Source organism: Musca autumnalis, unplaced genomic scaffold (assembly GCF_047663935.1).
Source record: "Musca autumnalis isolate F117 unplaced genomic scaffold, ASM4766393v1 scaffold_3, whole genome shotgun sequence".
In the NCBI taxonomy this organism is placed as follows: domain Eukaryota; kingdom Metazoa; phylum Arthropoda; class Insecta; order Diptera; family Muscidae; genus Musca; species Musca autumnalis.
The window spans coordinates 845434-989612 of record NW_027411866.1 but is presented as its reverse complement, the minus strand read 5'-3'; the positions used below and the strand labels follow the sequence as shown (position 1 = coordinate 989612).

The 144179-nt window shown below is 34.9% G+C and overlaps 4 protein-coding genes and 4 long non-coding RNA genes across 16 annotated transcripts; 4 read left to right on the top strand and 4 right to left on the bottom strand.

The window, feature by feature from the left end:
• Positions 1-30471: 30471 nt before the first annotated feature.
• Positions 30472-59864, bottom strand: LOC141397649 (uncharacterized). Of its 8 annotated transcripts, none has more exons than XM_073974214.1 (12): positions 59725-59864; positions 56960-57198; positions 55233-56836; positions 53639-54821; positions 53388-53558; positions 52297-52416; positions 52020-52148; positions 46905-46960; positions 33106-33418; positions 31071-32955; positions 30828-30999; positions 30472-30705 (listed from the first exon to the last, which is right to left on the bottom strand). In XM_073974214.1, the coding sequence occupies exons 3-12, from the start codon at positions 56355-56357 to the stop codon at positions 30640-30642; spliced, it is 5220 nt and encodes a 1739-aa protein (XP_073830315.1). In that variant the 5' UTR covers positions 56358-56836; positions 56960-57198; positions 59725-59864; the 3' UTR covers positions 30472-30639. The 8 variants fall into 8 exon arrangements, with proteins under 8 accessions (XP_073830315.1, XP_073830318.1, XP_073830317.1 ...); XM_073974217.1 differs by having other exon boundaries at positions 53400-53558; XM_073974216.1 differs by having other exon boundaries at positions 55245-56836.
• Positions 59865-60232: 368 nt separating this feature from the next.
• LOC141397653 (28 kDa heat- and acid-stable phosphoprotein) lies at positions 60233-75570 on the top strand. The gene is made up of 3 exons (XM_073974225.1): positions 60233-60548; positions 74571-74683; positions 74753-75570. The coding sequence occupies exon 3, from the start codon at positions 74872-74874 to the stop codon at positions 75400-75402; it is 531 nt and encodes a 176-aa protein (XP_073830326.1). The 5' UTR covers positions 60233-60548; positions 74571-74683; positions 74753-74871; the 3' UTR covers positions 75403-75570.
• Positions 75571-75648: 78 nt separating this feature from the next.
• Positions 75649-76624, bottom strand: LOC141397652 (ribosomal RNA small subunit methyltransferase NEP1). The gene is made up of 2 exons (XM_073974224.1): positions 76368-76624; positions 75649-76309 (listed from the first exon to the last, which is right to left on the bottom strand). Exons 1-2 carry the CDS (start codon positions 76533-76535, stop codon positions 75722-75724), a joined length of 756 nt encoding a protein of 251 aa, XP_073830325.1. The 5' UTR covers positions 76536-76624; the 3' UTR covers positions 75649-75721.
• Positions 76625-86718: 10094 nt separating this feature from the next.
• Positions 86719-89176, top strand: LOC141397364 (uncharacterized). The gene is made up of 2 exons (XR_012411382.1): positions 86719-86919; positions 86999-89176. It is a non-coding gene; the product is annotated as an uncharacterized lncRNA (long non-coding RNA).
• Positions 89177-96385: 7209 nt separating this feature from the next.
• Positions 96386-98699, top strand: LOC141397365 (uncharacterized). Its single transcript, XR_012411383.1, has 2 exons — positions 96386-96569; positions 96649-98699. It is a non-coding gene; the product is annotated as an uncharacterized lncRNA (long non-coding RNA).
• Positions 98700-108103: 9404 nt separating this feature from the next.
• On the top strand, positions 108104-132997 carry LOC141397650 (acid phosphatase type 7-like). Of its 2 annotated transcripts, XM_073974223.1 has the most exons (5): positions 108104-108414; positions 131540-131703; positions 131762-132105; positions 132174-132732; positions 132789-132997. In XM_073974223.1, exons 1-5 carry the CDS (start codon positions 108282-108284, stop codon positions 132918-132920), a joined length of 1332 nt encoding a protein of 443 aa, XP_073830324.1. In that variant the 5' UTR covers positions 108104-108281; the 3' UTR covers positions 132921-132997. The 2 variants fall into 2 exon arrangements, with proteins under 2 accessions (XP_073830324.1, XP_073830323.1); XM_073974222.1 differs by lacking the exons at positions 131540-131703; positions 131762-132105; positions 132174-132732; positions 132789-132997 and adding exons at positions 123953-124466; positions 124533-125094; positions 125156-125391.
• LOC141397654 (uncharacterized) lies at positions 112045-117631 on the bottom strand. Its single transcript, XR_012411467.1, has 3 exons — positions 117107-117631; positions 116809-117043; positions 112045-116733 (listed from the first exon to the last, which is right to left on the bottom strand). It is a non-coding gene; the product is annotated as an uncharacterized lncRNA (long non-coding RNA).
• On the bottom strand, positions 125532-131511 carry LOC141397655 (uncharacterized). Its single transcript, XR_012411468.1, has 3 exons — positions 129491-131511; positions 126502-128193; positions 125532-126449 (listed from the first exon to the last, which is right to left on the bottom strand). It is a non-coding gene; the product is annotated as an uncharacterized lncRNA (long non-coding RNA).
• Positions 132998-144179: the final 11182 nt, after the last annotated feature.

Sequence of the window (144179 nt, the reverse complement as noted above, 5' to 3'; positions counted from 1 at the left end):
CGATTTTGAAAAAATTTTGCCGATTTTGGCACCCGAAAAGTGCCGATTTTCGACCAAACTTATCTGGCATCCCTGCTGTCTGGTAATTTTCGTAAACAGAAAAATTGGACATTTTTGAACAAATGAAAACAAATCTATTTCAAATAACAAAAAAGACAGCAGGGGCTCAATTCTGTTTCTATGAAAATGTGAAATGAAAACTTTTATAAAGGAAAAAACTGTCAAATGAAAAAATTATAAAGGAAATATTTTTCATTTCAAATTTTCATAAAATAAGAGTCCAGCCCCAGGACTGGGATGCAACTAAACAAAAACAAAATATGTGAACGGAAAACAAAAAGAAATCGACGATTTTCATTCATAATTTTACAACTGGTTTTGCAGTTGTCTCGACGCCTACGTCACACTGGCAAGTTTTGAGTTTTTGACAATCAATACATGTATTCAACTGTCCTGTCATGTGTAAACGCAGGGTAAGGCATGGTAGAACAATATAAGGTAAGAGCAATACCCAGTTGACTGAACTGTAGTGCGATTCTCTAACACATTTTTTGAGTTACCGACAAAAATCGGTAAAATTAAAACGCAAAATTATTAATTAAAAGTTCAAATAAAAGTTGACAACACTCTTGCTATCGGTAGAACTTTGCGACTACTTTTTATTCATCGCTAACTTACCGAAAAACATCGGTAATTACCGAAATTGTAAGCATTTTAATTTTACCGACAATTGTCGGTAACTCAAAAAACGAGTTAGAGAATCGCACTACTGAGCTGTAATGTTAGTGTCAAATTCCATACGACATTTTATATTTTTATTTCTATTTTCGGTGTATAATAGGGATATACATACATATATTTGTTGAGGAAAAATATATCATTCAGAAAAAAACTATTTCCCGTAAAGACTTCTTCATATCAATGATATGTAACCTCTTCCAAGTCCGAACAACGTGTCGCACACTATAACACCTCTTATAGAAGCGGTACAAAATTTTTTAATCACAGCGATCATGAATACTCACGTATGGAGCTTCTCACGAGTGAGTTGCAGCTCACTTCTCACTTGTCGACCTATCACAAATGACTAGGGAGGGGCGAAAAAAGTGAAGAAGGGTTCACAAGTCGGAAAATTGAAAATAGCGCCGCATTTTGTGAACCCTTGAAAATATATTTTGTGTTGCCATACCGTTATTTTATTTACAAATAATTTTGGAATAATTAAATTAATAATATTTTTATAAAACACTACTTTATTTTAAATTATATTAATATTTCTAAAACGAAAAATAGTTGTTTTCAACAACCCACAGTAAAAAAATTGGTAATTGATAAAAAATTAAAAAATGTTTATATTTTTGGCAACATCTGTAACAGCTGTTTTTGTTTTAACAGATATGTGAAAATTGTTTATTTACAATCGAAGAATTTCTGCAATTTACAAAAAAAAAAAGTGAACAAATACCGTTTAAACGTCACTAAATGGCAAAAAGAAATGAAAATGTTTAATATTACATTTTGGATGATGGGCAAAACGACAAACGCCGAGGAATACAAAGAAACCCAAGCAAAATTTTGGAAGTTGTTCCATGCGATGCCAATATTTCACTGGATCTTCAAACGAAGTTGTGAAAGATCCCATTTGAAGGAATTTCAAGAATTGTAAATAAATATTATACGTGAAACATCCGATATTTTCTCCAATTTCATGAATTTTAAATTTCAATTATTCTTATTGAAATTTAAAATCCATGATTGATGATCCATGATGATCATGATTGTGAACCGCTTCCCTGAAAAAAGTTGGCCAACTTCAATTCCGCCTCCAAATTACTCAATTGAGGTCTTCCTTGCATCACTGATACGCGGATAAACATGTATAGTTGCCAAAAGAATTTCTAATTGTTTTTTATTTGTTGCTTTCAAAGTAAAACTTAAATAAATACAATTGATTACACTGCTCAACAAAATTGAAAAGGTTGAATGTTTCAACCGAAGTTGTTGTTGTTTCTTAATGAAATTGGCGAGCTATTTTCAAATCTGGTCACGGTTTTTCTCCATCAGCTCTTGTTCTTGAGATATAGCTCAAAATCGGTTTTTACGAGTTTTACCCAGAATTTCGTTATTTTGGGATACAAACAAATATTTTTTTGCGTGTTTTTCGACACTGATATATTAAGATGATGTTATACGCTCGATACAAAACGTTTTTTGAAATAATAATGGAGAATATATATCAAAAAATATAGAAAACATACGATGAATCTTGTAAAAATTGCATATTTTGAGTACTTTAAGCTGTAATTAGTTTTATAAATTCCAATAATTTATAAAAATTTCCTTATTTTGTTTACATGTACCGGTGACAGTAACGTTACAAACAAAAACAAATTCCTTTGTGGTTGTTGTTGAGTTGTATTTGTTGTAGTATTTACTTTACCTTCTTTGTTCTACCATGATACTAAGGCTAATTCGCTCTATATTCGTTGTTCGAACCTAAATTACGATATAAAGTGTGTTCGTTTACTCAAAATTTTTACAAATTGTTAATAGAAGTTGTTCGTTTACTCTACAGTACAATGCAAAAGACCTTAGTCGTTTACAAGAAGTTACTGGACAAATTTGTATAAATTATTGAGTAAACGAACACACCTATAATTACTTTATATCCCACACAAAATGTTGAGAACGAACAACGAACGATATTTGTAAATTGTTCAAATTAAATTATGCCATGTTCATACCGAACGTTGTTCGCTCTCTATTCGTCGTTCAACCCCGAACGACAAATTAATTACTTAATTCCTCCAGTATACATACACCAGTATACATTCAAATCATAGCAAATTTTGTCTTCTCTTTCATTGCAGTTGCATTTCTTGTCCATCGTTTCAAATTCGCGTACAAATTTAGAAACAAAAATCAAATGCCTGCCAGAAAGTCTGTATACCAAAAAGTTATTTTGGCAGGCCTCTCTTTCTCGTTAATTTTGAAAGTAGAAAAATAAAAAAATGTTCTGAAAACACCGAAATTGTGAAAAAAATAGAAAACATGGTTGAAAATAATATTATTTAATATTAAGTAGATATCTGAAAGAAGGGCAAATATTTTTCCAGTTCATATCAATTAATTTTACTCGTCTTTTAACTGAAACTTTCTTTGAAATCTGTAAATAAAAAATATGAAAATATGAATCATGTTGCTATGAATTGTGTACCATGTCGTATGAACGGATTAATTCGTGTACGTAATTATGAGACCGAGGGTGACGTAGGGGATGGAAGATACCAAGGAACGGTCCTGACCGGTTTTAACATGGCAAAGCCCAGGATTTATCTTGGTCCCTCTTTCATCCCAAGTGGACACTGACCTCCCCGTGGTGTCACCTGGGGAACTGCCTTTAACACCCGTTAAAGGTAGTGAGCTAACATGTGCCGCGCGTTCACCCATAAGAACGTTAAAAACTTGGGTTTGGGCGTCGGGTTAGTAACCCTCCCCTAGAAAAAACAGCCTACTATGAAAAAACGAAAGAAAAGAAAAACAAACCCCTCTAAAGTTGACGAACCCCGCAAACGTTTTAAGGACCATGATCTGCGAATCTGCACCTGGAATGTTCGCACTCTTTATAGAGAAGGTGCAGTCTTCGCATTGGCAGACGTACTTGAAAAGTACAAGACCGATATTACTGCCATACAGGAAATACGATGGATTGGGAAAGGCGTCACAACAACACCTAAAGGTGACGCACTGTATTATAGCTGCCATGACGTAAAGCATGAGTTTGGTTGTGGATTCGTAGTTAGTCGGAGACTAAAACATCTTGTATCCAGCTTCACTCCAGTGAATGAAAGACTTGCTGCAATTCGAATAAAAGCTAAATTCTTCAACATCAGCTTTATTTGCGCTCATGCTCCCACTGAAGAAAAGGACGAACAGACCAAAGATATATTTTACGAGTGCTTAGAAGAAACATATGACCGTTGCCCTGCCCATGACATTAAAATCATTCTAGGCGATTTTAATGCCAAAATTGGAAAGGAGAATATCTTTGGCCCAACAGTCGGGAAATTCAGTCTCCACAGTGAAACATCTGACAATGGTATGAGACTGATAGACTTTGCAGCTGCAAAAAACATGGTAGTTAGCAGTACCAGATTTAATCATCTCGATATTCATAAGGGCACCTGGCTGTCTCCAGATCAGAAAACAAGAAACCAAATTGATCATGTTGTGATAGATGGAAGACATTCATCGAGCGTGTTGGATGTACGATCGTTCCGAGGCGCAAACATTGATTCGGACCACTACCTTGTTGCAGCAAAGGTACGCACCCGCTTAAACGTAGCAAACAAGGTACGAGCAGACACAACACGAAAGTTAGACATCGGTAAGCTGCAATCACAACAGATAGCCACAGCATATTCCACTCAACTAGCCCAATTGCTTAATCAAAGCCCTCCTCATCCCGATAACATATCAGCGCAATGGCAAAGCATTGCCCACTCCATGCAAACAGCCGCAAAATCCATACTTGGATACCAGAGACCTCCACCAAGGAATCCATGGTATGATGAGGAGTGTCGTGCTGCCACCGAAGAGAAAAATGCGGCATATAAGGCTACTTTACAATCCGTAGCAACGCGTAGCGCACGAGAGAGATACAGGGAGAAAAGGAGAGAGGAGAAACGTCTTTTCCGCAGGAAAAAGAGAGAGATGGAAAAGCGGGAGTGTGAAAAAATCGAGATGTACAGGAGCCAGAATGAAGTCCGAAAATTCTACCAAAGAGTCAAGCATCAAACTGATGGCTTTGGTACAGGCACATCCTCCTGTAGAGACCAGCAAGGTAATTTGGTAACTGATACAGATAGTGTACTCAGGATATGGAAAGAACATTTTTCAAATCTGTTGGTATCCAATAGCAGCGAAGAAGACGAAGATACCACAGTCCCAATCCCAGAAGATGGTATTGAAAGTATACTGCCAAGCCAAGATGAGGTAAAGACAGCAATAAATCGGCTGAAGAATAATAAGGCAGCAGGGGCCGATGGCTTACCAGCCGAGCTGTTCAAAACCGGAGGCGACACGCTGATAAGGTGTATTCATCAGCTAGTTAGCACCATCTGGCAGGAAGAACGAGTACCCGACGATTGGAACCTGAGTATCCTGTGCCCCGTCCACAAGAAGGGAGATAAGACTGTATGCTCTAACTATAGGGGCATAAGTCTACTCCCTATTGCCTACAAGATCGTGTCAGGGATATTGTGCGAACGACTAAAGCCAATGGTCAACGAGATTATTGGACCATACCAATGCGGCTTTAGACCTGGCAAGTCCACCATTGACCAGATATTTACCCTGCGGCAAATCCTGGAGAAGACCCAAGAGATGCAGATCGACACCTACCACCTTTTTGTCGATTATAAAGCAGCCTTCGACAGTCCGCTGCGCTCAAAGGTATTCCAAGCCATGTCTGAATTTGGTATTCCCGCAAAGCTCATCCGGCTTTGTAAAATGACTTTAACTGACACGAGGTCCTCAGTTAAAATAGGAAAGAACCTCTCCGAAGAGTTTGGTACCAAAAGAGGTTTCAGACAAGGAGACAGCCTTTCGTGTGACCTCTTCAACATCCTGCTAGAAAAGGTTATACGAGAAGCAAACGTCAAAAGAAGTGGCACAATCTACACCAATAGTCACATGTTACTTGCTTATGCTGATGATATAGACATCATGGGTCGATCAGTAAAAGAAGTAACTGATACCTTTATAAAGGTCGAAGGAGAATCTGCTAAAGTGGGTCTGGCGGTAAACGGTGAGAAGACCAAGTTGATGGTGTCGACGCGCAATGCGTCCATTGAGCTCGGACCGACTGTGGAAGTTGGTTCCTATAATATTGAGGTAGTAAAAAACTTCGTCTACCTCGGCACCTCCGTCAACACAACAAACGACATCAGTTGTGAAATAAAAAGAAGAATTGTATTGGCCAACAGATGCTACTTTGGATTAAGTAAGCAGTTTAAAAACAAAGCCACATCTCGTCAAACAAAAATAACGCTCTACAAAACACTGATACTACCCGTGCTGATGTATGGCTCCGAAGCCTGGGTACTTGCGCAAGCAGACATGGCAGTGCTTGGTGTGTTTGAGAGAAAAATTCTTCGAAAGATCTACGGACCAATCTGCGTTGACGGTGAATATCGACGTCGCATGAACCACGAGCTGTATCTGCTATACAACGACATCAATATTGTTAAACGTATCGAGATGCAGCGATTGCGTTGGCTAGGCCATATCATAAGAATGAGCGATGATGAACCCGCTAAAAAGGCGTATGAATACATGCCACATGGCGGTGCACGCAGAATTGGCAGGCCAAGGAATAGATGGCGCAAACAAGTGGATATTGAGATGAAAAGGCGCGGTATTCCAGAGAGCAAAGCAACAAATAGAGAGGAATGGAGATCTCTTCTTAGTTCGGCCTATAGAACAAATGTTCTGTAATGGGCCAGCTAAGTAAGTAAGTAAGTAATTATGAGACCGAACAACGTGATTCAAATGCTGGTATGAACATGGCATTACTCTCCGAACGACGATAAAATATGTCCCATCTCTAACAAATGAGAGAATTTATCGAAATAAATTAAGTATGACAGGAAAAAAAAATACAAAATTTAAAAAATTATTAAAATGAAAAGTAGACGGTTTGACGACTAATATACACTCAAATCATAGCAAATTTTGTCTTCTTTGTGAGAAAAAAATAGAAAACATGAATTAAAATAATATAATTTAATATTAAATAGATATCTGAAAGAAGGACAAATAATGTTTCAGTTCATATCAATTAATTTTACTCGTCTTTTGGTTGAAACTTTCTTCAAAATCAGTAAATAAAAAGTATGAAAATATGAATCAGGTAGCTATCAAGGCGAATTTAACAAGGTGATCCAAAAGGCGAATTGAGGCGAATTCAGACCGTAGTCTTTATTTGCTGTCAAAATTTTTTGCGCGAAATATGCACAAAAGGTAAAAGAAAATGGTAAAATATTCTTCGCGAAGTTTAAATAAAGATATTGTACACAGATATTCTTTATGGAAGCGAAATATTTGTTATTTATTTTTAATTAAATTTTTGTTTTGACAGCAAATGAAGACATCAGTTGGTATTATTATATCACCTTCTTTCTTGCACCATGGCAGCTATGAATTGTGTACCATGTCGTATTAACGGGTTAATTCGTGTACATAAGCTTTGTTCCTTTACTTTTTTAATGGTAAGAGTGGTAAAAGAGAAAAGTGTCAAAATTGCTCTCTCATGAACATTTTTACCAGAAAAGTAAAGGAACGGAAAAATTGTATATCTGGCAGCAATGTCAAAAAGAAACATAAAAAAATCAATTTTCGTCTTTTATTTCACAGTTTTTAATTTAGTTTTGTCAGCGTTCGACTTTTTCTTCTTCATTGTGAAATAATCGTCAAACAAAAGTCGAAAAATCAGTTCTGCCATTTTTTACCTGCAGAAAATTAGCTGGTAGCCTGTGTTAGAAGAGAAAGCCATTTTCGCTCTCTCTCTCCCCTCTCACTCTCTTAAAAATTGCTTCCAGTTTTGCCACTTTTCGGGGTTAAGGAACGCTTTGCAGGTTAAAAATGGTAACAAATGGTAAAAATGGTTATCTCAGGTAAGTAAAGGAACACAGCTATAATTATGAGAGCGAACAACGTGATTCAAATGCTGGTATGAACATAGCATTACATTGTTGTGATTTTCTTCTTTCATAGCAACAATAGGTCTGTACGATAACCCAAAAGTTTTTACAAATTTGCACAAACTTTTACAAAATACTGTTCGGTAACAAACTTGTTCAGTAAAAGAGAATTGAGAAGACTCGCAAGTAGTTGCAAGAACTTGCAAAAACTTTTTACTTGCAAAGGCATAATGTGTTTTGACAGTAAAAAATAGTCAGCTGGGCTTACATAAGCTGCTCTGCCTGATTGCCTTGCTTTTCTGCTTCATTTTTGACATAATAAAAATAAAAGAATAAAGAAGGCCGAGGAAATTTCGAACTGGGTTGCCCTTTTCTTTTCTATTCTTTTATCAGAAGCAAGGTATGCAGGCAAGGAGGCTTATGTACGCAGGCCTTAACAGTCCGATCTTATATATTTACATAGATGTTAAATACAAAATTAACAGTAAAATTCAAAAAAAATGTTGGAGAACATTTTTGGAGAATTTGGGGACAACAGGCTAAAAAATGCTAACAACTCTGCCTAGGACATAATGGGTAAAAGTGATCTGTCATCTCTTTGGGTAAATGAATTTTATATGAGCGTGACCCCCAAAAGAAGCTATTCATTTTCGGATTCGAAGCTTGCCATTTTAACCAACCATTTGTCTGGTATTTTCACCAATCATTTGACACAGATTAAAACAGTGATAGTGATTTCAAGCATTCGATAACATCAGATCAATTACAAAGCTAACATATGGAGATTTCTGAGTGATGGTTTACGTGGTGGCTATAACCTTCAAGGCCAGAACAGAATCAATCGTCGCTTGCTTCCCAAATGTCAAATTATAAAGGAATGCCAGAGCCTCCTAAAGGAGAACGCAGGCGGATTTGCAAAGAGGATCTGGCATTCCTTTATAATTTGACATTTGGGGAAATAACCGACGATTGATTCTGTTCTGGCGTTCATATCTTCAATATACCGCTTTAAAACCACACCACTCGTGTAATGATTGCTATACCGTTATACGATTAGCTTTTAATATTTGACATGTTCCAGTATTGTCCCACCTGATCAAAATTTCCCATTCCCACGATTTCCATATTCTCAACGACGCACGGTGGTCGAAAGCACTGATCTAGCGGCGCGAAATTAATAACTTGCAAACGAATAGAGATACGTCACTGAAATTTTGCATAAACTCAGTTTGTACCTGTGGGTAATAATGGGCCAAATATGAACAATATCGGCTAATGTTTTGGTATAGCCCCCATATAACGGTACCTTCCGATTTTTGGTATTTTGAGGATTTAAGCCACAATTTCGTAGCAAATTAGCTGTAATTTGGTACTTAGGGTTCCTAGTAGTCACAAAATATTTCCACCAAAAATTATGGACATAGGTGCACGTTTTGATATAGCCACCATGTAAGCGTACCTCCCAATTTAAAGTATTTTGAATACCATGACCACATTTTTAAACCAACTTGGCTGTAATTTTGCATTCCGTGTTCTCACAGCGTATAAAATCTTCTTACAAAACATTTTCAATACGGATTTATGTTTCGATGTAGCCCCTTTTATGGTACCCCCGATTCGTTGAATTTTTACTTGTTATCCCATATTTAATAACATATTTAGCTATAATATGGTATTATAGTGCCTCCGGGGGTAGAACTCCTCCTTGCAAACGTTTCTCAAGATAGGTCCATATTTTGATTTAGCTCCCATACAAATGCACAGCTAAATTTGTATGAATTTCATGCAAAATCCCTTATTTTAAAAGTGCAGTCATCAAAAGATTTGCAAATATTTGCAGCCCGAATGTGGTTATTCAGTATCCAGAGAGTCCAATTTCATTCCCCAAAAAATAATCGGACCTAAGTTCGGCTAAGTTTACAAGATGCACTCTATGGAACAAGCGCGTACAACCCATAAAAACACTAAAAAATTGAATTTTTTGAAAATTTATTGCTATATAACTAAGTACCTTCAGACCCCAAACTAATTTTTATAATTTAGATCTCACCCTCTGCTATTATTTAAAAATATATCTTGTCCATTTTCACTACGAATTTATTTAACATTTAAACAAATATGAAGTTAATTTTTTTGCAACAATTTTCTAAAATCTAATGCAACAAAAACTCTTGTATTTGATAGTGAATAACTGAGTGAATATTTACAACAACAAAAATTAAAAAACCAAATCTTTGTCTGCAAAGTGTCTGTAATCGATACAATGGATAATATTTCGCAATTTTATAGTTCGATTTTTTGACTTTTGCGCCGCTAGATCATTGGTTTCGACCAGTGTGCGACGTGGGAGCAGCAAAACATGGGAGAAAAAATTTCGAAATTAGTTAAACCAAATTATTATAGCATACTTTTGGGGGCTGTAATTTTGTTTTTCAATACAAAATGCATATTTGCATTGAATTCACGGTTTTTGAATTAACCAAGCTAACGCACAACTCCCCTAATTCAACAACCGTGCATTCATTTATGGATTTTTAAGTGAATATAGTCAAACGTGCATTTTTTTAATTGTTAGGCAAATATACGGTGTTATGTTTGGTTTACATTCGGCGTCTTTTCGTGATTTCGAAGGCGTTTCGTGATTTCGCGCGGAATCAAGCAAAAATTATCATGATTTCGCATACAAAAATGAAATCATCTCATTTCGTGATTTCAGCGAAATCAACATCGAAATCGCAGTACACATAATATACAACCCTGTGATTGCCTGAAAAAGTACCAAAAGTTGCAACACTTTTCACGTATCACAATAAACAAGGTAGATGGTCAATTGATGCAACAAAAAATTTTAGTATCAAAATTTGTAAACAATGTGAAAAAAAATATTAAATTACTTTGTCACAATGCTATTTTTCAGTGTGTTATTGTAAATTTTTTAATGGTAATGTTAGAAAAAAGAGCGAATTGTCAAAAATTGATTCCCCATACAAATTTCTTAAAAAATAATGGAACGAAAAAATTACGGAAATTGCAAACACTGCAGCAAATCAACGTATCAGCTATCGTATTTAGATGATAATGAACATGTTGCTATTTTCTACTATGCCAAAATTGTACGGCAAAAAACAGGAGAATAGGGTGTTATTCGGCGCTGTTTTTGTTTAAAGAGAAGTGCAAGTCTTGCTAAACTTCGGAGTACGGGAACGCATTTTTAGCACTAAACGGGAAAAGTGCTGCAAGTTCTGAACAGAACTTTTATCTATCAAAATTTATTATTGTGATGTCTCAACGATAAAATCATTTTTTATTTTTTCATTTGTTATTACTATACACAATTATTACGATATATAGATAATTTTACGATAATTTTCGAAATAAAGTTGTAAAGTTCTATATTGTCGTATATTTTTGATGACTAATTCAATTTACACAGGGTTTCGGAGTCGGAGTTGGAGTCGGAGTCTGGAGTCGGAGTCTAGTAAATTTTGCTGGAGTCGGAGTCGGAGCCGGAGTCGTAAAAAAAAGCTCGACTCCGACTCCGGGCAACAATCTGTTCTACATTTATCAACATTTGTCAAATCAATTTAAATTATTTAAATGATCATAATTATAAAAAAAAAAACTCTTAATCTCTATTTTGACTACAAAATGCATATCGGAAACATTTTTGGGTGAATTGATTTGCATGTTCCAAATATACTTAGGGAAGATCTTTAAGAAGACCCAGCAAAATGTTCGATGCCAAAGATGACATTCAATCATGGGTGCAAGTGATCTAGCATGTCATCTTTTTAGCATCTTCATCGATGAATTTTATATGAGCGTGGACCCCAAAAGATGACGTTCTTTTCTGGATCCTAAGCATGTCATTTTAACCAATGCGTTGACATGTCATTTCCACCAATGCTTTGGCATGTCATTTCCACCAATGATTTGACATGTCATTTTCACCAATGCTTTGACACGTCATTTTCACCCATGCTTTGACATGTCATTTTAACCAATGCTTTGGCATGTCATTTTCACCAACCCCTTGGCATGAAATTTTCATGTCTTGTTTGGAAAATAGAAATGTTGTATTGAAATATGGCTTTCATGAAAAACAAAACTCTTTATTAATTCAAACGAATTCATGAAATAGCTACAATTAATTTATCAGTTTAGTTTTTCAAAAGTTTACATCCAAAATTGCAATGTAATCACCACCGCTGCAACGCAAAAGATTACTTCCTCCGTTCTCCGCAACTGATATTCTTTCATCTTACAAAAGGTTTTTTCAATTATCTTCCCATCACCAGTTCAGATTTCGACATGGACTCCAAATGCACTCCTTTAAGTATTTTTATTTCGTAAATTACTTTTATTTTATTATTTTGTTATTTTATAACAACATTTTGGTAATTTATACTCTTTTGTTTAGTGACGGAAATATGTAGGGATCTACAACCCGGCTTGCTTTAGGGATCTCTAAGAACAAAATGTAACGAACGGGGAGGAGAGACTTTTTATGGAAAATACCATTTATGCTTAATTAATTTATTTTTAATTGTTTATTTCCAAAAGTAGTTTCTTCTTTATTTTCAGATTCTTGTTCCTTTTCGTTTCGAACTTTTTTTTCAAATTCCAAGAAGCGAGATTTGATTGATTTCATTCTATGTCAGATTTAGAACAGACAAGGGAACTTTTAAAATAGCAATGTGTGCAGTCCGATTCTATTTTTAGCTCGATGGTTGGGACTTCATATAATACCAATTGTTTAGAAGTTTTAGTTGTTTGATATGCAGGAAATGTAAGACAACATCACGACGACAGTTCTAACAACTTTGGTCTGTTCCAGAAACTACAAGAATCTACTTATTTTTACTACGATAACAATTTTTCCTTTATGTTATCGGAAAAAATAGTAAAAATTAGTAGATTTTTGCAGTACTGGAACATACCAAAATGAAAATAAACAGGTGTGTAAATAAAAACACAAACATCATCTCTATTGGATCGATGGAATGGGTACAAATGCTGATGAAAAGATCGGATCTTTCACGACTTCCTTTGCAGTGCACGATGGGGCCAATAGCAGGTTTTCGAGGCAAAAAGTCAATTTTTGAAGTGAACAATTTAAAAAAAATAATAACGGATTTCGATTGCCAACACTCTAATCACAAAAAATAAAAAAATAAATCAATCTGGTAACATCACATGGCGACATACTGATCTGGCAATGGTGACATATTTTCTTATGCATCATTTTCCGACATTCATTATAAATAAGTAGTGAAAGCATTTTAGGCGCCAAAAAGAACATTTCAACATTTTTATATTTTTTAAAACATTAAAAGCTCTTCAATGGGTATGTAAAATAAGATAGTGTTAACAAATAATAAAAATGTTATGTGTGGTAAATGTATTTTTGAGTTAAGATGTTATGTCTTTTTTGGAGTATTTTGCTTTGTTATCCATGTGTTCTCTGGAGTATAACTTTTGAGATCTAGGTAGATCTAGGATATTATATATATGTGGTGAAAGGTATTAATGTGTACTATGATTTTGTGAAAAAATTAGCTGCGCCTATCTGCGCCTTTTCATAAAAATCTGATTTCAAATGTCGTAATACTTAAAAATATGGACATTTTTATGTTTTGGTTGGCGAATAATCGGAAACCCATTAATGTTACCAATTGGATTTCGGAACAATTTAATAGACGTATATAATAATAATAATATATAATTTCAAAGATATCGCAAACTTTGGCTTTTGTGGTGGAATCTTAGCCGATTTTTACTAAATTTGGAACCTTTTTTTATTAACTTATAACAAACCACAGACAAAACCATGAAATTTGAACATATGTATATAGGGGAGCTATTTCTATATCTGAACCGATTTCAATATAACTTGACAAACTTATTTGTAGTCCGAATTCCGTAACATTTTCCAAATTTTATTGTAATTTGATGGAATTTGCATGCTTGGTCAATCATTTTCCTGAAATCGGGCGAACATATTTATGGGAGCTATATCCAATTCTGAACCGATTTCAATATGATTTGCCAAAAAATGTTTCTAGACCAAAATCCGTCACACATTTCAAATTTCATCAAGATTGGACATACATAGCGGGATTGGTGCACCAAATACCTAAAATCGGGCGAAAATATATATGGGAGCAATATCAAAATCTGAACCGATTTCAAAACTTGGCAAACTTATTTGTAGTCCTAATTCCGTGGTATTTTCCAAATCGCATAAAAATTGGGCAGAATTTGGGTGTTTGGTCCATCAATTGCTTGAAATCGGGCGAACATATATACGGCAGCTATATGTATATATGAACCGATATGAACCAAATTTGGCATATTAGTTTCTAAGCCCATTATAAACATCTGTACAAAATTTGGAAGGTCTAGCTTGCCCCAGTGATTTGTTGCCTCGAAAACCTGTCATTGGCCCCATCGTGCAGTGGTTCAAATCCTAATGAAAAGATCAGATCTTTCACGACTTCCTTTGAACCAATGCAAAAGATGACATGAAATCACGTCATCGCAAAGAACCCCTTCCGTCAAATTTTGCTGGGGATTTACAGGTCATTTTATAGAAGACTTACTGGTCTTCTCTTGTTGTTTTTTATTAGAAGGCATTTATGTATGCTGTGAAAGAACCTGTTGGACTTCTATGAAAGACCTTGTAGTACTTTAAGGGAAATCATACTTTAAGGGAAATCATACTTTAAGGGAAATCATACATCTTGCTGAATTTGTATGAGAAAAGTTAGAATCTTCTCAAAGACGATGTTCCTGCTATTTTTTAAACGTCATATTCGGTCTTTTGAAGAACCATGCGTCTTTTATAAAGAAGTCTGCTTTTTTATAATAGAATAGTGTGTGGTTATCTATAAGTAAACCTACTTAACCATTTCTCTCTCTATTTAAGGGGATATTCCTTTCGATTACACTGTGCAACAAAATGGAGCTCAAAGTCTGGGGGGTGGAAAATTCCTATTGGAGATGAAAGCCCTTGGTGAGTATATACAGAACCCCGAAGGACAGATTCGCCGTGAGTCGAACTTTCGCGATATGGCGTGATGAATATTTTGCTGGAGACCCTAAAAGCCATCTGGAATCAGCGTTATATCTTTGTTCGCTGTTGTTCAAGCTTATATTTAAGATGACATGTCTTCAGTCAAATCAAATGAGGATTTTTTCGTAGAACATTTCGATCTTCTAACTCGCTTCCTTCAATGTCCTTTTCGTCCTATATTTCAAGAACCGCAATAAAAGTGGCACAAGATGACATTTTTCAGCTTCGGAATATTCTACAAAAATGTCGCTCGGAAGATTTTAGGTACGGTTCCCAAAGACATAAAATCGATAAAATCATGTTTAAGCGGTCGTTTTTCACTTTTACCCGAATCTTGCTCAGACAGCCCTATATCTATTTATTTCAATACATTATTGTTAACCTATTGATGATCTAGAATTCTCGGAGTCATCAAAACAGTTGTATCTTGTTTTGCTAAGCACGTTAATTTCATTATTTTTTGGAATAAATATCCGGATATCCGAATTATGGAACCGGTTATTCTGATATTAAAACCGAATTTTTATCCGGTTTTTATGAACCGAATAACCGTATATGTATATCATTAGAAAGCTATTAAAATTGTCCAATAGATATGAGTAATATGCATTAGACGTTTTAAGCGGTTATGGTGCTGGAACAAAAAAACCGTATTTTTGAACCGTTTCTTAACGTTTGTGAGGATACATTTCTGTGCGTGAAAAAAATTATGATCATGACCTGGGGGGTGGAAAATTCTTTTTGGAGGTGAAAGCCCTTGGTGTGGACATACAGAACCCTGAAGGGCAGATCCGCCGTGAGTCGAACCTTTGTGTTATGGCGGGTTGAATTCTGGGATGGTGACCCATTATTGCAAGCGTAAAAAGTTACGTAACTGAATTTCAAGTGGGTTTAGGGTGCTACTGGGACAGTATGTGCTAAGTCAAATCGTTTTAAGACGATTTCTGTAGAACATTTACTGTCTTACTCTTATCCTGCTCTTTTTGTTGAAGAAGGTATGAAAATATACTTTAAAGAAAAGGAAAGATACAATTTCAGGGTTAAAATATTAAAACAAAAAAATCCTCAGCCGATTTAGCACATACTGTCCCAGTAGCACCCTAAACCCACTTGAAATTCAGTTACGTAACTTTTTACGCTTGCAATAATGGGTCACCATCCCAGAATTCAACCCGCCATAACACAAAGGTTCGACTCACGGCGGATCTGCCCTTCAGGGTTCTGTATGTCCACACCAAGGGCTTTCACCTCCAAAAAGAATTTTCCACCCCCCAGGTCATGATCATAATTTTTTTCACGCACAGAAATGTATCCTCACAAACGTTAAGAAACGGTTCAAAAATACGGTTTTTTTGTTCCAGCACCATAACCGCTTAAAACGTCTAATGCATATTAGTCATATCTGTTGGACAATTTTAATAGCTTTCTAATGATATACATATACGGTTATTCGGTTCATAAAAACCGGATAAAAATTCGGTTTTAATATCAGAATAACCGGTTCCATAATTCGGATATCCGGATATTTATTCCAAAAAATAATGAAATTAACGTGCTTAGCAAAACAAGATACAACTGTTTTGATGACTCCGAGAATTCTAGATCATCAATAGGTTAACAATAATGTATTGAAATAAATAGATATAGGGCTGTCTGAGCAAGATTCGGGTAAAAGTGAAAAACGACCGCTTAAACATGATTTTATCGATTTTATGTCTTTGGGAACCGTACCTAAAATCTTCCGAGCGACATTTTTGTAGAATATTCCGAAGCTGAAAAATGTCATCTTGTGCCACTTTTATTGCGGTTCTTGAAATAAAGGACGAAAAGGACATTGAAGGAAGCGAGTTAGAAGGTCGAAATTTTCTACGAAAAAAATCCTCATTTGATTTGACTGAAGACATGTCATCTTAAATATAAGCTTAAACAACAGCGAACAAAGATATAACGCTGATTCCAGATGGCTTTTAGGGTCTCCAGCCAAATATTCATCACGCCATATCGCGAAAGTTCGACTCACGGCGAATCTGTCCTTCGGGGTTCTGTATATACTCACCAAGGGCTTTCATCTCCAGTAGGATTTTTCCACCCCCCAAAATTTCGGTTCACAGTGTTATTTATATATATCAAGCTTTTTGTAGAAAATTAACTTTTGTTGAAACTGAGGTATGGGGTATTGTAACTCGCGATCAGTTTTACTATACCATAACTGTTGACCGCATTTCGGTAAAATAAACTGTTTTAGCCCGATTCACCGAGGGGTTTCTTAAAATAATAATTTGAGCGGAAGCTGTGGTCGTACTAATGTAAAAAAATCGGAAAAAATCGTTGAATTAAACGAGTTTTATTATGTTATTTTCAAATTCGTGGTTTTACAACACAATGTAGAGCTTAATGCTCAAAGGAGAAGTTAAAGAGTACACTTCAGAGTTGCAGTTTCTAATGTATGATTTTTTAATATATCCACTGTATCTACCTCAAACGGATGCTGGCATTTTGAAACCTGAAAAATGGGGTTTTTTGAATTTTTGCTCTAATAGGGACGCGCAGCTGGATTTCCCTAAAAGCTTATTATTTGATTGTAGTACTCGCGATTTCGCATTTTTTAATGTATAACATGAGGGTGTAGCCCTCACAGGATCACAGTAATCTGCGCCCAAACACGAAATTTTTGTGCGTAAATTTTTCACAAAAACCTATTTTTTTGGTTTTAAATTTACAAACGTCATTCGATTTCCGTGGAAACCCGCGTAAATTTAGTTTTTTTACGTTCTGAATCTAACAAGCCACGACGCGTAAAAATCTACCCACTAGATCGGCGGATATGATACCCCTCAAATTTCGAAAATTTGCAAAAAATTATTTTGAAAATATCGCATATTAAAACGCGTTTTGGATGTGTCAGTTCTACTTAAATAAATAGATCGATACGCGTGTTTAAACTGTGCGAAAACAGATATTTAAAAACTCTCGTAAATCCCGAGATATAATAGATTTTTTCTCAAAATTTAGTGCGATGCTACATCCACGGTTCTTGATGGATCGCATTGAAACGGCATAGAATGATGTATTTTTTAATGGTGATTATTGAAATCGGATGCGCATAAAATGTAAATGAGCTTCGCGGAAATGATGACCATTTTACAGTATTTTGCACCCTAATATGCAGCAGATGCTACATCGTGGCCGCCAAATAGAATTTGACAAACTGTACATCAAATAAGAGGGATTGATTCGCTGTGTTGGAAAATCGGATGCGCATCATGTCATTTTCATAATTACGCGGTTTATATGCGTCTCAAATGTTATAATATTCAATATAACATTATTTTAACGTTATGCCACCATTGGAATTCCTTGTGATTTGATATAAGGTTCTAATAATATTATCCAATAGGAAAACTATAAGCGAACAATTTGTTACAACGAAATATCATCATTATTGCGTGACATTTTGACGAAAATGCCGAAGAACTCAAACATTTTTTCTCCAACTTTTCCTAGAAAACCATAAAAAAATAAAATTAGAATAATATGATTTTAATTTTTTCGTAATATTTTCTTTGTATTTTTGCAAATAACTTGAATACTAAAGCTCCAACCTTCACAACTGAGGTTTCATTTTACTCCTCAAAATGTCTGGATGCTGTTATAATTTTTTTTATATATTTTTCGTAAGTATGAGTGCTATTATTTCAAAAATATGTTTGTAAATACGTGAAATTATTTAACAAATTTGATTTTTCGCGAATCCATTGAGACTTTGCGATTATTTTTTGCATCATTGCAAAGGTTACGAATTCAGTTAACGATAATATGATATAACAGCTAACTATATTAAGCCGCGATTTTTTTAGAATTTTTTCTAATTATCATAATTAAAACGGTCATATCTTTTGCGCGCAACGATCAAAGTTAGTAACGAAAACAGATTTGGAGTGCAGATTTTTTTCTTAATCTGTGTACCAAAAATCATTGATGTAGTATCAAAAATTTTTTTGGATTTTTTTGAAATGGAAAAGACAATTTTAGACATTTTTCCTGATATATATTTTCGATTAAGTCATGCATCTGGGAAAAATTTGTCAATATATTTATGCTGAATAATGAAAAATATTTAACAAATTGACGTTAAATTATGAGCATGGTGGATATGTAAATTTCTAGAACTATTTAATCATTTCCGATTGTCAGTTCGGCTTAGCCGTGCTAAACGTTGGTTTTACTGGTATTCTTTTTGAGGTGGTAGACAAAAGACACTTTTCACCATAAGATACCCAGCAAAATTTGACGGAAGGGGTTCTTTGCGATGACGTGATTTCATGTCATCTTTTGCATTGGTTCAAAGGAAGTCGTGAAAGATCCGATCTTTTCATTAGGATTTGAACCAATGCAAAGGAAGTCGTGAAAGATCCGATCTTTTCATCAGCATTTGTACCCATTCCATCGATCCAATAGAGATGATGTTTGTGTTTTTATTTACACACCTGTTTATTTTCATTTTGGTATGTTCCAGTACTGCAAAAATCTACTAATTTTTACTATTTTTTTCCGATAACATAAACGAAAAATTGTAATCGTAGTAAAAATAAGTAGATTCTTGCAGTTTCTGGAACAGACCAAAGTTGTTAGAACTGTCGTCGTGATGTTGTCTTACATTTCCTGCATATCAAACAACTAAAACTTCTAAACAATTGGTATTATATGAAGTCCCAACCATCGAGCTAAAAATAGAATCGTACTGCACACATTGCTATTTTAAAAGTTCCCTTGTCTGTTCTAAATCTGACATAGAATGAAATCAATCAAATCTCGCTTCTTGGAATTTGAAAAGAAAGTCCGAAACGAAAAGGAACAAGAATCTGAAAATAAAGAAGAAACTACTTTTGGAAAGAAACAATTAAAAATAAATTAATTAAGCATAAATGGTATTTTCCATAAAAAGTCTCTCCTCCCCGTTCGTTACATTTTGTTCTTAGAGATCCCTAAAGCAAGCCGGGTTGTAGATCCCTACATATTTCCGTCACTAAACAAAAGAGTATAAATTACCAAAATGTTGTTATAAAATAACAAAATTATAAAATAAAAGTAATTTACGAAATAAAAATACTTAAAGGAGTGCATTTGGAGTCCATGTTGAAATCTGAACTGGTGATGGGAAGATAATTGAAAAAACCTTTTGTAAGATGAAAGAATATCAGTTGCGGAGAACGGAGGAAGTAATCTTTTGCGTTGCAGCGGTGGTGATTACATTGCAATTTTGGATGTAAACTTTTGAAAAACTAAACTGATAAATTAATTGTAGCTATTTCATGAATTCGTTTGAATTAATAAAGAGTTTTGTTTTTCATGAAAACCATATTTCAATACAGCATTTCCATTTTCCAAACAAGACATGAAAATTTCATGCCAAGGGGTTGGTGAAAATGACATGCCAAAGCATTGGTTAAAATGGCATGTCAAAGCATGGGTGAAAATGACGTGTCAAAGCATTGGTGAAAATGACATGTCAAATCATTGGTGGAAATGACATGCCAAAGCATTGGTGGAAATGACATGTCAACGCATTGGTTAAAATGACATGCTTAGGATCCAGAAAAGAACGTCATCTTTTAGGGTCCACGCTCATATAAAATTCATCGATGAAGATGCTAAAAAGATGACATGCTAGATCACTTGCACCCATGATTGAATGTCATCTTTGGCATCGAACATTTTGCTGGGATACTAACTTGTCATTCCGTTTGAAACACATCGAAATATTCGTCGGGAACTTTATAAAGTATAAAGATGTAAATTGCCGGTATAGGTTTACAATTTAGTATAACGGCACGGCCCGATTTTATGTATTTCGAAGGGTTTATTTTGTCACATTACGTGGTGCAATACGTAAAAAATAACTACCCAGCAAAATGTTCGATGCCAAAGATGACATTCAATCATGGGTGCAAGTGATCTAGCATGTCATCTTTTTAGCATCTTCATCGATGAATTTTATATGAGCGTGGACCCCAAAAGATGACGTTCTTTTCTGGATCCTAAGCATGTCATTTTAACCAACCCCTTGGCATGAAATTTTCATATTGTTTGGAAAATGGAAATGCTGTATTGAAATATGGTTTTCATGAAAAACAGAACTCTTTATTAATTCAAACGAATTCATGAAATAACTACAATAATTTTATCAGTTTAGTTTTGTAAAAGTTTACATCCAAAATTGCAATGTAATCACCACCGCTGCAACGCAAAAGATTACTTCCTCCGTTCTCCGCAACTGATATTCTTTCATCTTACAAAAGGTTTTTTCAATTATCTTCCCATCACCAGTTCAGATTTCGACATGGACTCCAAATGCAGTCCTTTAAGTATTTTTATTTCGTAAATTACTTTTATTTTATAATTTTGTTATTTTATAACAACATTTTGGTAATTTATACTCTTTTGTTTAGTGACGGAAATATGTAGGGATCTACAACCCGGCTTGCTTTAGGGATCTCTAAGAACAAAATGTAACGAACGGGGAGGAGAGACTTTTTATGGAAAATACCATTTATGCTTAATTAATTTATTTTTAATTGTTTCTTTCCAAAAGTAGTTTCTTCTTTATTTTCAGATTCTTGTTCCTTTTCGTTTCGGACTTTTTTTTCAAATTCCAAGAAGCGAGATTTGATTGATTTCATTCTATGTCAGATTTAGAACAGACAAGGGAACTTTTAAAATAGCAATGTGTGCAGTCCGATTCTATTTTTAGCTCGATGGTTGGGACTTCATATAATACCAATTGTTTAGAAGTTTTAGTTGTTTGATATGCAGGAAATGTAAGAAAACATCACGACGACAGTTCTAACAACTTTGGTCTGTTCCAGAAACTGCAAGAATCTACTTATTTTTACAACGTAACAATTTTTCCTTTATGTTATCGGAAAAAATAGTAAAAATTAGTAGATTTTTGCAGTACTGGAACATACCAAAATGAAATTAAACAGGTGTGTAAATAAAAACACAAACATCATCTCTATTGGATCGATGGAATGGGTACAAATGCTGATGAAAAGATCGGATCTTTCACGACTTCCTTTGCATTGGTTCAAATCCTAATGAAAAGATCGGATCTTCCACGACTTCCTTTGAACCAATGCAAAAGATGACATGAAATCACGTCATCGCAAAGAACCCCTTCCGTCAAATTTTGCTGGGTATGGATGGACAAGAATCTGAGATATTGTCCTTGAAGATGTAGAGTTATGTAGGCAAAGGCCTACAAGTGTAAATCAAAATTCTTAACGGTTTGAAGAAAATTATCCCTTTTGATCAAGTAACCTTAACCACGAACTTGTATGTTAAGGGGCAATACGCTATTTTGGTCTTCTATCACGTTGCGGTGTTACAATATCGTTAATTTTCCATAATTCCAAAAATTACAAGTAGTGTTACCGGTCAGTAATTATGGTAATTTGGTATTTCGAGTCTCATTGGGTACATAAATCAAATTCGGAAAATTGTAAATATACTCGTATGTCGGTGTTTAGGTGGAGAAACCTTGTGACGATACCGACCGATTGCAGTTGCTTTGAAGGGTTTTGCTACATGTTCTGAAGTGTGAAGTATGCTGAAGTGCTTGTTACTTTGTATTCCGTATTGTCAACGAGAAAAAACGAACAATATAGGTCTATGTTTTGGTATCCTCCCAATGTAATGTATCTTGAAAGTTCAAACTTAGATGACTGTAATTTAAGTTGTGTCGGAGTCTGACCAAAAATGGCTCGACTCCGAAGCCCTGAATTTACAACAACTTGTTTTGAAAATTCATGTTCGATCAGCTGCGCATATGCATCTACCTCGATCATTGTGATATGTTTGAAATCAACAAAAAAATAAATGTAAACACCGGGATGTATTTCAGGATTTCGTGAAATCCAGTGGATTTTAGAGCGCAAGTGTAAACTTGGCATTAGTGACAATTATACGGTTTTGAACTTTTTTATAAACTGAATATTCCAAAATTTAATAAATAGATCTCAAATCTGTTCTATTCAGTGCCGCATAATAAATATATGAAGTGTAGAATATATCACATTATGTATAGAGTAATTTCGATGCCAATTAAAATTAAATGTCAAATCTTTTCATTTATTTCCTGTAAATTTTTCTGAACTATTTTGGAAAGACCCTAGTATTCAAATGTTGCCATTGACATTTAGGGATTTAGGGGTCGATTATGGATAGCAACTCAACTGTAGTTGCGTTGCCAGAAGAGAAAATCATACAATTAAAATAGGTGAAACGACAGAAATTTTTGTCAAATTCATTCAATACCAGTGTTTTGAACCTTTGGCTATTAATTTAATTGCAAAAAATTATGAATTCCAATGCGGAAATGGAAATTTCTCTTATTAAATTTGTGGTCGGCAACGCAACTGGAGTTGGGTTGCTATCCATAATCGACCCCTTAGTTCCCATAAAACCATATTGTTATTCAGCCCTATTCTGAACGCATGGGAGTTGGGAATTTTTTCCCATTCCCACATTTTCGTATTCTGAACAAAATTTTGTGGGAGTTTTTTTTTCCCATTTCCCATCTCCCCTCATTCTGAATGAAGTTCGAATTGGGAATTTGTTCCCATGGGAAAAAAGTATACATTCTCAATCTTGAATTGTGGGAGAATTTTGTGCCTTTTTGTGGGAAAAATCTCCCCAGCAAACAGTGTGGGAGTTTGAAAAAAAAATTCAAGAAATTTCATATTTTTATGAAATTTCATATTTTAAGACATCTACACGACAAAATTATTGCAAATATTTATAATCGCCAAGTGTTTGCTTAATAAAAGCATACAAAATGTACTGTAAAATATGTCATTAGTAGACTTCGGATTTTGCATATTCTTATATGATACAAAAACCTGCAAGAATCTAACATGTTTTACACCGATAAAAAATTTTCCTTTATGTTATCGAACAAAACAAAAAAAGTAGTAAAAATTAGTAGATTTTTGCAGTTCTGGAACAGACCATATGTATTGAAATACGAGAAAAAGAGTCATGGTTGATTCTATTAACGCAGAACAACAAGTAAAAACAATTCAATTTCAAAAGAATTTTTGGCAAGAATTATTAAAATATATTGGAAAATAACCATAATATATACAATCTTTACAACTTTTATTCATTTTCGTAATATAACCTTCGGGTTTTTTAAATCAGACGACCAACGTTCTGTTGAAAACGTGTTAGTCTCCTCAACGACACGACAAAGATCACAGGCGTACATACATATATGCCAAATTATTGCAATGCTATTCCATTTTCCGAAATGCCTTTTCTTGAATAGGATCGTTATTTTTGAACGTAGAAGCTTGAAATTTTGCAAGGGCATGTGTTTTAGTTTTAGATTCAATCACAAACGTATTTTATTATTATTTTTTTTTTTTTTGAGATACGTCTTCGGATTTTTATGGTGACGATATGTAATAACAAGCAAAAATATGTAATAATCGAGAAAAATATCCGAACTTATCTTTTTGAATTTTTTTAAAAATATGCAAAATACGAGTTCTAGCGATCATTAGGAATAAGTAAAACTAGCGATATACTCGTTAAACCCCTAACTAAAATTACTCGGTATCAACATACAATTTTTAAATTCGTTACAAACTTAAAAAGTTCCTATTACTTTTTACATAAAAATTATGTTTGCCTACTAATTAAAAAATGCTTACACCAATTCGCACAATCTGAAGAAAATGTGCTTATTAGAACAACATCACACATCGTTGACTCCATTCACTTAAAAAATCCATAAATCAATGCACGGTTGTTGAATTAAGTAAGTTGTGCTTTTGCTAATCTAATTCAAAAACCGCGAATTCAATGCAAATAGGCATTTTGTATTACAAAACAAAATTACAGCCCCCTAAAAGTATGCTATCATAATTTGGTGTAACTAATTTCGAATTTCGAAAATTCAATTCCCATGATTTGATGTTCCCACGTCGTTGAGAATATGGAAAACGTGGGAATGGGAAATTTCGCTCCCATGGGAAACAGTTCCCATGGGAATGTTCAGAATAGGGCTGATAGAAAATGCATACTTTTCTCCCATGGGAACAAATTCCCAATTCGAACTTCATTCACAATGAGGGGAGCTGGGAAATGGGGAAAAAACTCCCACAAAATTTTATTCAGAATACGAAAATGTGGGAATGGGAAAAAATTTCAACTCCCACGCGTTCAGAATAGGGCTTTGTTGTTGAGTTTGTTTTAATATGCAAAATACGATAGCGACCATAAGGAATAAGTAAAACTAACGATATATTTGTTAAACCCCTAACTCAAATTATTCCGAATGGATATCACCATACAATTTTTAAATTCGTTACAAACTTAAAAAGTTCCTATTATTTTATACACAAAAATATGTTTGCCTATTAAAAAAAATCTTACACCAGGTGCTCAATTCTGTTTGTATGAAAATGTGAAATGAAAACTTTTATAAAGGAGAAAACTGTCAAATGAAAAAAATTATAAAGGAAATATTTTTCATTTCAAATTTGCATAGAACAAGAATCCAGCCCCAGTTCGCACATTTTGAAGAAAATTTACTTATTATTACAACACCACACAACGTTTGACTCCATTTACTTACAAAATCCATAAATTAATGCCCGGTTGTTGAATTAGGAGAGTTGTGCGTTGACTAACCTAATTCAAAAACCGTGAATTCAGTGCAAATATGCATTTTGTATTATAAAACAAAATTACAGCCCCCAAAAGTATGCTATAGGGGTCGATTATGGATAGCAACCCAACTCCAGTTGCGTTGCCGACAGCAAATTTAATAATAGAAATTTCCATTTCCGCATTAAAATTTCATACTTTTTACAATTATGGGTCGATTCCGTATTGCGACGTCAGTCATGTCGATAACAGGTTATCGGTGATGTAGCGGAGCGTTTTTTGTTTTGATTTGAATGAATCAGAAAAAAATATCAGCAAGTACAATGTCAATGTAGCGGAGCGTTTTTTGTTTTGATTCGAATGAATCAGAAAAAAATATCAGCAAGTACAATGTCAATTTCTACTTCATTTTGAGGTTTTTCATTTTCTACCTCATCAGGTTGTCCAATTTCACTTTTATTATCATCCCATGTCTCTTGAATTTCGTAGATCGCACCTACAGGATTTGAAACTATATTAATTTGCAGTAAGTCTGCTACCGCTTGCTCCTTCGATGACAAAGATATTTCTTGTTATGGTCCACCTCCTGTAGCTGTAATATTCTTCTATTTTGAGACATTTTTTCTTTAGTTTGGATTTAAAATGAGTCCATACTCTGTGGCATTCATCTGGTGTACGCACACAACTATTTAATCGCTCCGCGACACGACTCGAGTCGCAATACGGAATCGACCCATTAAATTAATAGCTCAGAGTTCAAAACACAGATATTGAATGAATTTGACTAAAATTTGTGTCTTTCACTTATTTTAATTGTATGATTTTCTGTTCTGGCAACGCAACTTACAGTTGAGTTGCTATCCATAATAACCATAATAATTTGTTTAACTAATTTCGAAATATATTCTCCCATTTCTTGCTTTTCCAACGTCGTTGAGAATCTGGAAAGCGTGGGAATGGGAAATTTTGCTCCCATGGGAATGTTCAGAATAGGGCTGATCGTTGACCGGTATCGAACAAAGAAAACCTATGTGTTCTTCAGTGAATATTATGAAGGTAGATGTAAAAAATGTGTTTATTTGAAATCAAAAACTATGGGGTCGATTATCGATAGCAATTATCGTTGAGTGGCGTTGGCAGTTGCCAAAATTATTTTATGTATGGAAACTTCCAACTGAAGTTGCGAATCTCACTTGACGAAGCGGATATTTTTCAGAAACCACCTATTTTCAGTTGCAGTGAGCATTTTCGAAGAAACAAGAAGTAAAATAGAAAGGAAAATAAACATTTTCTTAACAATTGTTGATTCTGTGCATCACTCATTAATTTTGTGTATCAAAAAAAAAAAAAAAAAATATAGTGAAAATAACGACATAACAATAGTTTGAAATATTTATTGATAAATTGAGTGCAAATCCAACCGGCACATGTGTCTTCAAAGCAAGCTTTATACGGCTATGTGGTGGTATTTTTGATATTTGCAATAAAGTTAGAACCCTAATTTAGATAAGTTCGTAGATATCGATAATCTTCCATACGCATTTCTAATCGACACGAATTGATGGGGGTTTTCATGAATGAAATTTCTCCGTGAGTTTCGTCTTTCCGCCGTTGCAACTTAAGGGAGAAAGTGAAAAAATTCACGGGGAATTGCCGTTCATGATAACCACCACGAGACACGTTCATTTAGATATTAGGTGTGTTCGTTTACTCAATAATTTGTACAAATTTGTACAAGTCCAGTAACTTCTTGTAAACGGCCAAAGTCTTTTGCATTGTACTGGGGAGTAAACGAACAACATCCAGTAACAATTTGTACGAATTTTGAGTAAACGAACACACATATTCATGTCATATATCATATGGCGAATCTTTCACATTTATTTCAATATTTCGTAATTAACTTCGTTGGGATCGCATTTTTGACTTCAAAAAATAAGTCAAACCTTCCTATATCGAATCGTTTTATAAAGCATAACAAACATAATTTGAAGGAAGTGGTTGCATGAGATGCTAAATATGTATAAAGCTATATAAACTTTGCTATTTTTAATCGGTCTGATGTTTCGTGGACTTGAAATCTGTGTCAAGGGATTGGTGACAATACCCTGACTAATGGTTAAGGAACATTTAATGCTCAGTTTAGTTTTCGAAACATTTTTACCTTCGCTTTTGCTTCAAAACAAAAAACAAATTCGAAAAACACACACTAGTTTGATAGTGGCCATTAAATGGGAGCCGACTACACCAGGGAATTTCGTTTTTGAATAAAAATTATTTCTATTTTGTCTTTTTTCCTCCTCCGTCGCCTTCAAACGTTCCACAACTTTGGCACAATTTGTCCTCTATCACGTGGACAACTCCCTTTTTGAGGACCACTTTATAGTTATGTTATGGAAGCTAATACGAACGGCTTTTTCCAGTATAATACTGTGAATATTTGGGACCCACAAAACTACAAACAAATTAACAAATGAAGAATGTGAGGCCGTCGACTTGGACGACCAAGGAATATAAGAACATTTATGCTACATAAAGGATTATACATTTGAGTAAAAGTGACCTGCGGGGTAATATTCTTCTCATATCTGACGACATCCTACTTTCCAGCGTGCATTTTTGGAGTTTGTTTCGGGATTTAGTTTTCGTTATTGGTGTTAGCTTTTATTTTTATTTTATATTTATTATAGTTTATTTTATAATTAAAAAACATTAATTTTTTATGCTACAATGATTTATGTTTTCGCACAACATTTTGAAAAATGTTGCAAGATTTTATTTCTGATAATAAAAAAAATCGAATTTAAAAACAATAATCTAACAGAAAAAAAAAGTTCCAAATAAATGTCTATGGCATCCCACCATACCATTGCTATCGACCATATTGTTTTCAAATTTTTCTCAATAGTTTTGCGGATATTTTGTTCGAGAACGACAGACGAGAATGAATTGAAAACGATTCATTCGTCGCTCAGTTTGTGGCAGAGAATATCGTTAATAATATTATTTGCGAATGAATTGACGATAGTTTTTACGACAGTGGCGAAAAACATTTTTGGTGGAGTTGCATGATGTTTCTGTTATGTACCTTCTTCGTTTTAATTTCCTTGTTATGTTTGCGATTCGCTGTGTAAGGCTGACATCCGTAACGTCAGATTCTTTGTAGTTCGTCGTCAAAATGTTTCAGTTGATGCATTGTTCCTCGAAAATGCAACTAAATACATGTTTGCTTTTTACCTGCGTTAAAAATACGCAATTTGACGATACGGAAGTCAGCCTAATAACTGTTGATAAACATTGTTGCCTTGTATTTTGTAAGATAGAAATATGTAGTATTTATCCACATTTATTGTTTATACATATTCTACCACAGTTTATACAGTTGGACACTAAGCCAAACTGATTGTTATGTTTGTTGTCAAAAACATTATTGTGATTTAAAATACAAAGAAACTCAAATCACAATAATATAAAATCTATTATGTTTTTTGTCAAAAGTTATTAACAGAACTCTGAATGGCGGACCTTCTATAAGCCTTGATATTATACGTAGCATTTATATCGAAATTATTTGAAAAATGCAAATGGAAATTTTATACAAACTGCATAAAATTATTTTTGAAAACAAAAAATTTTCCAAAGTAAAAAATGTTTATCGAAAAAATTTTTCTTATGAAGAAAAAACATTTGCCAAATGGTCGAAAGTGATACCGTTTTTGAACTTTTGGCGAACAAAAGAAAAACATTTTCCAAACCTTCGACAGTGATAGTCGTTTTCGAAACTTGTGCCGAACATTCGAAAAATATCAGCAACTGGTGTGATGGGATTGCCTATGAATTATTTGTGTGTGTGTATTTTTGTTTTATTTTTATGTCACTACATATGTATATATATGGATTATCCATGCATTTATGATTGATACTTAACTAGACATCGGATTTTTGCATATTTTTGAAATTTCACCCTATTTTAACTATACTACTATATAGAATTATACCGTTTTAATAATATAAATTGGATGTCATATTGAAAATAATCAATAATATGTACAAAGCTCCATCTTCTATTGTTTAAGAAACGAATTATTTGCATTATGATTTTCAAAAATATGCAAAAATCCGATGTCTATACATAACTATTTGAATCATCATATATGCATTTGTTTGCTGGGATGCATTATTTCCATTATAATATAAATAATAAATCCAAAATAATATAAATAATAATTACAAATTTATTTTGTTGGTATTGTTGTTATTATTACATACTTTTTTCTTTATTACTAAAATGTGTTTTTCCTTTTTTAAATTTATTATTATTATTATTACATGAAGTAGTTTACTACTAACTACCACTAGAGTACATAAGTTTTATAGTTATTTGTAATTGTTTATTTATGATAATTTAAATTACATCTACATTTTGTTTTTGTGTTTAGGCTTAGAAAAGAGAATAATAATAATAAGATGTGTGTGTATATGTAGTATGTATATATAATATAATAAAGGAAATCATGCCATTTAAATGTTACCTTTGATTCAAACATTGTTCATCATCTAATATTTTCGTAGAATATATAATTAAATAACGATTTAAAAAATAAAAATATATAGTTTAATGTATAAAATTAGAAATTGCTCCATGTGACTGCTTCTTATATCTTCACCATTCTCCTTCACTCTTCCAAATTGTTTCTAATAGCATAAGAAGATTTACTTTAACTTTTGCTGTTTTTTTTAATTTGTATTGTGGGGTGGTTTTCGTTGACCTCATCCAATGCGTCTCCTCTGTCTATCATTTTGTTTAATATATATATTTTTTTAACTAAGTTTAATAGTGATTGTATTACTGCAGCTGGTTTCAGCGCACACCTTAATATTATAACTGTTGTTTGTTTTAGTTTTCCTTTTAATTTATTCGTGTTATCTTGGATTGGGTTTGTTCTTTTCTTTTTCTTAACTGTTCTACATTTATAAACATAATATGCATTTCAAGTAGAAGTTTGTTGTAATTAAAAGTTTTATTTTCTTTTTTGTGATATAGGGTTTCTGTTTCTGGTTTCTTTCTGTATGTATCTATGTATATATGTACGTATGTATATAAATTAATTAGAAAATCCAATATTTATTATGACAACAAAGAGAAAGATTCAACAGTATCCGATATGGAAGTTATTTAGCCATATATTAAAGCGATTCTTCGAATGCTGCCATTAGATCACTTTGCATATTCATGTCAATTTGACCAGCTCTCTGAAAGATAAAATGCATAAAAAGTTAATGACGCTGGGAACAGATGTGACAAAGACACAATTTCTATCATTTAATTTATTTTTTGACACAATTTGCCATAGAATACTCTTGTGGTAACTTACCGCTTCTCGTCTTCTTCTTTCTTGTTCCATGCGTCTTAGTTCTGCGCGTTTAGCTGCAGCCCTATCTTGTGGCGATTGCTGGGCTGCGCCCGCAGGTGAACCACAGCCCTGTGGGGAAGCCTTCATATCATCAACTACCCGTGATAATGGCTGAATATCGTGCACGCTTTTCCTGCAATAGTAAAAACAAACTCATTTATATGAAGGTCAAATCCGATGAGTGGAAAGCTTGTATGAACTTACCTTCCGCTTTCCATTGATTCGATTATAGATGCAGCTAAATGCGCAGTGGCTACACTGCCGCCATGTGCGTGAGGTGGTTGTACACCACTTGAAACATTCACTGATTGGTGATGGGGACCAGTGAGGCTGTTTGGACCTGTGCTACCGTTACCGTTGCCGCTGTTGCTGGAATTGGAACTTCCTCCTACCATATGCAGTGGAGGTTTTGAATGCTGCTTCCGCTGTTGTTCCTTTTCAGCGGCTTCTTTTTGTCGCTTCTGTTCCTTTTCCTTTTCGGCGGCCTCCAGCTGTTTTTGACGGTCGGCCTTTTCTTTGGCTTTATTGCGGAATTGCTGGAATGAGTCCATGGCTGGTTTGGTTTTGTTCGACGTGGGTGTGTTTTGGGGCGATCCTGCGAGTATTGACCATGAACTGGGATTCTTCACATTGGGGGCGAAAATTGCTTGATTGCCAACTGCACCTGCAGCTGTTGTTGATGGTATTTTTAAATCGGATGGCGACTGTAAAGGTGGTGCTACTACTGTGCCACCCATCGTCTGCTGAGGTGCATGCTGGCCTTTCTTCTCCGGGGGGCTGGGCATCATTGATTCGATGGGTTTAGGAGTTATGAGCAGTTTATTTGATGGATGCTGCTGTGACTGATCCCCATTGCTATTGCTGGAACTAGAATCCTTCTTCCCACTCATTCCCGGTACCGTTGTCCCGACAGTTGAACCACCAAGAGACAAGTTGCTAGGCATTCCAGCTGCTCCGCCACTCATCATCATGGCCAGCAAATGATTATCATTCCGACCAGGCAGCTGGTCAAATATCGAGCTCGCTCCCGCACCCCCTCCATGTGTTAGTCCCAAACTTAATCCAAGACTATCGAGAGCATTTGAAGTCGCCACATCACTCATATTGTAACCGTTGTTATGTGCGTGTTGGTGCTGAACGGCTTGTTGGAATTGTTGTTGCATCATGGAATTTAGACCCTCCATTAGACCGAATTGCATCAATGGGAAGTGGTTGCCATTCATACCGGGAACATTTTCAGCCGCAGCACCCTTCGACAACAGTTCGTTCATAAATTCAACGTGGTGCTGATTACTCCCCCCTCCATGTGCTTGGCCCGGTTGGGGTTGCGTTTGTCCACCCCCAAAGACCTGCTGTTGTTGCTGTACAGATGATTGCTGTTGCATTAAATGAGCCGCATTAATACCAGCTGCAGCAGCCATTAGGAAATTATCAGCAGCACTTTTACTGGTGGGCGGTGGTGCCAACAGTGAAGGTTGCTCCAACGAAGCAAGCGACTGTTCGACAGGATCATCGAACTGAGGAATTTGTTTAAGCCCTGCACCCAAGGAGGCTGCAGAAGAAACCTGCGACGCAGCAGTGGTGCCCCCTACACTTACTGGTGTATCGGTCACGTCTGTAGGCAATTTGTGTAGATTGCTGGCAATGCGAATACCGCCACCTCCCCCTGCACTGCTGCTTGTATTAGTAACAGTGCTGGTGCCAGCGGCAGCACTCGACACGCTAGACGAGGCACCATCACCACCACTGAATGCAGTAGTTAGGGCTGTTGCCGTTGCCGTGTTTGCACCAACAGCTGAATTTGGCGGCATTGTCAAGTCACTTGGTCCATTTGTGCTGCCACCGTTAGCCCCACCGACACCACCACCTCCACTTCCAACCTCAGAACTTACACTACTAAAAAGACCTAATGCAGATGATGTTCCTGTTGTTGGAACGGCGGATGGAGTTGCTGCTGAAGTTGGTGTGACTGAAGGTGTTGTTTTGATAGCATTTATATTGTTGTTATTCAAAGCTGCTGCCGCAGACAAGGAGTTGTTGTTTGACGTTACTGTGGAAATTCCCAATGATGTTGGTGTTGTTACACCCACTGTGCAACAAATGTGACATATAAACACAAACAGAATTCACAATTTCAAGGGGGATTGGGGAAAGGCAAATGTGATGTAAAAAAAAGGAACAATAACATCAACATAATATTAGTAAATGCACATCATTTAATACAACTACGAGGACTTACCCATTCCAGGAACTTGATGTTGGGATCCGGTAACTGGAATATTTGTTGAGGGTAATGAAGATCCACTATTGTTATGCACTCCCGGTCCTCCCACCGGTGTGGTAGGAACAGTTGCTTGGCTATTTGGACCTGGCAACGTGGCTTGTGTAGTGCTTGTAGAAGACATAGTTCCTCCCGAAGCAGAACTTGTTGCCGTGGAAACAATATTTAATGGCTGCGATGGATCTGTTGTTGCTGTCGATGGACCAGTTGCTGAAAGGTCTGCAGTCCCACCACTCGCACTGGTTGGTGTCGTTATAGCTGTATTATTTACCTATAAAACGTCAACAACAATAACCACAAACAAGAATGTAAACGATTTCAAATGATTCATGAAAAGGATTGCAATTCGAAAGACTAAATACATGTAACCTAAATGGTAATTGATTTTACACGCCCACATACATACATACATGTGCACACATGCAAAGGTTCATACATATTTACATAGAAGAAATTATTTAACTATAAAATCACATCGGTCGCCTCGTTCTAAACATACGGAGGTAGATTTGATTAGTCACAACTCCATATAACCTATTACATCGACATCACATACAATAACTTTTGAAACTGGGGGTTCGTTTTGGCATACAATGCCAACCGGGTAGCAAACGATATTTTTGTTTAACGATAAAAAAAAATTCTGCTAAGTATGTTGGTTATAGGACAGGATGGATTATCATATCGATGTTTACCTCAAAGGATAGACGACTCTGTTTCACTGAAATAGCACTATACCATATACAGGCAAGTCACAGATTCCTATCGGAATGGTTTTAATTCCGTAATTTCTTTTCGATCGTTTTTGTTTAAGCTTCTTCAAATTTCGATCGATTTGGTGAATTTCGAAAATCATATTACACCAAGACCTCGCTTTGCGTTGTTTTCGAAGTTGCGTCGTTGCTTAGTTAATACCAATTATCACTATGCGTCGTTCGATTTTCTATGTTGTGTTGTTTTAAGTTTGGATGTTTAATTTTTTATGCCCTCCACCATAGTATGGAGGGAATATTAAGTTTTTTTGTTTCTAACGCATTGAAATAATCATTTGCGGCCCTATAAAGCATATGTATATGGGGATTTCTGAGTGAAATCGGACACTTTTAAAAATGAGGTTCTTGATTTCCTTTATTCTTTGCTGCGGTGATGCTGTTAATCAGCAAAACATTTTAGTATAGGTATTTTCAGATTTTTTTACTAACGGTTCCAGAGATATCGCGCCTTTAAAAAGTCGAATTCTGTAAAAACTATATGCAAAAAAATACTTACAACTTCTTAAATATTGGTCCAATTTGAATTTTTTTTCGTATGGTTTGTTGTTTTATCAGCTATTTAACAAAAAAATAGAAAAAAATTTCGCACTGTGGGCTTGGATGCAATTTTCGCGATTTAATATTTAAAATCAGTTTTGAACAATGATTGACCCCTTCGATTTTCCTGAAATTTCTTGTATTAAACTACCATTAATTACAAAAATTTTAAGTCCTACTTTGTAGTGGGATTCGAATGATTACTATTTTTTCTTAATTTTTTAAAATTTGTCCTCATTTTGAAAAAGTAGCCGATTTCTTGATCATCGTAAAAGTCTATGTTGATTTAGCCATGGCGTTTACACACAGACAGTATTGGCAAGACAATAGCAAAGTTACAAACCATTTTCACCAATACATTCATATATTACATATTTAACAGTTTATAAATATATTTGTGAAAAAGGTTTGTATTTTTGCTATTGTCTTGCCAATACTGGCGTTTGTAAACGCAGGGTTAGATCACGTTCAAAGATGGGCTAAATCGGTCCACGTTTTTGCATAGCCCTCAAAAACCTATATTTTCTGACCGAATTAGTCAGCAAATGTAAATTTTCATTGTGACTATTTTACGGCCCTGTGTCATGTAATCCGTTAAAATTATGGCGTTTCCGGGAACTGTGTGCTTGTAAATTATGTTCCCTGAGATATTTGCGAACTTGTTTGTACTGTTTCCGATTCAATATGGTCCTTTTATAGCCTACTAGGACCTTTGAAATAGTACCTTTTTGCATTTCAGATGAAAATTTTTTACCTGATGTTGTGTCAGGGATCAATTAATTCCACTACTTTACGCATTTTCATTATAGTTAATAGTTTAATGAATCATTTTCTTCGATTTTCAAACAAATATGCCAACTTATCTGTAAAACTTTGCTATCAGCAGAGGTGTTGTTCATTATTTTGGGCTTATCTGCACTATAGGCCCTTTTATGGCCTATTTTAATTTAAAACATCGTATTTTTTTAAGGTGGTATGTCAAATAAGTCAAACAAGTGTTTAAATGCAAGAAAATGTCCCAAATGTAAAATATTTTCTATAGATAATGTAAGTAAGTGGTGCTATTATTTTTTTGCCTCTTTTCTGATATTTTTTGGTTAAAGCTGCCGAAAACAAATATTTTTTTAATAATGTGAATATAAATTTTACTTTTTTATAAAAGTAAATAACCCTCCAAAAGGTATTCTCTTACGAAATCAATGTCTATCATTATGACAAGAAATCAGCTTATAGAAGCCACTAGTATGTGGTTTCCTCACAGGATATGGATATCAATTCTATAAAAAAAAAAACAGTAGGTCTTCTTATAAAAGATCAGTAAAATTACTCTTAAAATACCACAAAGTCTTTCAAAGGAGTCCAATAGGTTCTTTCACAGAAGACAAGACATGAGAAGTGAAATAGACCTACATGAGATGGCCATTAGAATATGTGGGATCTGAAACCACTACTCCGAAGTGTATTCTAAACAGTCAAGTGAAAGGAAAATTTTCCGATATGCATTTTGTACTCCAAATAGAGGATAGAGGTACATTTTTCCCTCAGAAGATTATATAATCTTAACACTATGCTACCCTTCCGTATAAGACATGCACATTCTTTGCTAATGCCTTTATTTTGAACGGTATGAAAGTGTATACGGATGCGGACCTTGTCCACCTCAACAAGCTTTACAATTGCTTTCATAATATGCTCGTATAAGTGTATGGCAAACAATGTAAATGCAATTATTCTGAGTATGAAAAATGTTTTCTTGGCTGTACTTTTGATCATTACTTGCGAATTAGGTGTTTGTATTTTCTTCTTTAAGTCTATCAAATTTATTAAACCCTCTTATATTGTCAATATTTTTCGCATTCCAGCAGGAACTCACAACTTCTTATGTCACATTTTGGTAGTATCTCTTTGAGCGATCATTTGCCGTACGCTTAGCGAGAATATGGAGCCAGCTTCCCTCTGCTTTAAAGAACTTCTCAATATCCGTGCAATGTTTTAAAAATAAGTTCATAGACTAATGAAAATATAGACGACGGAATGCTCTCACCGAGTATGTTCGAATTGAGTATGCTGAAAACGCAACTCAAAATAAAATGCCAAAAAATACAAGTTAATAAATATTTTGTTCTGGCAAAAGGCAACTTGGGGTTAGTTTTTGATGGGAACAATGTCCTCAGACAAAAATATTGCCATTTTCCCAAAAAACGTCTTCGAACTTTTTTGAGTTTTCGTGTTTGAGTAGCTTGACGGCGCAAAATTGAGTATTCCGTCGTCTATATTTCCATTAGTCTATGATAAGTTATTGTAATATTTTTTATTGTTGGAAAACTGATGTCTCAAATACATGTAGTGCGATACTCTAACTCATTTTTGAGTTACCAACAATTGTCGGTAAAATTAAAATGCTTATAATTTCGGTAATTACCGATGTTTTTCGGTAAGTTAACGACGAATAAAAAGCAGTCGTAAAGTTCTACCGATACCAAGAGTGTTGTCAACTTTTATTTGAACTTTTCATTCATAATTTTGCGTTTTAATTTTACCGATTTTTGTCGGTAACTCAAAAAATGTGTTAGAGAATCGCACTACTGATGTCTCGTATACCTTCAATGCGTTATGTTTTTTTATAATTTTTGTTTATGCTGGGAAAATGTGCGTTAGGGATTATAACTTATGTGTGTATCCTGTTTCTCTAAGACGATTTGAATTCAAATTCGTTCGAATTACTATCAAACTCCTGTTGTTGAAGGAAATGTTTGTTTGATTGATAATAAAAACAATTCAAATATTTTTCAAAAAAAAAAGACGTTATTATGATGATATTATGATAATTTTGTTCGGCTTGAGGTAATCAAAAAAAAAGAACAGTTTGTAGTTAGTTTTTTATTTTATCACTTTTATTTTTCCCATATTTCGATAGTCGTCGACTATCTTCATCAGAGTTGTTAAATTTGTTTTTGTTAAGAAATTTGCGAAAATTTTCCTACGTTTGAACATGAGTGGAAGAGAATTTTCGCCAATTCCTTAACATAAACAAATTTAACAACCCTGATGATGATAGTCGACGACTATCGAAATATCGGAAAAATAAAAGTGATAAAATAAAAAACTAACTACAATCTGTTTTTCATTCATTCATTTATTTCTTCCTTTGTAATATAAAAAGCCAATATGGCCAACGACTTATATTAACATACTACAAATTCCATACATTCAACAGTTTAAAATTTAAGAATTAGATGTAAAAACTACATGTTGAACCTATCTATATTATAATTAATGACTATATAAAAAATATTAAATGCAAACAGCAATCAAAATTCAAACCCTTGCATAAAGCCCCTAACTACTGCACTTTACTTAAATACGGTTAAGAGAAGCATAGCATAGGGGAGAGAAGCAGTAAGGGTCAATACATGGATAAATGCTATGATTCGCTCAATCAATAGAGCGAACATGCCATCTACTGCCAAACCAAATACTCTGCACTAAATATTTTTTTTTTATTTTTTGATGACTTCAAGCCGAACAAAAATTTCAAGAAGAGTAATTCCAAAGGTCAACTATAATACAAAATATTATTTATCATAGTATGGATATTTATGAAATCAGTCGTATTATGTACATTAGTCACAAAAACTTACGATTGTATTCAAGTAAATTCATTTTGAATGTGAATGCTATAGCATTCACGTCATCCTACGTCATCATGAAAATGAATGCTATAGCATTCACGTCCGCGAACGTGTTAAAGAATACAAGTCCCAATGTACATTGACAAGATTATTTGGGGCAAGCCTCTGTTTGTAGGAGATACACGTAAGGAAAATAGAAGTGGAAAACAATTTCGGGACTGCTGGGGCTAGATTCTTTTTCTATGAAAATTTGAAATGAAAAATATTTTCTTTATAATTTTTTTCATTTGACATTTTTTTCCTTTATAAAAGTTTTCATTTCACATTTTCATAGAAACAGAATGGAGCCCCTGGATTCGTCGGGACTTCCAACTATAACGGCCATTAAGCTCGATTCCAACGAGAAATTAATTAAAATTAATATTAAACATGGTCTTCGCCCTAATAGGCAAAATTTTCAAATAAAAAAAATAAAAATCTTCTGAGCCAGGCTGGGGCTTGAACCCACGTCCTTGAAGAACAAAGGAAAAAATGTGTTGTCACGGCGTGTTAGCGTTCAGAGCCAAGCTCATTACTTTCAAAGGCAGCGCTAAGCGTTTGTCATGAAAGCACAACTGAATGGGCAAATACCCATTGCTGTTGTAAAAACAAAAATTGCATTTGAAAGAAGGACAGTTCAATGACAGAGGAGCCATTCAATGACAGAGAAGCCATTCCACAGCCGATATGTCTGAGGAGCCGCTCTACCAACGGCGAAACATGAGTGTCACATAGTGGTGGTTGTGTGGGTTCGAGTCTTTGGCTTTCCTTTTTCACTTGCAAAAATAATAAATGGCCATTGGTCTCGATTCCAACGAGAAATTAATTAAAAACAAATTATAATACAAATAATTGGCATGTGTAAATGCCGGGTATACTACACTCCGGTTCATCTGATTAGAACCAATCTTAGTCCGGTCAAAATAGACATGCGTATAAGGGTAATAGCAAAAATTCCCACAAAGCTGAATTTTGGTGGAGAGCTAGGGTTAGCCATTAGAAGCAACGTCCTAAAAGTCCCCATCGATCCCATGTGTGCAAAACAAGTTATTCGGGGTCAAAGGTCATTTTTGGAGGCATTCTTCAGTTTTTTTAATTTTTCTCAAAAACGGTAAGACTTAGAAAAAGCCGGCTAAAGTAAAAGTTGTAGATTCAATAATTGTCTACAAGAGTGGTCTTTACGATTCTTAAAAACGACTTACCATTTTCGAGATATTGCGATCTAAATGTCAAATATAGAATTAGCCGCGTAAGTACATTATGAGGCGAACCGGTTAAAGTAACGACATTATGTGTTAGAAACTTCCGTAAGCTTTCAAACGATATCCACTTTGCAGTAATCGGTCCAAATTTAAAAACCGGGTTAGACCCGGTTCTTAAATTTGGCCTTTCGGGTCGAATAACCAGCGAACCGGATCCGCAACCGTTGAAAATTATACATTTCCGTAATTAGCGCAACAAACCCTACCTTCGGACAAAACTTGAAAAAAATCGGAGAGTTTTCGTTGGGGTCGTTCCCGTTGGGCTTTCGATTATACATGTGGGTTAAATGGGCTATTTTCGCATAAAATGACTCTAACATTGAATAACACTACTAAACACGCTCCGATTTTGTTGGATTTTTTTTAGAAGATAGCTATAATTTCGCTCTTCAAGAAAATATATATTTTTTTGGGGGACAGACCCGATTACTTCGTTTTTTTTTTAGCCGGTTCGTCTGAATATGTGCATATTTCCCTTATAAGTGCATAAAAATCATGTGTTTTTTTAGAACAACTATATCTCAAGAATGGTTCCTCCTAGGAAAAAAATTATAAAAGTCAAACTTGTAGATAATTTTCCTGTCTACAATATTTACTTTAGTCACTTTTTGATTAGATCAACCGTTTTCAAAAAATAAATCCGAAAACCTAAAAAACCCTTAAAATTTGACCTTTGACCCCGAATAATTTTTTTTGCACACATGGGATCGATGGGGACTTTTAGGACGTTGCTTCTAATGGCAAACCCTAGCTCTCCACCAAAATTCAGCTCTGTGGGAATTTTTGCTATTTCAATGTCTATTTTGACCGGACTATCTGATTGAGTTTACAAATACCGTTTTATCTAACGGTGGACATGACATTCAAACTTTTCTATTTCCCTTCGTATATTTCGAAAAACTCATTTTATTTTTCCATACACATAGCCACCTTATTACTTTTCAAAAATGATACAAAAACATTATATAAATGGGTACATGAGAACAGTTTTTCTTTCATGCGTTGACTTTGTATGTTGTTACACAGTAGATTTCGCTTACCTGTACATTCAAAAATTTCAAAAATGTTTGTGCACGTGGGTCGAAAATGCAGTTACCTTAAATGAATTAAAAAACATCATATTTGATCTACGCAAGAAAAATGAAATTAGGAAGCTAAAGCCAAAAGGCAGCTAAAACCAATGCAGCTAAGTGAAAATTACTGTAGTGCCGTTCGTTTTTTAGAATCTTTTTGATCAATATTTTCAAAACTGATCGTTTTGTGAGCTGTGATAACATGTAAACTTAAAGGGTGAATAACTTCAAGAATGGAAAACAAGGGCGAAAAAATTAGCATTGATGAAAGGAAAATTATAGGTAAATTATGGAGAAGGCTATCGAAAAATTGGTGAAGCTGTCGGTAGAGCATATTCGTCCATATTACAAATAACGACGATAAGAGAAGCTATTAGTGTTCCCTTTCACGGAACATTGATATCAGCAGTATGCTTTGAAACGTTATCTTGTTGAAACCAAAAATGACGTGGCTAAGCCAAGTTTTTCTGCATTTTGGATCAAATAGTGTTTCAAGATGTTTAGGTAACCATATACTTGTCCATTGTCGATTCAATAAATATAATGGGCCGATTCCGTACAGCGAGGCGAGTCGTGTCGCCTTGCCAAATGCAATTTTTCGATTCCGTATGGCAATATCGCCTGACGTCGTCAAATTTTGTCGCCGGAATGTTCATTTTCCGGCGACAACAAATTAGCTGTCGCCGTACATTTTTACTAACGAATAAAAATAAAATAAAAAAAAAATAAAATAAAAATAACTTGTTATCGACGATTATTTTCTATCGCTGTACGTAGTGCATTTTTTAAATTTTTGGGCCGATTCCGTACAGCGAGGCGAGTCATGTCGCGTCGTCTATCGTCTCTGTGACAACATTTAAAAAATGCACTACGTACAGCGATAGAAAATAATCGTCGATAACAAGTTATTTTTATTTTGTTTTTATTCGTTAGTAAAAATGTATGGCGACAGCTAATTTGTTGTCGCCGGAAAATGAACATTTCGGCGACAAAATTTGACGATGTCAGGCGATATTGCCATACGGAATCGAAAAATTGCATTTGACAACGCGACACGACTCGCCTCGCTGTACGGAATCGGCCCATTTGTCACAGAGACGATAGACGACGCGACATGACTCGCCTCGCTGTACGGAATCGGCCCATAAGCTGCTATACACCCCAAACCGTAACAAAACCTACACCATGTTTTACCGTGCCAAACAAGATTTTGTTTTTAAGCGATGTTCTAGTTTTTCTCCAAACTTGTTTTTAGATGTCCTAAATAAGCCCACAAAAATATTGGTATTAGTTTTCGAGCTAGTGTGGTGCATTTTTTATTTCAGCTTCAATTTAATTTTTGTAATATTTACTGATATTACGAGGTTTTAACAACTTTTCTGGGTTTTCTGTGTTGATTTCAGCTCAATTGCCGAAACTTATTTTGGTTGATCAATAACACTGTGAAAAAAATTTTGCAGGGGTTCTGATGCATAAATTTTGTTTTGTGGGAGTCCATGGAAGACGAAAATACGTTTGGTGTCTTTGGGAGACTTCGTTTTTTGATATTATAGTGAAAAACGGAGTTTCTTTGATTTTAAACATTAAACGGCCATAACCTCTTTTAACAACGGATTTCTATATTTTTTTTCCTTTCTTTAAAAGGTGTTTCAAACAAGCCAAAAATGTTTAAAATTGGTTAACAGTTGGATATGTTATAGTGGTTTAAGTGTGAAAATAAAAAAACGAATTAAAAAACAGGAAAATGTTTTTCCTTGTGCTCTGGGCTGCGTAGAAGATACCAAACTGAGTAATTATTTACTTAAAGCTAGAAGGAATCGGTTGAAAAATAGTAGATCTATGCATTTTTTGCGTTTTTATACAAGTTCGTCCTTCCATATATTCTCATAGCAGAAGTAGATTACTGTATCACCTGGCAATTGCACCTTGAGAGGAAGTTTATATGAAAATTTAAACAAACTTTCATAAGAACGAAATGAACTCCAAATTGTAGACTTTAACTTCCATCGTCATCATTTCACATAAATCATATATAAAGTTCGGATTATTGTATTATAGAAACGGTAAACCTGCACACATAGTCTTATCTACGGTGAACACAGGCATCGATGCAAAAAATGGCATGGGTTTTTAGCGGAAAATTGAAGAAAACACTCAAGAGAAAAATACAAAAAATTTTCTCATGACCTTCTTGACACTCTTTTTTCTATACTCGAATACATTTCAAAATTATGGAAAATTTGGTCATATTTTGAAGATTTTTGTAGGCATATTTCTACAATTCTTTTGTTAAAATATTTTTTTTTTTTTCTAAAATATTGAGAAATACCCCCCCCCCCCCTCTAATTGATATATCCATACTAAAAATTAATTTTTTTTTGTATCAAAAAATATGTTATCGCCGTCCACAACCACACAAATATATGTTTTCTTACATGTTCGCAAAAACTTGAAAATCTTCTCAACTTTGACACATTGCAACAACAAAAGTAAACAACATGCGGCATTGCTATTTTGGGTAGTGAACTAGAATTTTGTACTCTTTAACCCTGTCAGGACAGATTATTAAAAAAGTATGCTTTGATTTTTCAATTAAGCGCCGTTTTTTTTTCGAATTTTAACCCTACGTGCGTCGGCCTACCAGCCAATCAGTAGGCGGCAACCATGTTACTATTTTTTAACACGCTCAAATTTGTCTTTAAAAAGTTTTTAAAGAGAGCGTCATTCAGCGCCATTTTTGTTTAAAGAGAAGTGAACATTTTACAACTTTTTTGTGTACGGGAACCGGTTTTCGGTAAAAGTTGTAAAAATTGTAAAAACTTTTTAGTTCTGGCATTTCGATAGCTTTTTCCATAATTTACCTTTCATCAATGGTAATTTTATGCCATTGTTTTCCATTCTTGAAATTATTCACTCTTTTAAGTTAAATGTGCAAACGAGCTCACAGAACGATCAGTTTTGACAATTTGGATTAAAAAATGGAAGTAAACTGCAAAAAATTCCAAAAGTACTAACGATGCTATTACATAACATACAAAGTGAACGCAGACTTTTTGGTTCACTCATTCAGCAGTTGTAACACTTTTATACCGTTATCTTCGTAATAGTAATATATTATTTTGAGCTTTATTTTTTTATTGATAATAATTAAAAAAAAAAAAAATAAATAGTTATGCTATTCTTTTTAAAGTACTGGAATATGCTATCAATATTTTGAATGTTTATGGATCGATATATGGTTGAAACCTTGATTTTGCAAAAAGCAGCATTGTTGTTGACCCAATAGTCTGCATATTTGGAGGATATGTTTAACAGTGACAAAATCGCCGCATTTAGGGCAGTTGTTCAGCGTTTTTGTTTATAAGATGTTGATGAGTTAAAATGGTGTGTGCCATACGCAATCGCAATCGATGTTTGTTGGGTAAATTGCGACTTGTTTAAGTGGATTGACATCCGTGTAGTGATAATGTTGAAAGTGGTCCGTCCATGTTAGCTATGTGTTGTTTATGTATATTATTCTTGAGATCAAGTCTTTCGATTAAAATTTGTTCGATAACTGGCGCATTGCAAGCACTCCCACGTGACCAGGGATCCATGCCAACTTTATCTTATAAGTAAATCTCTTATTTTATTAATACTTGACCATATGTTGTTGGATATGTTTGTAATGCTTGTTATTGCCGATAAGCTGACAGATAGGATTAACGTTTTCTTTTTGGTATTTATAGCAATATTTATGGCTTCTAAGATACCAGCAACTTCAGCAATGAAAACAGAACTGAAGTTGGATAAAATTTTAGATGCTAATAATCTTCCATCATTTTCAACAACAGCAAATGCTGTAGAGGAATTGCTTTTGGACGCATCGGTGAAAAGTTTATTACTATGTTGTGTTAAAAGTTCATTGAAGCGCGTTAAATAAACTTCATTTGGCGTATTCCTTGTCCTTTTTTGCATTCACCTCTGCACCTCAGGTGTATCGAACACACCTAAAGCTGTTCTGCAACACACTTTACACCTAGTTGGGGTGTATTTCTCACACTGTAATTTTGATGGCGAGAGACTAGTGAATCCTTATTTTTTAAAGAAACTAATTGAAAATGTCCACAAAAAAACTGCATAATACTAAAATTTAATGTGTTCTCTATGAGCTTTTAAAAAATTTAATTTTCTTAACAAAATATGCTATAAAAAGTTATTTTTCTTAAAGTACCATATTCAGCATTTGCGCTCTTTAGAAGTTCGTTTGTTTGTTTACGTCTGTTTCGTAATCAATCAAACGAACACACGCATGTGTATTCGTTGATGCGCCAACGCAGACTGATATGTTTTTCATTGTAAATGATAAAGTTTGAAAGCTCTAATACCAGGTCAGGCAATGTGCGCTTGCTGAGAGCAAGTGAGCGAAAACTTCAATGTAAAATGCATTGAAATGTATGCTCCCTTGCTCTCAGCAAGCGCACATTGCCTGACCTGGCTCTAATAAAGCTTTCGAAAGTTCTTTCGTGAAATATGAAAGTTCTTTTCACTTGAAATACAGAAACGCAATTGTTTTCAAAGGTGAAGTGCATGTGCGATGTGAAAGGGATACACGGTGAATTTCAGAACATGCCCGATTGATAAATCACAGGAGCTTTCAGAAAACACCGTACATACATAATTTTCTCGGCTGCAGCTTTCGTAATTTTGTGAGCCTACGTAATATGATCCATTTCTATGAAATTGTTAAGCTGCTGTATCCTTGTTTCCTAGTCCGTTTCTTTCATTTTTCTAAATCACAGAGAAATCCCCAACTAATTTTTCCAAGATTAACTCCGATTTTAGAGCATTCTTTTCACATTAGGGTGGCCAGGATATATAATTCCTTGCCACTTTCTTTACGATTTTTTAATGTAACGCAACGTACGTTTCGTAGAAATCTCCTGCAGCACCTTTAATAGCCTGAGTAAGTAAACATATGCATGTATATGCTTGTATATATAATTGCATCTTTTTACCATGTTCCATGTTTTATTCTGCCTATGTTCACTTATGTCCAAAAATTTCACTTTCATTATAAAATATGGATGTTGCCACTCGGTTATTTACTTGATTTGTTTAAGTACATCACGTTTTGGGTGGCTAGATTCAAATTCATATGTTAATACAGTTTTTATTGTAGTAGTTAAGAATTCATCGTGTGCTTGCACAAAATGCACTTTCTTCATAATCTTTGTTTTCTTGCTAAATTCAAATTTTCAAAAATTCTACTTTTTTTACCAATTAGTTATGTTTATAATATATCATTGTATATTTTTGTTAAACGAGTAGTTGAACATCCCATCCATTTCCTGGAGTACATTAACCCCCAGTTTTTGTAAAAATTTTTATTCTTCTCACACGAATTGTCAAATTTTGTAGATCGATTTACTCACTTTAGCGCAAATTTAGAGCGCTGATTTTTAAATGAGGAATCTTTAATGATATATGGAAGGGGTATACGAAAAATTAGATGTGTATGTCATCTGGGGGCTGAGCTATGAATGCCTAAATTATTACGAATTTAGACGAACGAACAAAAAGAAGTTACAAAAACTGGGGGTTAAATCTCTATTAGTCGAAATGTTGTAAGTTTTATATCGTTTTTTTTTTTATAATTACTACCCCTACTTTTACAGATAGTAATTATTATTATTATTTATTATTATTTTTTTTTTTTTTTTTGATTTTGTTATATTAACATTATAATGTAGTATACAGCTTAAGGTCGAAATACTAGGCAAATATGAATTGAAATAAAAATAAATAAATAAAATAAATAAAAAAATAGAAAAACTGTTCTCATTTATCTATCCATTTATGTAATATATTTTTTTTAAGTAATAAGGTGTGAACGCAGACTTTCTGGGCTATGTGCATGTGGATAAAACCCCATTAAAAAGTAACTTCAAAAATCCCGGGACCCTGAAGAAATAAATCGCGGGATTCGGGTTTTGAGCAATCCCGAAAAAGCCCGTGTTCTCGGGATAGCCGTCCCTATGCACTAGCAATCGGATGTCAGCCATTCTTTAATTATTTTCTTATTGTGGCAGGCTGATGTATGTATACCTCTTTGGGCAAAGTCGATTGATATTTTTTACTTTTTTCTTTAAATACTTTTCAGTGAAACAGAGTGTATTTTTGTAACCTGGGCTTAAATAAAATACAGTCGAACTTCTTTATTCTCTATAAGAAGTCTTCTTATAAAACATAAATATGTATTCCCCCGCAAAATAATGAAAAATGAATGAAATTGCTCCATAACATAGCAAAATTCCTCGTCCTAAGGCTTTTTCTGCAAACAATATCAGTTCGATATCGAAAGACTTGAAAAAAGGAATACATACCGTCTTCTGATGTTTGTAACACATGTTTTAAAACTTTTTCTTAAGAACTAAAATAATAATACTAAAATATACTTACATTGCTGCCATTGGAATCGCGGGGTTTCTTCTTTTTTGGTGGACCTTCGCCATCTCCTAGAAATTTTGGTTAAAGGAAATCATTATAAGGATTTATTTGTGTCAAAATCCATATCTTAATTGTAGTAAATACCTTGAAGTCTTAACAAATCAATAAAATAAAAATATCGTTTGTTCATCGAGATATTTTAACGAAGAAACCCTAGAAGCAATTGTGTGGAAGCAGCAGCAGCACAAGACAACGACAAGCAGTAATCGTAGTAAGACCATCATATAATGAGAAACTATTTCCTTTCCACTAATCCAAAAATTAAAAAATAACCGCGATTTTTTATTGAAAACACGTTTATTTCTTATATTGTTTTTTGTGAATTTTCTTTAATTACTATTTATTAATTATCTTATATTTATAATTTATTTAATTTTATCTGTAGATTTATATCTTTAGATTATGGGTTTCTATTTCATTCAGTTTCGGCCATAAATACACAAACGCTGGTATATTGCATGAATATGCGTGAATGTCACTTGTTTTCTATTTTTTTCTGTAGCAATGTCACTACTTCCCCGCTGTGTTGGCGGCGACGAAGGACATTTTCATAAATTGGTAATGTTTGTTGTGGCTTTTTTAGACAGATTGATTATTTGTAATTATAAGTGAATGTATATATAAGTGTTACAAATTAAAAAATATATATTTAATTGAAAAAAGTAAACGGCTATCAATTATAAAAATAATAGTATGTGTATTTCATCAAGGTGTTTCGTATTTTCCTTAGATTTTATTGCTAAACAACAATTGAAATGTGTTAGAAAATAAACTAACATTAAAAAATAGGTATATATAAAAGTTAAAAATTACTATGTTCTTAAACACTTTTCAGTTATGTTGCTTATTTGTTTGTTTTTAACATATTTGAATTTGTAATTTGTTAATGTTTTTTTTTTTATATATAACACTTAAAGTTAAACTTAGTTATTATTTATATGTAAATGATGGATGCATTGGCAAAACATTTTTGTTTTGCACAGAGCATTTTATTTGTTGAATGATTTTAGTTTGTTTCTGTGGGAGAATCTGTGTGTGTGTGTGTGCGTTATAATAAACACACAAAAGAACATCAGCGGTACTTTGGATAAAGTACGATATGGATGTCGTTATTTTACGGTCCAATGTTTGCAGTGTTGAGTCTATGGCAATAGCATATTATAGGCGGAAAGCCGACTTCTTCTTACTCCCTTTTGCTTCTTCTTTATCCAATGAGTGTTTTTGCTTAGGAAAACTTTAAAGGGTCATCATCAGTCTAGGCTGCTGAAAGATGGATTGTGTTCTACCATATTGTCTAGTGTAACTTGTTTTGAATTTTTTATGTTCATACAAAAGGAAAATAATACCGATTAAACTAATCGAAGTGACCGCATCGTGTAGATATTTGAGGAGAACATATTCGAATTTGAATTTCACTTGTAAAATCGTTCGTTTTTTAATAACTTCTGTGTAGAGAGTTTTTATGGTAAGAACGTCCGTCTAACGAATTAGTACATATTTGCACTAATGCCGATGTTCTCGGCGGTCATAGCTACCTTCGGATTTTGCGACGAAACAAATGTCGTCTTAAGTGAAAAACTATTATAATATTGATGGTTCAACGCTAATTCCCTTTTACAGATTTACTCTATTACAAATATATGTATATTTTTAATCTTCTTCTCTGAAGCTGAGAGCTGTAAAACTTTAAAATAATCGTAATTTAAATACACAAAAAGAATAGTACACACTTAGGTTTACAATATAAAGAACATATTTTACTCTCATTATCGTTTTGTTGTTTGTTTTAAATTTACAATTTCAAAATCGTACGTTCTTAATATATTGTTGTTTCCAGTATCATTTAAACAAAAATATTTTCATAGTTCATACTTTTTATATTTGTTTCTTGTTAAAAGGAATGAAAAACGTGCAAACAATGTGTAAAGGGGAAAGCCGACAGCCGAAATCTATCAAATCAACCGCATTTAAGGAAGAGCGAAGGACACTCCATTCACGCTTCGCTAAAACAACATTAATTCCGTTCAGATAACCTTATAGATTAATAAAGTTTACCTGGATTGATGATTTATGTTATAATTGTACACAGCTTGTACTGTTGCAGGTTCACAATAATCTTATACAAAAAATAAAGACTTTATTTTATAAAAAAATATATAAGATTCAATCTAAGCTTATTTATACTACACCAAAAGGGCAGGAAAGTAGTTTAACTTTTCATATTGAACTTTCTGTTCTAAAAATTATGATTATTCTTTGCTGATGTCTCGTTAAATCTTTCCGATACAGGGTTTCATTAAAACTGGCCTCTAGGTATGGGGTTTACAATATACTTTGTGAGTGGATGTTTGCCAAGTAGTATATAAGTGAAACAACAATGCTAATATTGTATTCGAATGCAGATGTTTATTTTAAGAGATGCGTACATTGGCAATTATGAAGTTTAATTCAAGATGCAGATACATTTTGTATGACTAATATTTAGCAGGACATAAACAAGACAAAATTATGTCAATTGAAGTTAGTATTCCTCTCGTATTTTCTTAAAGTACAACATAAAAATAAATAAAATTTCCAGAAACTGGGTTTATTGGGAGACAGAATATAATGTCTGCTGATTTGCATACATATTCTTGATGATTGGTGTTGTAATCGCGAAGAAAAATTCTTAGAAAGTAAGATATTTTGTACACATTTAAGTAAAATAAATTTGAATACAGATCTAATTTAGCCGAAGCATAACGGATATCGTTTCGTATATAGTATCATTTAGTTTTTAAAACTTTACACACTTTTTACACATTGTCTGCAAGTGTACTACAATATTTATTTTTATTAAAAATACGAATCATAATTGTAAAATTGTTTTTACAATTTTGAAATCTGTAAATTAACCTTCTCTTAAGAAAATGTAAAATACGCAACTTCAACGTGTTGTTTAAGGTTTTCGTCAGTCGGTTTTCTGAGAGCATTTATATACATTTTTATCCTTAGTTTTGTGGTTATATACTTTTCATATAATCTTCCTATCTTTTTGCAATGACACAAATAAATGATGCAGAAGAAAAGTCTAACGTGCACTGAGACTGTAATTAGCGACAGCTTCAGCAATTTAATACAAAAATATAAAATATTGGTTGGTGGTTCCAAAAATAATTTCACTTCTTCCCAGGATTGGAGAAGGTCTTCTTTTACATTTGTATTATTATTTCTATTTAAAACATATAGAATGGAGTACACATCAAGATTGTAGTAAAATGCGTTGTTATTGTCACCGATGCCATTGTTGCACATACCATGTTTCAAGGGTACGATTAGACATTTTCTTTTGCATATGCCAGAGTGGGTAGCATTGGGACCACCAGGTAGGCACGAGAAAAACCTCCAAATAAAACTTTGAAAGCATTAATTCCAATAGTCATATACACAGGTGAACAATAGAATTTTTGCTCACATTTGTTGTTGTTTCTTATTGTTATTGATATTTAGTGTTGATTTAATTCGAATTTGTCTTACAACTGCTATGTATAATGTATTTGTTGCTTGGAATGATTGGCTGCCCCCAATACACAATTGCTTCACGATTTTCTTCAAATTCACATTGATATTAAATAATAAACATACTTATAATAATAATAATAATAGTAATAATAAGAATAACAAATTCTCACTCTCTCTACTTTGAAAATAAATATGTATGTAACTCAATGTTGAGTGAAAACTTGTATATAAAACATTACTGATTCAAGCATTAGCACGTTAGTTAGTATAAAAATAGACGAAATTTATATTATCGCGAAGATATATCGATTTGGAGAATATTATTTAAAAAAGGATGTCTGAAGGAGCAGGAGAAAATGGATCGTGTGGAAAAATTGGAAAAACATTATTTTATTCATAAAATGTAAGAATAAAGTTTTGTGACCATTGCTGTATTGAAGCTACATATTTCAGAAAGATTTTATTAGGAAACTAATACCAGGATGAAGCAAAGTTAATTAATATTTTTTATACCACGAACACTATTGTATGTAATGAAACCATGCTTATATGAAACAATCCTGTTCGACGGTGACGTTTAAATCTACAATCATCTAGATTATGTATAACAGAAGGAAACAACATTATATTGCACTTAAAAACTGGAACTTTGTTCCAGAGACTTTAAAACGAAACAAACAACCCACTAATTACAATTTTATACATATTGGTTATTTGGTATGTGAATGAAAAAGATACATTCCTAATATATTGAACAGATTTTTCATTCATATTTGAGAACTCAAACTGCATGTATGATCACAAAACTTTATATTCTATAAAGAACTAAGGAATAACCCAAACCAAATTTTTGTCAAATTTAGTGCAAATTGTATCCCTTTTGAAAGGAAAAAATAAAAAAAAAAGACAATGACGTTTGCAACAGGAAAGGTCATGTAAATGAAACTAAAAAAATAATGGTTTTATTGGATAAAAACGGAAGCATTACGTGTTTCCTAGCATTACTGCAAAAACTCAAGATGGATTAGAAGAAGATCGAGTTCATTACTTCTTCACTCGATTGGGAAATATTTATAAAAAATAATAAAAATTAGACGGCAAAGAGAATGGATTTCCCGATTTAAAAAAATTATACGCAGTTTTTTTTAAATTTAAAATGATTTAATGCATAGGGGGGATTATATATACATTTTATGTATATATGGACTTTTAGTATATATCTCGACTTAAATACAAACGTTTCACTAAAACTATCTTCGATTGTTAGTTGTTATTTTGTGTAAAATGCTTGTAACCATAAAGAGAACGCTATGTTGAAATTATAACTGAATAGAAAAGAAAGAGTAAATGAGGCCATTACTAAAAATGAATAATTGTTTATGATAAATTGTTGGTATTTTCATGGTTTTAGTTTTTCCTCTAGTTATAGGATAGGTAGGGGCTAAGGTTTATAGTATAGTAAGATAAGGTTGGGTTCTTCTTCTTTTCCATTTAAATCGATAATATTGGTATTAATAAAAATAATATAAAAACAAAACTATTCATAATAAATAAACGCGTCCTAACCTGCTTCACTGTCGCTTGAATCGCTAGAACTACTATCGCTTGAACTGGACGAGGAAGAATCGCTCGAACTAGAGCTGGATGAGGGGCGGTTTGCGGGTTGGACAGCTTCCACTTTGTTCGATGATTCGTCTGAAATTGAAGAAACAAAGGGAAATATTCAGCAAAAGAGAAATAGTTGGTACCAAAAAGTTAAGATAAAATGACGAAGGGCATGTTTCACCCACATACAATCAAAACATATACATATAAAACAAAGTCTGAAACAAAAATGTATTACCTTTTTTGGCTGTCTTCTTGCTGGTACCTAATTGACCGGTGACATCCTGTAAACGTTTCTCCAATTCCTGTTTCTTTTCTGCCATTTGCTCATCTTTTGATTTGCCAGACGGTTTTTTGTCTAATCGGAATAAAAACAAAATTAAAGGGTCAAGATTTACTCTTATTCGTGTTATATACAAAGTGAAAAGAATCTAACTAGTTTATTGTTTGAAATTTGCTAGAGGATAAAGTTTTACAGTTTTGTTAATATATTCAAATGTAAAATTATTCGATAAGTATTTCGACAAACTAATTCCAATTGAAAAGAAAGAAACATCGAAATCATGCACAATGTCAAACTTCAAATTAAGAAACCATCACCAAAATTTTCAATTTTGAATTCATTGATATCCTTTCTATGATAGACGAGGCTTTTTGGAACTACGAGATACGAATACTATAGAAAGAATACATACATATTAAGTGGACATACAGAGAAATAAGGATAAAATTATAGTTTAAATTAAAAATATAAATTGATTTATAATAGAAATACATATTTATTTTTTAGTTCATCCAATTAACACGTTCACTACTTTTCCATTCATTTCCGCCTATTCATAGTTTCAAAATTCTACAGTATATGTTCTTTCGATTCGATTATTTCCACAATGGGAAGCCATGTGTGCTACATCGTGTCAGTCGGAAGAATTCCCTAGGAAAGAAGAATTCCGAGGGTTGTTTTTTACCTCAGAATTAGAGAAAATGTGGCAAACACACGTATTGTAAACGGAGTGATGGCAACTTTGTGCAAATTAAGCTATTACAAATACATAGGTGATTCCTACAAATGGTTGGGCAAGGAACTAACTAAAAAAAACATAACGGATTCAAACATAAATTTGTTTCTCTTGCTATTACAGGTGTATTTATTATTCATTGGAGGTATTAAGTTGAGAGTAAAAACATTTTGTGGTATGTTTATGCATAGTTTTTTTTTTCAAAAACAACAAAAAATTTGTCCTAATTCATTTCAACCCCTTAGAAGTGGTTTAAGATGTTGTCGCAGTTGCAAAACTTGAGTAGTGCGTGTCATTGGGATAAACTTACAGTAAGGCTTACGGGTTTTTTTGCGTAGACAGGACGCGACGTAGCTCTCCAGCTCTCGCAACGTAGAGGGCTTCAGTGTCTCAAAATCGATTTCTATTTCATCTGGATTTGAGTCGCGCAGCGATGGTTCTCGGTTCTGTATTATGTGCACAACACGTCCTAGTTTATCACCTGTGAATTATAAAGACACACATTCATATTCAAAATTTTAATCAATTTAAAAACAGTGGTTCTAGGAATTTTTCACTTACCCGGCAGTTTATTTATGTCCAAAGACAGTTGCCTCTTTTCGTCATATGACATTGGTTTGGCGGTATCTTCCTCCTCCGAATCGAATACCATTGCCTGAGTACTTGGTTTCTTTTTATTTGGCCCTCTGGCCCCAGTTCCCGTGCCAGTGCCACCACCAGCCGAAGAAGCTGCACCTCCTTTGGTGCGTTTGGATGCACCTCCAGCTGCAGTACCAGCACTACTAGCCCCCGTTCCAGCATTAGCCGTTTTCGGACCACGTTGCCCTTTACTCTTAGCACCTTTTCCTGTGGTAGCCACCGCTGGGCCTGTCATTCCTGGTGTCATTGCGGATCCCTTACCGCCAGTACCTACTTGACCTATAGCCATGGCAGAAGCCACGTCGTGGCCGTGGATGGCACCAGTAACACCAGAGGCGGCGCCGGCGCCGCCAGTTGCTAATGAACCAGCACCTGTCGCCGGCACCATACCACCGGCACCTATAGCTCCACTGGCTGCAGCCTTTTTCTTTTCTTTCATTTTCTTCTTAGCCTTCTTTTTGTTAGAGGCTTCCTCCATTAGTTTCCTCATTTCCTCTTGCAAGTCGAGAAGCTTCGTTTCCAACATCTTCAGTTTAGCATTACGCTCTTCGTCCGAATTCGACTCATTTTCACTGTCTGACGACTCATCGGAAGATGACTCAGAAGCATCATGTTTACCATAACCATGGTGTGCTGCTGCCGCCACGGCAGCCGCGTGAGCATTTGCCACCGGTTCATCCGGAATGTTGGCGTAACGCATTTCGAAGACATCTTGAAGTTTACGCCCCATAGCGACAACATCATGATCTGGAGGATTGTATTTGTAACAATTGGTGAATATTAATCGCACATCAGCAGCGAACTCAGGCGCACTTTTGTACTCGCGATTATCCATTTTCCTCTTAACTGTGCCCAAATCCATTGGTTTTTTAATAATATCATGATAGTCGTGTAGCCCCAACAATTCGGCATCGACTGGTTTATAAAAGGGCCAGGCATAACCCGAATGCTTCTTTGAAAAGAGCTCTTTGAGAATCTCATTACAGGACTTCAAGGCATCTGACAGTTTCTCTTTCGACTTCGCTGACCCTGGGACACCCACAGCGCCTCCAGCTACACCAGGAACCCCACCGACACCCATCGGTGACATGGGGTAGCCAGCATCCTATAAAAAAAGCAAATAAAACTGAATAAAATACAATCTCAAATAATTTGGTATATCGCTGAGATGAAAGAAATGGCATGCATGATTTCAATTTTGATAAAGAGGACTTTAGGCGTTGCAGCGTGTTTGGTGAAAGCATGATGTTCAATAAGTGAATAAATTAGTTGAAAATGTGATCTGTAACAAGAGCTTAGGGGCGGACACGTCATACATATATATGTATGTGGGTGCAAATTGGAATAAGCCCGAGACTGGATTAACCAAAAGTTTGGGAAGCGATGATATGTACATATGTATGTGTTGGTGTACTACATATAAGACTATGATTCTATTTTAAGATACATATGTGTAACTATGTACAATGTAAATCTGAAGTGTGTACGTACATCATGCTCCAACACGGTTGCCTACCTTTTTGCCTACCTGCCGATTAGACTCACGCCTCGTTGCGATTTTTGCACTTTTGGAGTCGATTTGTGCATAGGGCGATTCAAATGCATTCGCGGTGGGCGTTGTGGTGTCAGCCTTTCTCTTCACTCCTTTCTTCATTTTAGCTGGTTGTTGAGGTGGTATTACAGTTTCAACGCCCGCTGCTGTACTATTTACATGATACGCAGGTACGGCAGCCGCCGTTGTGGCTATAGCCGCCGTTGGGTTCGTTCCAACACCTCCGGCTGCATTGCCATCAATGGAATTAACTCCAACTGCGCCTGCAACGGCACCCGATCCCACGCCCGACCCAACCAGTGAGACATGGCTGGCTACACCACCAGTTGGAAGGATATTTGCTCCCGGCAGTAGTGTGCTGGGAGCTCCTGTGGCTAATGCTGTAGTAGTTGTGTTCGTACTCCCCGGCACTGTTTGCGGTGGAATTGTGGATATAGGGGGTATTCCTGTCGTAGAACCAGGTGTCCCCCCAGACGACGAAACGGTCCCTCCCATTGCTGATAACGGCCGTCCACTTGCTCCACCTGTAGCTCGAGATGTAGCACCAGCCTGTGTTGTCGAAGTCCCATGTAACGATGCATTAGACGAAGCGGGCTTGGCGGAAGCTGGCCTGGCTTTTTTCTTACCACCACCTTTTGGCGTTACAGGCTCCAATTCGATTTCTTCTTTTGCCATACCTTCGAGTTTTTGCAAAAATACTTTCTCTAAAGTCTGCGCCATAACAACCACATCTTCGCCGGGCTTATTATACACATAACAATTGGAAAACATCGTGTTAAAGTCCTGTATGGCTTCTTTCGCCGACCAGTAGTAGTTGTTTTCAAGCCGCTTCTTTACTGTACCCAAGTCCATCGGATGCTTAATGATCTTGTGATAGTCAGGCAGGTTCAGCTTTTTGGCGTCGACTGGCTGCTGAAAAGGCCAGGAAAAGTGATGTTTCCAAATGGCTTTCATAACCGTCTTAATGAGATACTGCAATTGGTTTGTATTACGACCAGGTCGGTCTGGTGGCGGTACAGTCGGAGGCTGCACAATACCATTAACCGGTTCCACATAGGGTTCAATACGGGGCGGTGGCTCTTGTGACATTTTGTCGTCTTTAATCTCCTTTCTTTCAGGATATTGTGGCTTGCAGCTATATAAATTTTGTAATTCTATACAAAGTCTGTTTTGTGCTTTCTCTTTTGCCGCGTTTTAGTATATTAAAGATGGAGGAACCAATTATATACTTTTACAATTCCCAAATTTACACTTCTCTAGTGTTTCTAGTTTGTTTCAGGGCTAGAACCCTCACCTCCTTGTTATTGGCAAATCTTTCCTCTTCTTTATAGTCGCCCTTATAAATGTATTTGTAGTTTAATAACAATGTTATGTTTTTGCTTTTTCTTGTGTCTTGCAGATAAAAACTTTCGTTTCAAATCCTTTGCAGTGATCTGGAATTGTTGTGATATAGCAATTTATATATCATGCTGTACATATCCGAAATCAGATGATCTCTGGCCATATAATGCTGCTGCTGTACCTTGTCCCACTCTGTTGTTGGAGGCTGCATTTTATGGCAAAAATTGCTAATGGGAGACGAAATATTTTTAATTAAATATAATGGTAAATACATTAAGTATAAAAGAGGAAAAAACAAATTCTCAGTTGTTAATAATGGAACATATGCACGATAATTCCTTTACACTCACCATACATTTACAGCTAATGAAATTCAAGTCAACTTAGATGTTTCAACATTGTGCTTTCCCAGCTCATTTGTTTAATGTCAGTGAGTCCTAGAAGCTGGCAAAGTTTACTTGGAATTATATGCGTGCGTCTATTACGTCTTTTTAATGTTTCAATCTGTTATATATTTAGAAGCATTCACTAAGGAGACGTCAGTGTATTTATTTTAAAGACTTTCGGCCTTTTTTATATAGATGATATACTGAAAATAAAACAGTTGTGGAAGGAATTATTTGATAATACCAATGAAAATTAATCATAAAAGTACTATTTAAAACACGTTTATCATCGAACTGACATGAAGAACTTGACCGACTTTGTTAAATGCTTTGGTTAGGATTTGGGACATCATACAGTTAACAATATTGCAATAATGCATTTTATATCTGGATTGGTTTGGTACATAGCTAGCTATTCGCAGTTGCAAGATGGGATAATCCAACTTAAAACATACTAATCATCGAACTAACATGGAGAACTTGACCGACTTTGTTATATGCTTTGTTTGGGATTTGATACATCATACTATTGTATAATGCATAACTGCAAGAGTTTGGAACATAGCTATTTGCAGTTGCAATATGGGCATCGTTAAATTTCGAGATCCATGTGAAGTATGTTTAAAACAGTCCTGCTCTAAGAGAAGGACATAATTTTAAGAGAAATTAGAAAAACAATTTTTGGAAATTTCATTCGAGGTTTTAGTTTTATCCCTCAAAAACAATTCTCCTGACGAAACAAACATATTAAAAAACCAAACCTACAGAAATGTGCACCTATTTCTATTTCAACAAATAAGAGATTTGAATGTGAAAAATGTCACCGTTCTGAGCGGGGCTGGTTTAAAGGTTAAGAGTTAGTTCTTTCTTCGTATGGTTGTACCCTAAAATCTTGAGGAATTAGTTATATGTACTTCCAAAATAAAATCTGGGCCCTCCATTCTCATTGGTCATCCACATTTAAAGTTACGTGTATAACAGTTCTTTGCGAATTTTCTATATGTAGAGACGTCAAATAGCAAAAACCACTCTGCCTGTGAATATTTCCAACCATTTAAAAGTTATCTAAAAGTGGTGTCAGATAGGATCAGCAATTTTTAAATGAGGACTTCTTCCATTTTTTTTTTCAAAATAGCTCTGCTTAGTCATCGAACTAACATGGATTGTTTTAATAAAGACATACTTGGTATATTATTCTGGTAATTCATGTCCTTTTGGAGTTTTTCGTGGGAAATAGTTTTTTCATACTCGACATTGTATTGTGGTCATTTATGATTTACTTGAAGTATTCAAGAAGTTATTTCGGTTGTTCACAATGCCTTGCCAAAAAAGAAACAATCCGATTATAAGACCAAACACCTGTTTCGAGGCTGCTAGTGATACAAATAGAAACAATAGTCTTCAATAAACAAATGTTTACCTGACTATTTTGATATTACTTCAGAATTTATACCTTTTGATACACTATACAGAAAAATGATTTCTTTTTAATTTGTCGTCCTGAATGGTGTTGTCCTTTTCTAACGCACACTACAACGCAGCTATTAATACACAACACAACGACGCACACTGACAGCAGCAGCGTATCAGTAGCAGCAATATATCTGGCAAATATAGTACAGTAGACATTGTGGTGAAAACTCGGGAATTATTCGATACGATGTCCATTTCGTTGGGTTTCTGTGTATCGTCTGCGACGTGCAAGTAATGGGCAGAGAATAAGATATGCAGAATGGAAGAATGAATGGTGGTGGAAACAGATTAGCAGCACAAAGCTTTGCTGCGAAAAAAAACTTTGCCGAATGAAAGAAACCATTCTTCTTTCACAATATAACTTGGTTGGCCCTTTAGATTCCTAAGGTTTTTTGTCCTTAATACAAAGACCTTTACATTAGCTTACATTATTTAAACTGGGTTTATGTTTCATGTGGTGGAGAGTTAATAAATACTATTTGTCGATATCTACTAAAAATTAAGAAATTTTTTGTAGCTCTCACCACAGCGGCAAGACTTACAACAAAACGGACGTAATCTGCAGTACAATAAAATAGATGTTGTGTGAATGGGTTGTCTAGTTGGAACCGCCGTATTTACCACACAGCGCTCTCTTTCACACTCAAAGAAAAAAATGGCGGTAGATTTTTAGTACAAACGAAAGAGATGACATGTGATGGCAAGAGTATTGAGCCGGCGACATCACTTTGTCGCCGTTATCTTTTTTCGGCAGCGAGTCGTTGTCCATCTAGATGCAAATGTTGGGCCAAGGAGGTTTACGCTCTTTAGTTAATATGGAAAAAAAATTGAAGCAATTGTTTAAAACTCCTAATTGATGACGGCATTTGAGTAAAATTATGTTGACCAAGTTTTACATAAATATGATATTCTGAAATTAAAAAAATTGTTCTATCCAAACAAGAGAGGGATTTCTAACGCCGCTAATATAATTGTATTTCGACTCTAAACTTTTGTATTGACAGCACTCGTAAATCATCTTTTTTTTTCTACGACGCCAGGTTTGACATTACACAGAGTTGCATTTTTTAGGTCAGAATTAATTAAAAAAAACTTTTAGCATTGTTTACACCGTTTTCTTTACAAATGTTTGTAGCTAATGGTTAATTATTCGAAATCAAATACAGTGGTCGTGAACCACCACTTCAATTGATGATTAAAGTAAACAAAATACCACAGTAAAAGAAACGAAAATAACAATGACAACATATATTTACCATTTCAATGTAAATTCATAGTGATGTTTAATACTTTCAAATTACATCCTTTGAAATCCTTTTCAAAATGCTGAGCTTCACTTTTGCTTTGTGTTGCGTTCAAATCAGTTTTTGTGTTATTCCCTTTTTTAATTTGTACATAAACACTGTTATTTGGTTTTGTTGTAATATGGTGTATGTATTTTTGATTTTAGAATCTAAAGAATATTCTATTTTAATCTTTATTTTATTATATACTGACTCCCGCGGGCAACAAACAGTCGAGAAACTTGTTTTGTAAAAAACTTCTTAGCACATCCTTTGATGATAAACACGGATACACGCACGCACACTGGGCAATATCAATTTTCCTTTTGTCGATTTTTTGTCACCAATTCGCATATACACGCGAGCGAGATTGAATAGTGAAAATTTTCGTGTTTCGTACTTCTCTTTTTCTTACGTTTTTGTTCATATTTCTTTCCACATCTTCATCTTTTAATTGCTTTTCGGGTATTGTTCGCTCGTAGTGTTTCTGTTGTTTCTGCCGTTTCTCGTTGTTTGTTCGGGTAGTTTCTCTGTATACAGTGCTGCTGTTGCCCAGCGGAGTCTCACTTTTTTCATGCACAATTTTCGACTATTAATTCAAAAGGCATTCATAAAATTTCACTCATAACTCTTGATCCATACATTAAATAATATATTTATTGTAATTTTATTGAATTGCGACAACTTTAAACACTATATTTAATCAATTTTCTGCACAACGTACGCCGTACCCGACCGAAAGAACGCGGGTTTCAACCAAATATACATTTGTCGTCGAATTACTCACGAGAAAATAGGTAAGGAAAAAATAAACTCTCTATGGTTGTCTCATTCACGCACGACGAGTTAACTGCACGACTCGCGAGAGCGAAAGAGATGTCGCGTGGTGTGTTTTCGGATTCGAAAAGGGAGAGCAAAGGGTATACGTGTTTTGTACTAAACGCTACGCTGAGTACTAAATGAATAACAAAATGGCTAGAATGAAGAAAAAACATGAAAACGAAAAAATCTGCAGAAAATAATTTCAGAATAGAGTCCAGGCTCGCCCAAGCAATAATTTACGACAAATATTTTTTTTTTGCATTTTATCTAAATTCATTTTGAGTTAGAACTCTTTAATTCCTTTGATGGCATATTCTCCAAAAATAATTCTTCTGTCTGGGGTTGGTTTATACGGGCATCGAATTGCTAAATTTCATCACGTTTCCACAAAGTTGCGCGTTAATGTAGTATGTATTTTTTTCTTACACTTTTCAGATACAATTTGGTTTGAAGTTCACGATCTAAGAATGCAACGGGTATTATCCTGTCCACATAAATTTCAAGGGAGAAAAGGATTTTTCATTGTTTTGTTTTAATTTATCGTGAAAATATTTCCCCCATTTTGAACTTGATATTTTTCCACAGTGATGTCAACTTTGGCCGCTAAAACACGTAGACTTTTTTCGAAAACGTCAAACCGATAGCAATTTTCGTATCCCCTTGCACCAGAATGCAAATTAAGTCAATATAAAATAACACATTTGTATGTAAATACATTTTAAATTGATTTGAAGCAAGTGGAAGCTATTTAACATTTTCAATGGGACCAGAATCACGTCAGACATTTTCGCTTCTTTGAATTGCCCAGTTGCACTTACGACAAATCACGCTATGTAGACAACATTATTTTATCTCTCAATGTAATGTGGCCATATTTAGGAAAATGTACTTGGCAAAGACATAAAGCGCTCGGCACATAAGGGCCAAATACATACGGTCCGTCGTGTCACGCGTTGAAAACAACAACCACATGAAAAATGTGTGAGTGATGCCAAATTTGTTCTTGAAGTTTTCATGTGGTTGTTGTAACGCGACGCTCCACGCGCCGTATGTGCCGGGGCATATACGGTGCGTTGCGTTGCAATAACCACATGAAAAAAGTGTATGTGAAGCCAAGTTTTTTGATGTTTTTTTCAAAAACTTGGCATCACTTACACTTTTTTCATGTGGTTGTTGTACCACGACGCTCAACACATCGTATGTGCCGAGCACTTATGACCCCGGCACATACGGTCCGATGTGCGTCGCGTCGCGCGTTGGGACAAAACCACATGAAAAAAGTGTAAGTGATGCCAAGATTGTTCTTAAAGTTTTCATGTGGTTGTTGTAACTCGACGCTCTACTGGCCCCGGCACATACGGTACGTTGTGCGTTGCGTCACGCGTTAAAAACAACAACCACATGAAAAAAATGTAAGTGATGCCAAGTTTGTTCTTGAAGTTTTCATGTGGTTGTTGTAACGCGACGCACAACGTACCGTATGTGCCGGGGCCATACGCGCCATACCACCACCGAAACAAAAAGATTTTTTGGCAAACGTTTGCCGTGCGTTATGGTCAATGACACAAACATGTCATTGCTTAAGCTGAAAGCAGATTCAACGTTTGATTAAAGTTTTGCGTTGGGCGTCGAGAAAAAAACAACAACAACAGGGCGACGACGACACCAAAGTCCAGCGTTTATCTGTTTGTCGGCATATATTTCAAATGAATTTGAATTTTTCGGCATCATGCCCAACAGTGTAAAAACGACACAAAACTTTACTCAAACGTTGTATGTGGTTTCAGCTTTAGAGGTAGTTTACACTATCAATGTCATATGACACGAAATAAAAACTTTCCATATCTACCCACGGAGACAATGTGGAGACGTAATTTTATTATATTTTTGTTGGGATGGACGCACAGAATAAATGGCGTAAGGAAAATCTCCAATATTCCACATATTAGTGAATATTTGACGATGAAAAATTTCATGTCATATGACATTTACATATAGTGTAAACTACCCCTTAACAACCCTATCATGGTACAATTAAAAAGGTAGAAACAACGGCGAATTGCTACAACAAAGCAACTTTTTTTGGAACATGGTACAATTTCTTAGGTAGATGCCTCAGCCCAGCTGATCGAATCTAAAACGTCAAAAAACTAGGATTTCGCTACGAAAAATCAAAACAAACAACCATATGATTCGGTAAGTAAGAGATATCATGTGTTCACTTCACTGTGCAAACACAAGTGATAAAAAGAGACATCAAGAAACCATTCGGCGAAAATTTTGACAGTTTACATTACAAAGAAATTTTGAAATGTAAAATGCATGGTACAATTACTTAGGTAGAAACATCGGCGAATTGCTACAGCAAAGCAACTTTTTTTGTAATATAAACTGTCAAAATTTTCGCCAAATGGTTTCTTGATGTCTCTTTTTATCGCTTGTGTTTGTACAGTGAAGTGAACACATGCTATCTCGTACTTACCGAATCATAAGGTTTTTTGTTTTGATTTTCATGGCGAATTCCGAGTTTTTTGACGTTTTAGATTCGATCAGCTGGGCTGAGGCATCTACCTAAGTAATTGTACCATGGTAAAATGTCAAAATTTTCGCCAAATGATCTCTTGTTGTCTCCTTTTATCGCTTGTGTTTGTCTATAAAGTGTAGACATGCTATCTCTTACTTACCGAATCATATGGTTTTTTGTTTTGACAACAACATACCACAGTGAAAATTTTATCAACCACCAAACGTTTTTGATTTATTCCATGGTACAATTACTTAGGTAGAAACATCGGCGAATTGCTACAACAAAGCAACTTTTTTTGTAATGCAAACTGTCAAAATTTTCGCCAAATGGTTTCTTGTTGTCTCTTTTTATCGCTTGTGTTTGTACAGTGAAGTGAACACATGCTATCTCTAAAGCTGTAAACAGATACAACGTTTGATTAAAGTTTTGCGTTGGGCATCGAGAAAAAAACAACAACAACAGGGCGACGACGATACCAAAGTCAAGCGTTTATCTGTTTGTCGGCATATATTTCAAATGAATTTGAATTTTTCGGCATCATGCCCAACAGTGTAAAAACGGCCAAAACGACACAAAACTTTAATCAAACGTTGTATCTGTTTTCAGCTTTACTTACCGAATCATATGGTTTTTGTTTTGATTTTTCATGGCGAATTCCTAGTTTTTTGATGTTTTAGATTCGATCAGCTGGGCTGAGGCATCTACCTAAGTAATTGTACCATGATTTATTCACATGTGTTTAGTACAATTTAGTTTTCTATATGCTCTTCTGTAGTGCGATTCTCAAAGTCCGTGTTTAGACACACAAATTTCTCGGGAAAGTAAATTCAACTTTTAGGTAATAGGGGGTAGGAAAGAGTATTGAGGAGCTCTTTCCTCTCCGCTCTCTCCCAAAAAACTGAATTTACTTTCCCGAGAAATTTGCGTGTCTAAACATAGACTAACTAATTTTTTGAGTTACCGACAATTGTCGGTAAAATTAAAATGCTTATAATTTCGGTAATTACCGATGTTTTTCGATAAGTTAGAGACAAATAAAAAGCTGCCGTAAAGTTCTACCGATAGCAAAAGTGCTGTCAACTTTTATTTAAACTTTTCATTCATAATTTTGCGTTTTAATTTTACCGATATTTGTCGGTAACTCAAAAAAATGAGTTAGAGAATCGCACTACTGGAGTTGAGTACTTTTCGATAATCGTTTTGTTCGCCCTCACGAATGTAAACAAAACTAAACAGCGAACTCCGCCAGCGTGGGTTATGTTTCGTTTTGTGTTGTTCCTATGGAAAATACGAAACGATTGGAAATGTTATTTAAAGTATTTTTACGTACGCTGCTTGATACTCCTCGCCATGGTACAATAATACAGGTGCAACGGCAAAAACAGCTGATTATCACACTAGTTGTCAAAATGGATTATTGTGAATAAAACCACATACAAAATGTAGACAGGCAAGTCACAGTAATGTGTTATTGTGAACAAATTTGACGTTTGGTATGGTCAATGGCACAACTATTGTTATTGATGTAACACCTTCTTATTCCACCATGCCCTTTGCATATAAACTTGACGTCGCCATGTTGAAATCGTGCTAGTCTGACCATCGACTAATGAATATTTTCATAGTGTGAAACATGGCAAAATAATACAGGTACAACGGCAAAAACAGCTGATTATCACATTAGTTGTCAAAATACATTATTGTGAATAAAACTACATACAAAAGGTAAACAAGCAAATCACAGTAATGCGTTATTGTTAACAAATTTTGAAGTTTGATTTGGTAAATGACCCGATTATTGTTATCGATGTAATAGTACATTTATATATAAGCGGATTTTAAATGTCAATTCCATTACATATACGTCAAACAAATCCTGATAATGAAGGTTAACCTCCCAAAAAGCTCTAATATAAACAGCATAGAACACCTTCTTAAGCGGGGTACACACGATCAGTTTTGACTGTAGATTTTTAGGAAATATCGATAAATATCAAACTGATCAGCAATCACAAAATATTTTGCGGTTGCCTGATGACTGACAAAAATAAGCGGCCACCATGATGAAATAATAAGGTGGCGTTAAACGACCAGCTGATTGGTTTCAATCTGTCAAATTTTTTGTTATTGTGAATGAATTGTATGAAAACGTAAACAAACATTTTGACATATTGAAGAATTTTCAGCCAAAAAGAAGTTGTTGTTGTGCTACTTACGTGACCTGTTAAATAGATCTTGGCGGCCAATCAAGCAACCGATTTTTTGAGCAAAAGCTGTCAGTCAAAACTGATCGTGTGTACCCCACTTTATTCCGCCATGGTCTGGCATAAAGCGGGATACACACCATCAGTTTTGACTGTCAGTTTTGCTCAAATAATTGGTTTCTTGCTAGCATGGTGGAATAAGAGAAACAAACAGATAATTGTTCCGCTGTTGACTCCTTTTTTGGAAAAATCGTTTTATGTTAGAATTTCGCGTTTTTATAACAATCTGCCACCATGCCTCAAGACATTTAATTCCTCCTTAAAATGTTACAAGAATAAATTATGTGCTCATTTTAATTGTCTTAGTTTGTAATGATATATTGTTACATGGCTAATTCTATTAATGTTTATTTTGTTATATATTTTCGTTTCTTCATTTATAAACCTTTGCTTTTATTTATGTATAATTCTATTTATGATAAGCTAAGAAATATTGTTAGATATAAGTAACTGAGAGTAGTTATTGTATAGCTGTTTTTAGAACCGCTCATGGCCCTATGGACTAGGTTACTGTGATTGTCAAATAAATTAAATTAAAAAGAAGGTTTGACATCAAATCATGTCAAACGTCAAATTTGCTCACAACAATGCATTACTGTAAATTGCTTGTTTACATTTTGTATGTGATTTTATTCACAATAATGCATTTTAACAACTGATATGCTCAGCTGTTTTTGGCGTTACACATTATTATTTCACCATGGCCTGCTAGTGTGGCCGCTCATTTTTGTCAGTCATCAGGCCACCACAAGATATTTTGTGGTAGTAGAATTCTGTGACTTTTTTTTGAGGTACCGACAAAAATCCGTAAAATTAAAACACAAAATTATGAGTCAAAAGTATCAATAAAAGTCGACAGCACTGTTGCTATCGATAGGACTTAGCGACAACTTTAATTTGGTCGTTCATTTACCGAACATTTTCGTTAATTTCCGAACTTAAAAGCCTTTTATTTTTACCGATTTTTGTCGGCAACTCAAAAAATGAGTTATGAGGTTTCTGCACGGTATGTTTTTTTAATTATTCATGCATAGCAACTGTCACTTTTTTCGCCCATTTGTAATTCCTTCTACACGCAAAATTTTACTTTTCATTCGTTTTCTGTTGTTTTCTTTATTTATATCGCGTACAAACAAAACAGCTGTTTTTTTTTGTGATTTTTAGTGATATTTGAATTAATTCTCTTTCGAGTTGAGCTATCTTGACCTGCAGTTACATTGAAAAATTAGGAATCCACCGAAGCGGGCATATTGAATGGTGTTTTCAGTGGGCGGACGAAGGCTAAGCTTGGAAAATAGCATTTATATCACAAATCATTAGAAATCTGTATATTCGAATTATTTATTATATTTTAATACCCTAGACAGACGGCAGCATTAATTTGCATTATACCCCGGTTACACTATTGAAGGTTAACCCACTGGGTTTAATAGATCCAGTGGCTTAATCTTTGCTGGTTACACTTAGCTTTTCGAGGATATAAACTGTCAGCTGATGTTTGTTTACGTATACATACAAAATAACTAATAAAGTCGTGTTTTACACTTTTACAATTTCTCGTATGAGATATCGTCCCCTCTTTGCTCATATTGGTATATTTTACACACAGGGATGCATTTTGTATCATCGTATCAAGCGTACTTTTTGTTAAAAAAGTGTCTAATGTAAAAAAATAAATAATTTTATGATTTTCAAATAACTATAGATTTATTAACTCCATAAAATCTCATGCGACCAATCGTATACGTGTAAAACACGACAAACTCTGTTGCAAAAACAGTTGCAATTTTTGGTACTTTTTGAGTAGAGTTGGATTTTTTTGCACAAATACCGAATACAACACTGTATTTTTGGCGGATTTGTGCCGGATTTAAAATAAACCCAGTCGTGAGAGGATTTAATTTTTGTATAGCAAATCTGGTCAGATTTGACCAGATTAAGCAATAAATCCTCATGAAGTGGGTTAACCCGGCAAAAAACTGTAGTGTAACCGTACTATTAACTGCCTTAATTCAAATTAATTCGTGCATTATCCACATTCTTAATTCGAAAATTATATATTCTTCAAATGTTTTTTAAAGTTTTGCAATATTTTTATAATATTAAAAAGACTCAAAAATATCGCGAATAAATTAAATTTATTTTTGCTTCATAGTGGTGAAAAGGTCAATGGTAGGAAGTGTATTTGTTTCGCATATTTTGGCGAACTTTTGTAAAGCTTTATGAAATGGTCTGCTGGGTACGTACAAACAACACAAACAGCTGTTTCAAAACTATCGTCTGTCAGGGCGAAAAATTAATTCAAATTAGGACATTTTTAATTTTTAACTCTGCCGTCTGTCTAGGCTATATTGTTAGACATTTAATTCCAAACCTTTCCTATAGTCCGACTTGGCTGTTAAGCCTATTTTTCAATGCTTGATTACAAATACTAAGGCAGCTTTTTCCACCTTTATTTTATTTGTACTTCTGTATCAGAAGATTTTGATCATCATTATTTGTCATCGGAATCTTTGACAAGTTGATGGTGGCTTAGAACGATAAGACGCCTGCAACCGTGTCACTTGGTTGTTGGAGTCCCAGATTCGGATCCCAGCCTGGCTGATATCATAAGAGGTACATTGAAAAATTATGAATCCACCGAAGCCCCGCACATTCAACCACTATGCTACGTTTCACGGGTGGTTAGACCAAAGGCATATTGAATGGTGTTTTAGTGGGTGGACGAAGGCTAAGCTTGGAAACTAGCATTTATATCACAAATCATTCGAAATTTGTATATTCGAATTACTTATTGTATTTTAATGTTGGTCCCGGTCCACACCAGCGTGAATTTCATGAAATTATGCGTTCTTAAATCGAATTCCCCACTACAGCAATTTTATGATTTTACTCTACTATCGAAGTCGAACCAGAGACGCATAATTTCATGCTAGTTTTTCAATGAAATGTCGACTGTTCCAAACGTCAAAACAATATACACAATATGTGTATGTGTGTGTGCTGCTTGAATATGCCAAACTATTTTAGAAACAATCGAATTCAATGATTTTTAACAGCCAGTTTCTGTATGTCGAAATGCTTTTGCTTCGAAACAAAAAACAAATAAAAAAACACAAGAATTTAGACGTGTTTTTTTGCACACATTCTTGTTTCGACATACAGAAACAGGCTGTAAAATTGATTTTAGAACATTTGTATGGAAGAAATTTACCATCTTTGCATTGAAACAAACATTTTATCATATCCACAACTCGATTATGTGGAAAAACCTTGGCACATCATTCATTTTTCGCGTTTTTTATAAAATGCTCAAAAATGGTATTGTAAACAAACCCACTAGTTACTTTTGTGTTTACTAATTTTGACGTTTTAGGAATTCAAGAAAAACAAGGGTTCTATAGATTGTTTTCATTTAAATCTACCTCTTTACTAATACCATGATTCCCAGCAAGTGATTTGGAAGTGCATCAAATTATGCATTTTCACTCATGATTTTTACAAGAGCGTGACTACTGAAAGATGTACTCCAGGCACTGCATTTTAACTGACCCGTCCAAAGCACGTGTTTTGATACATTCTGCGGAATGTATGCAAGCCATTACAAAATATCGCAGAACAAATAAAAGCTGTCTTCCTTTACTTACCTGAGGTTACCATTTTTACCAATTGTTACCATTTTTAACCTGCAAAGCGTTCCTTAACCCCGAAAAGTGGCAAAACTGGAAGCAATTTTTAAGAGAGTGAGAGTGAAGAGAGAGCGAAAATGGCTTTCTCTTCTACCACAGGCTACCAGCAAAATTTCTGCAGGTAAAAATGGCAGAACTGATTTTTCGACTTTTGTTTGACGATTATTTCACAATGCAAAAGAAAATGGACGGAAACAGAAGAAAAGGTCGAACGCTGATAAAACTAAATTAAAAACTGTGAAATAAAAGACGAAAATTGATTTTTTATGTTTCTTTTCGACATTGCTGCCAGACCTACCATTTTTCCGTTCCTTTCTTTACTTTTCTGGTAAAAATGTTCATGAGAGAGCAATTTGGACACTTTTCCCTTTTACCACCCTTACCATTAAAAAAGTAAAGGAACAAAGCTAAAATGCATTTATTATTTGTGTAAAACAAAAAATATTAAGAACTTTATTAAATTAACACAAATTATGAAAATTCCCCATTGAATTCAATCGCAACCATGCGTGTTTTCTCCGCTCTCCTTTTAATCCAAGCTGAACTGTTCTTGCTTCATCTGCTAACGGAGTTTGATATTGTCTTCCCATCACCAATTAAGATTTCGGCATGTACTCTAACAGCACTCCATAGGGAAATTTTCTTACCGAAAAAATTTTCGCAAATTAAATATTTTTAATTTTTTGTTTGTTTTGTTTATTGTTGAAGTTCAATCTCATTTTCGATTGTTTGATTGCAACACTGTCAGTTCGTTTTGAAAAACATTACTCTCTGTAATAGAGAGTAATAAATGAAGTTGAGCCAATGGGGGAATACTCCACTCAAACATTTTTAATTTTATATTAACAAATTTTTGGAAAAGTTAACACGCTTATCTCTTTTTGAAAAATGTATGCCGATGACGGTAGAGATGTATAAACTGATTTATGTACTTGTAGGGATCTCTAATAACTGCTAATAAAATGTAGCGAACGGAGTGCCTTTTTCACGACTCCGTTGAACTGCATCCGGATGTTGTTAAACTGTGACAAGTGGATGTGATTCTTTGGATTGCATCCAAACGCAGTTAAAATGTGAGGAATGGAGTGTTTTTTCACGACTTCGTTTGAATTGCATCAAAACATGCCGTGAAAGAACAAGTCCACATTGCACTACCTCCAATTTATTTTGCTGGGTTTGGTTGTACATACGAGAATAGAGCGCGTTCTATTCGAAAAAATTGCATATGTATGCACAAAACACTACCTGTGTTCCTTTACTTACCTGAGGTTACCATTTTACCAATAGTTACCATTTTTAACCCCCAAAAGTGGTAAAACTGGCAGCAATTTTTAGTCCCGGGCCACACTACAGTAATTTCACTGAAATTTTGATATGAAATAATGCGTCTCTAGATCGACGTGCATAGTAGAGTAGAATCCACAGTCTATACAGTCGGACACTCAGCCCAAACAAGTTAGCCCTGACTACTTAGTTTGCTGTCAAATACATTATTGTGACATAAAATCATGATGAAATTATAAGGTGACGTAAAATGGCCAGCTGATTGGTTTCAATCTGTCATTTTTTATGTTATTGTGAATCAATTGTATGAAAACGTAAACAAACATTTTGACATATTGAAGAATTTTCGGCCAAAATAGAGTTGTTGTTGTGCTACTTACGTGACCTTATAAATAGATCTTGCATAAAATACAAAGGAAATCAAATCACAATAACGAACAATGTATTATGTTTGTTGTCAAAAGTTGTTAACAGAACTCTGAATGGCCGACCTTCTTTAGGCCTTGGTAGAATCATAAAATTCCTGTAGTGGGGAATTCGATTTAAGAACACCCAATTTCATGAAATTTTTTAATGAAATTCACGCTAGTGTGGACCGGGACTTAAGAGAGTGAGAGAGGAGAAAGAGCACATATGCCTTTCTCTTCCCCCACAGGCTTCCAGACAAATTTCGGCAGGTAAAAAATGGTAGAACTGATTTTCCGACATTTGTTTGACGATTATTTCACAATGAAGAAAAAATTAACAAAAAACAGAAGTCGAACGCTGAAAAAAAATTAAAAACTGTGAAATAAAAAAAAGAAAATTGATTTTTTATGTTTCTTTTTGACATTGCTACCAATCTACCATTTTTCCGTTCCTTTACTTTTCTGGCAAAAATGTTAATGAGAGAGCAGTTTTGACACTTTTCTCCTTTAGCACTTTTACCATTAAAAAAGTAAAGGAACAAAGCTACTTTGGTGCATTAAAATTTCTGTATGGTTCGCACAATGTGTACAAATCAGATTTGTAAAAAGTGACAGTTTGTATGCACAAATATGTAAAAAACATACCGTGTAGAAACCCTATTACATAATTCCACTACTGGACTGTATACGCCTGCGTACATAAGCTGCCTTGCCTACTTACCTTGCTTACTTCTGATAAAAGAATAAAAAAGAAAAGGGCAACCCAGTTCGAAATTTCCTCGGCCTTCTTTATTCTTTTATCTTAAGCAGGAAATGAAGCAGGAAAGCAAGGCAATCAGGCAGAGCAGCTTATGTACGCAGGCCTTTTGACAGTAATCGATAATTCAGAAAAATCGACAGTCAAAACTGATAGTGTGTAACCCGCTTAATGTTTGGTTTACATTCGGCGTCGTTTCGTGATTTCGAAGGCGTTTCGTGATTTCGCGCGGAATCAAGCTAAATTTATCATGATTTCGCATACAAAAATGAAATCATCTAATGTTTGGTTTACATTCGGCGTCTTTTCGTGATTTCTAAAGCGTTTCGTGATTTCGCGCGGAATCAAGCAAAAATTATCATGATTTCGCATACAAAAATGAAATCATCTCATTTCGTGATTTCAGCGAAATCAACATCGAAATCACAGTACACATGATATACAACCCCTCTTTTGCCTGAAAAAGTACCAAAAGTTGCAACACTTTTCACGTATCACAATAAACAAGGTAGATGGTCAATTGCTGCAACAAAAAAGTTTAGTGTCAAAATTTAAGAACAATGTGAAAAAAATATTAAATTACTTTGTTACAATGCTATTTTTCATTGTGTTCTCGTACTTTGTTGATGGTAACTTTAGAAAAAAGAGCGAATACTCAAAAATTGCTTCCCCATACAAATTTCTTAAAAAATATGGGAACGAAAAAATTAAAAATTAAATTGCAAAAACTGCAGCAAATCAACGTATCAGCTATCGTATTTAGATGATAATGAACATGTAGCTAGTTTCTACTATGCCAAAATTGTATGGCAGAAAACAGGAGAAAAGGGTGTTATTCGGCGCTATTTTTATTTAAAGAGAATTGCAAGTCTTGCTAAACTTCATAGTACGGGAACGCATTTTTAGCACTATACGGGAAAACTACTGCAAGTACTTATATTTTGCGAAAACTTGCGGGAAAACTGCTGCAAGTTCTGAACACAACTTTTATCTATCAAAAATTATTATAATGATGTCTCAACGATAAAATCATTTTTTATTTTTTTATTTGTTAGTACTATACACAATTAATACGATATATAGATAATTTTACGATAATTTTCGAAATAAAGTTGTAAAATTCTATATTGCTGTATATTTTTGATGACTAATTCAATTTACAACAACTTGTTTTGAAAATTCATGTTCGATCAGCTGCGCATATGCATCTACCTTGATCATTGTGATATTTTGAAATCAACAAAAAAATAAGTGTAAACACCGGGATGTATTTCAGGATTTCGTGAAATCCAGTGGATTTTAGAGCGCAAGTGTAAACTTGGCATAATTTCGTGATTTCAGCGAAATCAACATCGAAATCACAGTACACATGATATACAACCCTGGTTTTGCCTAAAAAAGTACCAAAAGTTGCAACACTTTTCACGTATCATAATAAATAAGGTAGATGGTCAATTGCTGCAACAAAAAATGTTAGTATAAAAATTTTTAAACAATTGGTCTGTTCCTTTACTTTAGAAAATGGTAAAACCGGCAAAAGTAGTAAAAGTTGTAAACTGCTCCCATATGAATTGTATTGTGTCTGAAGTAAAGGAACGCTTTTCGAGTAAAAAGTAGTAAAGCTTGAAGATTCTTGCACGTAACAGAGCTATTGTGACAAAATTATTAAATTACTTTGTTACAATCATTTCAGAACTACCAGGTAGTGGTATCACACCAGCTGATCGAATATGAAAAGTCAAATCCCTTTATAAAAAAAATTATTTTTGTTGTAATTTCCCCAACAACATAAAGAAAGTTTTGACATAACATATTCAAAATTGTACGATGCCACTACGGTAATTGTTCCATGGTTACAATCATGGTACAATAATTCTTAGGTAGGCCACAGCTAACAGCTGATTACAAATTTTTTTTTTTTTTTTTGTTATGGCTTAATCTGTCAAAACCGTGTTGACATGCAGAGTTGATATTTATTATTTGATCAAAAAATTCAACTGTTTTGTTTTCATTTCAACATTTCGTTCTTCTTCTTCTTTGTATACTCATCCGTTATCATTCATCTAAACAATTGTGACGTTTTAAGCCATAGCGACAGGGTTGTATTTTTTGGCGATTCTCATACCTGGCCTACCTATGAATTATTGTACCATGGTTACAATGCTATTTTTATTGTGTTCCCGTACTTTTTTAATGGCAATGTTAGAAAAAAGAGCGAATTGTCAAAAATTGCTTCCTCATACAAATTTCTTAAAAAAATCGGGAACGGAAAAATGACGGAAATTTCAGAAACTCCTGCATAAATGTCAAAATCAACGTATCAGCTATCATATTAGATGCCAATGAAAATACTTGCTGCTAGTTTCTACTAGGCCAAAATTGTATGGCAGAAAACAGGAGAAGAAGGTGTTATTCGGCGCTATTTTTGCTTAAAGAGAAGTGCAGGTCTTGCTAGATTTCGGAGTACGGAACGCATTTTTAGCACTAAACGGGAAAACTACTGCATAAGAACAAGAATAATGTATTTGGAAACTTATGGGCCGATTCCGTACAGCGAGGCGAGTCATGTCGCGTCGTCTATCGTCTCTGTGACAAAATTTAAAAAATGTACTACGTACAGCGATGGAAAATAATCGTCGATAACAAGTTATTTTTATTTTATTTTTATTCGTTAGTAAAAATGTACGGCGACAGCTAATTTGTTGTCGCCGGAAAATGAACATTTCGGCGACAAAATTTGACGACGTCAGGCGATATTGCCATACGGAATCGAAAAATTGCATTTGGCGACGCGACACGACTCGCCTCGCTGTACGGAATCGGCCCATTAATGAACACGAATAATCCCATTTATTGGTTCTGAGCACAACTTTTATCTATCAAAATTTATTATTATGATGTATCAACGATAAAAATCATTTTTTTTTTATTTTTCATTTGTTAGAATTAATACAATATATAGATAATTTTACGATAATTTTCCAAATAAATTTGTAAAGTTCTATATTTTTATTTTTTTGATGATTAATTCAATTTACAACAACTTGGTGAAAATTCATGTTCGATCAGCTGCGCATATGCATCTACCTTGATTTCGTGAATTCCAGTGGATTTTGGAGCGCTAGTGTAAACTTGGCATAAGACCTGGTTAAGTCCGATAATATCGACAAAACTATCCATCGGTAATGAATTTTTAAAAAATAGTCGATAGTCATATCCATTTTTAATCAGCTATAAATTCTGGGAATCAGGAAAATTCCATTTCTAGATCCCTGTAACAAGTCGATTTGGCTATCCCTGAGTAACCTGAGTCAAATTAAAGCAAAGCATTGCGGAAGGAAAAAATATTTTTATTATTTAAGAAAACAATATGCCACGTGGAAAGTATGTTAACCATAAGGGCAGAAGCCGCCACTTCACATCGCCCGAAGAAATGCAGCAACAAGAAAGTGAAGAATCCTCCAGCAGTGAGGAGGAGGAGGAAGAGCAAGCGGGAAGCAGCGGAAAGCCAAAAAAGGTTGCTGCTGGAACTATGCCATCGTCGTCATCCGAGGAAGAAGATTCTGAAGAAGAAGAAGACCGCGATGCCAAAAAGGGTGTTGCTAGTTTGATAGAAATCGAGAATCCAAATCGAGCCGTTAAGAAGGCAACCCAGAAAGTTGCGAAATTAAACGTCAGTGATCCTCCACCTAAACCGGAGCTATCTAGACGAGAAAGGGAACAGATTGAGAAGCAAAAGGCCCGCCTCCGTTACGAAAAACTCCACGCAGAAGGCAAAACTGCTCAAGCAAAAGCCGATTTGGCAAGGTTGGCTTTAATACGACAGCAAAGGGCCGATGCAGCAGCTAAACGGGAAGCTGAAAAGAAGCTCGCAGAAGAAAAGAAGAACACCAAGGCATAAGCAGAAATCATTTCTGCAGAATCTATTAATTCTAATATGTTGTCTTAGTTCTTTTTCGAATGAAAAAACAAGCGGTTGCAATTTTTTATATTTTAAAATATAACTATCATTAAAAATACTTGGGAGTGTAGATTTATTTTAAAAATAAAGGTTATTCCATAATTTCAACCGGTATAGTTTTATTCGCGCAAAAGCTGGAATATGCATCTTTCCAAGCGTTTTTCCGAAATCAAAACATATAGTACGTATTCTGAATTACAACTATTTTACAGAGACAGCAACATTTTATTTTATGTAAATTTTACTACCTAACATTGTTTTATACTATACCCCAAACTTCTTCAAATGCTGAACACAATTTTGAACATGCTATAGCTCCCGAGAGTGGGTAATTACTAATGGAAAATAAGCCTTCGGTATAATCACACTTAAGAACTCCATGAGCAAAAGCCCCTACTACTAGAACAATGGGTTCCTCCTCTTCCCCATCTTCATTCTTCTTAGGCACCAAGTCTCTAACATTTGACACGAGTTTTCCGGAAAACGACATTGCAAACTTCTTGCAACCAACTGGTAAATGGTCGGTTATTGGATTTTTAATAACTTTCATTAGTTTCGTTGATGTATCATTTGCACGAACAGAAAATTTGTGAAGCAACTGTACCATCAGACCAGCAAATCGTTTAAATGTCCTCGGTATTCTCGTCTGCGGATTTATTTCTATAAGAACATTTCGCTCTGTCCTTATGTATACTTGTAGCAGGCCGGCGCGATTCAGTGGGGAATCAAAGAGCATCAAAAGGCATTGATGTGTTATATCAGGCCTGCAAGAACCTGGATCTCGATTGTTTTTCCGCATTATGTTAGCATGGTCGTCGCAGTTTAGAAGTTCAAATGTATTGCCCACCTTGTAGAATTATAAAAACTATAATAAATTCGTTTATACAACACTCCATTCTGCTTACCTTAACAGTCTCCAGTTGGGAACCTTCAAGTACAATAATCAATCTTTTTTCCATAGATCGCACGTGTGAAGTCTTTAAATGTTTCTTGGCCAAATCGAATTCTGGATCATCCTCCTTATGTCCCTGGAATTTTCGTTTATTTCTTATGATTTTGCCTTGGCCACCCATGGCTTTTCTTTTTTATTTTCTTGATTAATTTTTCCTTTCAAACGACTGCTGTTTCTGTCCGAACAAAAACCAAACAAACCAACGTGCGTCAGGGATGGAAAATTAAAAATTTCAAAAAGTACTAAGATGGTACTTTTTTCGGTGAAAAGGTACTTTTTTTAATTTTTTTTAAAGAAAAACTAAAAATTGTTCTTTTTGTTCTTATCCCACGGCAGTGAGTCCTTTCGTACCGGATTGACCCGAAACCATAGTGTTTCGTCCAGCGACTAACCCAGCATTGAACCTATGCTTCTACGTAGGTCGTAGAAGTCATTTTCTTTCAATATAAAATAAATACCAAAATAAGAAAAATATGTGGGCCCAAACATACCGCCCATTTACTCAAAGAGTGACATAACTCAAAAAATGCTTTTTGTGAGTTAGCATGTCGATATCTCTAAAACTTAACGAGTTACAGATTATTTACTAGGAGTTTGGCATAAATCAATCATTTTCGGAGCTTATGAAGCACTAAACACTTCAAATCATGCATGATATTGCCCTGAAATTTAGCACTGATATCTGGCTACCGCTACACAAAAGATGGTCCAATTAGATATTTTATTTTTTGTGTAGTAGTCTTTTTAAGTTGGGATGTCTATTTTCAATCGGCAACTCAAAACGTTTTTCTCGAAACTTGATTTTTGGAAATGTGTCTTTCTTTGAGTAAATGAGCGATATATTGAAAGATAAGTAATCTCAATTTAGCACCTGAACCTATCCCAATCCCTACTCTTAGAGCAGAAGATCTCCTCTTTCAAAATTTTCCAAATTTTTATGGAAATCTTCCATCAAAATGGGGAAAATTGGACATCATTGTAAGGGTAAACATCCAATCTTCCAAAATCAAGTCGTTCTATTAGAAGATACTGGCAACTTCTGGCATCGTTCAAAGCAGAAATCCCTTTGTTTGTAAGGCTGCGCTCCTCATGAATTTAAAGACAAAATATTTTTCCCTATATGCGGAAGACAAATTGTTTCAGAATGAATTTATCCTGATGTTTTTGTTAAAGCGAACGATCTCCTCTGTCAAAACAGGGCCATTTACGTTGCTATATGTGACCTAATGAGTTGAACCATCGTATAAAAATGCAACGTTTCGAGACATTTTTTTTTTTTAATTTTTGTGGGAATTTTCTGTCTAAGCTGTGCGATTCTCTAACTCATTTTCTTGGAAATGAGTATATCGTTGCAAAGATAATTATCTGATCTTTAAAAATCAAGTCACTTCGCAAAGATACACCAGCTACTTCAGGAGTTATGGCCTCAAGAAAATAGCTTAACAAAAATGTATTTTTTTCAAATTTGGACACCTGTCTTCATTAGGCCACATTTAAGAGATGTATATAGCTAAATCAAAACCAGAACCAAAGACATTTCTCAAAGACTAAACATTTCCCGAATTCCATACAACATTTTTTAGTCAATTTTGACACCTAATTATTTTTCAATCTTAATGAAATTCAGAACCAAAACATAATTTGGAAAGAGTGTAGTTAAGGGACACGCCTGGGATCGTTTTCAAATTGTTGGCAAGATGTTGTGGTCCAAAAATCAAAAAAAATAGACGTCAGAATTATTGTGTTTGTGTAAATGGTTAATCTTGGAAGCAAAGTGCGAATTTAGCATTTTTAGTGTGGGACAAGAGTATGTGAAATGGTACTGAATTGACCGCAGGGGTACTTCGGTACTTTTTATACTGAAATGGTACTGAAAAAAGTACTATTGTACTTAATTTTCCATCCCTGACGTGCGTACAGAGATCTAGAAATTAGAACTGGTTCAAATTAAATATTTTATGAAAAGAGCCTATGGACTGGATTACACCATAACACAATTACCAAGGTATACCTATGTATCGCCGAATTTCTACAAACAACAAATTTAAACGTAAACATGGTTTAATAAGAAAGGTTAGCCAAAGCTTTATGTCAATTTAAATTTTTTCATTCGAGTATGCCTAAAACTTCAAAACAATATAAGCAAACTGTGTATGTGTGTGTGGTGTTTGAATAATATGCCAAACAATTTTAAAAACAATCGAATTCAATGATTTTTAAAATCGTTGTTAGACCATTTGTATGGAAGAAATTGGTGAGATTTGCATTGAAACAACCAGTTTATCATATTCACAACTCGATTATGTGGAGAAGACTTAAATCTTCATTAATTTTTCGCGTTTTTTATAAAATGCTCAAAAATGCATTGTAAACAAACCCACTTGTTGCTTTTATTTTGAAGTTTTAGGAATTCAAGAAACACAAGGGTTCTATAGATTTTTTTCATTTAAATCTACCTCTTTACTTATACCATGAACGTAAAAATTAATTAACAAGGCGAAGAAATGAAATTTGCTTTGATATACAAAGTGGATTCTAATATCCAGCAAAAGCGAGCGAATTGAGGGAGCACTTTTGACAGTTGTGTGACTGAGAACATACAAATTCTTGCTGGGAAAATTTATCCACTACGAATTCGTAAGTTAGATCAGTAGTGGGATTCTGTAACTTTTTTTCCTACCGTACCGATATTGATAATTAACGAAAATTTTAGGTTGAATTACCGAAAGTGCTATTCTGTATTTCAATGTTATCGATACAAAAATTTTACCGACGAATATCGGTAGAATGACGGAAATTTAAAGAAGATGCAGGTCATTTCAGAATGAAAAGCGTATACGAAGTATATAAATTATTATAATTTTTAAACGTTTCTTGTTATTTTTAGGAGAAATGGGAAAAATCACACTTCAAACGAAATAATGCTCATTCAAAGTTAACATAATGCAAATTTCTAATGAAATTATTTAAATGACTATTGTATATAAAATGATTATGTTTCAAATTACATGTAGAAAAATTCAACCTACAAATTCAAAATCTTAGTTAAAACTATGAATGTTATTTTCATTATCAAATCCATTGGATATACGTATAAATTCTCATAACCCGGCAAGTTCTAATGTAAAAATGGTGTAATATTCGACAAATTTTTCAAAATTTTTCCGATGTGGAGGGGTGGTATAGATTGAAACGGAACATGTAGAATCCCAACATTTAATATGTATATTTTGAACAGGAATATTTAAATTGTGTATATTGATCTGTTGTTTCAGAATTACGTATTATTAGGGAATATGACGACCATGGTGATATTCTTCTTTCTTTTAATGTTGATGCTAATCGAAACCCCCAATACATTTTTATATGGGTAGCAACTGTTACGGAATATATCCTTAAAACTATTTTGTTCGTACTGAAAATAGTTATTATTTTCTCCGAGGTTTTTCCCGCAATTCTGGAGGTTTCCAAATGACCCCCAATTTCATCCATTATTTTATAAAATGTATCCATTTCCAATTTGTCATAAGCTTCCGATAACTTAGATTGAAAGGATCCTCCATATGTCGCAGAATTTTCTTTTTTATGCGTAAAGAAGTCTAACTCAGCACGGCAGCCTTAATTTACATTAACTGCCTTAATTCAAATTAATTCGTGCATCCACATTCTTAATGCACAAAATCAAAGGAAATTAAAAAAGAATTTAGGTCATAGCCGACCAAGAAGAGCTAGCGCTTAAATTGTTTATGTGTGGGTAAAATTACACTGACAGAACAGAACAGGGTGATGATTTTCATATTGAGTATGAAATGAAAAACACAGGAAAAAAGTTGTCACGGCGTGTTAGCGTTCAGAGCCAAACATAGTGGTGGGTGTGTGGGTTCGAATCGTCGGCTTTCCTTTTTCATTTGCATTATAGATCATAAAAAAGCTCGATTAATAAATTAAACAAGTAAAAAAGCGTTAAGTTCGGCCGGGCCGAACTTTTTATACCCTCCACCGTAAATTATTCTGAACTAAAATGGAATAATTAGTTTTCATTCATGTCCCCAACTTTAAGTGGGTACGTTAAAATGTCAGATAATGTACATAAAATGCTATATCTAACTATGCCTGTTGAAAATTTTTGGTGGGCTAGAAATTGGGAGGTACCGTTATATAGGGGTTATAATAAAACATGGACCTATGTTGACAGTTTTTGATGAGAGCCTTTAATGTCAAATAACTCCTAATTCGGTTAAAAATTGTAGCTAGAATGCTCAAAATACCGAAAATCGGTACATAACGTATAAACTTCAAATGTCATTAACAGCTAGTTCGGAGGCATGTGGGCTATGCGAAAATATTAACTTAAATGAACAATTTTTGTTGCAGAATTTTTGTTTGCTTTTAAATTTCAAATTACAGTTCGTCCAAAAATTAAATCTAAGGTACGGAAAATCGGGAGGTTTGTTTTGGGGCTATACCAAAACATTGACCTACGTTCGGTTAAACATTTTAAGTAAAATCCTCAAAGTACCGAAAATCGGGAAGTATCGTTATCTTGGGGCTATGTTGAAAATTATTGATGCAGATGTGTGGTGACCACTACAACCTTCAAATGTCAAATTACAGTTAGTTCGGTTAAAAATTGTAGCTAAAATTGCCAAATTACTGAAAATTGGGACATGTTGACAATTTTTGATGGAGAGGTGTTGTGACCACTAAGAACTTCATATGTCAAATTACTGCTAGTTCGGTTTAATATTGTAGCTAAAATCATCAAATTACTGAAAATCGGGATGTACCGTTATATGGGGGCCTTATCAATACATCGACCTTTCTTGACAATTTTTGGTGGAGAGGTGTGGTGACCACTAGGAATGTCAAATGTTCAAATTACAGATAATTCGGTTAAAACTTGTAAGTAAAATTCTCAAAATACCGAAAATCGGGAGGTACCGTTATATGGGGCTATACTAAAACATGGACCTATGTTCATAATTTTTTTCGAATATAAGTTTATTGGTCACTAAGAACCCTAAATATCAAATTATAGCTAATTCGGTCTAGAAATGTGACTTAAAACGCCAAAATACCTGAAATCGGGCGGTAACGTTTTATGGGGGCTATTCCAAAACATGGACCTATGTCCACCAGTTATATATGTTTATTGACATTTAGGAACCCTAAATGTCAATTTATAGCTAAATCGGTCTGAAAATGTAGCTAAAAACGACAAAATGCCGTAAATCGGGGGTACCGTTATATGGGGGCTATACCAAAACGTGGACCTATGTCAACAACTTTTGTTATATAAGTTTATTGACACTTAAGAACCCTAAATGTCAAATTATAGCTAAATCCGTCTGAAAATGTAGCTAAAAACGTCAAAATACCGTAAATCGGGGGTACCGTTATATGGGGGCTATACCAAAACGTGGACCTATGTCCACAAGTTTTGTTATATAAGTTTATTGACACTTAAGAACCCTAAATGTCAAATTGTAGCTAAATCGGTCAGAAAATGTAGCTAAAAACGTCAAAATACCGTAAATCGGGGGTACCGTTATATGGGGACTATACCAAAACGTGGACCTATGTCCACAAGTTTTGTTATATAAGTGTTATAAGTGACACTTAAGAACCCTAAATTTCAAATTATAGCTAAATCGGTCTTAAAGTGTAGCTAAAAACGTCAAAATACCGTAAATCGGGGGTACCGTTATATGGGGTCTTTACCAAAACGTGGACCTATGACCATAACTTTTGTTATATAAGTTTATTGACACCTAAGAACCCTAAATGTCAAATTATACCTAAATCGGTCAGAAAATGTTGCTAAAAACGTCAAAACACCGCAAATCGGGGGGTACCGTTATATGGGGGCTATACCAAAACGTGGACCTATGTCCACAAGTTTTGTTATATATGTTAATTGACACTTAAGAACCCTAAATGTCAAATTATAGCCAAATCGGTCTGAAAATGTAGCTAAAACCGTCAAAATACCGTAAATCGGGGGTACCGTTATATGGGGTTATACCAAAACGTGGACCTATGTCCACAACTTTTGTTATATAAGTTTATTGACACTTAAGAACCCTAAATGTCAAATTATAGCTACATCGGTCTGAAAATGTAGCTAAAAACGTCAAAATACCGCAAATCGGGGGGTACCGTTATATGGGGGCTATACCAAAACGTGGACCTATGTCCACAACTTCTAATATATAAGTTTATTATTACTTAAGAACCCTAAATGTCAAATTATAGCTACATCGGTCTGATAATGTAGCTAAAAACGTCAAAATACCGTAAATCGGGGGGTACCGTTATATGGGGGCTATACCAAAACGTGGACCTATGTCCACAACTTTTGTTATATAAGTTTATTGGTACTTAAGAACCCTAAATGTTAAATTATAGCTAAATCGGTCTAAAAATGTAGCTAAAAACGTGAAAATACCGCAAATCGGGAGGTACCGTTATATGGGAGCTATACCAAAACGTGGACCTATGTCCACAAGTTTTGTTATATATGTTTATTGATACTTAAGAACCCTAAATGTCAAATTATAGCCAAATTGGTCTGAAAATGTAGCTAAAAACGTCAAAATACCGTAAATCGGGGGGTACCGTTATATGGGGGCTATACCAAAACGTGGACCGATATAGCCCATCATCGAACTTGACCTGCCTGCAAACAAAAGACGCATTTTCCCAAAATTTCAGCGTCCTATCTCCATTTTTGTGGATGCTAGAGTGATTACCACAGACGGACGGACGGACGGACGGACGGACGTGCTCAGATCGACTTAGAATTTTACCCTGATCAAGAATATATATACTTTATAGGGTCGCAAATGAGTATTTCAATGCGTTACAAACGGAAAAACAAACTTAATATACCCTCCATACTATGGTGGAGGGTATAAAAAAAAAATAATACTAAAAATGATCTTCGCCTAAAAAGGCAAAATTTTCAAATAGAAAAAATATATTGTTGGCGCGCTCGCTTTGTATGACTAAAATTAAAAATAATATACAGTGAATCACAGTCAAAAGTATCCACTTCAGTTTCTTTTATTAAAACTGCGATTGCTAAGAGTTAATTAACGATAGCGATTTCAACTTTAAAATTTCTTCAAATGCATTGAACAAATTGTCTACGGTTCTAATATAAATTAGCATTTGACTTGTGTCCCTTATATCAGTGCTTTCATCAAAGCAAACAGATACATATACCGCATTTCGAATCCTCTCCTTTGTTTATATACATTTTTTATTGTTGCATTGCAGACGAGGCATTCTGCGTCATTAAAAATATTAATACAAAACAAAAAATAATTTTCAAATTCTTCCCTCCACATATTTGCTGTACAACTGCAAAATCTTTTCAGTGTACCCAAAAAAACAAATAAAGCGGCATCAACCTGCTTGCATGACATTCAGTACAAGACTGAAGTAAAAAAATTAAAACATTTGCTCTCTTACTTTGCGTTCGGGTCGCGTGTGTGTGAATTGCCGAAAAACTTCGTAACCATATCAATACCTACGAACGGGTTTGATTTAGGTATGTATTTCAATATGGCAATGCTGTAAAAGAGAGCCCATATTCATGTAGGAGAGAGAGCTCTGAGACACAATTTGCATTGTCTTTTGTCAAATTTCCATGTTTAAGAAAATAAAAAAGGAAAACAAATCAGAAATATTCGCGTTTCTTTCAAATAAGTAGTGGTCTTTCTCGAATAGAAAAGCAGCTAATCGGTTTTCGCGCCTTCTATCAAATCTATTTTAAAAATTTTTATTTTCACAAGCATTTCATTACCCACCATACCAATTCTATCGAAAATAATATCTTCTTCATATGTTCCTTTAGAGTATTGCGACATTTTTTAATATTAAAAAGCCTCAAAAATATAGCGAATAAATTAAATTTATTTTTGTATTATCGTGGTGAAAAAGTCAATGGTAGAAAGTATATTTGTTTCGCATATTTTGGCGAACTTTTGTAAAACTTTATAAAATGGTCTGCTGGTTACAGACCAACAACACAAACAGCTGTTTCATAAATGCAGAAACTATCGTCTGTCTGGGTAAAAAGTTAATTCAAATTAAGGAATTTTTAATGCAAATTAACTCTGCCGTCTGTCTAGGGTATTACCTTTTTATTTGCCATGAAAAATATTCCAAAATCATTTCTTAAAAAATTGATTTTCATAGATTTTTTGTTTAACAGCCAGTTTCTGTATGTCGAAAGAAGAATGTGTGCGAATGAAACACGTCCAAACTCTTGTGTGTTTTTCAATTTTTTTTTTTGTTTTGAAGCAAAAGCAAATGTAAAATTATTTCGAAAACTAAAGTTTGGGCGTGTTTCATTCGCACACATTCTTCTTTCGACATACAGAAACAGGCTGTTAAATATGAAAATTCTTTTATGTCGGTAAACTTAACGACTCCTTTTTTTTCGTCGGTAACTGACCGATGATTTTCGATACTTACCGACATAAAAATCGGTAAAATTTGTATACAGAATAGCACTTACCGACAAATATCGGTAACTATCGACATTTGTCGTTAATTCCATCGGTAGAGAGTAACAGAATCGCACTACAGATTCCCAAAAATACTCCAATTCCCCTTCAAAAATAATTTGCGTCTTGTAAATTACAGCAATGTTCGTTTCTGTAGTTTGTATTTCTTTATTTTTTTAAAACAAATTCTTATAATTTTAGAAACTCTTTCTTGTGTTCAGAAAAAAAGACTGCGACTGTAGGGATCAACAAATTGGTTTGCTTGGCTAGGGATCTTTAAGCGAGTGCTTCTAAAATGTATCGAGCGGAGTGCATTTTTTAAACTCCGTGTGGACTGCATCGAAAGATGTATTGAAATCCTAATGCTAAGTTTACATTTACGAAATCCACTCGATTTCAACTGTCAATTCCATAGCTCAAACGTATGGATTTGACAGTTGAAATCGAGTGGATTTCGTAAATGTAAACCAAGCATAACTCTGCATTGCACTACTTCCAAACTTTTTTGCTGGGAAACTTTAGCAAAATAACAGTTAATGACCAAAACAAAAACATTGGCGCCAATGCATGAAAGTAAAACTAACACCAAAGCAATGAAAAAGTTCTTCAATTCTAAGCAAAATAAATAAAAAAGAATGAATATATTAATGAAATAATCAAAAAATATAGCTGAATTGTAATATTTATAGTATTTTTCCACAAAAATAAGATAAACATTGAGCATCTAACCATTAACAGATGATTAAAAAACAGCTGATCGAACTTGCTAAATGTTGCTGGGAAAAATTCTTTCAGCAACTTTTAGCAATTTCTCAGCAAACAACTGTCAAAATTGTTCTCTCATTTCGCTCTCTTTTACTGAACTTTTGTGTAAAAAGTCAGCATTTAGTAACATTTCGTAATAATTATTACAAATAATCACATAAAAAGACACACCTAAGAGGTAGTTTACACTATCTATCAATGTCATATGACCCAAAAAAAAAACATCCCATATCTACCCACGGAGGCAATGTGGAGAAGTAGTTTTTTTTTACATTTTTGCTGCTGTGGGCGCACAGAGTAAATGGCGTAAGGAAAATCTCCAATATTGCACATATTAGCGAATATATAATGATGAAAAATTTCATGTCATATGACATTTACATATAGTGTAAACTACCCCTAATGAGGAGAAAATGGACGAAAAACAGAAGAAAAAGTCGAACGCTGACAAAACTAAATTAAAAACTGTGAAATAAAAGACGAAAATTGATTTTTTTATGTTTCTTTTTGACATTGCTGCCAGATCTACCATTTTTCCGTTCCTTTACTTTACGTTCCTTTACTTTTCTGGTAAAAATGTTCATGAGAGAGCAATTTTGACACTTTTCTCTTTTACCACTCTTACCATTAAAAAAGTAAAGGAACAAAGCTATTGAAAACAAACCAAACAAGAGTTTGCTGAATAAATTTATTATATCGTCTGCTCCGTCGGAAAAGGTCGTAAGTCCCTCTCAATAAATTTTTCAGGAGGAAGAAAAAACATTCCAGCGCTTTCTGTATCAAAGATTTTATTATGGTGGTAAAGGCAGTATTCTTCGTTAATTTATTCCGCTTCAATACCTGTACTTTGTTTGATAAAGTTCCGACGCGTTTGGGAGATAATTGGATGTCTTTGGACTTACGACCTGTTATGTCGCCCTCCACCTAATAATAACGCAGCGTATAGTACGCATTCATTTAGCCCAAATATCATACGTCAAGCATGATTGTCATTTTGGTCGAACAGCATGGCAACGCTATCATGACAAACCGGCTATGTATACGCATGTGAAGCAACACGAAATAAAATTGCAAGCATTGCAATAGAACGAGTCGCCGCGGTTGGACAAAGAGATAAAGTGTTTGTTAGCGAAATCAAAGAAAATTCTGGAGGATTTACAATTCCTCCGCATAACTGGTGAAACAAAGTTTTTTATATTCTTATTGGGATTTCCAAAGAATAAGGTGAGTGGTGAAACACTGAATTTCCACCCACATTATGTAGGGCAAAACAGTTTATAAATTTTTGTTAAAATTTTTACAGAAATTGCGCGCTGAAATGAATAACTGTACCCTTAGTATCTGCGTCCACGTGTCGGTGTACGGTATTTAACACCACGTGCCCTCATACGCACGATACCGTTGCTTAAATCTGTCATTTCCACGTGTACAGTTCCACCAACAAAACTACGCAATTTGACGCAACGAAATCCCAAAAGAATTAGTACCAGTTTGTTGAACGTTTTTCCTAACAAGCATTCTTTGATGTCCAACAGCTGGATCCCACGCTAACATCTGTGGGTTATAATAAAGGCGTATCAATTAACTCGTTCAGGTTAACACCAAGCAATACCTTGGCAGAAATAGGAAATTAATGACTTTAGGAGATTACGGAGATTTGCAGGTGCAACCCCACCAAGCAGCGACGCCATCAACATCTACGGCTCCGATACACCGCAGCACATGTCGGTCTACATGGTAATTTGATCAGCACCGGCAATAGGGAAGGCACATCATCCATCGAATGTGCAATAACCACAGTTCCTAATTAAACTTTTTGTCACCTCCTGGTCCTAATGACAATCACTTACACATCACCGGGAATGGTCAACTATCATCTATCATCAACATCTTGTCGCAAGCAACCACGTGTATATACCACCTACGTCATTGAAAAAAAAAAGTTTGTTTGGAAGTCATTGCCTTCGAGGTCCACAAGCCCAAACCATAACCGACACGACGGCGACACCAGTCTACGTCCATGGCGAACCGCTTTTGAATTGTGGAGCACTTGGTTTTTTTGCAAACATCTTTTCCATGACACCAATGACGAATGTCCAAGTCTTCCTAAAGTCATCTACACCTAATTACATCGGAACTAACAACATCAAGTAGTTCGCCTCTAAGAACACACATAATAATATTATATTCTACATGGACATCATCACAGACAAATTCAATATTGGATACCTTTTCACCAGCACCGATACACCACCATAGCCACATTCAGTTTTGAACACTTTTTTTACCAGCACCCATACACCACCATAGCCACATTCAGTTTGGATACTTTTCACCAACAGTCATACATCACCAGAAGCCACCCACCTTTTCCAGACCTCACCATAGACAAGCCATTAAAGCACACATCACCACATATATCATCCCGTATTCATCAAAATCCATCAACATTCTAAATTGACAGACGACTACTGTTTGAGGATCAATCCGAGATAAGTACCTTATAAGATTAAGCGTAAGTCCAAATCATAGAGAATTGAAGGACATTGTTGTTAGTGATCATTGTAATTTGCAAATGATTAACTGCATAAAGTCCTAAATTTGAAGTTTATTAGCGGAATTATTTAGATATTTTAATATTATTATCATCTCGTGATTATATACCCAGTATTATTATACAGTAAAATTATAGGCCACACCGAGGCATAATTTATAGAAGTTAAAAGTGATTATTCAATATTTCTTTGACATTTTATTTTCAATAACAATAATGTTGTTTTTGTAAAATCGTTCGTTGTTGTAATTCATGCAACTACCTTCTATAAATTCGCCTTGGGCCACATTTATAAAAGTGTTAATATTTGCCATATAATATGCTGTTTATATTAGAGCTTTTTGCAGGGTTAACCTTCTTTATGAGGATTTGTTTGAAATATAAGCAATGGAATTGACATTTAAAACCCAGTCGGTTTGTTAAATCCGGTTATATATAAACGGGGTATTATAGTGATTGTTTTTTTTACAAGAGTATATATACATACATCAATTTCAAGGCGAACTCAATTGTATCAGACATAAACTGTGGTTTTGATGTTCATTGAATTAGTTCACGCTACGCCGAAGCATACTTTTAGGCATACCCGAATTTACCCAAACTATGAATTTATAATTGTTGTTAGCATTTAGTGATATGGTTTTCCCATTTGTTTTTTTTGAACATTGACTATACAGTACCCGTCTTATACTAGTCGAGCTCGAGTAGGTAGGGTGATTTCGATATAGACAAATTGCACAATAGATGGGAGCATCATCGTAAAACTATAGTTCATATATTTTTTTTTTGCCTTAGTATAACACATAATAAATTATACCATAATATCGTTAATTATAAGTCCTATTATATCAATAAGCATTTGAATAAGCTTATTAACCCATTGTTTATAAACCACTTATAGAATAAAACCATAGGTATGAAATGAAATTCAAACAATTATAAACAACATTTATAATGGATTAAAAATCAACATAAAGGTAAGGTAAAGGTACAGGTTCAGTCAACAGAATTTTTGGGAGCCATCATCATTGATGAGGCTCATTGGGGATTTGTGTAGAAATCCATTGGGAGGGCAAGGTAACCCAGCAAACACCTTGGGTACCATCAACAACAACAACAACTTTAAATTCTTTTGAATTTAAATAAGCATTTCCTTTTTTGTGATTGATAATGAATCAATTTGTTTATGGCTGGTCAGGAGTGGCCAACTGAGCTAGACCGAAATACTTCAATGGCAAACGCGTACCAGCGACATCTAGGTATGCCTTTTTCCCCTTTACACTCCCGACTTAGTTACATAACAATGGCGCCCAACGTCCAAGCCAATGTCTTAGGTTCAACTCCCATCGATGGGAATTGTTCCTGTACATTAGGTGTATGAATTTTTGTTTGATTGGTTTTCAGTATGTCTTGAGTTGTTATATTACAACTTCTCAATTGCGACTTAACGTCAATCAAATTTATGATACCATTTCTTGAATTTCATCTTAAAGAAAAAAGAGTTTTAGTCGTCTTGCAAGCATGAGTATATGTCTAGCTGCAATTTTGTGACCAAACTTCCACGTTATTAAATTCATACTTCGACTTTATTTAAAGCTTTATAATATATTGTCATCTGCAGTTGATTATTTATGATCTTTTGTATGATTTGCTATATTATAGATGCTTTAATATATTGATTTATTAGAATAGAAATTTTTGGGGAAAATTTTTGACTGCGCTTTTGAAAGATTGTTTGTTGTTGTTGATTTTTTTTGTTTATCTTGGCTGATACCTTAACCTTCTACCGATTACCTTATACATTTTATGAACAAATTTTGACCTGCAATTATTTGAACTTTTTCTGAGAAATATTGAAAATAAAGTTAGTGATATTGATTCGATTGTTGGCACGTTTAAGACATATTAGTTTTCATTTTTATCTGGCACCTGCACTAGTAACATCTTTTGGCAAATTTTTTTTTTCTGTTTCTGGTTTGAGAATTAAATTTTAAGCATCGTCGTGGAACCCGGTGAAGCCTTTCGAGATTTCAATTGGAATCGGTGGTGCATTAGTTTTGTTACATTTTTCAGAAGTGATAGTAATTTACTATTCACTTTGCTGGAATTTTCTACCGTGGTAGTTACCAAGCTATTTCCGATTGCGGGAGGCATAGGGTCGTCGCCCTCAAGACATTTGTTTTTCTCTTTTTGATTAAAAGACTGCAGGAGGGGTTTGATAGGCTCAAACTACTGATTGCTAGTTCTTACTTTTAAAATATATACGCTTTGAGTAGCAATATATTTTTGTTTGTTTTCACGTACACACAGGGTGTACACAGAACTGGACTAACTGTTTCCGAAGACTGGTCTTCAGTTCGACTCGAGGTCAGCTGAAGTACCTTAAGGTTGTAGGGGCGGTTAGTCTGGAGAGCCTTCGGACGGCAGCGCTCAACCTTGAGTTGGAGCATTTTCCGTAGGACTGGTTGTTGTCTGGTTGTCGATTTCTCAGTGTATCTTTAGAAAGCCGTTCTATGCTTAACTAAAGATACACTGAAGAGACCTCGAGAAACTCTTTGAGGAAATTCTAACCGGCAACAATCACTCCTACGTTTTGAACAGTTTACCTCATAGAACAATAGGGGTAGGCGAAGAGGACTGAAGAGCCTATCGAAGTCCTACATATTTTTTTTTCCTTCACCAGCTAAGACCTTTCTTTTTCTGATTCGAATATTATTCGAATTAATTTTACCCGGACTTACAAACTTTTACCCTGATCTACCACAGCCTAGATAATCTATTGTCTCAATTTATTCTGTTTTACAGGATTTTTGAGTTTTTTTTTCTGCTTTTGAGAAACTTTTCATGATTTATTGATTTTAGATTCGATTCTTTTTAAAGTACCAGACCTGTTGTAACCATTCAGTAGTCTGATCGAGTTTTGTTGTGTATTAAAATTTCACTATTGGACTTTGACTATCTCGGCGATACATATCTATATCTTTATTTCTCTTTTGAATATATGGTATCATACCTACCTTTTTGAAAACCTGTCGGTCATTAGAGAAGACATTTTTGGATTTTGAGCTTTTTATTGAAATTTCTTGTTTGACTGAGTAGTACAAGGACATTTTTTTTTGTAACTTTTGTTGATTTGTGGGGCATCATGCAGCCTGCTACGGGTGCTAAGCCAAAAACATACGGCATTATTACCAGGTCGACAAGCCAAGCAGTGGGAGAAGCTGCTGGAGCAGAACCAGGTACTGGATCAGGTATCCCAGCTAGTGCTGATGGCAATGATCTGCCTACACCAAACGAATTTGCAAGTCCACCTACTCTTTCGCAAGTAAATGAGCAACCAAGCACAATTACTAGACCTTCTTTTAGCCCTTTGACTATTCGTGGCAATGATGAGGAGCAAATTGACAGACTTAGTAGCACAGGAGTTCTTGAGGTAGTTCAGTCCGCCTTAGAGGCCACCCAAGCATCAATGGTTGAAACCATGAAAAAGGAAATGCAGAAAGCGGTTGCTGCTGCAGTTCAAGCTGCTTTTTCTCAATCTTCCGTTCCCCCAGCTAATCCTATTAACATACAAGAACCACATTCCCAAAGCATTGATTGGCCCCATGATTTGCCACCACTACAAACCGATACCAGACATGCAGGTTAGTAGAAACCAGGAAGTTCCAAATCGGAATAGGGAAGATTTTAGCAGGCCCAGGTATCCATATCTCAGTAAGTGGGGCATTAAGTTTGATGCCACCCCAAAGACACCAAATGTCGAAGATTTCATCTTTCGAGTAGAAAGGCTTCGAAATAGTTATGGCTGCCCAGAACAACAATTGGTTGATGAATTTCATCATTTACTGGAAGGCCGTCCTTGTCAGTGGTACTGGGGTCTGATCCGTCAATATCCAAATTTGAACTGGGAGATGTTAAAGCTGTGTATAGTTAGGGAATTCCAGCGTTTTCAATCAAATCTTGATGTAATGAGGCAGATTATGGACAGGAAGCAGGGGAGAGATGAGTCTGCTACACAATATATAGACGCTATAAATAATCTGCGTACTCAATTAAGGGAACCTTTGAAAGATTTTGAAGTTATAGACATCCTCAAAGCTGGATTGAAACCCAAACTTGCCCATTTAACATTTAGTGGCACTTTTTATTCGGTGGAACAATTCCGAAATGAAGTTAGGAAAGCTGAGGAGTTTCTGGAAAGGGAATCATCACTGAGATTTAGGACCAACCAACCCCCTCGAATGATAAATGAAATTAACGATTCTGATTTTGATGATTTAGTCCATGATGTTGAGGAGTTGCGTTTACGGCAGAAGCCAACTGGTGTTTCCAAGAGTGAGCCTTCACGGTGTTGGAATTGCGGCAGCAATGGCCACATTTTTAAGAATTGCTCTAGTTCTCATCGTTCAGTATTTTGTTTCCGCTGTGGATCTCCAGGGGTTACCACTCCACAATGCAATAATTGCAAACAAATTAGTCGTCCTTCTAATGCCTCTAAGTCCGAATCCACAGCTACTCAGACTGTGGACTGACTAAGCTCATCCGATGTTTCCACTTCTATAGACCCAATCTTTTCTGATCCGTGTAGAATATTACCCAGACTTTCCAATAACTTAGCCAAAACGAAACCTGATTTGACCCTACCATTCCATGTACGCATGGCGAACTGCAGGAAGGCCCGCGAGCGCATTTTTAACTCGGAAATTTCGACAAAACCTGAAATTTTCGTTTCCAAAAGAATCTTGAAAGCTCGTGAGAGATATAAACTTAGATGTCAGAAGAGATTATCGTTATCTTCCACCACTTTTTGCAATTTGAAGTCTGACGATCCTCGACCTTTTCGAGAGGTCCTTGTCAATGGTATATCTGTGTTAGCTCTTTTCGACAGTGGAGCCACTGTCACCTGTTTAGGTAAAGATTGTTTGTTATTGGTTGAAAAATTGAATCTGAACATTATTCCCGTACACAAGTGTAGCGTTGGTACGGCTAATGGACATCGTGTTTCTTGTGCTGGCAAAGTTAAAGCAGAGCTTTCGTACGATGGGCAGACGAAGACCATGGAGATCTACCTGATCCCAGGTCTAGAGAATTCCATGTACTGTGGTGTAGATTTCTGGAAACAATTCAAGGTAGCTCCGAAGCTAATAAGCAGTTTAGAGATCAGTTCCCAGGTTCAAGATTCCGACATGCACGTTTTATCGCCAGATCAGTTGACATTGCTTGAAGAAGCAAAACAAAGTTTCAAAGACTTTGAAAAATTTGGTCTTGGTAAGACAGATTTGGAGGAGCACGTTATCGACACCGGCGATGCGACTCCGATCAAACAACGTCACTATGCAGTGTCACCAGCTGTCGAATCTTTGATCTACCAGGAACTTGATCGCATGTTAAGCTTAGGAGTTATTGAACCCAGTACATCCCCATGGAATTCGCCGGTCACGCTCGTACGAAGAGGGGAGAAAAATAGACTTTGCTTAGACGCACGTAAACTAAATGATGTTACCATTAAGGATGCGTATCCGTTACCTTTCATTGATGCTCTTTTAGGACGATTACAAGATACGTACTTTATTTCAAGTATTGACTTAAAGGATGCTTTCTGGCAGGTTCCTCTGGCAGTTGACAGTCGACCGAAGACCGCATTCACAGTGCCGGGGAGACCGCATTATCAGTTTACCGTCATGCCGTTTGGGTTGTGCAACGCAGCCCAACGGTTATGTCGGTTAATGGATAAGGTGATCTCACCGGACCTGAAGAATAAAGTCTTCGTGTATCTCGACGACCTCCTTGTGGTGTCTCCAGACTTTGAGACACACGTCAGTCTGCTTCGCAAGGTGGGAGAGATGCTGTCCAGAGCGAACCTGACCATAAATCTGAAAAAGTCAAAGTTCTGTCGTCGTGAGCTAAGGTATCTTGGATACATCATCGGTGAAGGGAAGTTAAAACCAGATCCTTCCAAAATAAACTCAATAACAGATATACCAATACCAAGGAATACTCGAGAAGTTCGAAGATTCTTAGGCATGGCATCATGGTTCAGACGATTCATTCGTGATTATTCTGAGATCTCTGCTCCTATTACAAATACCTTGAAAAAAGGCAAATCATTTTCGTTTGGTGAAGAAGCTATTGAGGCTTTCAAGAAATTGAAACTGGCACTCACTACAACTCCTGTTCTTAATCATCCAGTGTTTGATAAGAGGTTTTATGTGCAATGCGACGCCTCCAACGTAGGCATTGGTGCTGTATTATACCAACTAGACGCTGAGGGGTTGGAGCGTCCCATCGCCTTTCATTCCGCTCAGTTGACGAAGGCTGAACGGAATTACAGCGTCACTGAGCGTGAGTGCTTGGCCGTTATCAGTGCTGTGAAGAAGTTCAGACCGTTCATTGAACTTATGCCCTTCACAGTTGTAACGGACCATAGCGCACTGAAATGGCTGATGGGGCAAAAAGACCTCAGTGGTCGGTTGGCAAGGTGGAGTTTGAAGCTCCAAGCCTTCAACTTCGACATACAGCACCGCAAAGGCTCGCAAAATGTTGTTGCCGACACCCTTTCGCGCTTACATCTGGATGAGGTTAGCATGTTTGTAGATGAAAACCCTCTTATTGATTTGGAGTCGCCAGAATTCAAGAGCGAAGAATATTTGCAGTTGATCAAAATGGTGTCAGAGAACCATGATAGCCTGCCTGACTTAAAGATATCTGATTCTTTCGTTTATAAAAAGACTTTACCATCCGATGGCACGCCTGTGCATGAGAATTTCATTTGGAAACTGTGGATTCCTTCTGGATTAACCCAGTCTCTTATTGAAAATGCTCATGTTTCTTCGGTTAAAAGCCATTGCGGCATTGGGAAAACGATAGCGTCTTTGCGGCAGTATTTTTATTGGCCTAAAATGGCGAAACAAGTCAACGACTTCATCAATTCATGCATTGTTTGTAAAGAAACGAAAGCCCCGAATATAGTTCTTAGACCTAAGATGGGCAATGAGACTGTCACCCACAGGCCATGGCAAAAGTCTTTATTGACTTCATCGGACCATTCCCGCGGTCAAAGATGGGCAATACGTATGTGTTTATTGTTTTGGACCATTTAACAAAATTCGTTTTGTTGAAACCCCTTGCAAAGGCAAATTCGAGAAATGTTATACGTTTCTTAGAAAGTGAAGTTTTCCATAAATTCGGTGTTCCTCAAATTATCCATTCGGATAATGGAAAACAATTCACTTCATCTGAGTTTTCATCGTTTTTAAAGAAATACGGTTGTCTGCCGATTCGGAACGCAGTTTATTCGCCGCAGGCGAACGCGTCCGAAAGGGTAAACCGGACAATTATCGCGGCAATTAGGTCTTATGTGTCTGAGGACCAAAAGGATTGGGACAAGTGCCTATCTGCTATTGAGTGTTCATTGAGATCAACAGTGCATACATCCACAGGATGTTCACCCTATTTCTCTCTTTTTGGGATGCACATGATCACTCATGCCAGCGCATACGACCTATCCAATAAACTCGGAGTTTTAGAAGATGGATCGGTAGACATCGTATCAAAACATAACTTACTCGAATTGATTAGAGACTCCGTGAAAGAGAAACTTCACGACGCATATGAGAAATCTGCTGCAAAGTACAATAAAAGATCTCGAGAAATAATTTTTAAGCCAGGTCAGGAAATATTAAGGAGGAATTTCGTACTTAGCGATGCATCTAAGAATCTGAATGCAAAGTTATGCCGTAAGTTTGTGAAATGTAGAGTCGTGAGGAAACTTGGCAACTCGCTTTATGAAATCGAGGACCTTCAGGGCCGAAGGATAGGTAACTATCATGCCAAAGACCTCCAACATATTGTGCCTCGTTGATAATTACCCGGCTGCTCAGTCGGTGGAGCATGAGACTCTTACTTTCAGGGTCGTGGTTCTTCCCCACGTTTTGGCGTTGAAGATCGGTTGACTTCCCGAGTCAGCAATCCTTCGACTGGTCTTTGGACTACTGCTCGGGTTTGTTATGTCGCCCTCCACCTAATAATAACGCAGCGTATAGTACGCATTCATTTAGCCCAAATATCATACGTCAAGCATGATTGTCATTTTGGTCGAACAGCATGGCAACGCTATCATGACAAACCGGCTATGTATACGCATGTGAAGCAACACGAAATAAAATTGCAAGCATTGCAATAGAACGAGTCGCCGCGGTTGGACAAAGAGATAAAGTGTTTGTTAGCGAAATCAAAGAAAATTCTGGAGGATTTACAATTCCTCCGCATAACTGGTGAAACAAAGTTTTTTATATTCTTATTGGGATTTCCAAAGAATAAGGTGAGTGGTGAAACACTGAATTTCCACCCACATTATGTAGGGCAAAACAGTTTATAAATTTTTGTTAAAATTTTTACAGAAATTGCGCGCTGAAATGAATAACTGTACCCTTAGTATCTGCGTCCACGTGTCGGTGTACGGTATTTAACACCACGTGCCCTCATACGCACGATACCGTTGCTTAAATCTGTCATTTCCACGTGTACAGTTCCACCAACAAAACTACGCAATTTGACGCAACGAAATCCCAAAAGAATTAGTACCAGTTTGTTGAACGTTTTTCCTAACAAGCATTCTTTGATGTCCAACAGCTGGATCCCACGCTAACATCTGTGGGTTATAATAAAGGCGTATCAATTAACTCGTTCAGGTTAACACCAAGCAATACCTTGGCAGAAATAGGAAATTAATGACTTTAGGAGATTACGGAGATTTGCAGGTGCAACCCCACCAAGCAGCGACGCCATCAACATCTACGGCTCCGATACACCGCAGCACATGTCGGTCTACATGGTAATTTGATCAGCACCGGCAATAGGGAAGGCACATCATCCATCGAATGTGCAATAACCACAGTTCCTAATTAAACTTTTTGTCACCTCCTGGTCCTAATGACAATCACTTACACATCACCGGGAATGGTCAACTATCATCTATCATCAACATCTTGTCGCAAGCAACCACGTGTATACACCACCTACGTCATTGAAAAAAAAAGTTTGTTTGGAAGTCATTGCCTTCGAGGTCCACAAGCCCAAACCATAACCGACACGACGGCGACACCAGTCTACGTCCATGGCGAACCGCTTTTGAATTGTGGAGCACTTGGTTTTTTTGCAAACATCTTTTCCATGACACCAATGACGAATGTCCAAGTCTTCCTAAAGTCATCTACACCTAATTACATCGGAACTAACAACATCAAGTAGTTCGCCTCTAAGAACACACATAATAATATTATATTCTACATGGACATCATCACAGACAAATTCAATATTGGATACCTTCTCACCAGCACCCATACACCACCATAGCCACATTCAGTTTTGAACACTTTTTTTTACCAGCACCCATACACCACCATAGCCACATTCAGTTTGGATACTTTTCACCAACAGTCATACATCACCAGAAGCCACCCACCTTTTCCAGACCTCACCATAGACAAGCCATTAAAGCACACATCACCACATATATCATCCCGTATTCATCAAAATCCATCAACATTCTAAATTGACAGACGACTACTGTTTGAGGATCAATCCGAGATAAGTACCTTATAAGATTAAGCGTAAGTCCAAATCATAGAGAATTGAAGGACATTGTTGTTAGTGATCATTGTAATTTGCAAATGATTAACTGCATAAAGTCCTAAATTTGAAGTTTATTAGCGGAATTGTTTAGATATTTTAATATTATTATCATCTCGTGATTATATACCCAGTATTATTATACAGTAAAATTATAGGCCACACCGAGGCATAATTTATAGAAGTTAAAAGTGATTATTCAATATTTCTTTGACATTTTATTTTCAATAACAATAATGTTGTTTTTGTAAAATCGTTCGTTGTTGTAATTCATGCAACTACCTTCTATAAATTCGCCTTGGGCCACATTTATAAAAGTGTTAATATTTGCCATATTATAGTGATTGTTTTTTTTACAAGAGTATATACATACATCAATTTCAAGGCGAACTCAATTGTATCAGACATAAACTGTGGTTTTGATGTTCATTGAATTAGTTCACGCTACGCCGAAGCATACTTTTAGGCATACCCGAATTTACCCAAACTATGAATTTATAATTGTTGTTAGCATTTAGTGATATGGTTTTCCCATTTGTTTTTTTTTGAACATTGACTATACAGTACCCGTCTTATACTAGTCGAGCTCGAGTAGGTAGGGTGATTTCGATATAGACAAATTGCACAATAGATGGGAGCATCATCGTAAAACTATAGTTCATATATTTTTTTTTTGCCTTAGTATAACACATAATAAATTATACCATAATATCGTTAATTATAAGTCCTATTATATCAATAAGCATTTGAATAAGCTTATTAACCCATTGTTTATAAACCACTTATAGAATAAAACCATAGGTATGAAATGAAATTCAAACAATTATAAACAACATTTATAATGGATTAAAAATCAACATAAAGGTAAGGTAAAGGTACAGGTTCAGTCAACAGAATTTTTGGGAGCCATCATCATTGATGAGGCTCATTGGGGATTTGTGTAGAAATCCATTGGGAGGGCAAGGTAACCCAGCAAACACCTTGGGTACCATCAACAACAACAACAACTTTAAATTCTTTTGAATTTAAATAAGCATTTCCTTTTTTGTGATTGATAATGAATCAATTTGTTTATGGCTGGTCAGGAGTGGCCAACTGAGCTAGACCGAAATACTTCAATGGCAAACGCGTACCAGCGACATCTAGGTATGCCTTTTTCCCCTTTACACTCCCGACTTAGTTACATAACAGACCTTTTCCTTGTACAGTTTTGTATGTTTGTAGGGACTTACGACCTTTTCCTACAATTTACGGACGTTTTTAAAATAAAATATTTTACTTTACAAAACAATGTGGAAAGGGTATTACAAGTTTGTTTTGTCCAATATTAGTGTAACATCGCGAAATATTCGTCGTAGACCCCCTCCCCCTACCATTTTTTCATATCTTGACGAGATAAAGCGATCTAGCTATGTGTGTCCGCCCATCCACTAACAATTGTAATAAAACTCCAGGCCTCAATTTTGGACCCATCGTCACGAAATTTTGTGGAGAGGTCGGGTTCCGACCAGAAGTGACCCCATTAGAGGTTGGTTATGATCGAAAGGTGTGAAAAGGACCAAACACACAATTTTTACCCAACTTTGTAGCTGTCCTGTAGATCGCAGTAATATTCCGATCGGAGCGAAATTTTAAAAATGATTTTAGTTTAAGACAAAGAATAAGCTTGCAATTTAACATGATGATGAGATAATTATTAGAGGGTTTAATGGACCAAAACTTTTGGGTGAAATCTTATATATAAAAGACAATGTGTGTATGTTTGTATGTTCCGCATAGACTCAAAAACAGCTGAACCGATCTTTTTGAAAATTTCAGAGAATATACAAGGAACAACCGGAGTAAAAATAGGCTCTATATTTTTTTTTGAATTTGGAAGGGGGCGGGGCAGGCCCTATTTTTTTAAAAACGCTTTTTTGCTAAAGTTATGAAAATATCGGTAAGAAAATTAATTTGCGAGGCAACTGTTGTTGAATCTCCAACCCTAAGTACTTATTCCATGTAATTTTCAGATTATGCACAGGGATGTCCCTTGGTGGAAGTAGGCTATATATTTTGTTGAATTTCGGAGGAGCGGGTTACACCTGTGCCTTATTTTTTAAATGCGCTATATACATTTATTAAACTTACGAACGATTCTGTTTCCCCAATCCTGGCTACATATTTTAGCAATAAGACCCGACCACCCCCACTTTCTTAAATATGCTACAAATCAATGGAAATACCAGATGTTATGCGTAACGAAGCTTTAGTCTTATTGGAAAGCAAGTGTTTAGATTAGAAGGCAACATATCGATAGCTATAGTTTCATCAGGTATATAAGATACATTTTAAGAAGGTGAACACAGTCGGCATGCCTCAAGTCATCAGTTATTTGGCGGTATGTTAAAATTATATATCGACACCAACATTTCTGAAGATTTTTATACCCTCCATTTGTGATTCAGTTTGTAACATATCGATATATTCAGCGGAGACCCTATAAATTATATATATTCTTGATCAGAGTAAACTTCTAAGTCGGTATAATCATGACCGTATGTCCGTCTTTTGAAATTAAGATACAGCTCACAATTTTAAAGATAGATCTTAGTGATTTGGTATAGAAGTTTCTATTACTTCTAGGATGTTTGGTATTGACGCCTTCATATAGCCCCCATAGAACGATTTCCGGTATTTTGAAGGTGTGGCCTCCTCAGATATGGCTGAAATTTTGTATCTATTCTTCGTTTGGGGTTTTTTGTTTTTGTCTGCAAACCATGTAGAATCTTCAGCATGTAATGTCTTCCTGGACCTCAGATATGGCTGAAATTTTGTATCTATTCTTCGTTTGGGGTTTTTTGTTTTTGTCTGCAAACCATGTAGAATCTTCAGCATGTAATGTCTTCCTGGACTCAGGAAGTTTATCATCAGAGCTTTCAGAATCATTATGTCTTCAATCAATTATTATTTTAGAATCATTTAATAATATAAACATTGCACTTACCCGTCCGTTAGAAGGTATTGCTTTATTCAATTCAGAACACAAACTAATCGTTATGTGAATAAATGTCCCTAGAGAAACCACAAATTACCAGTTAATAAAGTTAAGTAAGATATACGAAAGTAAAACAGTAAAAATCTTGGTTTTTAAAATTTTTATATGAGGTATTTGAACACATACAGCATCCCAATTTGTATCAATGAAAAGGCCAGAAGTCCATCTTTCATAATCAGTTCGCTTATAGGGGAAAATAGATTTCAAATGTAAATTTTCGTTGCAATATAGAAATTATCACATTTTTGTTCAAAAGTTTGGTCCAAAGGCTCCGCCAAATATCATCCGATTATCATCCAAAGGTGTAGGCTAGTTCTTTACATTGTACACCAACCATGTATGACGTTAAACATTATATCTGAACTACATTAGCTGTAGTATTCTTTTAAAGTATACATTTTCCTGTGGACTTACGACCTTTTCGTACTCAAATTTGTACGTTTTGTGGACTTACGACCTTTTCCGACAAAGGCAAAACATATAGAAAGACGCGACATACTACCATTTTCTTTGTATCATACGACGTGTTTTGACGTGTACTATCATCCTGTAAGAAAAACGCGATTTCCAAAAAAAGTGGACTTACGACCTTTTCCGACGGAGCAGACGATATGTATTAACAATATGAAAGGAAAAAACGTAAGTAAAAATAAATAAATAAAGAACTTTTGGTTAACAATTTAATTTAGGTGGCAAAACAAAACGCGGTGACTGGAGTACCTTTGGATATGTCAACCAAGAAGATGCTGGAAGAACAGGTAAATATTTGTTGTAGACGCTTCATAAATGGTTGTTAATAGGTTTGTAATTTGTGTTCATACTTTACAACAGGCTGTGTGGTCAAGTGTTTCATGTTTTGGACGAAATTTCTTTAAGGCAATTTGATAGAGTTGTGCCAAAGGAACTATATGGAACTATATCGTTCACTTCGCAGTTCCAATGGCCCACATTTTTTCTTTAAACAAACTGCGTATACTTAATATCATACGTTATATTTCATGATGTTACTCATACGTTTTGGAACTAGTGCGAGGAACTAGGAACTAGATTACCCAACTCTACAATTTGATGTTCATCTGACTGAAGCGCAAGGTGACAAGCATGGCACAATTACCAAGGTAGTGGTATCACACCAGCTGTTCGAATATGAAATGTCATATCCCTTTATAAAAAAATTATTTTTGTTGTAATTTCCCCAACAACATAAAGACAATTTTGACATTTCATATTCAAAATTTTACGATACCACTACCTGGGCAATTGTGCCCTGGTGACAACCGAACGGAGTAACCGATACCGCATAGTAACCCAGCAAAATTTATTTGAAGTTGTTCTATGTGAAATAGTGATTGCATAATTTTTTTGAAGCAGTTCATGCGGAGTCATGAGAAATGCACTCCATTTATTACATTTTAGAAGCAAATAGCATAGAGATCCATACAAAAAATCCAGTTTTTCGATCCCTACAAACAACGACTTTATTTTTATTTTTCAAAAAATAAAAAAAGTGTCTAAATTTCTAACATTTTGTTTAAATTAAAAAATACAAACAGTTAAGTTAATTAAAAGTTGCGAACAGTAGAATGAATTGAGTGGATTTGGAGTCCTTGCCGAAAGCCGTGCTGTTGATAAGAAGACAAAATAAAAAACATTTTGGATGAGCGGAACATGATGACCGAGAGCAGAGGAAGTAAACACAATAGCGATTGAATTTAATGGAATTTTTTTAATTTGTCTTAAAATAATAAAGTTCTTAATACTCTTTTTTACACAAATAATAAATGCATTTTATTTATTTTGGGATATTATTAATGGCTTGCATTTTTTATTGCATGCTTAAACTGATTAAAACACTTTCCTAAGAATGTATCTAAATTCAATCAAAGGCGTGCAGTGGATCGAAAATGGGGTGCATCCTAGACGTTTGCTGTGGGAGCAAAATGGACTGTACCTCGCTGTACCATGCCCTTGTAAAAATCATGACCTCTTTCACATAAAAAGATGTAGTCCGAAACCACTCATGATTCATCTACTTCTTTGGCTACAAACATTTTGCTGGGAAGCACTGATTGTTGTGGGGCAACACAAAATTTCAAATGTGCAGTTTAAAAGAGTACTTCCTGAGATAACTTTCCAAAGCTTAAACATTGGCCTTCCAAACTCACATAAAATTCGAAGATGGATTATATTGACGTATCGTACCCCCATAAAACTTCAAACATTTTGGCTTTAATAAAGGCTGATACCTGTTCACGAATAAATTTTGAAGTTTGTTTAGGATAGTGGTTGTCCCGGTGGTCCAATTGTAAACACATCCGCATTGCACCATGAATACCCCGGTTCAATTCCCGTGACTAACAACTTCAAATATTTTCAACGTTAGAAAAAATTTACATTATCCGAATACTTTTATATTGTTGTGCTAATATGAAGCGGATTGGTCTCTCAATGTCTCATCGAGAATGTTTGTGGGAACATATGTATTTAGGATAGTTTCTGCGCTTATTATTACAACAGTATAACCTGTTTATTGTTTATACTTCCCAAGAAAAGGACCGAAAATTCCAAAAAATCTACGGCTTCAAACCATAATGTTTTTATGCCTTCAGCCTTAGAAGCATGATGAAATAGATCTAGCTTAGAAACCTTTATACCCCGGTAATACTTAACCGGATTAACCCTTTGGGTTTCAAATGTCAATTCTATAGCGCAAACGTCAAATAAATCCTCATGAAGTGGGTTAACCCGGCAAAAAACTGTAACCGTACTATTAGTCTAACAAATTTTGCTGGAGTCGGAGTCTCGCATAGTATTTTTCTAAATGTTTATCTTTTTTATTCTTAAATGATAGCGATATGAAAGAAAACATGGTATAAGTAAAGAGGTAGATTTAAATGAAAAAAATCTATAGAACCCTTGTTTTTCCTGAATTCCTAAAACTTCAAAATTAAGCAACAAGTGGGTTTGTTTACAATGCATTTTTTTAACATGTTATAAAAAACGCGAAAAATGAATGAAGTGTTAAGTTTTCTCCACATAATCGAGTTGTGAATATGATAAAATGATTGTTTCAATGCAAATCTGACGAATTTCTTCCATACAAATGGTCTAAAAACAATATTCAAAAGCATTGAATTCTATTGTTTTTAAAATTGTTTGGCATATTATTCAAACACCTCACACACATACACAGTTTGTTTATATTGTTTTGAAGTTTTTGGAATACTCGAATGAAAAAAATTTAAATTGACATAAAGCTTTGGCTAACCTTTCTTATTAAACCATGAAAGAAAATGAACATTAAATTTTGGTAGCCAGTTTATTCATTTTGAAAACTATGAGAAAACGTCTTACCCCCCGTTTACACATGCAAGTGGCAGTTCGAAAAACACAAATACACTCACACATATTCATTGCCACACCAACTAACAACCTCACTGCCGACAAAATTTTCTTGTCAGTTTTCCGAACGTCTACACATGCAAGTGTCAGTTCGAAAAAATTGAAGTTTCGACTATAATATGTATACACAACTGTCTGTAAGTTACTTGCATGTGTAATCATTGGGTTAGGAAATGCTATATTATATTTAGAGTATGATTTTTACAATCTATTGAACTCAACATGGGAAGAACATTATTTTTTGGCAAACAAATGGTCTGTTCCTTTACTTTTGAAAATGTTAAAAACATTTACGAAATCCACTCGATTTCATCTGTCAATTCCTTTGTGTATACGTCAAATGAAAACTCATCTGAAATCGATTGGATTTCATTTGACGTTTGAGCAATGGAATTGGCAGTTGAAATCGAGTGGATTTCGTAAATGTAAACATAGTATAAGATTCTTGCACGTAAAAGAACAGAGCTAAATATTGATATCCCCAACATTAAATATTTTTGATATTTTGTAACTTCTAATACTTTTCGTACACTTATATGTTGAGTTTCCAAAAACCCAAACATTTCTGTGAACTACTTGTGCAAATTTTAAGAAAATCATTGACATTTCCGCCATTTTGACCTCCAAATTAATTAATGGTGTTGACAACTTAACGATAATATCGATATTTTAAAATATTATATCGAAAATATCTACTGTTGGGAATATCGACGGCAAAAAATCGATGGAACTATCGACAGTATCGATTATTTTAAAAAAATCAGTATCGATATATAGTTTTGCCTATCGATATTAACGGATTAAAAACCCCTAACCTACAATTTATTAAAATAAATAGAAATTTTGCGGCTTTTCGGTTTTGTGGATGTGAGAAAGTATGTACGTAGTCACACGTACAATTTTTTCGGAAAAGTAAATTGTAAATTGTTTTTTGTTCATTCATATTTCTATGAAGTACTAGTGTAAAATGTAAACAAAGGAATAGACATTTCCGTCATTTTTATTCCCAAAATAATAGGGGTGACACATTACCGATAATATCGATAGCAATCGATATTTTAAAATATTATATCGAAAATATGTAGTGTTGGAAATATCGATGGTTTGCCAGCTCTACCTTAAAGGCCTAGCAAATTTCGAACTGGGCTGCCCTTTTCTTTTATTATGTCAGAAATGAAGCAGGCAAGCATCCTCGCCTGCTTCCTTCAGATCATGGCTCAATTATAAGGGTCCTCTCTCAAAAACAAATGATTTTGATTTGAGCTGTCAAAATTCATATTTGTCATTTGAATTCGCTGTGAGGTAGAAAAATGTCAAACTGTAGAGGAACAGGTAGATATATATCGAAAAATGAAAACAAATCAACTTTATGTGGTACACGTAAAATGTCAACATTTGTTGTGTTTTGTATTAGAATTTAATTTACAATAACGTATTTTGGCAGTTAAAGATCGATCAGCTGGTATTTCTGTTACGCCAAACAAAAATAACTGCGTCAACAACTTTTTCTCGTAAAATGTTATGTATGCATCTACCATGGTACAATTAGAAAGGTAAATGCCTCAGCCCAGCTGATCGAATCTAAAACATCAAAAAACTATGAATTCGCCATGAAAAATCAAAACAAAAAACCATATGATTCGGTAAGTAAGAGATAGCATGTCTACACTTTATAGACAAACACAAGCGATAAAAAGAGACAACAAGAGACCATTTGGCGAAAATTTTGATAGTTTACATTACAAAAAAAGTTGCTTTGTTGTAGCAATTCGCCGATGCATCTACCTTTCTTATTGTACCATGGCATCTACCTTAATTGACAATAAAGAAATTCGCCTGAAGCATATTCCGTGTCGGCGAAAACAAATTTTTCGCCTTTGTTTATGAATGTTGACATTTCAAATCTTTGTGCGTTTTCAGACGATAGGGTTTGACTGCTCAACAACGTGTTGTCCGTTTTGGTTATCATTCGCAAATTGTGCCAGTGTTGAAACAAAATGTGAACGAAAACGTACATAAAGTACTTTTTTTGATAAATTCGTTCATGAAATATTTTTTATTTATTTTATATTATACAAACATTAATTCAAGAACATGTTATGATTTTTTAATTAATTTCTTTTATAGTTTTTTCGTAATTGAGTTTATTTTAAATGTTTTGAAATAAAAAAATGTTCGAACAGAATTGTTTGTATAAAAGAAGAACAAAATCCGTCAAGGAAAATTGCCTAATGTAAATATCATCATGGTATAAGTAATAACTGTTTCCTCACATATTTTTATAAAATGAAGAATGTGTGTGCGAAATGTGTAGGAATAAAAATGTGAACAAATAAACATTTTTGTGTTAAATTCTGTAAGAAGTGACATGTGGGATAAACATTTAATAGAGATTTTAATTAATAAATATCAAGAACACGAAAACCTATACAAAGTTCGGCATCCAATGCATCATCTTACCTAAGAATTATTACGTTATTTTTTACATGACATGCGATATGAGGCAACAACTTTAGCTACCCATACATTTTACCCAATTTATGGGATTCACAAGAATTACTTTTTTTAAATGTTCATGTACAATACACACAAACCTTTTTGGTACATTTATGTAAAACAGTACTTCTTTTTGTTCAAAAAGTACGCTTGTATAAAGTGACTTCAAAAACGCAACACTAGATGTGGAAATTACGAATGAGAGTCAAAACGGAAATCACGTTTTTGAGCAGTCAAACCCTATCGTCTGAAAACCCTCTTTGTTTTTGTTTGAATTCGCTTGAGAGAGGACCTGTATAATTGGGCCATGCTTCAGATAAAAGAATAAAAAGGGGCAGTCTAGTTCGAACAAGTTGTTTGTTTACATTTCGCAATTACAAGAATTTGTTTTGACATCTCATGTTACCATGGCGTAGTGCGTTTTCAGACGATACAAAGACATAAATACAACAAGATAAGACATTTTTTTTGCTATCATTCTTCAGTGAATGGCTTTTGAATTTAACATAATGTTATATCACGATATGGTGATATAACATTTTTTTCTCTTATACATTTTTACGTATTTAACCGAATTCACCGATCCAATTGACATAGAATTATTCTTGAATAGATCCTTGAATTCATAAATTTCGCTTCTGATACCATTACATGAAATGTTCCTCCTTGGTTGCGATTTTGAATTAACTGCAACCTGTTAAGGGTAATGTTTCTATACAAAGTTTCGTAAACATTTTTTTGTTGCATGCATTTTGTCTAGTCTTAGTTGTATTTATGTCTTTGGACGATAGGGTTTGACTGCTCAAAAACGTGTTGTCCGTTTTGGTTATCATTCGCAAATTGTGCCAGTGTTGAAACAAAATATGGAAGTAAGTGAACGAAAACGTACATAAAGTACTTTTTTTTGATAAATTCGTTCATGAAATATTTTTATTTATTTTATATTATACAAACATTACTTCAAGAACATGTTATGATTTTTAGCAACCCATACATTTTACCCAATTTTATGGGATTCACAAGAATTACTTTTTTTTAATGTTCATGTACAATACACACAAACCTTTTGGTACATTTATGTAAAACCGTACTTCTTTTTGTTCAAAAAGTCCGCTTGTATAAAATGATTTCAAAAACGCAACACTAGATGTGGAAATTACGAATGAGAGTCAAAACGGAAATCACGTTTTTGAGCAGTCAAACCCTATCGTCTGAAAACGCTCGTACCTTCTTGTACCTTGCACTACCTTGTCAATGTGCCTTGCACAGAACTCATTTTTCAGTGACTGATTTCTTATTTCTTCTTTCCCTCACACCCCTCACACTTGGTTCCTTGCATTTTTGCTTGTTTATCGGAGTAATTTTTAAACAAAGGAATAACTAACTGCAATTAAATAGATTAAAATTCTCAAGCAATTCCCAAACCTCCTAAAAATCAACAGTTTCTTATAATTATAGTGCCGCAAAATGACAATGATATTGCTGTTATTTTGCGCTCTTTCTGTGTTTAATGCAATCATTCCGACAAAATCGAGTCTTGTCGAAGGGAATGTTAACGCCGTATATTTTCAACCGGAACAGATCCATTTATCTTTTGGAGGTACGTAAATAATCATGTAATTTTCAGGATGTTCGATCGAACATGGAACATCGCTGAGCGTAGAAAATTGCATCTTACATACCCACACACCTACATACATATGTATATATACGATCACTTATTAAAGGGCTGTTTACACCATCTATCAATGTCATATGAGCTGCCATTTCTTTCACCCATTCGACATTCTCTATGTTTGTCAAAATTGATGTCATCCATACAACTTTCCATTTGTGCGTTCATACCTGCAAGTGTTATTTTCGTATGACATAACCTAAAAATATAAAAACAGCTGTTTTTGTCATTATTTACGTTTATTGTTGAGTTGCAATTTTGCGCAAATTTTAATTTTGGTTGAAGGAAACTGAATTGGTAGAATTGGTGTTTGGAGTTATAGAGGCACTCATGTTTTTGCCACCAAACAATCATTTCAAAGACTGCTTCTTTCGACCAATCGATGTGAAAATAACATTATAAGCGCCATTTATTTACTTTACTGAATATTTAAATACACATACCTTTCCATTTTCTTTTTTAAAAGATTTTGTTTTTCATTTTTTGTTTGAGAATGTCAGAAAACAGCTGATAAATTTATGTTTACATACGAGAATGCCGTATCAAATAGAGCGCTCCCTAAATGAAAAAATTACATATGAGTTGCCAAATCATTTTGATAGATGAACATTTTCATAGTGGTTACACTATGTGTACAACATTCGCAGGTAGAAAATTTGGCATCTCATACGACATTGATAGATGGTGTAAACAACTCTTAAACAGTGACCGTCAAATTAAACTACCTCATAGTTACGAGCATACATACATAAAGCGGGGTACACACGATCATTTTGCTCAAATAATCGGTTGCTCCCATAAAATCTTTATATTTAATAGACAACTATGTTCTTACTGTTGCGTTGTTTTATGCTTGGTTTACATTCGGCGTAGTTTCGTAATTTCGAATGCGTTTCGCGATTTCGGGCGGAATCAAGCAAAATTTATCGTGATTTCACATACAAAAATGAAATCATCTCATTTCGTGATATCAGCGAAATCACAGTACACATGATATACAACCCTGATTTTGCCTAAAGAAGTACCAAAATTTGCAACACTTTTCACGTATCACAGTATCAAAATTTGTAAACAATGTTAAAAAATATTAAATTACTTTGTTACAATGCTTTTTTTCATTGTGTTCCCGAACTTTTTTAGTAGTAATGTTAGAAAAAAGAGCGAATTGTCAAAATGTGCTTCCCCATACAAATTTCTTATAAATACGGGAACGGAAAAATGACGGAAATTGCAAAAAACTCCAGCAGAAATGTCAAAATCAACATATCAGCTATCGTGTTTAGATGCCAAAAAAATGCTGCTAGTTTCTACTAGGCCAAAACTGTATTGCCTAAAACAGGAGAAGAGGGTGTTATTCGGCGCTTTTTTGTTTAAAGAGAAGTGAAAGTCTTGCCAGATTTCGGAGTACGGGAACCTAATTTTAGCACTAAACGGGAAAACTACTGCAAGTAGTAATATTTTAGAGGTTCCGAACCCAGATTTTATCTACCAAAATTTATTATTATGATGTCTCAACGATAACATCATTTTTATATTTTTGTTCATTTGTTAGTACTATACACAATTAATACGATATATATAATTTTACGATAATTTTCGAAATAGAGTTCTATGTTGTCGTATATTTTTTATGACTAATTCAATTTACAACTTGTTTTGAAAATTCATGTTCGATCAGCCGCATCTACCTTAATTATTGGGATATGTTTGAAATCAACAAAAAATAAGTGTAAACTCCGGGGTGTATTTCAGGATTTCGTGAAATCCAGTGGATTTTGGAGCGCAAGTATAAACTTGGTATTATGTTCTCTCATACTCTATTCAATTTAGCGGTACTACTTTCTATTTATTCGGTGGCTGTTTTTTACATTCACCCACCACTCAGTAGTTTTCAATGCATATACATATGTATATTTGTGAACGATAAAAACGTTTGAGCAAAACAAAAGTAATCATTGATAGTCTTTGGTGTATGTTGATTTTTGCATATTCGATTATGCTAACGGAATTTTTTACTCTGTAAAATGAATGATTTGTATATGAATTGATTTTATACACTACCTTGTTGCGGTGATTCAAAGCAGGGACTGGATTCTTTTTCTATGAAAATTTGAAATGAAAAATATTTTCTTTATAATTTTTTTCATTTGACATTTATTTCCTTTATAAATTTTTTGATTTCACTTTTTCATAGAAACAGAATTGAGCCCCAGGCCTCTGTTACAGAACAAGTTTGTTATTGAACAGCAGCTTGTTAATGTTTGTACAAACATTTGGGTTCAGGCCTATTGTTCCCTTTATAATAAAACAAAGAACTCGCCTTTATCAATTATAAACATTTACAAATTAACTTAACTACCCTTTAATAAAGTGTACACAATTTTTAAGCTAAAAAATTATATGAACATGTTTCTAATTCTCTTAAAACGGAAAGAACGGAAGTGTTTAACACAAAATGTCGTGATAACGAACGATTGAACAAAAGGTGCGGTTTAGAGGTAGTTTACACTATCTATCAATGGTATATGACACGAAATAAAAACATGCCTTATTTACTCATGGAGGCTATGTGGAGACGTAGTTTTTTACATTTTTGCTGGTATGGTGTAAACTACCCCTTAGCCAAATAGATCGATTGTGTTTCTATGACAGATGAACGAAGGAACTATATGGAACAAAGGAACGAGAATAGCAGCCTGTTTCACTATGTCGAACGAAAATGAAAACGAAGGAGTTGTTGTTTTAAAGCAAACACAAAGTCAATATTGCCATGAAAACCAAAGTTTAGGTGTTTTTCGTTCGCAATCATTTTCTTTCGACATAGTGAAACAGGCCCTAAGGAACTAGTTCCTTTTGATAAAATGTACGAGAAAGATCGAAGCGCTCAGTCAACTAGACTGCTCAACTCACACCGGTTGTTTGTAAATATCATGGTGTATATTATAGCATTTTGCCGGGTAAACCTTCTTATTGAGGATTTATTTGACGTGTGCGCAATGGAATTAATATTTGCTCAAGCTCACACCAAACGTCAAAATTTGTTCACAATAACATATTATTGTGAATTGCTCGTTTACGTTTTGTTTGTGTTTTTATTCACAATAATGCGTTTTGACCATTGCTGTTTTTTGGTGTTGTACCTACATATCATGGTACAATTACAAAGGTAGATGCATCGGCGAATTGCTACAATAAAGCAACTTTTTTTGTAATGTAAACTGTCAAAATTTTCGCCAAATGGTCTGTTGTTGTCTCTTTTTATCGCTTGTGTTTGTATAAAAAGTGTAGACATGCTATCTCTTATAGTACGTTTATATATAACCGGATTTAACAAACCTACTGGGTTTCAAATGTCAACTCCTTTACGTATACGTCAAATAAATCCTCATTAAGAAGGTTAACCCTGCAAAAGGCTATAATATAAACATGGCCTTACTTACCGAATCATATGGTTTTTTGTTTTGATTTTTCATGGCGAATTCCTATTTTTTTGACGTTTTAGATTCGATCAGCTGGGCTGAGGCATCTACCTTTGTAATTGTACCATGCTACATATCGACACCTCCAAATAATAGTATGCTAAGTCTAAAAAGTGAGTTTTGCAGGAGAAGCTCTCAAAGTGTGGAAATTTCGACACCTCCAAATAATAGTTTGCTAATTCTGAACAGTGAGCTTTGCAGGACAAGCTCTAAAAGTTTGGAAATTTCTTTGACCTTCAGTACTATGCTAAGTAAATATGTATTTGTTTATAACTTCTGTCCGGATTGTCCGATTATTACCAAAATTTGACAGAATTTAAGTTAAAGGACGTAAAATATAAAAATGTAAGGAACTTGAGAACATGCAAAGTCGACTTAGCATACTATTGTTTGGGGGCGTCAATATGTATATTATTTGGTGTGTTCCTTTAGTCCCGGTCCACACTAGCGTGAATTTCAATAAAAAATTTCATGAAATTAGGTGTTCTTAAATCGAATTCCCCACTACAGCAATTTTATGATTTTACTCTAATATGGACGTCGACCTAGAGACGCATAATTTCATATCAAAATTTCAATGAAATTACTGTAGTGTGGCCCGGGACTTACTTTTAAGAATGGTAAGAGTGGCAAAATTAGCAAAAGTTGTGTATTGCTTTCATATCAATTGTATGCTTACATCAAGTAAAGGAATACTTTTCGAGTAAAAAGTGGTAAAACTTGAAGATTCTTGCACGTAAAGGAACAGAGCTATTGTGACATGGCTTATATCATGGTAGAATAATTAAAGGTAGGCCACAATTGTAATCAGCTTTTTTCGCTTTTTTCTTATTATGGCCAAGATCTATTTAACAGGTCACGTAAGTAGCACAACAACAACTCTATTTTGGCCGAAAATTCTTCAATATGTCAAAATGTTTGTTTACGTTTTCATACAATTTATTCACAATAACAAAATATTTGACAGATTGAAACCAATCAGCTGGCCGTTTTACGCCACCTTATAATTTCATCATGATTATGGCCTCATGGTACAATAATACAGGTAGCATTATCAAGCCAGCTGATGGTAACATAATGTGTCAATTGCATTGAATTGATGTCAAATTTTGACATCTTATGTTACCAACAATTGCCGATGCGGCTACCTGTGTATTTGTACCATGTATGGCCTATTCTGTCAAAAGCTGGGTTCACATTTTTTACTAGCTGTGTTCCAGAACTAAAAAGTTTTTACAATTTTTACGACTTTTACACATTTTAATCCAAAAACCGTTCCCGTACACAAAAAAGTTGTAAAATGTTCACTTCTCTTTAAGCAAAAATGGCGCTGAATGACGCTCTCTTTAAAAACCTTTTACACGACAAATTTGGGCGAGTAAAAAAATAGTAACATGGTTGCCGGCGTCTGATTGGCTGATACGCCGACTTTGACATTTGTTACAGTTTTTTTGACGTATTTTCCATTTTTCCGTTCCCGAACTATTTCAAAAAACTTGTGTGTGACAACAAATTGTTTGAAGTTCTCCCTTTTACGAGTTTTACTATTAAAAAGTACGGGAACGAAGCTACTGTTGACATTGTGCAATAATAAAGGTAAATGCATCGGTGAATTGTTCCAACAAAAAACTTCTGCTGCAACGCTATAGGTCTGTCTGGTTACATTCCCGGCAAAAATTGTCCATCAAGAACTTTCTCGGGCAGTAATGAGTTTTTATTCTCTTTAGCAAGAAAAATGTAAAAAGTAAACAGTCACCTTTCCCAGCAAAAACTTGCAAGCAGTGAGCTGATTTGAGAACAATAGGTTCTGTTGTAACAATTTGTACCAATTGTTGCTGGAAGTCGTCTGTTAACACAAAATGTAAGCAAAAGAAAGCAACTCGAGAGAGACATTTTGACAGTTCGTTTATTGAGAGTTGGCAAATTCTTGCTGGACAAATTTCTTCTAGCAAGCACTAGCAACTCTTCTTCTTCCTGAAAACAATAAATCATCTGTTTTTAATATTTGATTTATGTTTGTGAAAATTAAAAACAATTTTATTGTGAAAATAGCAAGCCTAATTGTGTTGTTTTTTGGAGAACAAAGTTGCAATGGAGAAAAATAATTTTTTAGGTCATATTCTTTTTTATTTTTAATAAAATACAACTCTTTTCTTTTATTTGGCGGACAAATTGTTCTGTTTTGGCAAGTCAGCTGATTGCTTGCTTGTTCTTGCTGGGAATGTGTGTGTTTACTTTTTACAATTTTGTAGCAAACGAGAATAAAAACTACTCTCTGAGAAAGTTCTTGATCTACAATTCTTGCTGGGAAAGTAACCAGACAGACCTAATAGCCCTGTTCCTTTACGTGCAAGAATTTTCAAGTTTTGCCACTTTTTACTCGAAAAGCGTTCCTTTACTTTAGACACCATACAATTCATATGGGAGTAGTTTGAAACTTTTGCTATTGCGGTTTTACTATTTTCAAAAGTAAAGGAACAGACCAAATGTGTCTGGCATTAAAGGAACCCATGGTAAAATAATAAAAGGTAAATTCATTTCAAAAAAAAAAAAAATAAAAAACAAAAAAAAAAGAAGATACGTCTCTGCATTTCACTGTAATTGAACCCTGCATGACATGAAAAAACAAAAACAACTTTTGTTTATTTACATTTATTTAATGTAAAATTTTTTGAAAGTGGTAAGTTCATGATACAATAAGGTAGCATTATCAGCCCAGCTGACGCCCAGCTGTTGGTAACATAATGTGTCAATTGCATTGAATATTTGTCAAATTTTGACATCTTATGTTACCAAAAACGGCAGTTGCTTCTACCTTCTTATTGTATCATGGGTAAGTTAAAAATAAAGAGATTCTGTACGAAAAATACTGAAATTCATAGCTTTATGTTTTCTTAAAGTGATGAATATGGCGAATCTGGTCCTGCTACTGGTGAAAAGAATTATATGATAGGAAGTGCCTACTCAACACACAATGAAAATGAAAGATGGACGATTCATTTACCCAAAACTTCAATTATGGTATCCGCCTCAAGCGCCATCTCCTTCATAATTTCGCGTTTTAATGTTACCGATTTTTGTCTGTAACTCAAAAAATGTGTTAGAGAATCGCACTACAGGTGACTCAATATTTTATGTGATTTTCGTATCTAAAATGGATGCCAAAACTTCGATATACCGATCAAGTGAATGGTGCATGCTATTCAAAATTAGGGAAAACGATTTTTTGGTGGATTTTTTATACCCTCAGCTTCTAGGCTAAAACTTTGATACAACCAAAATGTGCCACATCGAAATAAGGCTTTGAGACCCAAGTACGAGTACGTTGTGACGAAATCCGTTTCAGAAAATTTTCTAGCCGATTTAGCAATGTCCGTCTGTTTTCGAGCGGATCAACCGATTTGGCCTAAACTTTGCTCAATTTTTTTCTCAAACTAATTTTCGCCCACGTACAGTTTAAGAACATGTCTCGGACTGTTTTTAAAAACTTTTGGAGTAGGTTGGTCTCGCAGGCCCTATTATGATGGTACAATTTATTCGGGGGCAAGTCCATACTTTCCGTAATAATGGACTAAAAGCAATAAAACCCATGTCGGCAACAACAAAATTAATGGTGAGCGCGTGTATCCGATTTGACTAAAACTGTAGGCATTTGCTTTGTTCCAGAATAGGGGCTGCTCATACAACTACAAACATATTTTGTTATTGTGTTGGTTTTGAAACACAAACATTTTGATAGTTTCCCAACATACCATTCAGTCTGATTTTATAAAATTTTCGAAAACCAATTCGTATAAATACATTCTACAATTACACGGATGAGCTAATAATTAGCATACACATTCAATATTTTCAAGAGGATCAAGTTTCGTTTATTCTCCGGTGGCTACACAAGAATTTATAATTCAAATATGATGTTTTTTTTCGAGTAATGTTGGTTTGTTGGGTTGTCTTGTGTAATGGAAAAAAATTGTGTATTGAAAATTTTCATTTCAGAAACAAAAGCTCTCTTTTTTAATTGTGTGAGTGAGCAATTTGACACACACCGACAGTAGGGGGCGCCCTTTGAGCAGCCTTGTTCCAAAACCTGCAAGAAGCTACTAGTTTCTACTACGATAACACTTTTTCTTTTATGTTATCGAAAAAAAAAAAATTAAAAATTAGTAGATTCTGGCAGTACTGGAACGGACCAATGGTAAAATTTCATTCCAAATGTACATCAAGTTGCAAGATCTGTATGGGACAACATCTTCGGGTACTTCTTGTGGTCCAGTTTACATCAATGTTTTTCGAGGGCTAGTCCAAACGGGGAGGTCAGTCTCCACTTGAGATGAAAGAGGGACATAGATAAATCCTGGACTTTGCCATGTTTAAGCCGGTCAGGACCGTTCCTTGGTATCTTTCATCCCCTACGTCACTCATCCCCAAGTCACGGTCCACATCGAAAAAAAATCATGAAATTATCCGTTTCTAGATCGAGTTCCATAGTAGAGTAAAATCGTGAATTTGCTGTAGTAGGGAATTGGATCGATCCATGGTACAATAAAATAGAGGTAGGACAGGTATGAAAATCGCTGAAAAATACAAACCTGCAGCCATGGCTTAAAACGTCATATCATGGTACAAATACACAGGTAGCCGCATCGGCAATTGTTGGTAACATAAGATGTCAAAATTTGACATCAATTCAATGCAATTGACACATTATGTTGGATTTCCGATCTGGTTCTCTATTTCTCCAATAGTGGCCAAGGAGTTGGAAATTCTAGAACGCAAGATTTTAAGGAAATGTGTTAATAAGCACTACATAAACCAGGAGAAGAAATATAGCAACACTTACATATACAACACAGCCCGTGTTGTACCATTCTGTAAGTACGCCCAAAGTCACCAGAAGAGATTCGTAGAAAAGCTCGAATCTCATGAAAACTCATTAATGTTTGATATCTACCAAATGGAGAAACACATATCTTGGGCAGAGTCATGCTATCTATCTCCAGTCGGCATTTTGAATGAACCACCTGAAGCTGATTCTGACGATTATGCACTCCCATCTTTTTACAACAAAACTGCACCTGGCAGTCACAGAGGTTATAAACGATTTACGAGTAGTATTATAATAAGCTCTTTATATGTACCTGAGCGTTCGATTTAGTAAGAATCGTATCCCTTACTGTGATATTATATTTATTAACTTGCATTCATTATCACCATATTCATTTTCAATATGACCTCTGTTAGTCATATCGTTTTACAGAACCCTCTTTGTTATTTAGTTTTATGTTTGTTTTTATTTCATTCATAGACTCATAGACTAATGAAGGTGTAGACGAAGGATTGTTCTCAGCATGTTACTTGGTATGCTCTGTAATAGTAAGATGGCGTGAGTGGTAATTTGTTTTAACATTGAGCTACTACACGACATATTTGAGTGAAAACCACAGCATATCGAGAGCTTATTGAGTGGAAGGGCAACATCTATAAAAAATAAACACATTAAAATTCTCTATCTATAGATTATTTTGTCTATGATGCTACTACACGACATATTTGAGTGACAACTTCAGGATATCGAGAGCATATTGAATGGAAGGGCGCCATCTACAAAAACAGCACAAATTAAGACTTTTCTGTCTATAAAAGTATTTAGTCTATGCATCTACAAAAACAGCACAAATTAAGACTTTTCTGTCTATAAAAGTATTTAGTCTATGCATAGACTAAATACTTTTATAGACAGAAAAGTCTTAATTTGTGCTGTTTTTGTAGATGGCGCCCTTCCATTCAATATGCTCTCGATATCCTGAAGTTGTCACTCAAATATGTCGTGTAGTAGCATCATAGACAAAATAATCTATAGATAGAGAATTTTAATGTGTTTATTTTTTATAGATGTTGCCCTTCCACTCAATAAGCTCTCGATATGCTGTGGTTTTCACTCAAATATGTCGTGTAGTAGCTCAATGTTAAAACAAATTACCACTCACGCCATCTTACTATTACAGAGCATACCAAGTAACATGCTGAGAACAATTCTTCGTCTACACCTTCATTAGTCTATGATTTCATTATTTATTGTTATGCAGACATTCTCGCTCTGTTCGTAACTGTTGAGGTCGTGAGCAAGCCTCTTTTACTCTGTCATATTTTGTTATCTTTAACATAATCTTTTACTACATACACGCAAAGTAGCGTATTCATATAAGCCCGTGATAAGTTAGAACAAGACGACAATAGTTCTAAGTTTACCATGTTAACCAATCGCTTTGTATAACATTACTATAGAAAGAAGAAGACTCAGATAAAAATTACTTACTTACTTATGCCTTGTTCAGACTGACGCTAATTCGCTCTCTATTCGTTGTTCGACCCCAAATTACGATATAATTACTTCATTTCCCATACAAAATTTTGAGAACGAACAACGATTTTTGTACATTGTTCAATTTAAATTACTATCAGAACGACGATAAAATATGTCCCATCTCTAACAAATGAGAGAATTTATCGAAATAAATTAATTATGACAGAAAAAATATAAAATTTAAAAATTTATTAAAAACCCAAATATTTTTAGATAAACTGCAAAACGTGAATGAAAAGTAAACGGTTTAAGGACTAGTATACATTCAAATCATAGCAAATTTTCTCTTCTCTTTTACTACATCTGCATTTCTTGTCCATCGTTTTAAACTCGCGTACAAATTTAGAAACAAAAATCCAATGCCTGCCTGAAAGTCTGTATACCAAAAAGTTGTTTTGGCAGGTCTCTCTCGATATTTTTGAAAATAGAAAAATTAAAAAATGTGCTGAAAACACCAAAATTGTGAGAAAAAATAGAAAAGATGAATGAAAATAATATTATTTAATATTAAATAGATATCTGAAAGAAGGACAAATATTTTTTCAGTTTATATCAATAATTTTACTCGTCTTTTGGCTGAAACTTTCTTTAAATTCAGTAAATAAAAAATATGAAAATATGAATCATGTTGCTATGAATTGTGTACCATGTCGTATGAACGGGTTAATTCGTGTACATAATTATGAGAGCGAACAACGTGATTCAAATGCTGGTCTGAACATGGCATTACACATTATGTTACCATAAGCTGGCTTGATAATGCTACCTGTATTATTGTACCATGCGTCATATGCCATGGTGCAATAATAAAGGTAGATGTATCTGCATAGTTAGTCCGTTTTACAAAAACATATGGAATGCAGAACTTCGCAGTTTATGTGTTAAAATTACCAAGTAGAGTAAAAAATAATAATGTTTTCTAGACTTCGTATGGGCCACACTATTGCCACACATCAACACCTTCTTCAAGGCACATTTATAGAAGGTAGAAGTGCCAATCAGCTGTATTTTTACTTTTTTTGAATGCGTTATATTTACATTTTGATTCAAATTTATTCTATTTTAGATGATTTTCAAAAATTTATTTATGTTTTTCCTGAAAAAATTTTTGGAACGACACTATTATTCAATATTTATCTTTGGCAATTAATTTGTTAGTTGTTGTAATTCATGCATTTACCTTTTATAAATATGCCTTGACCTTCTTAACAAAAACATCGACAACAAATGCCCAAAATGCGATAATAGGTCTGTTCGTCTATTCAATAATTTGTACAAATTTGTACAAGTCCAGTAGCTTCTTGTATTCGACTAAGGTCTTTTGCATTGTACTGCAGAGTAAACGAACAACATCCAGTAACAATTTGTACAAATTGTAAGTAAACGAACACACATAGTATCAACATGCCGCAATCGTGCAACGCACTCGCAAATTTTCACCATATATTCCTCAATAGTAATGGATTAGAAATTCTTAAGTCACCAACTTCTGTTAACATTAATGCTGTATATAACTTTATAACAAATTCTCGCCTCATTATATAACAAAATTATTCTCCAATTTGTAATTAGTATTATTACTATAAAAGCGCTAGCTGATGGCCTTAGTAGCCAATGCTACCTTCTTATTAACTTTGTATTTACTACTAGTTAATGTAATAAATAATAATAATTACTTTAGCTAGGCTCCAGAATATTGTTGCTAGATAAAATGTTCCAAATAGCAAAACTTGTACCCAAACTTATGACACTAAGGGGTCGATCATCGATAACAATTATCGTTGAGTGGCGTTGCCAGTTGTCAAAATTGATCCACGTATGGCAACTCTCAACTGAAGTTGCGAATCTCAGTTGACGAAGCGGCTGTTTTTCAGCAACCACCAATTTTCAGTTGCAGTGAACATTTTCGAAGAAACAAGAAGTAAAATAGAAGGAAAAATAAACATTTTGTTAACAATTATTGATTCTTTGCATCATTAATTAATTTTGTGTATCAATATGGTGAAAATAACGACAAAGCATCAGTTCGAAATATTAATTGATAAACTGAGTGAAAATCCAATAGCCCGAGGAGTTCGGGAGTTTTGGTGAAACCAAAGCCACAGCGGATGAAGCGTGGAGGTCCATTTCGGACAGTTTAAACAGCCATGAACCTCTAACACGAACACCTGAAGAGTGGCAGAGTCTGGATTCACTTTAAAGCAAAGTTGAAAAAGAAAATGCCTCAAAATAAAATAAACTTCAACTTCCATCAAATGCTCTGTTCCTTTACGTGCCTGAGGTTACCATTTCTTACCATTTTTAACCTGCAAAGCGTTCCTTTACTTTAGAAAGAATACAATTTATATGAGATCAGTTCACCACATTTACCATTTTTTGCCACTGTTACCATTTTTAAAAGTAAAGGAACAGACCAAAAATAAGTGAATTTATCGCCTTTGGAGTGGACAGCAGCAAATCTTTTGCAAATTAATTTGGTGACAAATACAGTAGGTTCAGTTTAAGTACAAATGACGAACATCCTCCATCTATATAGCCAACTACACCAGGGAATTTCGTTTTTGAATAAAAATGGTTTTTATTTTGCCTTTTTTCCTCCTGTGTCAACTTCGAAACGATCCAATTTTGGCACAATTTGTCCTCTTATCAAGTGGACAACTTCCTTCAATACTCTCGACAATATAGATTGAGCCATGCAATTGTTGAAATCATTGCCATGGGACTTTTGGAAACTTCCGTCCTCCAAGAATCGCAACGCTGCGCACACTTTTAAAAGTGGAAGTATTTCTGTTGATCTGTAACTTTCTTTGAAGTCATCCTTTAACGTTTCCACAATTTAAACTACCGCATCCTTTGGCAATCGAAAATACGCCTTAAACCTGAAATCATTTACTGATTATACAGATCTTTCCACATGAACATCAACTTACAGTGCAGATGGAGATCTTTTCTTAGTTCGGACTATGGAACAAATGTTCTGTAATGGAACAGCTAATTAAGGTCCGTGACTTAGAATTAAAAAGTCTTCAGTCATTTTATTTTTATATTTTCATAACGTACAAAGACACAACGCAGCAATTTTTGTTTTGTTCATTTTATTTGTAAAATAATAGTACGCTTATGCTCTCAAGGAACAATTTTTAACACTTTTCACATGCAATGTCTGTTCCAGAGCTTACAAAAAACGATCAATTTTCACTTCGATAATATTCGATTAGGTGAGTAGATTCTTGCAGTTCTGGAACCGACCATAAATTTGGAAAGTTTTATATGTTTTTGTTTACGGGAACACATATTTAGTACGCTTATAGCCTGTTTATATTATAGCCTTTTGTAGGGTTAACCTTCTTTATGAGGATTTATTTGACGTAAATGCAATGGAATTGACATTTGTTAAATCCTCTTATATATAAACGTACTATTACATATAATCGGATTTAACAAACCATCTAGATTTCAAATGTCAATTACATTGCGTATACATCAAATTAATCCTCAAAAATTCTAATGTGTATGGAGGTTTAGATTTAGGAAATCCACTGGATTTCAATTGTCAATTCCATTGCGTATACGTGAAATGAATGTTCGCCAACAAATCCAGTGGATTTTATATGACGTACACTCTATGTGATTGATTTAAAATTCAACATTTTGATTCCAAATACAGGAGATGAAAAACTAACGATAGTATCGATATCTTTATAAGAACTATTGAAAATATCGAATGGTGCGACTATCGATAGTTTGCCAGCTCTACCTTTCCATATATCGTTAATACCCTAGACAGACGGCAGAGTTAATTTGCATTAAAAATGTCCTAATTTGAATTAATTATTCACCCTGACAGACGATAGTATCTGCATTTATGAAACAGCTGTTTGTGTTGTTTGTTTGCACCCAGCAGACCATTTCATAAAGCTTTACAAAAGTTCGCCAAAATATGCGAAACAAATACACTTTCTACCTTTGATATTTTCACCACGATGAAGCAAAAATAAATTTAATTTATTCGCGATATTTTTGAGTCTTTTTAATATTATACAAATATTGCAAAACTTTAAAAAACATTTGAGGAAGATATAATTTTCGATAGAATTGGTATGGTGGGTAATGAAATTTTTTGTGAAAATAAAAATTTGAAAAAGAGATTTGTTAGAAGGCGTGAAAAACGATTAGCTGCTATTCTACTCGCGAAAGACCACTACTTATTTTGAATAAACGCGAAAATTGCTGATTTGCTTTCCCTTTTTATTTTCTTAAACATGGAAATTTGACAAAAGACAATTGATTTTCAACAGCATTGCCATATTGAAATTGCTTAATTCAGTATAAATTTCCTTCGATTTTGTGCATTAAGAAAGGGGATAATTTTCAAATTAATTTGAATTAAGGCTGTTAATGCAAATTAACAGGGTGTTTTTGTAAAATTGCTTGCCTGTCACACGAACCGTTCGGAACAAAACGTATACGCTCAAAATTTGGTTCTTGTAAAATTTTACGAACCATTCGTTTTTATCTAAAAACTTTTGTCTATTTCATAAAAGCTTTTATATTTCAGGGTTTCCATGATACTTATTTTGTGAATTTTGCATAGGCATCTGCACATAAAATGTGTTACTTGATGGCAACCCCGATAAACAGATGACAAACAAAAATAAGAAAAAAATGTAATCAGATTTGGCCAAAAATAATTATGTGTGTTCGTTTACTCACAATTTGTACAAATTGTTACTGCATGCTGTTCGTTTACTCTTTAGTACAATGCAAAAGACCTTAGTCGTTTACAAGAAGTTACTGGACTTGTACAAATTTGTACAAATTATTGAGTAAACGAACACACCTATTGTGATAATATGAAGAAACGGATGTACATATACTCGTGTGCTTCTATGGAAATAAATAAAATTCCATTTCCTTCCAGTTTTCGTGTGTTTTATGCCATTTATTACTCAAATTATTTAATTTTCATTCAAAACGATGGGTCTTTTCCATTCGTTAATTTTTGACGTCTTCGTTCGTCTGATTTTGTTACGAAAACCAAAAAAATTACGAAAATAAAAAGCTTTCATTTGTTTGTCACACGAATACAAACGTCAACCGCTATGAAAACCAAATTGTGTCTTCGTTCATGAAATCGACGAACGAATGGGCAAAAACTTTTTACAAAAACACGCTGTAAGACTGCCGTCTGTCTAGGCTATAAGAATCACTCATTTAAAAATCAGCGCTCTACATTTGCGCTAAAGCGAATAAATCGATCTACAAAATTTGACAATTCGCGTGAGAATACATTTTTTTTTACAAAAAACAGGGGATTACTCGCCTTAGCGCATATGTAGAGCGCTGATATTTAAATGAGGAATTCTTTGCTAAATATTGAACACGTCTACCAAAAATTAGGTCTGTATGTCATCTGATGACAGAGCTATGGACGCCAAAAATATTACGAATATAGAAGAACGAACAAATGTCTGCGTAATGTCTTATATTTGAAATAAGTGATGAGGGTTTATTTTTATCTTGTAATTTTAGATAAGAAATAAAGGTACTTACAGATAATCTTTGCAAATAACGTTAAAAATAGTTTGTGGTGATCATATTTAATATAAACAAATTTCAGAGAATTTGAATGATATAGTCGTAACATGGTCAACACGAAATGCCACAAAACATTCCGTGGTATTTTATGGCGAAAATTTCAAGCATCCTCAATCCCTTGAGAAAGCTGAAGGAACATCGACACTTTTTGTGGATGGTGGGTCAAAGATGTCCTCTCAATATATTCACAAAGTTATTATAAGGGGCCTAAAGCCAAGAACTCGGTATGAATATAATTGTGGCAGCGATGCGGGTTGGTCGGCAAGATATTCGTTTGTTGTGCCACCGTCAGGCGAAAATTGGTCACCATCCCTCGCCATATACGGTGATATGGGAAATGAAAATGCACAATCACTGTCTCGTTTGCAACAGGACACTCAAAGAGGAATGTATGATGCTATCATACATGTTGGAGACTTTGCCTACGATATGGACACAGACAACGCCGAGGTTGGAGATGCTTTTATGCGACAAATCGAAGCTATTGCCGCCTATGTACCCTATATGGTCTGTCCCGGTAATCACGAAGAGAAATAGTAATAAATAAAAATCATCGGAACTATGTGCATTGTTTTCTATTTAAGCTTAATTTATAATTTCAGCAACTTTTCTAATTATAAAACAAGGTTCAGTATGCCTGGTGGTCATGACAGCTTGTGGTACAGTTTCAATTTAGGACCTGTACATTTTGTATCCTTCTCAACTGAGGTGTACTATTTTCTTAACTACGGCTACAAGCTGCTAACGAAACAGTACGAATGGCTGGAGAATGATTTAAAGGAAGCAAATAAACCGGAAAATAGAAAACAACGTCCCTGGATTATTACATACGGTCATAGGCCCATGTATTGTAGCGATGACAAGGAGTACGATTGCAATGAAAAGCTGGAAACATACATTCGCCAAGGCTTACCACTTGTGAAAATGTTTGGTCTTGAAGATTTATTCTATAAGTATGGTGTTGATGTGGAATTTTTTGCACACGAACATTTCTACACCAGGCTATGGCCAATCTACGACTTCAAGGTTTACAACGGATCGGCGGATAATCCATACCGAAATGCCAAAGCTCCTATTCAAATAATAACAGGTTCTGCCGGCTGTAATGAAAATCGGGAACCATTTTCTAAAGTACTACCCGATTGGAATGCCTTCCACAGTAATGTATGAAGTGACAGCCTGTTACAATTAATGTTTCTTTTAACAAGTTTTTATTTATGTATAGGACTATGGGTATACCCGCATGAAGGCTTTGAACGGAACTCATCTTTATTTTGAACAAGTATCTGATGATAAGGACGGGGATGTCATTGATTACTTTTGGATTATTAAGGATAAGCATGGGCCCTACACTGATCTCTAAAAATCAGAATTATCAGATTAAATATTGTTGTTTTTATCACGTTACAAGAAAATAGTCTGTAATAGAAAATATATTTTTTAATGATGTTACAATTATAATTTTGTCTTTAGCAATTTTTTAAAGGAACTACATTGGCAAATAAGAAAATTATGAATTATTGTTAGTTGTTCAAAATTTAAATACATTTATAATAATTTATTAATTTAAATACAAAAAAGAAGATTTCATCAGTGAAAACTTACTCCTAAGACAAAAGATTCTTTAAACCAAAGAAATTAAATGTCATAATATAGCGATCATAATAAAGCGATTAACAAGAAACTAGATTCGTTCACTGCTCTGCATCAGGAGAGTTGAGTTCGATTAAGACATCTATTGACAATATGAGTGCGCAAATGACGTCCTGCCTCAATGAAATAAAAAGTGATATCGCTAGGTGCAATGAGAAAGTTACTACTGTTGAGACGTCTATTAAAGCACTAGAAGATGGAAATAAACTGAAAGCGGAATATAATGCTTTGCACCGTAGATTGAATCGTGCAGACTTTCTTATAAGTGAACTGCCTGATGGTTTAAATTATCTGGTTGGAATTGTTATTTCTATAGCAGCTTTTTTAATGTAAATTTGGAACGTCGTGATGTCGGTTTAGCCTACTACATTAATAACAAGAAGCATATTTAGTGAAGCTTAACTGTGCAGAACTTCGAGATGAAATCATGCGACAATATTTTAAGGAGTCGATTATCGATAGCAATTTTCGTTGAGTGGAGTTGTCAAAATTACTTTATGTATGGCAAATACATTGTGCATATGGGTCCATCTATACAGCCGACAACACCAGGGAATTTCGTTTTTAAATAAAAATGATTTTTGTTTTGTCTTTTTCCTCCTCCGACAATTTCGAAACGACAATTTGTCCTCTATTAAGTGGACAACTTCCTTCAATACGGTCGACAATATAGATTGAGCAATGCAATTGTTGTAATCATTGTCATGGGACTTTTGGTAACTTCCCTCCGCAAAAAATTTCAACGCAGCGCACACTTCTAAATGTGGGGGTATTGCTGTTGATCTGTAACTTACTTTGAAGTCATCCTTTAACGTTTCCACAATGTAAACTACGGCATCCTTTTCAATCGAAAATACTCTTTAAACCTAAAATAATTTACTGATTATACAGATCTTTCCATCATGAGCTTTAACTTACAGTGCAGATGGCAATTCCAATGGATTCGACTTGTCCCTCATATTTCTTCTGATAGATGTCATGTCCTGTACATTTTCTTCATCATCAAAAAATAATTCCACTGAACTTATCATTTTAAAATAGTGTTTTTCTTTTTGGCAAATTGTGCCTTTTGAATTAATATAGAGTTCACAAGTTCGAAAAACACTGATCGATAACACGTTTATTGACAACCCAGTTGGGTTGACATCAATAATACAACATTTCATCTCAGTTGTGCTGACAATTGACAACGCAACTCAAGTTTAGTGGCAATGCATAATCGACCCCTAAAAGTCGATCCTTAAAGGTGTCTGATATTCTGCCAGCTGATGGCGGAAATGTTGCGAGGAGAGTGTTCTTAAATGACCATTTTCTCCTGAGGCAAGTACCTTGAATGGCGTTTGTAAACAGAATCGTTAATGGGGATAAAGCTAGAGCGAAAATTACACTGCCTGATAGTAAACATATTGAACGTGATGCTTCTGGGTGTTCTTTACTACTCACGAGTCATAATTGATTGATCTTTTTTTAATTTTTCACATAATGTAAAACCTGGATACAACTGTTACTGTTTTGTAATTTGTATTTTACCTCTGTGAGGTTTTCTTTTTCAGTTGGATCCTGGTTCATTTACATATTTCATTCGCATTTATATACATATTAATAATTTGATATTTTATCGTTTGATCTCATTTTTTAATTCTTGCGATGAGATGTTTAATTGATTGAATTTTTGTTTATAATGAATCGTAGTGTTTGCAAAAATTTCTCGCATTTATATTTCCTTTTTTGGTTTTGATGTCTTTTAACGAAAATCTCAGTCCAATAGTGTTTGGTAACTCCTACCTGAAAAGTTTACTTCATCCTTATAAAAATAATTTGAAAATTGCTCATAGTGTTTGGTAACTCCTACCTGAAAAGTATACTTCATCCTTATAAAAATAATTTGAAGATTGCTCATATTAATTGTAGAAACATAAAGGCAGCTACTAAAATTGATGAAATAAGATGTATTTTAAATGATAATACTTTCTACATTTTTGCTCGTTCCGAGACATGGCTCTCTTCTGACATACTGTATTCTGCTGTTGCTATTTCAGGTTTTAACGTATGCCGTAATGACCGTCAAGTATGTGGCAGAGGTGGCGGAGTTGGAGTATATGTTTCCAAAGGTCTTCGATACAAATGTGTGTTTAAGACATCTGTTCCACATTGTGAATCTCTTTTTATAGAGTTGCAATTTTCGGTGTTGTATATTTGATTGAATCTAGTTATTGCCCACAACTCAAGTCCTACACACTTCGACTTAGGTAGTCGACATCTATGATTGATTTTATGTTATACCCCTTTGTTCCTATTGTTAGGAAATAAATTAGGTACTATGGTGATCCTTGGATGGAGTGAGAGGAGTCAGGCTTGCTACATCAATCAGGGATTTAGCTTTCTTGTCATTCCTAAAGGCCTGCGTACATAGGCTGCCTCGCCTGGTTGCCTTGCTTTCCTACTTCATTTCTGACATAATAAAAATAATAGAATAAAGAAGGCCGAGCAAATTTCGGACTGGGTTGCCCTTTTCTTTTTTATTCTTTTATCAGAAGCAAACAAGGTAAGCAGGCGAGGCAGCTTATGTACGCAGGCCTTAAGAAACCCATCTCAGCAAAACTGGCGAATCTATTGCAAATACAGAAAGAGAGAAGACTTCATTATTCGAAACTTTATGGAAACATGGATTCTTGTAGGCTTTGGAAGGTACTAAAAAGTCATGGTTGTGTGGGAAATGACAATGAACGTATCAATATCGATTTAAATGCTAACAATGAGTTTTTTGCTAATTCTTTTGATAGAACTAATGTTATTTTCTTTAATATTAATGACATCACCAATTTAGATTCGTCATTTTCATTTCGTTGTATAAATGAAGGGGAATTGATTGAAGCAATGAGTAAGATAAAGTCTAAATCTGTTGGTATTGACGGCATACCTATATCTTCCATAAAATTAGTCTTTCCCTATATCCCAGGTCTTATTTTGAATCTTGTGAACACTAATTTAAATACTTCAGTTTTCCATCTGCATGGAAAACTGTTCGAGTGGTGCCTATTCCTAAAACCCGATCTTTTAGGGATTCAAATGACTTGAGGCCCATTTCTATTTTGCCTGCTATTTCTAAAACTATGGAACATATCATTGAAGATCAAATGCTTCCGGTTAGTTCAAGTCGGATAAAATAGTGTCAATTTGCTTTTCGCAAGGGACATAATACTACTCACTTATACTTCAACTTACAGACTCCAATCGTGAAGCCATAAATGATGATATGATTAGTATTCTTATATCCCTAGATTAGTATTCTTATATCCATAGATTTCATGTAATGAAGTTAAGAGATGAGTATAACTTCTCGAAATCTGCTGCAAACTGATTTTTTCTTACAGGAGTCAGTTTAATATAATGAATGGTTGTGAGTCGAAGTAGTTGTCTACCTTTATTCTCTGGTGTGCCACAAGGATCTGCTCTTGATCCTCTTCTATTTATCTTATATATGAGTGACTTTCGTCTTGGTACTAAATCTTCAGGGTGCTTACCCTTTATTTTTTTTAATGGCAGACGTGATGCCTCTAATGTACTTGAATATAACATAAATGGGCTACAAGAAACTCATTAAAGGTGAATCCTTCTTGGGTCACACTAAAATTGACTTCGTACAGCAACATAAATGCCTTCAATTCTATAGACTATACCTATCTTGTAATGAAGTTAAGAAATGAGTTTAACTTCTGGAAACCTGCCAGCAAACTGATTTTTTCCTACTTGTGTGACAGGAGTCAGTTTGTTGTAATGAATGGTTGTGAGTCTAGTTGTCTACCTTCATACTCTGGTGTGCCGCAAGGATCTGTTCTTTGTCCTCTTCTATTTATCTTATATATGAATGACTTTCCTCTTTGTACTAATTCTTCTTGTAGCTTACCTTTTATTTTTTGCCGACGATCTATTCTTGCTTTTTAATGGCAGACGTGTGATGCCTCCAATATATTTGAATATAACATAAATTTAAACTTAAGTTGCTTTGTTCGTTGGACTACAAGAAACTCATTAAAGGTGAATCCTGTTCTTTGCTAACCATTGATATCTTCTTGGGTCACACTAAAATTGACTTCGTACAGCAACATAAATGCTTGGGAGTAATTATCGATTGTGATCTTTCAGTCAAAAGCCACATTGATTCTTTGTCTGGTAAAGTTTGGGTTTATGGTTCTAATTTATATCTTTCTCACCGAATAAAGTTATTGCTGGCGAATTCTTTTAATAATTTCGATATAAATGCTATGTATAATATAACAAAATAGCTGTGTCTTTTTACGTGATATTATGCCTGTCTGCGTAATCGATAATTTGTAATAATTATTACTAATGTTTTTAAAATTGACAGTTGCTCAATGGAAAAGTTGCTGAAAAAAGTGTTTCGGCAACGAAGACAAACCTATTTTGTAATAAATATTACTAATGTTGCAGATTTTGACAGTCGTATAAAGGAAAAGTTGCTCAAAAAAATGTTTCCGCAACATTTAGTAAGTAAAAAGCAAAGACATAAATACAACAAGATAAGACATTTTGTTTGCTATCATTCTTCAGTGAATGGCTTTTCAATTTAACATAATGTTATATCACGATATGGTGATATAACATTTTTTTCTTTTATACATTTTTACGTATTTAACCGAATTTACCGATCCAATTGACATAGAATTATTCTTGAATAGATCCTTGAATTCATAAATTTCGTTTCTGATACCATTACATGAAATGTTCCTCCTTGGTTGCGATTTTGAATTAACTGCAACCTGTTAAGGGTAATGTTTCTATACAAAGTTTCGTAAACATTTTTTTTGTTGCATGCATTTTGTCTAGTCTTAGTTGTATTTATGTCTTTGTAAAAAGACACCCCTAATAAGTGTTGATAAAGACAACATATGGGTAGGTTGCCAAACACAATACAGCAATGGTGGTGTCTTTTTACTTACTAAATGTTGCTGAAACATTTTTTCAGCAACTTTTCCTTTATGCAACTGTCAAAATCTGCAACATTAGTAATAATTATTACTAATTATCACGTAAAAAGACACAGCTAATGTTTATCAACAGTTACATATCGAGTCGCAAACATAACAATGAAATAAAAACGGAAAAGGTACATAACAGAAACATCAACAAACTCGACAAAAAAATGTGTTTCGCCACTATCGTAGAACCTATCGTCATTCATTCACTAATAATATTATTGCCAATATTCGAAATCGAAGGTTTTCCTGCCACAAACTTAGCGACGAATGAATAGTTTTCAAATCATTCTCGTGTGTCGTTCTTGAACAAAACATCCGCAAAACTATAGAGAAACATTCGAAAACGATATCGTTTTCGATAGCAATGGTATGGTGGGATGCTTAACGGTCTATTTATGTATGTCGATTCGATAGTATGGCTGACTTCCGTATCGTTAGTTGATTGGCAAATGACTGCAAATGTAAAAAGCAAACATTTTTATTTCTGATGCAATTAGTTGCATTTTCGAGAAACAATATATGAGTGTGCAACTGAAATATTTTGACGAAGTTTAAACAACACAAAGCAACTGACGACACGGAAGTCAGCCTATTATTAGTAATAATAAACAAAAGTTTGGTGTTTTTTTTTTCGTTCGTTTTCCTTATCGACATAGAGAAACAGTAGTGCGATTATCGAACTCATTTTTTGAGTTACCGACAAAAATCGGTAAAATTAAAACGCAAAATTATGAAAAGTTCAAACAAAAGTTGACAATACTCTTGCTATCGGTAGAACTTTACGACTGCTTTTTATTCGTCGCTAACTTACCGAAAAACCGGTAATTACCGAAATTATAAGCATTTGAATTTTACCGACTATTGTCGGTATCCCAAAAAATGAGTTAGAGAATCGCACTACAGGCTCTAAATTTTATCATACTATGTATTTTCTTCACCGTTTAATTCTGTTATAGACAATATCTACGACTATGTTGTCACCTGGTCGACTCAAGACAATACCAAAGAGTCCATATGCAAATATGGAGTGGGCAATTTAACAAGCATTGCAAAAAATAATAACGGACCCTCCATGTTCATTGATGGCGGCAAAGCAAAAAGGACCCAATATATCCACAGAGTTAGTATTACACTGATTTAATCCATGTGAATCTGACCTCAATATTCTTTTATTGCAGGTGACATTGAACAACTTAAAGGAGAATACACGATATGTTTACCATTGCGGTAGTTCATTGGGATGGTCTTCACTATATTGGTTTAAGACTCCACCGAGAGAGCATACATGGTCTCCCAGTTTGGTTATATATGGCGACATGGGTAACGAAAATGCTCAATCCTTACCGCGGCTACAGGAAGAAATTCAGATGGGCAATGTTGATGCTGTTCTACATGTGGGTGACTTTGCATATGACATGCATTCGGCTGATGGAAAAGTTGGTGACGAGTTTATGCGACAGATAGAAGCAATATCAGCATATGTGCCATACATGGTAGTGCCAGGAAATCACGAAGAAGCATAGTATGTCTTGACTTATAATTAGTTATAATACAAGTCAACACTTTAATGCCCTATTTGCAAACCCTTAGCAACTTCTCAAACTATAAGTCACGTTTTAGTATGCCGGGAAATGACCAGAACCTGTTTTATAGTTTTGATATGGGCCCTGTACATTTTATTGGATTTTCGACTGAAGTTTACTATTTTCTACAACTCGGCCTTAAACCTTTGATATTTCAATATAAATGGCTCGAAAATGATCTTCGATTAGCTTCGCTGCCGGAAAATCGTGCTAAGCATCCTTGGATAATTACATTTGGGCATCGACCCATGTACTGTAGCAATGATAATGGCGACGATTGCTCCCATCACAACACAGTAGTTCGTCAAGGTCTTCCAATTTTAGGTGGCTTCGGTTTAGAGGACCTGTTCAATAAGTATGGTGTCGATGTCGAAATATGGGCACATGAACATTGCTACGAACGGACATGGCCAATATATAACTTTACTGTTTACAACGGCTCTTCCTTGGCACCGTACAACAATCCCAAGGCGCCAGTTCATATAATAACAGGAGCAGCCGGCAATAAGGAGGGCCGAGAGCCATTCGTTAAGCAAATTCCAAAATGGAGTGCATTTCACAGTCAGGTTGGTATTGGTTAAGATTGTATTGTTCTGCTCTCGTTTACAATTATTCATTTCAGGACTTTGGTTACACGCGCCTAAAAGTCTTTAATAAAACACACATTTACTTCGAACAAGTTTCAGACGATCAAGATGGCGAAGTCATTGATCGTATTTGGATTATAAAGGAAAGCCATGGACCTTATATATAAATGTGGTTTTCCCATATTTTTGTTTGTTAATCACGAACAATTTTAATAAAGATTTTTTTATTTACACCAGCATAAAATTACACTGTGGGAGTCGGTCTCCCGTTTTTTTTTTTTTTTATTATCACTTGCTTTTTTGCTTCTATGCCCCGGGCCACACTAAGAGTAATTTCACTGAAATTTTGACATGAAAGTAAAAGAAAATATAAAATAGAACGGTCTGTTTGTTTCATACGAATATTGCAACAAAGCAAAATTGCAGAGCACATGAAACCGTGTACACTAGTTTGTCGAAATTATGAATTTTTCCCAAAAAATGCAAAGTTTCATGTAAAAATTTCATTCAAATTACTCTAGTGTGGCCCGGGACTATAGGTCGCTCCTTGGAGTCAGAAGATTTCATTTTGTCAGGCTCATATCATAACCATTAAGAATTTTGATTCAGTATCGGAGGCAAAATTGTCGTTCTTGTCTAACCCCCCGTTTACACATGCAAGTGACAGTTCGAAAAATACCAATACACTCACACATATTCACTGCCACACCAACTAACAAGCTCACTGCCGACAAAATTTCCTTGTCAGTAATCAATGTAAGTGCTTTGAAAGTAACTTCAAATTTTTTTCCGAACGTTTACACATGCAAGTGTCAGTTCGAATAAATTTAAGTTTCGACTATAATATGTATACAGAACTGTCTGCAACTTACTTGCATGTGTAATCCTTGGGATAAACAAGTAAAAAAGTATCAGTCGGCTTTGCCGACAGAGATATACCCTCAGCCTGTGCAAATTGAAACACTTTTTTCACAATAAACTTATGTATTTAAGGGGTTTCAAAATTTTGGTCTCGTATGAACCGACAAAAATGTTGGTACTTAAAGGAATGGACCGACATAGACCATGGGAGTGCCATAGGGGGTTTTTACACCCTTCGGGCTGTTTTCTCAAGAAGTATGGACTTGCCGCTGAAACAACTTTAACCATCGTAATTGAGGCAGCGAATGAATGTAAGTTGCTTCAACAAAAATCAAAGTGATTCAATAGCAGGTCTTAAAGTGAACTTATCCAAAATTTTGTGTGGGAGGTACGGGATGGAGTGGACAAATATAGTCCATATTCGAACCTGATCTATATCTGGTAGATATTATGAGAATGTGTAAAGTATGGACCAAATCGGTCACTCCCATCAAGAGTTATTGTGCCCACAATTTTTCCGAATATTTGTGAACTTTTGTGGCGTAGGTACCTGAAGGAGTGGACCGATATGGCATATATACGAACTTAAACTAAGTTTGGAAACAATATTACGAAGGCCAAATTTTGGCCGGAACCGGCATTTCCGTTCGAGAATTATCTTGCGCTTCCCCCCATAAACATGGTGTCATAGGGTTTGTTTTTCAACTTTCAGGCTGATTTTTCAGGAAGTATGGACTTGCCCCTGAGGAAACTTGTACCTTTGTATAGGGGACAGTGAATACAAGATGGTACAACAAAAACCAAGGCGATTCGAGAGCAGGTCCTAAACTGAACTTTTCCGAAATTTTGTGTGGGAGGTACTCGAAGGAGTTTACCGATTAAGTCCATATTGGAACCTCATATAAATCTGGTAGAAATTTCATAATGTGCAAAGTATGGACCAAATCGGTTACTTCCTTCCTACGCACAAATTTTCCGAACATTTTCGAAGTTCTGAGGGGGAGGTACCGGAAGGAGTAGACCGATATAATCCATCTTTGAACTTGAACTTAGTTTGGACAAAATATTACGAAAGCCAAATTTTGGACCGAATCGGCAGATCCGTTCGAGAGTTATCTTGCGCTGCAACCACTACACACGGTGTCATAGGGTTTTTTGTAACTTTCAGGCTATTTTCTCAGGAAGTATGGACTTGCCCCTAATGAAACTTTCAGCGTCGTATAGACGACAGCGAATACAACTTGCGTAAACAAAAATCAAAGCGATTCGAGACCAGGTCCTAAACTGAACTTTTCCGAAATGTTGTGTGGGAGGTACCCGAAGGAGTGGACCGATTGAGTCCATATTGGAACCTAATCTAAGTTTGGTAGAAATTACACTATGTGCAAAGTATGGACCAAATCGGTTATTCCCTACAAGAGTTACCGTGCGCACAAGTTTTGCGACAATTTTTGAACATTTGTGGGGCAGGTACCTGAAGGAGTGGACCTATATGGCCCATCTTCGAACTTAAATCGGATCTGGACAAAATATTTCGATACCCAAAATTTGAACCGAATCGATTGATCCGTTCGAGAGTTATCGTGCGCACCAGCCAGCCAGACGGACGGACATTGCTAGATCTACTCAAAATTGTCTGAAACGGATATCGTACAAACATACTTGGGGTCTAAAACCATTATTTCGATGAGGCACATTTTTGGTCGTATCAAAGTGTAAATACCCTCTCTCTTTAGCCTAAAGGCTGAGGGTATAAAAATTGCAGTAACACAAAATTTATCAAAATCATTATTACTCCTTATTACTCCACCATGAGCATGGCCCAATAAAGAAGGTCATCCAATCTACAAATTCACCAAAAAAAAATACAACTATGCACCTTCATTTGTTGTCAAAAGTTGTTGCTGTGAATAAAAATTATATCGCATTGATTTTGTTATTACTAAAAATGTATGTCCCAATTTACATTGGGCGAGTTTACTTGCGGCAATTGTCATTTTGTAGGAGAGAGAGGTGAGGCATATGGTAACCCTTTGCCTCTCAGCACCCTCTCTCACCTACAAACTGACAATTGCCGCAAGTAAACTCGCCCAATGTAAATTGGGACTTTATTTATTTGTTTTTGATTTGTTTTATACATACCACACAACAATAAACGCCACAAAACTCAAAGATAATTGTAGACAAATGTTTTATTCGCGATATTTCAAAAGAAATTAAACATTTTTTAACATTTAGTTCAAATAACCAAAATTTGTTTTGATCATTTTGTTATGGGTAACTAGGTATGTTTTTTTTTTGTTCAATTTCAAACTACGACAATATATTTTGACAGGAAATGGAGGTATCAGCTTGTCTTTTTGGATGACCTTCTATTTGGATCATGACCATGATATTTCCTTAAAAACTTTACACACAAATACAATCGGACCTCGATTATCCGTGATGGTCGGGACCGGAGGCATTACGGATAATCGATTTTCCCGGATAATGGAAGCTATGCTTTTATGCAGTTTTTGAAAATATAGTATGAAAACCAGCAATTTTTTTTAAATTTGTTATGGTAATCCACCAAATTTTAGAAGGATACATAATATCATCATCAGATTCATCTGAATTGTCTTTGTCCCATGGTTTTTGTGATGCCATAAATACACAAATTCTGTAATACGGGAGAATTTCCAGTTTTCGTTTGTTTACCTTTTGTTTGCTTAATCAGATTAATTGGAAAGTGTGTTTTTACTCCCGGGTGATGAAGTTTATAACGAAAAATATAAGATATTGAAAAAGTCCAACATTTCTTTTCTATCACGGATAATGGAGGTTCCCGGATAATCGATTCACGGATAATCGAGGTTCGACTGTATTTCACCTTTCTACCACAACAACGCTCTCTGAGTGTCCGTATTACCCAAATACGTTAAGTAAATACAATATCACATTTAAAACACAAAATCCGCGACCAAAACTATTTTAAATGTTTTCATTCGTAAAATAAATCATTTTCCTTTGCTATTAATTGTATTTCAGATTTTGTTGGGCTTTTGTTTTAAAAATACAAAACACACACATACATGCATACAAAACGTTCTGTCATAGTTGAATTTGTTCAACTTACAAAAAGTATACGCTCGACGTATTTCGGTAGTTCTCATAAGAATATGTACATGTGAATGAACTGTCAAAATGTCTCTCTCGAACCGCTCTCTTTTGCTGGTTTTTTGTGTTAACAGACGACTTCCAGCAACAATTGGTACAAATTGTTACAAATTTTAGGGTAACCAGACACAGCTTATGAATGTAATAAAGTTCAGTGATAACAAATGCGGTCATGGAGGGTCTTCAGACAGGTAAAAAACGCATGGGACCATATTAACAATAAACAATGACGAATCGGCCACAGGCAAGTATGCCAAGAATGAATATTTGACTCAATATGTGTTGTAGGATAATGGAACAATAAAATAGTCCGATTTTGGCTTTGAGTAAATCGAAATACCTTTGGAAAGTATATTTAAAAAATTGACACCAGTGTAGTATTTTGAAACGACCTACGACAGAGCACTTTTTCGTCTCTAAACTCTATTGATATGATTTAATTTTTACTAAGTGGATAGATATTATCCTCTGCTATCATAATAAATCAAAAAATTGCGCCAAATCCAATAAAACCCATCAAATATGGAAATTAAACCGCTAATGGAGAAGCTGGAATACCGAATATTTGGGTACTATGTTCTACTATATTCCATATATGAAGCAGGAAAGCAAGGCAATCAAGGCCTGCGTACATAAGCTGCTCTGCCTGATTGCCTTGCTTTCCTGCTTCATTTTTGACATAATAAAAATAAAAGAATAAAGAAGGCCGAGGAAATTTCGAACTGGGTTGCCTTTTTTTTATTCTTTTAACAAAAGCAGGCAAGGCAGCTTATGTACGTAGGCCTTTACTCTCCCCTTTATAATGAAAAACAGTTGCTTTGTTCCAGAACCTGCAAGAAGCCCCTATTTTTTACTACGATAGCATTTTTCCCTTTATGTTATCGGAAAAAATAGTAAAAATTAGTAGATTCTTGCAGTACTGGAACAGACCAAGTGTGTGCAAATCGGTTGTGGAAAAAAGAAGTAATGTCCGTTTAAATTTGAAAATCCAAGAAAGCCCACTTTTCACTACATTTACCGTTATAAAATCAAAACCCGAAGTGACCCAAAGGAACCAAAGGTATTTTCGTCTTCTATGGACTCTCAAAAAACGTATGGGCACTCTTTTTTTTAATAATTTTGTATTTTTCCCTGAAGTTTTATCTAAAAATAATTCGACAAAAATTTTTAATTGGTGGACCCTATACATTGTTATGTCTCAAAGAGCAAGCGCTCCTCGTTCGATTTAAAATTTGCATGAAAATACCATCTTATAATTTTATATATTTTATTAACAAAAATATTTTTTTCTTAACTTTTTGTATTTAATTTAGTAGATAATCATTGCCTTAATAATTAAAACGAAAAAAAGATCCGAAATATAGTTCAATGGAGCTGCCAGATTTTTTATATTTCATACTATGCCATATGGCATAGATTTTTCCCAACGGAAATGTTTCACTTTGTTTGATTCCCAGATCTTCTATTGTAAAACCCCTAGATCTTCTATAAGAAGACCTCCAGATCTTGTATAAATAGACTCCAGGTGTTCTATAAGAAGACCTCCAGATCTTGTATAAGTAGACCTCCAGGTCTTCTATACGAAGACTTCCAGGTCTTCTATAAGGAAACCTCCAGATCCACCATAGGAAAACCTCTAGATGATGTATAACAATTCTTGCAGATTTTCTAAAATAACTCCTCCAGATATTATATAAGATGGCCCCCACGTCTTCTACAAGCTGACCTCCAGCCCTTCTATAGGATGACATTCAGGTGTTCTATAAGAAGTCCTTCAGATCTGCTATATGAAGACATTCAAGTAGACCTCCAGATATTATATGAAAAACCTTCATGTCTTCTATAAGTAGACCTCCTGGTCTTCAATGAGATCTTATGCTTTTCTATAAGAAAGGCCCCTGCTCCTCTATGAGAAGACCATCTGGTTTTTTATAAGAAGGTCTCCTGCTTTTCTATGAGAAGTCGTCCTGCTCTTCTATGAGCAGACCTCCTGCTCTTATATAAGAAGACCTCCTTCTCTTCTATAAGAATATCTCCTGCCCTTCTATATGCAAACGTCCTTCTCTTCTACGAGAAGACGCCCTGCTCTTCTATGAACAGACCTCCTGCTCTTGTATAAGAAGTCCTCCTTCTCTTCTATAAGAAGACCTCCTTCTCTTCTATAAGAAGACCTCCTGCCCTTCTATATGCAAACGTCCTGCTCTTATATGAAAATACGTCCTGTTCTTCTATCAGAAGACGTCCTGCCCTTCAATATGCAAACGTCCTGCTCTTCTATGAAAAGACGCCCTGCTCTTCAAGAAGAGGACCTCCTGCTCTTCAAGGAGAGGACCTCCTGCTCTTCTATAAGAAGACCTCTTGCTCTACTATAAGAAGACCTCCCAATATGCAAACGTCCTGCTCTTCTATGAAAAGACGCCCTGCTCTTCAAGAAGAGGACCTCCTGCTCTTCAAGAAGAGGACCTCCTGCTCTTCAAGGAGAGGACCTCCTGCTCTTCTATAAGAAGACCTCTTGCTCTACTATAAGAAGACCTCCTGCCCCTCTATATGCAAATGTCTTGCTCTTCTATGTGAAAACATCCTGTCCTTCTATGAGACGACCTTTTGCTCTTCCAGGAGAAGACATCCTGAGAGGACCTTCTGCTCTTTTATGAAAAGACGCCCTGCTCTTCAAGAAGAGGACCTCCTGCTCTTCAAGGAGAGGACCTCCTGCTCTTCTATAAGAAGACCTCTTGCTCTACTATAAGAAGGCCTCCTGGTCTTCTATAAGATGACATTTAATTAAAAACTTGAATATTTTAGTTTTGTTTTTTTTTCCTTTAAATACCTTCTATGTCATATGGCATAGTGTCCAAAAACCACTTTTCCAAACAAAATGTTAAAAAATTAGTTTTGATTATCCATATAGTGGGCTTAAGTATATATAAAATTGGAAATATATATTTTTCAGATCAAAAACAAAGAAGAAGCACCGAAAGTGTTAATTAAGGAACACCAAACATCGATTTTTAAGGGAACTAGGCTTCCCAAGATTATGTTTAAAATACTGTGACTTATCATAGTCAGCCATCGATGGTTGAAGTGCAGAAAAATCATTCGACACATCCAATAGGTTAATTCCATATTGACTGTATAAATGAGCCAACATTAGCTAGCCAGAAAACGAGTTATGGACCGAAAACTTTGCAAAACTTAATTTTTGCTTTTCCAGATAGGAAAAAATATTGATGTCCGGATTTTAAAGGTACGAAAAATATGAGATGTCCGGATTGCCGAGTCTACAATGTAAAAAATTCTAGTGTCCGGATTACCGCGTTGTCCGGATTAACGAGTGTCCGGATTATCGAGACTATTGGTCTGTTCCTTTACTTTTGAAAATGGTAAAACTGGCAAAAGTAGCAAAAGTTGTAATCTACTTCCATATGAATTGTATAGTGTCTGAAGTAAAGGAACGCTTTTCGAGTAAAAAGTTGTAAAACTTTAAGATTCTTGCACGTAAAGGAACAGAGCTTATACTGTAACTCAAAAAACGCAAAAAAATCGCACTTTGGCATACTATGTAGCATGGTAGAATAAAGTGAAGGTAGGCCACAGCTAACAGCTGATTACAATTTTTTTCTTTTTATGGCCTAATCTGTCAAAAGCAGGGTTGGCATTTTGTACTGTTTTTGACATTATAGATTATAGGTAGATGTATCGCTGAATTGTTCCAACAAAAAACTTCTGCTGTAACACTATATCTTAAAATTGAAAACAAGGACAAAAATGTGTATTCGCGTGGCAAAATAAAATTGTTGATTTTTTTTAGCAAAACTTACGAATGAACGAAAAGTAAGGGAAAGTAAAAATTTTTGTAAAAATTCTGCTGACATTTATCTGCAAGTCGGATGCCAGCAATCACGACGTCAGATTAGCCAAACTTATCAATTAGAAAATAAGTGAATGACATTTTTTCACTGTCATAAGTTTGGGAAGAACTTTTGCTATTTTTGGAACACTTTTCCAACAAGAATATTCTGGAGATTTTCATACCTGGCCTACCTCCACTTTATTGTACCATGCTATCATGGCACAATTACCCAGGTAGTGGCATCGTAAAATTTTGAATATGGTATGTCAAAACTTTATGTTGTTGGGGAAATTATTTTCATATTCGATCAGCTGGTGTGATACCACTACCTGGTAGTTCTGCCATGCATGCTATGTAGCATGGTACAATAATACAGGTAGCATTATCAAGCCAGCTGATGGTAATATAATGTGTCAATTGCATTGAATTGATATCAAATTTTGACATCTTATGTTGCAAACAATTGCCGATGCGGCTACCTGTGTATTTGTACCATCATGGTACAATTAGAAAGGTAGATGCCTCAGCCCAGCTGATCGAATCTAAAACGTCAAAAAACTATGAATTCGCCATGAAAAATCACAACAAAAACCATATGATTCGGTAAGTAAGAGATAGCATGTCTACACTTTATAGACAAACACAAGCGATAAAAAGAGACAACAAGAGACCATTTGGCGAAAATGTTGACAGATTACATTACAAAAAAAGTTGCTTTGTTGTAGCAATTCGCCGATGCATCTACCTTTCTTATTGTGCCATGGTACCATGTATGTAGCATGGTACAATAATACAGGTATATAACAATCTGGTGTCGATTGTTCAGGAAAATACAAGCGAGGATTGATGTAGACTGCCGGACGGACAAATTGTCTCATTGTGATCTTATCTGATAGTTACCATAACGTGTTAGAATGGAGATCACCCCTTGTGACCTTATCTGATGGTTATGTAACGCGTTAGATTGTAGATCACAAACTGAGCGATTTTATTGAATTTTGTTCTAGCCTAAGTACTGATCGTGAGAAGAAATAGTAGGGCGCTAATAGTTTACAGTTGCATAAAATGGTATATCGAAAGTAGTAATTAATGGGTTGTTTTACAAGAGTAGTAGAATAAATTATTTACATAGTTGCATTCTGTCAGTTAACTTTAAAATACAATGAATCAATCACAATGGGGAATTGGAATATTTACAAACTCACAATGACAAAAGGTATGAAAACTGTTACTATTGAAATGTAGATGGCGTAAAACTGTAATTACTAAACTATGGATTGCTTCAGTCTCCCCCTCTGATGCTGAAAGCGTCCCGATGAAGCATCAGAAATTACGGATTGTTGAACTTCTATGGTAACCTGCATCAGGATTGTTGCTTCTGCTTAGGATGGACTGCATCATGAACAATCGGTTGTTGAACTGCTATTGTGCCAATAAGACTGTAGTAAGTGCATAAAGATGGCGTTGAAAACTTTCTGCGGAACCTCCCCATGGAGTAAAGGTGACAAACTAACGGTAGAGGTGGATGTATTTTGCCTCCCTCTGGAGTAAAACTGCATCGTACACGTACATTGTTGGTGATTCATCAACCTTCTTTTTCTCAACATGGTTCGCGGTTCATTTTGCAGGAGTAAGGATGAATAACTGACAGCAGAGGTGGATGTATGTTTACCTCACCCTGGAGTAAAACTCATACATCGTACACGTACATAGTTGTTGATTCATCAAGCTTCTTTTCCAACAGGCATTTTCTTCTTTTGGATCATCTTTGGATACAAATGCGGCAACTGATTGTTCCAATAATTACGTTGTGATATTGATTTTGTTGTCCTCGGCTATTACTCACAAATTATGGTTGGTGTGGTCGTGATACATGGCCCCACGTTGGGCGCCATTATAACAATCTGGTGTCGATTGTTCAGGAAAATACAAGCGAGGATTGATGTAGACTGCCGGACGGACAAATTGTCTCATTGTGATCTTATCTGATAGTTACCATAACGTGTTAGAATGGAGATCACCCCTTGTGACCTTATCTGATGGTTATGTAACGCGTTAGATTGTAGATCACAAACTGAGCGATTTTATTGAATTTTGTTCTAGCCTAAGTACTGATCGTGAGAAGAAATAGTAGGGCGCTAATAGTTTACAGTTGCATAAAATGGTATATCGAAAGTAGTAATTAATGGGTTGTTTTACAAGAGTAGTAGAATAAATTATTTACATAGTTGCATTCTGTCAGTTAACTTTAAAATACAATGAATCAATCACAATGGGGAATTGGAATATTTACAAACTCACAATGACAAAAGGTATGAAAACTGTTACTATTGAAATGTAGATGGCGTAAAACTGTAATTACTAAACTATGGATTGCTTCAGGTAGCATTTTCAAGCCAGCTGATGGTAACATAATGTGTCAATTGCCTTGAATTGATGTCAAATTTTGACATCTTATGTTACCAACAATTGCCGATGCGGCTACCTGTGTATTTGTACCATGGTATGTAGTTTATCATGGTACAATAATACAGGTAAAAGCAAGTCCCAGCTGATTAGATTGACACGTAATACTAGTGTCAAAAACAATATGAAGTTTAATACATGTTGTTCTTTTCGTTAATTGTCAATTAATATTTATGTTTTTTACTTTCTGATAAACAAACATAAAACACATATTTTTGAAGTTATAGACTTCACGGCTAACTTCGAATAAATAGATCAGCAAATGGTATAAAAGAACAAAAGGCCGTTTAAAATGGTGTGCCAGGAATTTGCGGATACAGGTCAGTGCTATATTTATTCATGGTAAAGTGGGTATTTATGCATGTAAAAATATCTCATTCCAGACAAGGATCTGATTGAAAACATTATGAATGGAATCTCAATATATTGGATGCACTGTGAATTATACGGAATAAGATAAGTTCAGAGCATGGTTAGCCTTTTATTACGGAACTTCAGCCGTGTTATTTTGCCTAACTATGGCGAAGCAGATTTGTTCTAAATATCCCTAGCAGGGAGGTATCAAACAGCAGTTTTTGGTATTTGCATGTCAAATGGCATTATAAGAGATTTCGTTGTACCATATTTTGTATCAGAAGACAACATGGGATTTGCGAGACCTACCCGTTATTTACGTTTAAGTCACAATAATGTTGAGGGATGATCTTTAATGTGGGACGAGCAGTATCTAAAGCTTCCGTGTTTTATGGCACACGAATGCACAATCTCTTCTGTGACAATTGCCATTCGCATGTAGCGACTGCATTAAATTGTATGCGCTAAAAAGATTCCAGTTGTAAAGTTCCATGGTAAAGTTGGCCGCATGGATATTCTTCGGTGGCAGATGGTTGCCCTTTCTTATTGTTATACGCTATTGGGAGTGTATTTTTAATATTTGTTATATTGAGAGAGCATACAAATGACAGACTTCCTAATGCATTTTTAGATCGGAGTTTGGCTGCTTCTTGTATTATAAACATAATTTTTTTATTTTGAATGTTTTAATAGAAGTTTACGCGAATTTTCCTAATATTAAGTTTCAATATTAGTC

Bases quoted from the DNA above. Each gene is read 5' to 3' on its own strand.
- LOC141397649 (XM_073974214.1), bottom strand. From the start codon at position 56,357: ATGTCACAAGAGCCACCGCCCCGTATTGAACCCTATGTGGAACCGGTT. The intron at 53,559-53,638 runs GTAAGTGAAAAA...TATAATTCACAG, and splicing joins GGACATAAATAAACTGCCGG to GTGATAAACTAGGACGTGTT. The intron at 32,956-33,105 runs GTAAGTCCTCGT...TTTGTTGCACAG, and splicing joins ACATCAAGTTCCTGGAATGG to TGGGTGTAACAACACCAACA.
- LOC141397653 (XM_073974225.1), top strand. From the start codon at position 74,872: ATGCCACGTGGAAAGTATGTTAACCATAAGGGCAGAAGCCGCCACTTC.
- LOC141397652 (XM_073974224.1), bottom strand. From the start codon at position 76,535: ATGGGTGGCCAAGGCAAAATCATAAGAAATAAACGAAAATTCCAGGGA. The intron at 76,310-76,367 runs GTAAGCAGAATG...TAATTCTACAAG, and splicing joins CCCAACTGGAGACTGTTAAG to GTGGGCAATACATTTGAACT.
- LOC141397650 (XM_073974222.1), top strand. From the start codon at position 108,282: ATGACAATGATATTGCTGTTATTTTGCGCTCTTTCTGTGTTTAATGCA. The intron at 108,415-123,952 runs GTACGTAAATAA...AACAAATTTCAG, and splicing joins GATCCATTTATCTTTTGGAG to AGAATTTGAATGATATAGTC. The intron at 125,095-125,155 runs GTATGAAGTGAC...ATTTATGTATAG, and splicing joins GGAATGCCTTCCACAGTAAT to GACTATGGGTATACCCGCAT.